This window comes from Gorilla gorilla, chromosome 5, assembly GCF_029281585.2.
Source record: "Gorilla gorilla gorilla isolate KB3781 chromosome 5, NHGRI_mGorGor1-v2.1_pri, whole genome shotgun sequence".
NCBI classification, from domain to species: Eukaryota; Metazoa; Chordata; class Mammalia; order Primates; family Hominidae; genus Gorilla; species Gorilla gorilla.
In genome coordinates this window covers 45,849,699-45,992,579 of record NC_073229.2, presented here as the reverse complement: position 1 = coordinate 45,992,579, position 142,881 = coordinate 45,849,699, and the positions used below count along the sequence as shown (strand labels likewise).

At 40.8% G+C, this 142,881-nt stretch overlaps 7 protein-coding genes, 2 long non-coding RNA genes and 1 pseudogene across 32 annotated transcripts in view; 3 read left to right on the top strand and 7 right to left on the bottom strand.

Moving 5' to 3' along the window:
* LOC101144102 (zinc finger protein with KRAB and SCAN domains 3) overlaps positions 1–6,780 on the bottom strand; it is a 19,261-nt gene extending 12,481 nt beyond the window's left edge. For 2 of the 5 annotated variants that reach the window (XM_019029806.3, XM_055390548.2), the window contains exon 1: positions 6,627–6,780. The gene's annotated coding sequence lies outside the window, so the exon portion shown is untranslated. Of the gene's footprint in view, positions 1–6,287 lie in introns of all 5 variants that reach the window. The other 3 variants (XM_055390546.2, XM_063707431.1, XM_055390545.2) reach the window with 3 other exon arrangements.
* The window catches only part of ZSCAN31 (zinc finger and SCAN domain containing 31), a 33,050-nt gene extending 497 nt beyond the window's left edge, over positions 1–32,553 (top strand). Inside the window, exons 2-8 of one of the 10 annotated variants that reach the window (XM_063707434.1) lie at positions 995–1,347; positions 2,475–2,818; positions 3,197–3,361; positions 20,347–21,208; positions 27,514–27,989; positions 29,759–29,909; positions 30,438–32,553. In XM_063707434.1, the coding sequence (XP_063563504.1) occupies positions 27,609–27,989; positions 29,759–29,909; positions 30,438–31,126 (1,221 nt within the window). In that variant the 5' untranslated portion in view covers positions 995–1,347; positions 2,475–2,818; positions 3,197–3,361; positions 20,347–21,208; positions 27,514–27,608 and the 3' untranslated portion in view covers positions 31,127–32,553. Of the gene's footprint in view, positions 1–994; positions 1,348–2,196; positions 2,819–3,196; positions 3,362–20,346; positions 21,209–27,513; positions 27,990–29,758; positions 29,910–30,437 lie in introns of those variants that run through there. The other 9 variants (XM_063707433.1, XM_055390551.2, XM_063707432.1 and 6 more) reach the window with 9 other exon arrangements.
* Positions 21,462–44,419, bottom strand: LOC129534213 (uncharacterized). Of its 2 annotated transcripts, none has more exons than XR_010134232.1 (3): positions 43,969–44,419; positions 33,412–33,485; positions 21,462–21,696 (listed from the first exon to the last, which is right to left on the bottom strand). It is a non-coding gene; the product is annotated as an uncharacterized lncRNA (long non-coding RNA). The 2 variants fall into 2 exon arrangements; XR_008680707.2 differs by lacking the exon at positions 21,462–21,696 and adding an exon at positions 32,409–32,490.
* Positions 27,901–29,850, bottom strand: LOC109027358 (uncharacterized). The gene is made up of 3 exons (XR_002006518.3): positions 29,749–29,850; positions 28,222–28,310; positions 27,901–27,956 (listed from the first exon to the last, which is right to left on the bottom strand). It is a non-coding gene; the product is annotated as an uncharacterized lncRNA (long non-coding RNA).
* Positions 44,420–55,070: 10,651 nt separating the features above from the next.
* PGBD1 (piggyBac transposable element derived 1) lies at positions 55,071–81,906 on the bottom strand. Of its 2 annotated transcripts, none has more exons than XM_063707429.1 (8): positions 81,609–81,906; positions 75,622–77,770; positions 73,332–73,785; positions 71,844–72,000; positions 70,395–70,483; positions 60,657–60,786; positions 59,622–59,718; positions 55,071–56,896 (listed from the first exon to the last, which is right to left on the bottom strand). In XM_063707429.1, the coding sequence occupies exons 3-8, from the start codon at positions 73,725–73,727 to the stop codon at positions 55,336–55,338; spliced, it is 2,430 nt and encodes an 809-aa protein (XP_063563499.1). In that variant the 5' UTR covers positions 73,728–73,785; positions 75,622–77,770; positions 81,609–81,906; the 3' UTR covers positions 55,071–55,335. The 2 variants fall into 2 exon arrangements, with proteins under 2 accessions (XP_063563499.1, XP_004043546.1); XM_004043498.4 differs by having other exon boundaries at positions 73,332–73,765.
* Positions 81,907–82,033: 127 nt separating this feature from the next.
* On the bottom strand, positions 82,034–93,011 carry ZSCAN26 (zinc finger and SCAN domain containing 26). The gene is given in 5 exon segments (XM_055390550.2): positions 82,034–83,855; positions 87,270–87,387; positions 87,714–87,853; positions 87,856–88,198; positions 92,830–93,011. Coding segments are annotated over 4 exon segments (1,437 nt in total). The 5' UTR covers positions 88,133–88,198; positions 92,830–93,011; the 3' UTR covers positions 82,034–82,953.
* Positions 93,012–96,393: 3,382 nt separating this feature from the next.
* On the bottom strand, positions 96,394–100,785 carry NKAPL (NFKB activating protein like). The gene has a single exon (XM_004043497.4). The coding sequence runs from the start codon at positions 100,660–100,662 to the stop codon at positions 99,454–99,456; it is 1,209 nt and encodes a 402-aa protein (XP_004043545.1). The 5' UTR covers positions 100,663–100,785; the 3' UTR covers positions 96,394–99,453.
* Positions 100,786–100,802: 17 nt separating this feature from the next.
* On the top strand, positions 100,803–118,347 carry ZKSCAN4 (zinc finger with KRAB and SCAN domains 4). 4 transcript variants are annotated; one of them, XM_063707430.1, is made up of 7 exons: positions 100,803–100,856; positions 106,999–107,223; positions 107,989–108,472; positions 110,199–110,346; positions 111,890–111,972; positions 112,947–113,070; positions 114,068–118,347. In XM_063707430.1, exons 3-7 carry the CDS (start codon positions 108,050–108,052, stop codon positions 114,928–114,930), a joined length of 1,641 nt encoding a protein of 546 aa, XP_063563500.1. In that variant the 5' UTR covers positions 100,803–100,856; positions 106,999–107,223; positions 107,989–108,049; the 3' UTR covers positions 114,931–118,347. The 4 variants fall into 4 exon arrangements, with proteins under 4 accessions (XP_063563500.1, XP_004043542.1, XP_055246519.1 ...); XM_004043494.5 differs by lacking the exons at positions 100,803–100,856; positions 106,999–107,223 and having other exon boundaries at positions 107,730–108,472; XM_055390544.2 differs by lacking the exons at positions 100,803–100,856; positions 106,999–107,223 and having other exon boundaries at positions 107,732–108,163.
* Positions 118,348–126,568: 8,221 nt separating this feature from the next.
* ZSCAN9 (zinc finger and SCAN domain containing 9) lies at positions 126,569–135,116 on the bottom strand. Of its 6 annotated transcripts, none has more exons than XM_004043493.3 (4): positions 134,709–135,116; positions 132,549–133,032; positions 132,216–132,363; positions 126,569–127,494 (listed from the first exon to the last, which is right to left on the bottom strand). In XM_004043493.3, the coding sequence occupies exons 2-4, from the start codon at positions 132,966–132,968 to the stop codon at positions 126,878–126,880; spliced, it is 1,185 nt and encodes a 394-aa protein (XP_004043541.1). In that variant the 5' UTR covers positions 132,969–133,032; positions 134,709–135,116; the 3' UTR covers positions 126,569–126,877. The 6 variants fall into 6 exon arrangements, with proteins under 6 accessions (XP_004043541.1, XP_004043540.1, XP_063563497.1 ...); XM_004043492.4 differs by having other exon boundaries at positions 134,673–134,794; XM_063707427.1 differs by lacking the exon at positions 134,709–135,116 and adding an exon at positions 134,316–134,665.
* Positions 135,117–141,003: 5,887 nt separating this feature from the next.
* On the top strand, positions 141,004–142,071 carry LOC101137362 (protein Tob2-like; annotated as a pseudogene).
* The last annotated feature ends 810 nt before the right edge of the window (positions 142,072–142,881 follow it).

Genomic DNA, 142,881 nt, shown 5'->3' with positions numbered 1-142,881 from the left:
ATGCCCAGTCCCTGCTGGACGCAGTGCAGGGAGGAGGAAGAACCTCCGTTACAGGCTCACCCAGTGGTCTGCCAGAAAATAGAGCATGAACAGCCACTGGGCCCCAAGGGTGGGCCTAGAGACCCCCTACCATAGTGAAGCACACTTCTTATAGTGCTTGTACCCCCCACTGAGTTGTGGGAGTTAGGCAAGCAGTGCCAGCAGCATTTGGGGGAGACTCCCTGCCTGAATTCTGTCTCTCCGGGACAAAGGAGCTGATCCATTTCCTGCTCCGCCTCTGAGATGGAAAAGCTGGCTTCTTTAATTACAGTGTGGTCTGATGCCGGTGAAATACCAGAAACTGTCAGTAGATGGCAGTTGTATATAGACTTAGTGCAAGTCATTCGGGAAAAGGACATTGCTGGGCAACTAGGTCCCGCCGGAGCGTTCCAGCTCAAAGATTACCTGCTGCAGTCAGGCAGAAATGTAAAGTCTTTCCTGTTTGATTGGGAACTGACCAAGGTGCCGGGCTTGGGGGGGACACCGGACAACCAAAGGCAATATGTGGACTCGGCAATCCACTGGTCCCTAAACCTGAATAAGTTTCCGGGCAGAGCTGCATTTATTGACGGTTATGAAAGCTGGTCAGTGAAAGTGAAACCTGTATCTCTGGACCTTGGCATCGGCCGCTTAGCTCCCCGCTTATGCACTGTGGATGTCTCTCCCATGCCTGAGGACAGGCTGTGGGTGGATGTTTTGCACGGCTTGGCAGCTGTGCCGTCTATCATGGATTTGATAGGCCACTTGACAACAGAACTGGGATGGTGCCACTGTGTGGTGGACTTGGCCAATGCATTCCTCTTAATCGACATTGCTCCAGAGAGCCAGGAACACTTTGCCTTCATGGGAGGGTGACAATGGACTTTCACAGTGTTGCTGCAGGGATATATGCATAGCCCCAACATATGTCATGATCTTATTAATGATGTTATATTAACCTCTGATTCTCTTGCAGATTTAGAAGCAGCAACGCAGCCTCTTGCCTGGAATTGGGATGATGCGGCTGAAACCACCTTCCTGGCAGCCAAACAGGCTATTCAGCAGGCACAAGCCCTATGGGTAGCTGATCAGGGGCACCCATTTAAACTTGATGTGCATGTGACCAGATAGTTTTGACTGGGGCTTATGGCATCACACAGAGCTCTTTAGAATGCCAGTAGACTTTTGGTCCCAACTTTGGAAGGGAGCTGAGCTCCAGTATTCCTCGACAGAGAAGCAGTTACTAACTGCATATGCTGCCCTTTAGACTCGTGACAGCCTGGCAGGATGGGCTACAGTCGTCGCGCGCATGACTTACCCAATACCAGGGTGGGTATGCTCATGGGTAACAACCCACACACTGGGATGGCACAGACATCCACTTTTGTAAAGTGGGGTGCTTAAGCCTACTTGGAACAGCAAAGTATGCTAACTCAAGTCCCTTAGAAGCACAATTACAGGAAGTCTTAGGACCCACAGTCCTAATGCAAGATAAGGCTATGGGACCTGAGGCACCCCTAGATTCTGAGCCTTCACCTTTTAAGGAAGGGCATTCCCGCATTCCCAATGGGGCATGGTACACAGATAGGTCTAGCCAGGGTGCTACTGCTACCTGGACTGCTGTTGCAGCCCAGCCTAGTACCAACACCCTATGGTTTGATACCAGGTGTGGACAAAGTAGCTAATAAACTGAACTCAGGGCAATGTAAATGGTGATCACCAAGAAGGTGACACCGATGGTAATCTGCACTGATAGCTGGGCAGTTTATCAAGGCTTAACCTTGTGGCTAACTACCTAGAAGTTACAGAAGTGGCTAGTCACCGACCCATGTAGGGCCAGGCCATGTGGCCAGATCTATGGGAGAAAGGATGACTTCCTCCAACCAGGTATGGGGACAAACAGTAACCTGTTGTTGCCTGCCCCAACACCCTAAAGGTAGGGAAGCAAAAACCCTGGCTTAATATATAAAGCAACATTGGGGTAACATCACCATGTAGTGATTGCTCACTATAACCTGAAATTATTGCTCCCTGTATTACTACTGTGGCCCGAGTGCCCAGAGCTTATGTGTCAGGCTTATGTGTCAAGCCTCTACGTATACATTGGGCCTGTGTGCCCAAAGCCTATGTGTCAGACTTATGTGTCAAGCCTGTGTGTATGTCAGCCCTGGGTGCCCAAAGTTTATATGTCAGGCCTGTGTGCCAAACCTATATATTGGGCCTGTGTACCCAAAAACCTATGTCTCCCTCGGCCAAGGGGGTGGAGTGTAAGGTAAATGGATGTGCTTTGGTCAAGAATAGGCCGAGGCAGATATGCAGGCCAGCGTGACTCAGCGAGTTTGGAACGCAGGCGCACCACTCCACTTGTTATATAACCTGTTTGTGTAAGCTCATACTTGGCTCACAGCCACTATTGTCTGTAAATGGTATAACTGCCCTGCTGACGCTGTACATAGGACTTGTGCCCAGAGAGAGAGAGAAAAACTGCTGACCCTGTAAGAGAGAACTGGCCATCTTGCAGACAGACAGAGGTGAGCCAGGAATTAACAAGCGTGCCAAGAAGTACAGCTGTAAGTGTGGGAGCGGCAGGAGCCACAGAGCCGTTTGCTGAGAAGGGCTGCAGTCGGAGGAGGCAGCCGAGACAGAGGCAGACAGTGTGAGAGCTGCAGCAGCTGCTGCTGAATAAAATCATATTTTACCTGCCTACAGCCCCGAGTGTTCTTTCAACTACCTGCCACCCATCCAACAACTCCCCTCGGACCTCAGTATGGGCTGGAACCTGACACTTGGCATGACAGTGGTAAGTACCATATACATGTTGGCTAATAGTATAATTCACTGGTCTTTCTTTTTTTAAATAAGAGTAGGCCTGGTGGTTCTGTTCTTGACCTTTTCTTTTCTCTATCCACAGTCTTCCCCAGAACTATCTTTAATCACTCGCAAGGTTTTAACTTCTATTTCTAGGCTGTAGACTCCTGATCCCTATCCTGAGCTGCCTCCCAGACAGTCCTATATGGAAATCTTGCAAACAAATCCAATTCAATATGCCCCAAATCAAAGTGATTTTCTTGCTTCCTAATCTACTCCTTCCTCAGTATGGTATTATCTAGAAACAACAGCACCAGCCATCAGGTTTCGTCAGTCATTCACTTTGTAATGTATGATTTCTGTATTTTAGGAGGGAAAAGTAAGATATTCTGAAAGAGAGCCTATCCCAGAAGCCATGAGACCTGGGCCTGATCTAAGAGGGAAGGGAAACCTGAGATTCCTGTGAACCAGCTGGGACTAGATTTTAAACTAGAAGTGAGTGACTGCAAAATTATTTGACTGGACTCGGATGTCAGTAAGTCCCTCTTTACTCAGTGGAATGGAGAGGCTAGAAAATGTAAGGCTGGGCCGGGCGCAGTGGCTGACGCCTGTAATCCCAACACTTTGGGAGGCCGAGGTGGGCACATCATGAGGTCAAGAGATCGAGACCATCCTGGCCAACATGGTGAAACCCCGTCTCTACTAAAAATACGAAAATTAGCTGGGCGTGATGGCATGCGCCTATAGTCTCAGCTACTTGGGAGGCTGAGGCAGGAGAATCGCTTGAACCCGGAAGGCGGAGGTTGCAGTGAGCCAAGATCGCGCCACTGCACCTGCACTCCAGCCTGGCAACAGAGCAAGACTCTGCCTCAAAAAAAAAAAAAAAAAAAGAAAAGAAAAGAAAAGAAATGTAAGGCTGGTAGAGGTTACAAAGGGAAAAACAATTCCAAGTCTGTATCTTCCTGAACCTCTATTCCTCAGTCCAACTCTCTACAGTTCAAAGGATGGTAGGGAGTAGAAGGAAATTAGGAAACTGAGAGAAGCCATTGATTGTCACAAATGAAAAGTACCAGAAAATACTTCCTCCTAATAAGCTGCCACAAGAGATCTGGGGTACTGCTACATGAGCTAATAATACCAAAATAAGTGAGCCTAAATCTAATCTAGTCTTTAGATCCAAATACCAGTGTACAGGTGAAATATAGGAGCAAATTACATTAAAGGCTTTCAAACTTTGTTACATATTAGAATCACTGGGGAGCTTTTAAAACATCCTAATGCCTTGGGTACAATCAAGATCAATCAGGCTGGGTACAGTGGCTCACACCTGTAATCCCAGCACTTTGGGAGGCCAAGGCAGATTTCCTGGGGTCGGGAGTTCAAGAACAGCCTGGCCCATATGAAGAAACCCTGTCACTACTGAAAATACAAAAATTAGCTGGGCGTGGTGGTACACACCTGTAATCCCAGCTACTTGGGAGGCTGTGGCATGAGAATCACTTGAGCCTGGGAGATGGAGATTGCAATGAAAAAAAAAAATCAATTAAATCACTCTCTGGGGATGGGACTTTTAATACATCAATAACTTTTAAAACTTTCTAGGTCATTCTGATGTGCAGCTGAGTTTGAGATATAATAAGTTAAAGATACTAAAAAGAAGCAATCGACCAAATCCAGAATGTGAGGCATTTTATAAAACAGAAGGTTCAAGTTCCTCAACAAATAAATGGCATTTTTACCAAAAGGAGTGGGAGGGAATGGGAACTGTCATAGATTAGAAGACTGAACAGACTTATCAAATAAATGCAAATGGTGAACCATATTCGGACCCCACTGAAAACAACAACTGTAAAAAGACTGTAAAAAAAAAACTCTAGAAATATTTGAGACAATTATTTGAAAATCAAGATAATGATATCAAGGAATTATTGTCAATTTTTTTGCGTGTGATCATGATACTATGATTATATTAAGATAAAAATCCCTGTATATAAGAAATTGACACTGAAGTACTTGTACTTGTGAGTGAACTAAAATGTTTCCATCTGCAATTTGCTATAAAATGAAAGGGAAGAGAGGGATGAAATGAGGACAAAAAAGAAATAAAGAAAGAGGGGGAGAGGGAGGGAAGGAAAGGAAGACAAAGAAAGGAGGGAGAGGGAAAGAAAGGAGAGAGGGAAAGAGGGAGGAAGTAAAAGGGAAGGAGGGAGACAAAAGGGAAGGAGGAGGAGAAGGGAAGGAAAGAGAGTGGAAAGGAGGGAAAAGAAGAATGAAAGAAAATGACCAAAAGATGATGGCTGAAGCTGAGTCATGGTTATATTGGTGTTCATTGTAACATTCTCTCTACAATTAAATGTGTTTAAATTTCTCTCCAAAATTTTAGAAAATTAAACAATGTCCTAACTTCTTTCCTTCCTGAATAATACAGTCAAAAAGCATTAAGGTAGGGTCAAGGAAGGCGAGAGAGAGCCACAGCCCAATCCAGAGTGAATCTGGAGCCCAAGTGGAATGAGGAGGGTGTCCATGGTGGGGAAGGGAGGAAGTCTATGGCAGGAAAACAACACTGATACATTTATATCATTTATTCCACAAACTCCATTTAGGTTTCACTACCTGGCCCCTACTTGGATCTGAGCCAAACTGATCACAGTGGGAAGGCACAAGATTGGGAAATTGGTTGCAAACACAAAGTATTTATCAAATCAGTAAATATGCTGAAGATAAGGAAAGCAAAGTTTCTCATTAACAGAAAAGAGTTGCAAGTCTATGAAAGAGTTAACCCTGTAAAAGTTGGGTTGAAATGAAGGGTGTTAGTATGAAGCCAGTTTCAGGCTAGGGCGCTCCTGGAAGCTCGAAAACTGGCGGATCTCCAGCACTAAGCAGGACATCAGATTTTTGCAAAAACCAGGGGTCCTAGTCCTTTTTCACTATTAAAAACTTCTATTGTTCCTCCTAATCTCCAGCCAAGGAAAAGGTACCCCCGAGTCTTAAAGCCTTTGAGAGTTGAGTATCACAACGTCCAACACAAACCAGTTTTGGTCTTTGCTTTGGGATAGGCTTTTTCAGAGTATCTTATTTTTCCCTCCTAAAATATAGAAATCATCCATTACAAAGTGAATTGATGAATGACAGTAAAATTGAAAGCAACCGTACAAAAGCCAGTCACTAATGTGTCATCATAGTTATAAATTAGTACCACTAATAAAAGCAAATCTTTAAATCATGCTTACTCTGCACCTTACCCATACGAATGCATTCAATCCTCACAACAACCCAGTGAGTTAGGGAATATTATCCCTATTTTACAAAATAGTAAAATGAGGCAGAGAGAGAGCTTAGGAACTAGTGAAAAGTCACACAGCCAGTAAGTGGCAGAAGCAGGATTTGAACCAGGTAATCTGACTCCAACGTTCTGCCTCTTGGCCAGTACCACAGAATAATTTAAAGACCTTGAAACTGACCTTGTTACCAGGCAGTGCAAAAATGTAACGGCTCCCATTCTCGAGGCTTGTCTATGTGACCCATGCATCCCGTCTCCAAATACCCTCAAGAACCGACCCGGACACTCGGTAACGGCCCTAAACAAGGGACACCCATATTGGGCTCTACGCGGGAACGCCGAAGACCACTTCGTTCCGCCGCAGAGCGCCCTTCCGTCCCCCACGGCTTCTCGCAGGGGTCTCCCTCCTTGGGAGCCGAGGCTGCAGGAACTGGGGAGGGAAGGGCCTCTCTCCACAAACACACACACACACACACACACTCCTGCAAACGCACACACACACACACTCCTGCAAACGCACCTCTACCCGGGGACAAAAGAACTGCAGGACCGACAGGAGGAGAGCCGCGGGATGAGATTTAACCCCACAGTGGAAGGCAGACGCCGATTCACCCCATACTCACAAAGTGCTTGAAACTAGCAAACCACCCGCAGGGCGGGGCACAGAAGCCACTTCCGGGCCTCTCTAGCCACCTCCCTGACAGACTCTGTCGTTTGCTAGCTCGGCATCTTGTGTCCCCTCCCCTTTTGCTATTAAAGAGGCTTTTAAATTTTTATTTTTCCAGCTATAACTAAGGGAGAAAGGCAAGGTGCAGAATTCTTTTCATAATTTGCTATATTTGCGAATAGAAGAGAGTAAAAAGAATCTAAATTATGTTTGCGTGTGTGGCACAAAGAAGCCCTGGAAAAATCGGAAAATTAATAATGGTGGTTACCTACGAGAGGTGAACGGTCAGAAACTGAGTGAAAATGGGGACAAGAGTGAGAAGGAAAGTGTTAGGGTGCATGTTTTAAATGTACTTTTAATTTTAGAGTTGATTGCATTGCCTAATTAGAATATGAATTCTAAATACATAAATTTTAAGGAGCATGCTGCGTGGTTTACATAAAAAATCCAAGATAATCTAACACTCAAATTATGATGATTAATAAGAGAGTTATCAAGTTGGCTGGACTTTTTAAAATTCATGTTCACAATCACATTCTCCATCAAAATTATAAAAATAGAATTTTTAAAAGACATCTATCACAGAAGCAAATAATTACAAAAGATACCTGAATGGAAACATTAGTAACTTTATTCATTAGGGAAAAGTAGTTGAAATATATACCTCTATATATGAGACATATATACACACCTCTATGTATGAGACATATATACACACCTCTATGTATGAGACAATATACACACCTCTATGTATGAGACATATATACACACCTACATGTATGAGACATATATACACACCTACATGTATGAGACATATATACACACCTACATGTATGAGACATATATACACACCTACATGTATGAGACATATATATACCTACATGTATGAGACATATATATACCTACATGTATGAGACATATATATATACCTACATGTATGAGACATATATATATACCTATATGAGACATCTATATATACCTATATATGAGACATCTATATACCTATATATGAGACATCTATATATACCTATATATATGAGACATCTATATATACCTATATATGAGACATCTATATATACCTATATATATGAGACATCTATATATACCTATATATATGAGACATCTATATATACCTATATATATGAGACATCTATATATACCTATATATATGAGACATCTATATATACCTATATATATGAGACATCTATATATACCTATATATATGAGACATCTATATATACCTATATATATGAGACATCTATATATACCTATATATGAGACATCTATATATACCTATATATATGAGACATCTATATATACCTATATATATGAGACATCTATATATACCTATATATATGAGACATCTATATATACCTATATATATGAGACATCTATATATACCTATATATATGAGACATCTATATATACCTATATATGAGACATCTATATATACCTATATATATGAGACATCTATATATACCTATATATATGAGACATCTATATATACCTATATATATGAGACATCTATATATACCTATATATATGAGACATCTATATATACCTATATATATGAGACATCTATATATACCTATATATATGAGACATCTATATATACCTATATATGAGACATCTATATATACCTATATATGAGACATATATATACCTATATATATGTCTATATATATGAGAACTCAATATCATAAAGATATCATTCCTTCCTAAATTGATACACAAATTCAGTACAAAGCAAATCAAGATTCCAATTGTGCTCAGTGGAACTTGACTAGTTGATTATAAATGTATATGGAATAATGACAGAGTGACGAATCCAAGACATTTTTAAAACAAATGAAGGAGCTGCAGAAACTTGCCCTATATAATTTATTATAAAATTATAGCAGCTAAGACAATATAGTATTGGCACAACTACAGACAAATAGACCAATGAAACAGAACTGAGGACTGAGCAACAAACATGTATGTGTGGATGCTTGATATATGGCAGAAATTGCATTACAAATCAGTGAGGAATAAAGGAGCTACTTGACAAATAGTACTGTAATATTTGGATATCTAAATGGAAAAATAAAATAAAATTGGGTTTCTACTTTATATGTTGCACAAAAAATCAATTCCAGTCAGCTAACTTTCAGACTTTTAAAAGAAAATTTAGAATAATTGCTCTTTTTTCTATTCACAAGTTTGCTTCTATAGAATCATTTTTTATGAGCTCAAGTAAAGCAAGATTTCTTTTAAACTGCACAAACATACAAACTATAAGGAAAACAATAAATAAATTTGACCTCATTAAAAATTAAAACTATATCAAAAGATACTAGAAACTAATGGAAAAGACAATTAAATTAAAAGGTTGGGAGAAGATATTTGCAACACGTATAGTCAACAAAGGATCAGTCCACTGAATATATAATGAACATCTACAAATGAATAAGAGAGAAAAAAGCCAACAATCATACAGAAAAAAAATGGCAAAAAATATGCACAGGCAATTCCCAGAGAGGAATCTCCAATGACCAATAAACATAAGCATATACAGTTAATCATTAGCAATTAAATAAAGGCAAATTTTAAATCATTTTATACCAACACCTGAGTAATAACATTTGCTGATAAGAATGTGAAAACTTTGAGACTGTCATACACAGTTGCTGGGACTATAAATTGGTACACTCATCTAAAAAAGCAATTTTGAAATATATAGTAAAGTTGAAATATATGGTAAACCTGAAAATGATACACACATTGGCCCAGCAGCTTCAAAGTACTTACCCTGTAGGAGCTCTTGTACATAAACAAAAATGTTAATTGACTAGTCTAGGCCAGACATAGCTTTAGATGCTCAGGATATAACAAGGGCAATAAAAGGTAAAGACCCCTGTTCTCATAGAGCTAATGTTCCAGGGGAGACTGAGCCAAAAAAAAAAAAAAACATAAACAAAAACAAACAAAAGAATTAAGCAGAATAAATAAATACATAAACTGGAATGGAAGTTGATAAGCACTGTGATTTTTAAAAAGGGGAAGGAGAGGAAGAAAAAGAAGAAAATCAGGGTAGAGAGATCAGAAGTCCTGGCATGAGAGGGGGCTAACTGCAATATAAATAAGATAGTGTAAGTCTAGTGACATTCTGGCCAAGATCTGAAGGAGATGAAGGAGTTAGCCCTGTGCATATCTAAGGAAGAGTGTTCCCGGTAGAGGAAACAGCAAGGGAGCCAGATTGGCTGAGGTGGAGTGAACAAGAGAGAGTATCAGAGATAAGGTTACTCTGGGATTTTTAAGCAAGAATTTTACCGAGCTGTGCTTTCAGGAATAACACTCACGAGAAGTTAAAGAAATAGGGCTAGGCAGAGTAGTTGAACTGTGGTGCAGTTACAAGAGAGGCTCCAGCTGATCCTCTCAGGAGCTCAAGGGATGGGACAGTCCTTAAGAATTGCCTTGCCTTGATGTAAGGGGTATAAGGTGGAAGGAAGGTAACCTTCTGTGAGGCAACTTTTTGACCAAGGAAAATTCCCAGAGACAGGCTCAATTAAGAGACATCAGCTACCTACTCTCCTGTTTGTTTGGTATAGTAAGAAATGGAAATAACTATTCCAGAATTATTCTTTCTTTCTGAGGAAATTTATAAGAATAGATTAGTAGAAAGATTTACAGTTCCTAGTGTTGTAGCATATCTTAAAGTCATAAAGAATATTTACTGTCTCTCTCCTCTACTATCCATTCTAGATTCCCCTCATCCTTTACTATCATCTTTGATCATTTAGGTAGTTTACCTTGTAGGTGACCAAAACACTCTGGTAACTATGTTCCTCTCAACTGTGGCTGCTGCACTTGTCCATTTAATAATAAAGACTGTACCGAGGAGGCTGAGTGCCGTGGCTCACACCTGTAATCCCAGCACTTTGAGAGGCGGAGATGGGTGGATCACTTGAGGTCAGGAGTTCAAGACTAGCCTGGACAACATGGTGAAACCCCGTCTCTACTAAAACTACAAAAATTAGCGGGTGTGGTAGTGGGTGCCTGTAATCCCAGCTACTCAGGAGGCTGAGACATGAGAATTGCTTGAACCTGGGAGGCAGAGGGTGTAGTGAGCTGAGATCACGCCATTGCACACTGCACTCCAGCCTGGGAGACAGAGAGTGAGACTCAGTTTAAAAAAAAAAAAAAAAAAAGATTGTACTGAGGAGAAGCAAGAAGCAAGAGAACACCTAATGGATAACTTGAGTGACAAACTTCATTTTTCCCTGTCCCCACTGTGTAACAGCAGCCTTACCTTCTCTTGATATTGGAACCATCAACTCCTGCCAGGGTGGTGACTCCTCTTCTTGTGTGCTGATGTCAGAAAAAGGAGGCAAAAAAATCTGTGTGGCAGCCCTACCTTTCCATTTACAGGGACTCCCTGTTTGTCATGGTGAAAGTGTTCTTCTAGGAATAAAGACTTTTGAACTCACGGAGCCTAGAATCAAGAGGGTACATAGAAAGCACATCTTTCCCTATGTGGGTCTCTAGGAGTGAGGGAATTCAGAGCTACTTCTACCTCTACTCCTTTGTTCCCAGGCACGCATACTTCCATACTAGGAAACAAACACTACATAATAATTATTGTCTTAGGGTGTTTATACTTTGCTCTGGAGGATGACACCCCATTGTTTCAGGGTATCATATGTAAATTGGCACTTTAGCTATGCTTTCAAAGGTTGTTCCATTGCTCTATCTGGCCAGCATGTTCCTGGTGGCTAAGTGTGTGATAGAACCAGTGGATCCCGTGGTCATGTGCTCACTGCTACACCTCCTTTGAACCCATGTAAAGTTATGCCAGATCCTATGTCAGTGGATCAATGATTCTGTATGTTCTTGGATAATAGTACTAGCTGAGTCCTATGACCAGAAAAGGCAAACCCACACCTAGAATATGTGTTAATTCTAGTCAAGATGAATCACTTGCCACTGATGGGATTGGTCCCCTCATGATGTTGTATCATATCAATACTCAATATTAATTTTTGTTGCAAGTAAGTTGGACATTCAGTTGTAGCCAGGCACCACTGAGCGGGGAGGGACCATGCTGTTAGGCATAGATAGCCTCCATCTCTGCTGCTATGTTTACCTTGTCCATGAGTCCACCCTGCCAGCACTGGGGTAGCTAATGATGGAGGCTGGTTAATATAAACCAGCAAGGTCATTCTGTCTGCTTATTTGTTCATTGCCTTTTCCATGGTGAATATTCTATAATGAGTTTTAATGTGTACAACAGAGATCTTTGGACTTTCTTCCCACTCTTATAGGTCCATCCACATGACTCTTTCCCAGACCTCTTTGTTTTCAATCTTCCAATCATTTTTCTTTTCTTTTTCTTTTTTTTTTCTTTTCTTTTTTTTTTTGAGACACAGTTTCACTGCGTTGCCCGGGTTGGAGTGCAATGGTTCAACTCTCAGCTCACTGCAACCTCTGCCTCCTAGGTTCAAGCAATTCTTTTGCCTCAGCCCCCTGTGTAGCTGGGACTACAGGTACATGCCACCATGCCGGCTAATTTTTTCTTTTTTTTTTTTTTTTGTAGTTTTAGTAGAGAACGGGTTTTGCCATGTTGACCAGACTGATCTGGAGTTCCTGACCTCAAGTGATCCACCTGCCTTGGCATCCCAAAATGCTGGGATTACAGGCGTGAGCCACCATGTCTGGCCCAATTTTTTTCTTCTAGTTCCCTAAAAACCAGACAAGACATTCATCATTACCCTAAATGTACTATATATATTTTTACCTGTAGCCACAAAGATAACTAAGTGCACCTAACTAGGTGTACCATTCAAAACTCTGCCCACTGGGTGGAATTCCCTTGACTACTAATGCCAGGATCACATCTGAGAGGAATTCTAAGATAGCCACCATCCATTTTCAGCCTTCAGTAACATACCATGATACTTAATCCAAATAATCCAAACTCAGTATTTTTCCTCCTTTGTCAATTAGTCATAAGGAACCTCCACCAATCACAACTATCACACACTCAGATAGTCACAGGGATGAGCTCAAAGATAGGTGCTAGTGTGGTTGAGATGGATGACAGGAACATGTGGGCCACCTACTCAGAAAGCTTATTTGTCCTCTAGTCCTGCACATGTCCAGTGCTGAACATACCACACACATCTTATGATGCACTGTTGCTGGACCCATCCAATCTGATATCTTGGTGGATCTGATGGAACTATAATAATTCTTCATTGAATATATCATTGAAGATATATTGGAACATCAACTCCTGCCAAGGTAGTGCCTCCTTTTCTTGTCTGCTGATGTCTTAGAAAAAGGAGGCCAAAAAACCCATGTGACAGCCCTACCTTTCCATTTACATCTTCATTGAATATATTTCCCTGCTTCTGTAGAAAATGTATCTTATCAAGGCCTCCAACATATCACATTTTGCTCATGTGGTCTGAATAATACATTATCAGTAGAGTGAACCAATATAACACCTTTAGAATTGTATCTTTAGTCCAGATCCCTTCTGACTATAATATGATAAGGGGCAGGAGAGATAACATAGCCCCTGGGAAACAACCAGAAATGGAAATCTTTGTCCATCTTTTCATGCTTTTGTTCCTCCTTTCTAAGAGGGATGGAAAAGAATGCATTTACCAAATCAATGACTACACATTATATACCTGAGGTCATATTAATCTGTTACAGAAAATATACTGCATATAAGCCAGGCACGGTGGCTCACACCTGTAATCCCAACACTTTGGGAGGCCGAGGCGGGCGGATCATGAGGTCAGGAGATCAAGACTATCCTGGCTAACACGGTGAAACCCCGTTTCTACTAAACGAAATACAAAATATTAGCCGGGCATGGTGGTGGGCGCCTGTAATCCCAGCAGGAGAATGGCGTGAACCCGGGAGGCAGAGCTTGCAGTGAGCCGAGATCCCGCGACTGCACTCCAGCCTGGGCGACAGAGTGAGACTCTGTCTCAAAAAAAAAAAAAAGAAACAAACAAAAAAAAAAAAAATATGCAGCATATAGCATTGTAGCTGCAACTGGGGCTACTAGTTGGTTGAGTTTGCAATAGTTAACTGTCATTCTTTAGAGTCTGCCTGGCTTTGTAGGGGGCTGGTGAGAAAAGGTGGGGGATGATCATGTCTACCACCCTTCATTCTTTTCATCTTTAAGATTGATATTAACCTTTCCACTCCCACTGGGATGCAAAAAATTTTTTTCTGAGTACTCATTTGTTTGGGGAATGGGTAGCAGTTACAGAAACTACCACTTGGCTTTTTCCAGTACAATAATTCTATAATAAACCCTAGCCCAAATGATCAATATGGGGTTACTCCAACTCAAATATGTTCATTCCAGTTTTATATTCAGAAATGAGAGAAATGATCAATGCAGGCAGAGAGTGTCTGTGGACCCACTATGAGCCTTATCTGGGCCAGAACTTTATTTCTTATCTGGCCCCTATGTGACCACATCCTAACAGGGGGCCACAATGACACTCTGGGTACCTAGGTATCAATGTCAACTCACACTGTGTAAAAGGTTCATCCTAAAAAGCTTTGGATATTCCCCGTTTCTCCAATATATATCTAACTAAATAAGTGTCCTGACTGCAGTCTCTCTGTAGAAGACTTGGAGAAATGTTCCATATGCTATTTGGTTTAGTGCTACATGGTCTTTCCTCTTCGGGACACAGCCAGTTCTGAGAACTAGCTGTAGTCCAAAAACTGCAGAAGGACTTGAGATGTTTTATTATGATAGTTGCCCTCAGCCGTATTACTTACCCTTGATTTTTAAAAAAGTACTATGGATCAAACAATAGCCATCTGTATATAAGCAACATCTCCCAGGGCCCTTGCCAGAATATTAAATCATAGTAGAGTGCCTCTATCTTGATACACTCTTTCTTATCCAACTTTATATATGATTCCTGTTGATCCAGCTCTCTTAGGATCCAATTCTATACGTGTGTTCCTAGGTTCTGACACTACATGTTGGCTAGGTCCTACTGCAACTTTGGTAGATAGTGTTTTTACTCCCTTTGCAGACCCAGTACTTATCTAGCCAGATTTTGCTGTGATGTAACCCTAGGAACTAACGTAGTGTCCAGGTGTGATGGTGGGGTGTGTCCTGAGCAGGCACATCATCTTCAAGCAAGTAGAGAACACTAGGGAGGAATGGGATACTTTTGAAGATTCACAGGGTTCAGGAGAATCTGAGGAGTCGAGACTTTTTGGTGCTTTGGCCTAGATATCCCTATCCTAAATCGCAGAGTTCCATTCCTTTCCAATTAGCTCTCTGGCATTAGCTTAGCAGGCCTGCTGGATGTGACATCTTTTCTCGAGCTCTGCCACACATTCAGTTGAGCCCCAGGCCTGATCCTCAGCCTTTGCGGCCCTTCTGGCTGAAGGAGACTCTTTATATGGTGTCAGGGATGTCTCTGAATTTTTCACTTTGCCTTACATTCATAATCACCCAATTCCATTGCCTTCTTCCAATGCATCTGTGGTCCTCAAAAACAACTGTACTATTTCAAAGTCATTATAAATATGTTTTCTACCTAAATTCTAAAAAAAAATTAGAAGAACATTCCTTCTAGGGCCTTTTGTGTTCCTACACATCTTACGCAAAGCCCTGACCATTCTTTTGCCCAAGCCATTTCTCAGGGTTGTTTATGCAGGTTGTAAGCTACCCCAACTTTTGTTTGTTTTTAGCAGCCCCCAGGCATCCAAACCATGACAGTTCCATCAGCTCTCCAATGAGGTAAGATAGAAGCCAGTCCCTTGGGCCACCCTCCAAAGAGCCAGAACAGAGGATGCATGCTCCAATTTTTTCTTTCTCCCAAGGAAGCAGTCATAAGCCAAGACATTCTCTCCTAGCTCTGAGCTGTGCCCACTTGGGGGAAGGGCTGACATGAGTCCTATGGTCTGAAGTTTGTGTTCCCCCAAAATTCTTATGTTTAAACCTAGCCCCTAAGGTGATGGCATTAAAAGGTGAGGACTTGGGAGTGATTAGGTAATGAGAGTTCTGCCCTCATGAATGGGGTTAGTGCCCTATAAGAAAAGGCTAGAGGGAGGCTGTTTGCCCCATCCACCAGAAGAGGACACATAGAAGGCACCATATCTATAAAGCAGAGAGAAGCTTTCACTCTATGCCAAATCTGCTATTGCCTTGACCTTGGACTTCTCAGCCTTCAGGACTGTGAGCAACGAATTTCTATTGTTTATAAATTACTCAGTTTAAGGTATTTTGTTACAGCAGCCTGAATAGACTAAGACATTGTGTAAAGTGAAATTTCAATGTAGCTGTTTTGGCTTTGAGCTCACCTGGGGTACTGCAACTTTCTAACTTGATTCTGGAATTCTCATAAGGATATATTGATCCATATATAATTGTTAATCAGCGTTTCTGCAGGGGAACAGGGCTAATACTTCCTATTCTGCCATCTTTCTCTTGTCACTCCTAACCCAGAATTTTAAATCCAGTGGAAATGTCCTTCAAAAATAAGAGTGAAATAAAGACATTTTCTATTAAATGAAAGCTGAAAAATACTTCTCCAGCAGACTTGCACCTGCACTGCAAGCCAACCAACCAAACCAAAACCAAAACCAAACCCTAAAGAAAAACAAAAAACTTCAGGCTGAAGGGAAGTGACAGCTGGAAACTCAGAGCTACAAGAAGGAATTAAGAGCATCAGAATGGTGAATATGTATGTGAATATAAAAGCCTTGCTTTTTAGTTAATTTCCTTAAAAAACAAGTGATCATTTAAAGCAAAAATAATATCATTTTAAGCTGGCAGTTATAATGTACAGAGAAGTAAAATATATAAGAATACTACAAAAGATGGGTGTATTAGTCTGTTGTCATGCTGCTATAAAGAAATACCCAAGACTGGGTAATTTATAAAGAGAGGAGGTTTAATTGACTCACAGTTCAGCATGGCTGGGGAGACCTCAGGAAACTTACAATCATGGCAGAAGGAGAAGCAACATGTTCTTCTTCACATGGCAGCAGGAGAGAAGAAGAGAACAGAGTGAAGGAGGAAACCCCTTATAAAATCTCAGATCTCATGAGACCTTAGTATCATGAGAATAACAAGGAGAAAACCGCCCCCATGATTCAATTATTTCCCACTGGGCCCCTCCCACCACATGTGGGGATTATGGGAACAACTCAAGATGACATTTGGGTGGGGACACAGCAAAACCATATCAATGGGCAAGAGCAAAGGAATAATAGTGTCATAAGTTTCTGTCTATATGTGAAATGTAAATTGTTAAATATGCAACTAAGACTAAAATGTGAAGTGATACAATATTATTTCCAATTAGGCTGTGATAAATTAAAGATGGGTATTGTAATTACTGTAACAGTCATCAGATTCCTATCTATTTCCACTGCAGCACTTAACTTATTCAGAAGTGGGTTTATGATTAAGTCTATAAAGTGTAAGTGATTCTACATTTGCATGTTTCTTCAAATGCCCTGGCCTGGAATGATACCTAGCAATGTGTTTACATGGTTCATATGCTTGTAAAATTTGAGGGGAAAAAATGGATTCTACACTTGCAGTTTCTTCAAATGCCCTGGCCTGGAATGATACCTAGCAATGTGTTTACATGGTTCATATGCCTGCAAAATTTGAGGGGAAAAAATGGATATTTTAGCAACAGGTGTTTAAACCACTGTTTGTTTCCATTTCTGACTCCCCATCTCTTATTTTTCTCTTGTTGAGTGGCACTGAAATAACAATAGAGAATTTTAGCATCTGGTAAGGGGATACTATCTTAGAAATAAGTCATTTTAACTACAATTTGAAAAGATATTTTGGCATGATTTAAGCAATAAATGCTAAATTACAAAATTAAATAATTTATTAAAGAACTGAGAGCAAATTTAAATTTAAAAATTAATGGAGGCTGGGCGTGGTGGCTCATGCTTGTAATCCCAGCACATTGGAAGGCTGAGGTGGGCAGATCACCTGAGGTCAGGAGTTTGAGACCAGCCTGGCCAACACGGCGAAACCCCATCTCTACTAAAAATACAAAATTAGCCAGGCGTGGTGGCACATGCCTGTAATCCCAGATACTCGAGGTATGAGAATCGCTTGAACCTGGGAGGCAGAGGTTGCAGTGAGCTGAGATCGAGCCACTGCACTCCATCCTGGGAAATAGAGCATGACTCCTTCCCCACTCCCCTGCCAAAAAAAATTAATGGAATGTGAGAAACAAAAGAAATAAAGATAATAAAATCAATGGAAATTATTCTGACATCAGGAAGCAAATTATAACAAAAGAAACAATGTCAAATTACATGAAATCAGCAACTCATTAAGAAAAAAAGCTAAACTTTGAATACAGTAAAAAAATATGCTCTTGGATTAATTCTCTAGTGAAGAAAAGTGAATCACTGAACACATTGAAAAGAGATTTAAATTTCTTGCACATTTTACATAAAATACTGATATTGACAAAGACATCATAATATGCCATTGACAATGAGGACATCTAAGACCAACTAGTTAACGTGTCATCAACACAGAGATTCTCAGATTAGTCCCCACATAAAAAAATTTGAATGTCCTGAAATCTTGTAGCTCATAATTGAAAGAAACTTGATAGAAGTTTACTCAAATGTCAACAATTTTAAAAAGCTTTTGATCAACCATGCTAGAGGAATGGCTACATTAACTTTTTATTCTTTCTAGAAAAATTTAAATTATGAAATTAACATACAAAGAAGCAGTCCAAGAACATAAAGCCAACAAATTAGGGGAGAGTTACTATAGAAGAGTCAGGCAGTTAAATAATAAAAATATTTTGTTATTTTTCTGATTTTTGTTTGTGATATTTGGGAGACTTTAAAATTTGTAGTATAGCTGGGTGTAGTGGCAGCAGCTCACACCTTTAATACCAGCATTTTGGGAGGCAGAAGCAAGAGGATTGCTTGAGCACAGGAGTTTAAGGTTGCAGTGATCACACCACTCCACCCCAGCTTGGTTGACAGAACGAGACCCCGTTCTGTCTCGTTTTGTAATTGTAATTATCATTACAATTACAAAAAAAATTGTAATGTGATGTAAAGAATGTATTTTCCATTCTATATTTATTTATTTATTTTTTGAGATGGGATCTCACTCTGTCATCCACGCTGGAGTGCAGTGGCACAATCTCAGCTCACTGAAAACCCCACCTTCCAGGCTCAAGCAATCCTCCCACCTCAGACCCACAGGCATGTGCCACAATGCCTGGCTAATTTTTGTATTTTGGGTAGAGATGGGGTTTCGCCACATTGCCCAGGCTGGTCTTGAACTCCTGAGCTCATGCAATCTGCCTGCCTCAGCCTCCCAATGTGCTAGGATTACAGGCGTGAACCACCACGCCTGGCCTATTTTCCATTCTAAATCTCCATTTTTGTTTTTTTTCTTTTTCCTTCTTTCTTTCTTTATTTATTTAATTTTGGAGACAGGGTCTCAGTCTGTCACTCAAGCTAGAGTGCAGTGGCACGATCATGGCTACTGCAGCTGGTGATTCTCCCTGCTCAGCCTCTCCAGTAGCTGAGACTAATAGCATGAGTCACTGTGCCTGGCTAATATTTTTTATTTTTTGCAGAGACAGAGTCTCACTATGTCGCCCAGGCTTGTCTTGAACTCCTGGACTCAAGAGATCCTCCCATCTTGGCCTCTCAAAGTGTTGGGATTACAGGCGTGAGCTATTACACCTGACTTAAGTCTCCATTTTCATACCTATGTTTGTACTTGTAATTTTGTATTCCTTTTCTCAAATAGGGTCTCTTGAATTGTATAAGCTGGGTCTTTCTCTGTCTGTATTCCTTGTTACATTATAAACCCCATGAGGATGAGGACCTTGTGTCCTTCATTATTATTATATCCAGCAAGCCCTTGGCACAAAGATCGCATTTAATGGGAATCTATATAATTAATGAATGAGTTGTAAAAAATCAATTCAACCTCTTAACATGTATTATCTGTCTTCTCTATTTCTATTGCTACTGCCTTGATTCAGGCCCTCACTCTCTCTACCCTGGATTCTTGTAGTAGTCTCCTAGCTGGTCTCCCTGCCTGTAGTCTTATTTCCTTACAGTCCATCCCCACATGGCTGCCAAGATAACATTTCTAGATGTAAATTTGATCAGATTGCTCAAATTCCTTGGTTAGGGATCCAAAAAAAGTAAGAGCTGGTGCCCCTGCCACATATACCACTCTCGAGTCATGCTGATCAGCCCAGTTCTTTGGATGTACCAAAGGATTTCACCCCAGTTCTGCTTTTGTACATTTGATTCCCTCTCCCAGAAATTTATTTCCTTTGCTCCTTTTCCAGTGTACACTGGCAGATTCCTGCTGAGTCTTGTTTTGTCCCATTAGTTTTCCTCTCTCTTCCACGCCACGAATTCAATCTAATACATACATTTATTTCCTACATACGTACTTAGCATGTTCCAGAGGCTATTCTCATCGATTTACAAGCACTTATTTTATTTTACTTCATTTCACATGCACGTCTGTTTTACGTAGTTACTTGTTTACACGCTCTTCTTCTAGACTTTGGGATTCCAGAAGACAGAGGTTTGAGTGTAAAACACAAAATAACAAAACCACAACAAAAACAACTCTGTATTCTCGTCCCCACCATTACCATCTCTCCTTTGTGATGTCAAAGAGACCAGAGGAAGTGGACAGACTCGGGGAAGAATAGGTAAGTATTAGAGACAGAAAAAGTATGAAGTCCCTTCTGTGAGGACTAACAATAGTGATGCCATTTTACAACCTTGATGACTGTGTTCTCAAGAAACAAAGCAAATGTCAACCCCGTCCATAGCTTCAACAGAGCATAACAGCTCTAACCGCAACAGAGCCTAACGGCCCTAACCACATCTGTCCCCAGTTGGAAAGTGTCCAAACAGTTCCAACTAGCCAGCACTTCCCCAACCCCTCCCCAACAGAAACTTTATTATAAAAGCCTCAGTTTGTAAGCGATCAGGATCTCAGCCAGATTCCTAACTGGAACTCTTCGCAGGCTTTTCCTGTAAATAAACCTGTTTGGCCGTGGAATTGCCTCCTGTTACTCGCTCTCTACGTTTATATCTTCCTAACACCTTCCGGCTCTAATGTTTTGCGTCTCGATGACCATCTAACTCCTAAATGCTGGGGGCCGCTCCCCATAGAAATGCCTCGCCGGATTTGTCCGCCTCGCACCCAGTGGGACTGGGATTTTTGGCCCCGGGGTTTGCAATAAGGGAGTCACCAAGATGCAGCCACCTCTGGAATTCCTAGAAAGGAAAGAGTTGCCTGGCTTCAGCCAGTGGGCTCAGAACGGCTGACGCATTTCCGGCCTTTGCGGTTGATCGGTCATTGGGGTGCTGCAGCCCCGCCACCTGTTCCGTAGCTTGCCGGTGCCCCGAAGGTGAGTCTTGGCCCCTTGTCGCGACCCGCCAGGTTCCCAGAAGATTTCAGGTCTGTGCCTTGGAGTAGGCGGGGAGGGAACGTCTGCGCAGGCGTGACCCCCGCCCCTACACATTCACTGGCCTGAAGCCCCCGTGGAGTAGGTGGAGGTCCCGCCCCTTATCCTGAAGATTAAACAGTCTTTCTTTGTCTGAGATAACGCCCGGAGTTCTTTGTCCTGCCTCCAAGACGATAAAGGAGCGCAGACACAAAGGTGAGGTTAGAGCGAAAGTTTAATAAGCGAAAGGAAAAAGCTCTCTGCCAGCAGAGTAGGGGTCCCGACCGGGAGTACCCATTATGGGGCCCGTTCTGGGGTTTTTATGGACTGGAAAGGAGAGGGAATGCGCTTAGTCTGCGGTCTGTCCTGGCGAACGCTTGACTCAGCTTGGTCCGGGACCAATCAGGAGCTGAAATGATGATTCATAGCTGCTGCTTAGCTTGGCCCAGGACCTATCAGAAGCCGAAGTGAAAGTTTGGCCCCGGACCAATCAGGGGCTGAGGTGATGATTCACAGAAGCTGGGCTTATAGTCCTAATAAAGGAAAGTAGAGCGCCTGCCGGAACCTACCAGAGCCCACCGTGTCCATACCCACAAAAGGAGAAGAAACTTTTCCTGGGAACCTGCTGACTATACAAAGGACAAAGGCGTTATGTGTCAGGCCTTGTTCCCTTATCTGAGTGAGCTGGAGGTTCTGTGCAAGTTTTTATCCAAATGGGCCCGAGGTTTTTCTATCTATGCAGCCGTGGGCATATCTCTAGGCACAACACCCTGTGCTAGTTCCCTTATCGGTGCCTGCAACCTGATTTTTTCCCCAGGCTTAGTTTTATGTTATGTGGGGATAAGACACTAAATCATGGGCGGGGGCAGGCTCTCCAGGGACCCTTCCCTTGTTATCTACCTAAGGCAAGCTAGGTAGCCCTTTCACAGGGTGGTGGGAGAGACCCCTAGAGAGGTCGGAGCTTTGCGGCGAAACCGAGGTCCAGAGGTAGAGAAGGGTCTCTCCCTGTCAAAAGCCTTATTTCCTATATACACGTAACTTTTATTTAATAAGTCAACATTATGCAATGTTTGTCGCATATGTTTTCTTTAAATATTGTAAAAACCACCAACCTCATAACTTGTCACCTCTAGTTTCTAATGCATCTCTAAAAATTAGGGACATTTCCCTACATAACCACAAGATTATTAGCACACCCAACTAAGTGTAGGCGCTTCACCTAACACCTAGTTCATGTTTAAATCCTTCCACCCCTTGTTGTCCCACAGATGTCTTTTATACCTGTTTGTACCAACTAGGATCCAATCATAGACCACTCACTGCATGTAGTTGAGTCTTAACCTAGGGCAATTTTACTCTTTGCCTCCCTTCCTCCCATCCCATTGCCTTGTTGAAAAGGAGGCTCTTCCAGTCTTCCTGTAGTGCATCCCCATTTCTGGATTTGACTGTTTCCTCATGGTATTTAAGGTCTTCTTCTGTTTTCTTGTCATCGTAATTGGTATCCTTTGGGATTTATTTTACAACACACATGATTTGTGATTTACATGATCTCTTTGTTGCTGTTGCCAATTATGCTGACGTGAATGAAAACATTCTCTTTTATGCTCTTTCTGCCATGTTTTTGTTTCAGTGAAGGACAGTGGGGACACATCAAATTCTGCATTGTTTCACTCTTTGCTGTCTGACACCTCATAAACACTTAGTAAATATATGTGAAATGAATTCCTTTGTGGATTACAGGCAATGCATAAAAATCTTGTATTTAGGATGAGCTCTTCCACTTCCTCCAGGAGTATACCTTGTATTCATTTTTTAAATTATGGCTTTTATTTTATTGTATTGTAACTATATCCTCATGAGCTATAAACACCTCTATATTCCAAGCTCTTAGCTCAGCTCCATAAATTGATTGTCCAGTGACTGAACTGCTTTTACAAAGGTTAAGCTCTTTCTCCTTTCACTTGTACAGTAACATCTAAACTAAGTGGAAGTCTTTCTAGATTCAGTGCAATAGTCTTCACCCCCTCCACTTTACCCTTTTTTTAACTCTTGCCTCTTCTGCTTCTACTCTTGCTTTCTGCTTCCACTTTTGCCTCTACCCTCATTCCCTCAGCTCATTCTCCATCCAGTAGCAGAGCTTCTCGGTACAGAATTCAGCCTTGTCACTCCCTTTCTTAAAGCCTTCAGTGGTTTCTCATTGCATTTATAAAATCCTAACTCCTATGCCCTACATGATCTGACTCCTGCTTGGCTTGCCAGCCTAATATTTTGCCACTCTTCTCCCACATGACTGTAGACACTCCAGCCTCCTTTCCTGTCTTTGATGGCAGCATGCACTTCCTCAGGGCCTTTGGATAGTCCAGAGTGCTCTTCCCCTCCCTCATCCCTATTCTGTATGGCTCACTTCTTTTGCACTTAAGGGCTCGGCTTAAATGTTACCTCACTTCCCACTACCCCATCTAAATAGGCTGTCCGTTTATTTGGTAACTCAGTGCCTAGTTTATTATCCTCAGTAATCATCACAACTTATAATTATTTTATTTGCCTCCTTACTTATTTTTGTTGTTGCTTTTATTTTTGGTTTGTCTTCCCTGTTAAAATGTATGCTCCAGCAAAACAGGGCCTGGTCCCGTCTTTTTCACCATTGTAGCCCTAGTGCCCAGCCAAGTACCTGGTATGTTATGGGTGCTCAATGAACATTTATTGACTAAATGAGCAAATAAATAGGTTAGTTACTAGTAATGAGTCTCTCCTTGTCCCTTGCCTCCTGGGCCTTAGTTGCTGATAAAGTCATAAGCTGAGTCAGCAGTCAACTACCTTTTATTTTTCTGTCTCCCTTTCATGAGTGTGGAAGTCCACTGCAGGTCCTGGAATGAAACAGTGAGCCTGGTTCCCTACAACCTGAGACACACCACATTTAATCCCCCAGGAGTTGAATTCTAGGATGTCTTTGACTGTTTCTGCAGTCAAGTCATCAACTCCACTAACTACTCTGTGTTTCTGTTTCTGGTCCACTGAGATTTTTATCTTGTATTTGTAGCTGGCCATGTCTTTCTCTTTATCCCCTTTTATATATCATCTCCCAATGCCAAATGTTTGGAGTCAATTTGGTAATTAATCATAAACTGGCCTGTTTCATATCATCCTGGAAATCTGAATCCAATCTTTAATGTTGCTTTTGAGCTGTTGTTGGGATGTTCAGGGGGACACCCCTGGTGGTATCTAGAGATGGGCTTCAGTACACAAATGGGAGGTCACCACTGGTCACAGTCTGTCCTGGATTTTCTTGAATATTTCTTCTAGTATTTTCAACTGTCTACTGAGTATTAACATATGAAGTCAATATTTTATTTTGTTGGGTCTATTTCCTCTATGAAATGAAGATATTCAATTTACTAATACTACTTTACTAATAATACCTGCTCATCGATATTTATGTAATAATTGCTATGGGCCAGGTACTGCGCTAAGCTTTTTATATGCGTTACCTTGTATAATCATAACACCTATAAGAGGAGTACTATGGTCATTAATGCTTAGAGAGGCCACAGGATTTGAATGTTATTCACTGTACTGCAGTGCTTCAGCAAAGATCATTTTAAATAGTTTATTCCATTTAATTTGTCAGATGTCTATCAAGTATTTGTTCCCTGCTAGGATATCAGATGACACCAAATTTGCATTTAATCGAATAAATCAGGTAAACAAAACATTGAAGATGCGTTCATAATTTTGTGGTAAGTCCAGACTTCTAAGTCTTCTAGGCATTTTAAAAATAAGAAGTGTCTGTAATCTGTAGCAGTTTGGGAGAGGAGATAGGAAGAGATGGGAGGACTGGCTGGGAACATAGGGTAATGCATATACATCCTGGGAACAGGGGTGGTTTGGGGGACAAGAAGAAAGAGTGTATTTTCCCTTCTGTGTTCCTTTCCCTGTCCTTACCATGGCTTGATGAAGTGAAAGGGGATATAGGAGGGGAGAATATATTTATTTGCCCAGAAAACATTTATGGAGCACTGACAGTGGGCCAGGCACTGTGCTATGCATTAAGGATAAAGACAGTTCATGGTGGCATAAGACCAGGAGGTAAATCCTAAGCACCAATTATGGGGAGAAGAATACAATTGATGGAGAAATACTCCACCTGTGGCTTTGGGTATGTGAGAGATTGCCTGTAGTGATCAAGAAAACAAAAAACAAAAAAAGCCAACTGTATCTCCATGGTTTCTCAATAGCATTAAAGTGCAGAACGCATATTTGCAGAACAATTTTTGCCTATAAACCTAAGGCCATGAGAAGCTACATGTTTAATAATAATGGAATCCAATACAAATTCATAATTAGAAATTTTCAGACTTTCAGTCTTCTGCACTGAAGACTCAACAAACCAAATTACCAGATGCTACAGTAAGGAGTAAAAGATATACATTTGGCATTGGACATTGACAAAGAATAAATGCCATGATCTTTGTAACTCTTCAAATTCTCAATTCTGTAACATCATTTTATGTGAATATTTTATTAAGGTCTGTCTTTCCCAGGGAAATACCATAAAGTTAGGGACCATTCCTTTCACTATTTTGAACTAAGTACCTCGCACTATTCCAGACACCTAATAGACACATAATATTGGAATGAATTGAATAAATGCATTTTCACCCAATAAAGTGTAACTGAAAAACTTCCAAGTGATCTCAGACCTTAATAATTCAATTAGCATTGGGCAAAAATCATATAAAACTTAAATTACACCACTAAAGTCAACATTGTATCAGTTTAACTACCATTAAACTTCCCAACTTAAATGGCCACAACCTTGCAACATATTCTTACCATTTCCATCCTGAATCTTAATATTTTCTATAAATACAGGTCTAACACCATAACAATGAAATAAAAGCCTTGATGCCTCTCAGTTTTCCATAAAGTAAAGTCTAACGTCTAAGCCTAGAGTTGAAGGCCATTTTCTATCCCATATAATGCATCTTTCTAACCTCATCTCCTCTCACAATTTTACCCACAACCCATATTCTATAGTTCAGCTTTGCCTGTCTTTATCGCCATTGTGTGTGCACTTAAATACCTTTCCTCATGTTGTTTGCTTGATTTATGATGCCGGATACCTTCCTTTCTCTGCCTGATAAATTCCTTTTCATGATTTTAGTCTAATTCAAGTGTACTTTCCCCTAAGTCATATTCTTTCAATATTCCATACCCTGTCAGAAATTCTTTTTTCTATTCTTTACTCCCTGAATATTCTGGTGAGGCCTCTATTATAGCATTCATCATCTGATATTATAGCTGGTTTTATATATCCTGTTCTCCTCCTAGAGCTACCATATACCCATATTGCCCAGGCTTTTAAATCAGTTCTACAGACTGAATATCCCTTATCCAAAATGCTTGGGACCAGAGTGTTTTGGATTTCAGATTTTTCTGGATTTTGGAATATTTGCATTATACTTAACAGTTGAACATCCCTAATCTGAAAATCTGAAATATGAAATGCTCCAATGAGCATTTCCTTTTAGCATCATGTCTGTGCTCAAAAAGTAAATATCTCTTGCTTTTTTTATTCCACAGTTACCTAATTCTGCTTCCCAGAGGTTCACCCTTCTATATCAGTTATCTATTGCCATAATAATGTGGTATAATAAATAGCCACAAAACGTTGGTGGCATATAATGATAAACTTATGTTTAGCACATAAGTATATGGGGCACAGCTTACTTGGGGTGGGCAGGCCCTATTTATACATCTGCATTCAACAGCTCTGCAGACCTCAGGCTAGGCCTGCTCACATGTCTGGCAGTTAGCTGGCTGTCAGCTAATCTAGGATGGTCTCATCTGCTCCACTGGGGTGATCTGGCTCTGTCCTGCATGTCTCTTATCATCTGAAAGATATCCTTCTTCTGGCAGTTTCAGAGGGCAAAAGTAAGCAAACCCAGTCACATAAGTACTGTTCAAACCTCTCCATGCATCACATTTGCTAATATCATTGGCAAAATCAAGTCATATTGTTGAATCCAGTGTCACAATGGAAGGGCACTGCAAAATATTAATACATGGCTATAGGGAAGGGGGAAGAATCGAGGCCATTAACATACTCTGCCATAGCCTTTTCCCAGTTGCTAAACATATGTAAGTCAGTAACTATATATACATTTTACTAACATAAATGATAGAATACCATTCATGTTTCCATACTTTGCTTTTTTCCCCACTACTTTGTGATTTATTTCCATTAATATATAATGCTCTATCATCAGGTGTCTTCTCCTAAGGAAGATTAAATCGGAAAGTTTTAAATCACAGTTATCCCTTTACTTAAAGCCAGAGTAAGCCTTCTAAATTAACCCCAGGAATGGCTTCAACAGAGGAACAGTACGATCTTAAGATTGTGAAAGTGGAGGAAGACCCTATCTGGGACCAACAAACCCACCTTCGAGGGAACAACTTTTCTGGCCAAGAAGCCTCCCGACAACTTTTTAGGCAGTTTTGTTACCAAGAGACTCCTGGTCCCCGAGAAGCTCTGAGCCGGCTCCGAGAACTCTGTCATCAGTGGCTAAGGCCAGAAATCCACACCAAAGAGCAAATCTTGGAGCTGCTGGTGCTGGAGCAGTTCCTGACTATCCTGCCTGAGGAGCTCCAGGCCTGGGTGCGGGAGCACCATCCAGAGAGTGGGGAGGAGGCTGTGGCTGTAGTTGAAGATCTGGAACAAGAGCTTAGTGAGCCAGGGAACCAGGTGAGAGGAGAAAGATGGACTTCTAGACATTAAATACTAAATGAAAGGTGGGGTTTGGTGACACAGGTTGGTTGGCTATAGCTATATGTATTAGTTCTCTGTTGTGTAACAAATTACCCCTAAACCTTAATGGCCAAGACTACGGTCATCTGATGACAAGACTCAGGTGGGCGGATCCACTTCCAAGATGATTTACTGGTACAATTGTTGGTAGGGGGCCTCAGCTACTCACTGGCTGTTGGCAGGAGGTCTTAGTTCTTTACCATGTTGGTACTCTTCATGGGGCTGCTTGAGTGCCCTCAAAACGTGTCAGGTGGCTTCCTCCAGAGGGGAGAAGGAGAGAAAGAGAGAGAAAGGAAAAAGCCACAGTGCTTTTTTGTTGCGGGAAGTCAGGGACCCCAAACGGAGGTACCAGCTGAAGCCATGGCAGAAGAATGTAGATTGTGAAGATTTCATGGACATTTATTAGTTCCCCAAATTAATACTTTTGTAATTTCTTATGCCTGTCTTTACTGCAGTCTCTAAACATAAATTGTAAAGATTTCATGGACACTTATCACTTCCCCAATCAATACCATTGTGATTTCCTATGCCTGTCTTTACTTTAATCTCTTAATCCTGTCAGCTGAGGAGGATGTATATTGCCTCGGGACCCTGTAATAATTGCATTAACTGCACAAATTGTACAGCATGTGTGTTTGAGCAATATGAAATGTGGGCACCTTGAAAAAAGAACAGGATAACAGCAATTGTTCAGGGAATAAGAGAGATAACCTTAAATTCTGACCGCCAGTGAGCTGGGCGGAACAGAGCCATATTTCTTTTCTTTCAAAAGCAAATGGGAGAAATATCGCTGAATTCTTTTTCTCAGCAAGGAACATCCCTGAGAAAGAGAATGCGTGCCTGGGGGTAGGTCTCTGAACTGGCCCCCCTGGGCGTAGCCATCTCTTATGGTTGAGACTGCTGGGGTGAAATAGACCCCAGTCTCCCATAGCACTCCCAGGCTTATTAGGAAGAGGAAATTCCCGCCTAATAAATTTTGGTCAGACCGGTTGATCTCAAAAACCCTGCCTCCTGATAAGATGTTATCAATGACAGTGGTGCCCGAAACTTCATTAGCAATTTTAATTTCACCTTGGTCCTGTGGTCCTGTGATCTCACCCTGCCTCTACTTGCCTTGTGATATTCTATTACCTTGTAAAGTACTTGATGTCTGTGACCCACACCTATTCGCACACTTCCTCCCCTTTTGAAAATCCCTAATAAAAACTTGCTGGTTTTTGTGGCTTGTGGGGCATCAGGGAACCTACTGACATGTGATGTCTCCCCCGGACACCCAGCTTTAAAATTTCTCTCTTTTGTACTCTGTCCCTTTATTTCTCAAGCTGGCTGACGCTTAAGGAAAATAGAAAAGAACCTACATGAATATCAGGACAGATTCTCCGATACTTTTTACGACTCAGAAGTTATATACCATCTCTTCTGCCTCACTTTCTATTCAGTAGAGTTGAGCTGTCAAGTACAGCCCACATTCAGGGGGTTGGGGGCGGGCAGTTAGATTCTACCTGGTGGATTTATTTTAAACCACCACACTTGATTGGGCCACTCTTCCCTGTTTTGCTTTTGGGTAATGAATTAAACTCTGGTCCCTCCATTGTGACATCTCTCTAGAAAATGTTTCATATAGTTCCATGTGATATCTTTCATTTAGTATTAGCTTGGACTCCTATAATCCCCCTCTTCAACCAAATATGCCTACCTGCCTTCAGGCTCCAGACCATGAACATGGACATTCTGAAGTGCTCTTGGAGGATGTGGAACATCTGAAGGTCAAGCAGGAACCAACAGACATACAGCTTCAGCCTATGGTGACACAGCTCAGATATGAATCTTTTCGCCTCCACCAATTTCAAGAACAAGGTAAGGATTTTGACAGGTCCCTTCAGGAGATCTCTGGTGGGTCTATATAGGGCGATAGTTAAGACTGTGGACTCTGGGGCTAAACTGCCTGGGTTGGAATTTAAACGCTGCATTTAATAGCTCTGTGACAATGGACAAGTCAGATAACCTCCCTGTGCCTTCAGTTTATGCATATTTGAAGTGGGGATAATCATAGCACTTCAGTCACAGAGTCATTTGAGATTTAAAAAGTTAACATATGTAAAACACTTAGAACAGTGCCTGCCTTGTAATGAATATAATATAGTGCCTGCTTATGTACATCCTCACTGGGAGCCTCTGGGTGCTCCCTCCAGCCATTTTAGCAGTGCTGATGACCCCTTACTCTACTAACCTAAACATCCCTGTTTAACCCAACCTGCTCCTTAACTGACAGTTCTTCATTCCTAGAACATGTCTGTTTGATATCGATCTTTCTGTTTCCATCCTATGATTGTATTCTTTCATAAAGGAAAGAGATTACATTGTTTGATCCATTTATTATTCCAGATGGTGAAAGTATACCTGAGAACCAGGAGTTGGCATCAAAGCAAGAAATCTTAAAAGAAATGGGACATTTGGGGGATAGCAGACTCCAAAGAGATGTATCTTTGGATTCTAAGTACAGAGAAACTTGTAAACGAGACAGCAAGGCAGAAAAGCAGCAGGCACATTCCACTGGAGAGAGACGCCACAGGTGCAATGAATGTGGGAAAAGCTTCACTAAGAGTTCAGTACTCATTGAGCACCAGAGAATCCACACTGGGGAGAAGCCATATGAATGTGAAGAATGTGGGAAGGCCTTCAGCCGGCGGTCAAGCCTGAATGAACATCGGCGGAGCCACACTGGAGAGAAACCCTATCAATGTAAGGAGTGTGGGAAAGCCTTCAGTGCCAGCAATGGCCTCACTCGACACAGAAGAATCCACACAGGGGAAAAACCATATGAATGCAAAGTGTGTGGGAAGGCTTTCCTCCTCAGCTCATGCCTTGTTCAGCATCAGAGGATACACACTGGAGAGAAGCGCTATCAGTGTCGTGAGTGTGGCAAAGCCTTCATTCAGAATGCAGGGCTTTTCCAGCATCTCCGAGTCCACACTGGTGAGAAACCCTATCAGTGCAGTCAGTGCAGTAAACTTTTTAGTAAGCGGACACTTCTTAAGAAACATCAGAAAATCCACACTGGAGAGAGACCGTAAGGGTGATGAGTTTGGGAAAGCCTTCAGTCATCATTGCAACCTTATTAGGCATTTTAGAATCCATACTGTTCCAGCAGAACTGGACTAATTCTGTGGACCCTCAGACCCCTAAATGGGGCCGTCTTGGAAAGTAAGATTTTCAAGTGGCTTATTCTGTTCTTATAAAATTTATTTTGTATTGCATTGAACCACTTGTCTACAAACCAGGTGTTGGTGTCTCCTGTGTGGATGACTGTGATTGTAGGGGGTTGCTGGGTGGCCTTCTTATTCCCTAGCCTTTGGTCCATTTCTTATGATTTCCTTTAAAGGGACCAAATCTTATCTGGAAATAAGTTGTTATGGAGGGGCTATTTTTGAGCAATACTGCATATTGAACAATTCTAAAAGACCAGTATCTATGTATACTTTTTAAAAAAAGATTTGCTAAGATCAAAGGATATTCAGAGGTGCATCTTTTTCTGTAAGAGTGACATTTTAAACAAATGTAAGGTTTTGGGGAATAAGAATCGTCCACATTCCCACAGGAAATCATTGCTATGGTCTCCCCTAGGAATGTGATAGATAGCTTCTATAATTATGCAGCATTATCCATGGTATGAAACCTGTAGTTTTAATGGTTTAGAAATCTATGTCTCATTTCATATCTAACTCATGTTTTTGATATGAATCAATATATATGTTGATATCATGAGTTAATATGAGTTTGACATGAATCATCAACATAGTATATACATATCAACATAACTGTTGATGATTCATATCAAATTCTCAATGCAGGTCATTACTGTAAGTTTTCCATTTTTGTTACAAATAATAAGTAAGATGATACTTTAAAATTTCTGTTCTTCACAAGGTACCTCTTTAATTCATAGTCTTTTATGTCAGCATTATTCTTCTTTTGGGGGTTGGTCAGCAACTTTGAGTGCCATTGCAAGCAGCATCATTTAAGTAGTTTTATAAAGAAAAGAAGTCTGATATCTTGGGCAGCTTGCTGCTTACTGGGGAGACCAGCATGCTTAGACATTTATTGTCAGGGTTAAACATATGCTGTGGCACCAAGTTCAGATCTTTCCTCCCCATTTGTGAGCTGTGGGACTTTAGGCAACTTATCTAAATGCTGCTATGCTATAGTCTCCCCACCTGTAAAACAGAGGATGATACCAGTACCTTCCTCATAGGGTACATAAGATTAAATAAATACAAACTTGTACTTAAAATGTAGCTCTCAATAAATGTGCATTATGATTTACATACGAAATAATAGCATTTAACAAATGTAGGTAGAATTTTAAGTATCATGTTAAAATTAGGATACGAAATGCCTCTGCTGACATTCTTGTTACTCTTTTCTCCACAGTCAAAACCTGAATCAGAATATTTCAAAAGAGAAGAAATAAAAGTTCAGCTTAAAACTGTTCTGCCCTAAACCTTTGTCTTTGAAGTTTATTTTTAAAGCGTTAAAGAATACATACATATGTGTGTGTATTTTTTTTTTCCTCATGGCTTAGGAACCATAAACAATTCTTTAAAAGTCACTTACTATTTTATTTGTCAATAGAACAATTAGCAATTAGCTGAATTCAGATTTTCTGGAATAGTGTTTATGAAATTTTATAATACCTACAAATCACTTGAGATCTTGTTAAAATGCAGATTCCTACTTCAAAAGGTCAGAAGGGGGCCCAGGAATCTCCATTTTAAATGAGCAATGCACTCCTAGGTGCCTCAGATGCTGCTGGTTCATGGAGTGCACTTTGAGTATCAAGGTCCCGGACTACCCTGAGGATTAGTATGGTCCTTTTAATATGCTACAGACACCAAGCACGTAATAGCTTCCTTTCCATCCTTCCACTTGCAACCTCTACATCAGTAGGTAGTCCCTAAACCTGTGCTCCCCTCACTGACCCACTGCCTGTCCCACCCTAAGAGGACTGAGATGCCTGTGAAGTGCAATGGGCAGGTGGGTTGAGGTGAGTTTGTAGAGCAAGGCAGTGTCCTTTGCTCTGGAATAGGCAAATAGAGCTAAATGTTTACCCAGGCAGTCTAAACAGGACCCATAAATGTTTACTTTAGGAAAAAGCTACTTCTACAGAGCTTCTGCTCCTCTTGCATGAGCTCACAGGGTGAAGGGAAAGGGGCTGTTTGTTGCATGTTTACCAGCACCTTGCAGACCTGCCAGTCCACACCCCCAGTCCTCTCTTGGGCTCTCCAAACTGCTTGGGCCACAGGAACAAGGTCCCAGCTGAGGTTTCCTTATCAATGGTGCTATGGCATGCCACACTTACCTTCAACACTGAAGCCTTGCGTGGTCCTTCTGTGACTCCAACCCCAGTGCTGAGATAGTCTCTTTCTCTCTCACCTATTCAGAAAAGCAAAGTAAAGCTGACAGAGGAAAAAGCCACAAAATAGAAGACATAAGGGTGAAGGAGGAACATTAAGGGGATGAGAGACATCCCAAATGAGTAAGAGAGGAGGAGGGGAGAGATAGGGACGTAAAAAAGGGCCCGAATGGGCATGCCTGTAGTAAAGAGAATATTGAAGGGAGAATTTGGGAATGTTTCTGGTTTTTTTTTTTTTTTTTCCTAATTCTGTTTCATTGATCTGGTCCAAAGTGTTGTAGTAGTTGATGCCACTACTTCCTGCATTTGGCCGCATTGACAGTAACAGGAAGGATTTTCAGTGCCCCTGTTATTAGAGGAACACCAAGAGACCTAGAGAAGAAGGAAGGCTCAGACTGTGGATGGGGGCACTCTGTCAATCAGCAAACATCCACGGGGCACTTGTTAGGCCAGTGGGTACCATTGTAGGAACTTGGGATGCATCAGTAGAGCAGACAAAGTTTCCTGCCATCATAAAGTTTACATTCTAGCAGGAGAGAAAAATAATAGACAATAATCATAACTATGTAGTATATTAGAAGGTGATGAAGTGCTTTTGAAACAGAAGAAAGTGGAGCAGCATAAGGAGGAGTAAGATTTCCTTATATAGGGCGGGGGATGGGGGTCAGGGATGCTTCATTGAGGAGGAGACATTTGAGCTAAGATGCGGAAGCGAAGAGGGAGAAGCTTGATGCTATCTAGAAGGAGGATGTTCCAGGAAGAGAGATCAGCCAGTGCAAAGGCTAAGTCATGGAATAAAAATTGTTTTCCCACCGAGGTTGTCAAGTGATCCTCACAATCATCCTAGAAGAGGAAGGCACAGGTGTTTGCCATACGTGTTTATTGTGTAAACTGAGCACAGTGAAATAAAAGTGATTGCTCAATGTCACATGCCTGTGAGGCGGCAAAGGTCTGCATTCAAGACTGACTGATTCCCATCTAGTGTTCTTTCCTATTAGGTATTGAGTAATTATTTTGAATGAGTAGCTGCACCCTGAAAGCACTGGAGGGAGGGGATGCAGGAGATAACCTGTTCGTATACAAGAGGAAGAAACGAATAGAATTCTGGTAGGTCAGCTGCATTAATGCAGATGAGGTACAAGAGGCTGGGGAGTGATTGGGAAAGTGCAGCATCATGGGAAGGAAGGGCTGGGAAAGTGAAGACATATTTAAGTTTGCTGCTTGGTAGCATAGCATAGCTGTAGTTTGTTACTACCTAGCTGTGTGATTTCTGCACAAGTTACTTCACCTCTCTGTGCTCTTGTGGAAAGACATGAAGGTTAGGTGGGTGAGGAGAGAGCTCTCAGGAGGTAAAGCAATACAGGTAAAGCCTGTAAATCCATCTGTGGGGCAAGTGGTGTACAGGGGTGGGGTGGGATCCAGAGTGGTTAGGAACTGGAAAAGAAGAACTAAACAGACGGTCCCAGGATGTTTAAGGAGTAAGGAAAAGAGTCTCCTACTTGCCTCTTTGCCCTAGATGGGCCCAAAGTGAGGAAGTTAATGACATGAAATATTCTCCAAACCACCTAAGGAGGCAGCAGAAGGTGGGTCAGTGGTGCAGGGCTTGCCCAGGCTTTTCCAAAGCCTTTTCAAGGTCCCCAAAGGCTTTGGAAAAGTCTCTATTAAAGATCGGCTCAGCTCAGGGTGAGTCCCAGGGTGAGTGGGGTGATGCAGGGTGGGGATGTGCACTGGGCTCCAGGCTAAAGCCCAGGAGTGACTGGGGGTGCATGGTGCAAGGGGTGCCAAGAACTGTGGTTGGATAAATGCCAGCATTTTAAGAATAAATATAATAATGATAATAGACACTTCTGAAACACCATATGCCTGGCACTGTTCTAGTTGCTTGACATGTATTAATTCATTTAATCCCCATACATGATCTAAATGTGTAGTCAACTCCATTTTAAAGAGGGGTAAACTGAGGCACAAGGAGGTTAAGTCACTCACCCAAGGTCACACAGCTTGTAGGCAGCAGAGGCACCCTGCTGTATATGTAATGCTTCTGTAACAAACTTTTAATACATTACAAAAAACTTTTCCTTATCATCTATGTGGTTACCAAGTGGTACAGTTCCTATGGAAAAGGCAGGATAAATACTTGTTTCCCTTTATTTACCTGTTTTCAAAATACATGGCTCCCTAGCATTCTCCAATGGTGACCATTTTCTTTTTTTTAAGAATAATTACAAACTCATGGATATAAACATACTTGAAGTGTTTCAACTCATTGCTGTCATTATCTTTACTGGTGCTCAAATTTTCCCATCTTCAAGTGGGAAGGTCTTCAACTTGGCACCTGAGTACTTCTGACTCAAGACCCTTGCTTTATGGTATGACAAGATGTTTCAGGCTCATGCCATACATTTCTTGCCTCTGATCTGGATTCAGTCATGTCTCCCAGGAATCCTGATTTCTTTTTGCGGATATGGAATTTCAAGATGACAAATTGGATGCTAGCAAAGGCTCATTGTTTGGCTGGTTATTGTTTCCAAGCCTTTTCAATAGAAAGACCTAGGAGACATATATCTGTGTATGCCTGTTTGTTTTTCTTTCTAATTCAGAACTACAGGGTTTTTACTTCTCTTTACATTTGTATCTCCCCTTGTATTATTATCATCTATTGCTGTATAATGAATTAACTAAAAACTTAGTAGTATAAAACAACGCACATTATCCTTTCCATGGGTCAGGAATCCAGGTATGGCTCAGCAGGGTCCTATGCTTCAGAGTCTCTCAAGACTGAAATCAAGGTGTTGGTCAGAGTTGGCGTCTCATCTGAAGGCTTAACTGGGGAGGGATCAGCTCTAAGTTCACATGACTGTTGTCAGAAATCAACAAACCCTTTGAGGGTTTTTGGACTGAGGGCCTCAGTTACATGCTGACTGTTGGCAATAGGCAATCCTCAGTTCCTTGTCATATAGGCTTCTTTAACATGACGACTTGCTTCATCAAAACCCCCAAGGGAGAGCATCTGCTAGCAAGACAGAAGTCACCGTTTTCTTTGTAACCTAATCACAGAAGTAACATCCTCTCAACATTGCTGTATTCTATTAATTAGAAGCAAGTTATTTAAAAGGAGTGTGTTGGAGGTGATAAAGGGGAGGCTGGTGGCTGTGGCTGCCACAGTTTTCTCCCGGTGCCCAGCAGAAATGGTGGCCGTGCAAGGTGTGATGGGGCCGACCCAGTATCCCCTGGGACCCTCCTTTCTGTGCAATAATGGCCCTGCACTTGCCAAGGCCGAGGGGCAGGGGTGAACGTGGCCCCTGTGGCTCTGCAGCCTGATAGGAATTTAAACCATCTCTCAGATGTCTATGGTAGAACTAAAAAAGACAGACTGCCAAGGGTCATCTGAAATTGTGATTGGGTCACTAATAATAACAGGACAAAGTTAGAGATCACTACTCAAGCATAAGCCCCGGGTTCGTTCTCTTCTCTTTTTTCTTTTCCTTTTATTTTCTTTCTTTCCTTTCTTTCTTTCTCTTCTTTCTTCTTTCTCTCTTTTTTCTTTCTTTCTCCCTCCCCTCCCCTCTCCTCCCCTTCCCTTCCCTTCTTCGCTCCCTCCCTTCTTTTCTTCTTTTTTTTTTTTTGAGGGAGTCTTGCTCTGTTGCCCAGGCCAGAGCGCGGTGCCACAATCTCTGCTCGCTGTAACCTCCACCTCGCAGGTTCAAGTGATTCTCCTGCCTCAGCCTCCCTAGTAGCTGGGATTACAGGCATGCACCACCATGCTCAGCTAATTTTTGTATTTTTAGTAGAGATGGTGTTCGCCATGTTGGCCAGGCTGGTCTTGACCTCCTGACCTCAGGTGACCTGCCCACCTTGGCCTCCCAAAGTACTGGGATTACAGGCGTCAGCCACTGCGCCCAGCCCCCAGTTTTCATAAGACTGCTATGAAGATGTTTGATATAAAGGCTTGTGGAATGGGCTGCAAAGGACCCATACGACTTCCTTACAACTCTTATTTTGGCCCTTAATCCACTGTTCCTAGCAAGTGTCGTATTGTGTTGGAAATTGGCCAAGATGATTGAGGCCAGGGGTAAGGAGCAAAAGAAGAAACAAAAACGCCTAGAAAACATTGCAAAAGCTAAACAACTACGAAAAGATTGAAGGACTGAACAGGCTCTGCAACCAGAGGAAATAATCTGGAAAATTATGCAGCTTTGGAAGGACCTACTAAGGTTTCTTCTTTGGATTTCTTGACAGTATTATTTAGTAAATGAAATTTGACCAAATGGAAGAATCATGTTAGTTCTGACCTCAATACTGTAGTACCTTTTAGGCTTGGGTGTAGGCATTTATAGGTTTCTATTGACAGTTATTGTAAATTAGCATTTATTATGGTACAAATTCTTTATAACTGACTTAGTCATTTGCTGTTTAGCAGTTTACGTACTGAAATGAAAACATCCTGTGGGGAAAAATGACTTTATATTATGAACCCTACTCAAATGAACTCTATTTAAAATGGCGTCCCGTTTTGGACAAAGGAAATCAAGAATGTAAAAGTCAGAACTGTCCTGTCTGAGGTGAAAAATGTGCTTTGGCTTAAAAGAGATATAATGTATTAATTACATCTTTTATTATTATTACTTCTTAGAATCATTTCTGGCTTTCTCAAAATAATGTTAATCAACGAGTACTTCTATTTGCTGCATTTTTCTTACTTTAGCCTTTGAGACAACTGGTAATTATCAAGATATTTTACATTATTATTATTATTTTTTGAGATGGAGTCTCGCTCTGTCGCCAGGCTGGAGTGCAGTGGTGGGATCTCGGCTTACTGCAACCTTCACCTCCCAGGTTCAAGCTATTCTCCTGCCTCAGCCTCCTGAGTAGCTGTGACTACAGGTGCACACCACCACACCCAGCTAATTTTTGTATTTTTAGTAGAGACAGGGTTTCACCATGTTGGCCAGGATGGTCTTCATCTCTTGACCTTGTGATCCGCCCGCCTCAGCCTCCCAAAGTGCTGGGATTATAGGCGTGAGCCACCATGCCCGGCCGCATTTTTTAAAATGTAATTTTATAAAAAGATTCCTCTTACCTTGACTATGTAAAATACCACCTATTGGAAAGAACACTTTTTGTGCTTTCAAACACTGCCATTTTCTTAGAGATGGCTTGCTGAGAGGAGTAACACTATAGTTTAGAGCTTGCAGTAAAAAGCCAAACACTGTAGTACCTTGGAACCAGTTTATTCTTGTGCTAAGCAGAACTGTAAAATAGTTAAAATGTCCTATCAAGTAATTCACTGATTACATAGACACCACTTTTGTTTTTTATTCCATTTTTTGTTTTAACTCATGTGGTAGTGATATTTAATACTTTCTGATCAAATAGGTTCAAAGTGTATCTTTAAATTTCAAATTTCTTTTAAAGCTTTTTTTTTTTTTTTTTTTTGAGATGGAGTCTCACTGTATTGGTAGGCTGGAGTGCAGTGGTGTGATCTCAGCTCACTGTAACCTCTGCCTCCTGGATTCAAGCAATTCTCCTGCCTCAGCCTCCAGTGTAGCTGGGACTACAGGTGCGTGCCACCACACCCGGCTAATTTTTGTATTTTCAGTAGAGATGGAGTTTCACCATGTTGGCCAGGATGGTCTCGATCTCTTGACCTCGTGATCCACCCGCCTTGGCCTCCCAAAGTGCTGGGATTACAGGGGTGAGCCACAGCATCCGGCCAAAGAACTCTTAGTGAGTAACAGTGAAGTCATACTTCATAAGTGGTAAAGAAAAGTACAACATTTGGAAACATTTTGTTGGGCATAGTAATTGGGTGAAAAAGGATAAATGATCTCAAAATAAGAATGTGCTGTAATTGGAAGGAGCTAAAGGATGTTTCTTTCAGTTAAGAAGTATAACTGGGATGTTTTACTATTAAACATGGCTTTTATAAATGCATGGTCTAGTAATTTTATTCACTGTTAGTATCTAATTCACTGTCAGCTTATTAGTGTTTTCTGTACCCCGATAATGAATTTTAAATTACAAAAATTGCCCAGCAGCTACAGTTTAAAAATGAAACTAGATATTGTAATAAATTTGAAGATTTTTTATAAAGAGGTCCTGGGTTTTATTTTTTTTGGAGAGACTAACATTTTAAGTTACATTATGTTATGCAGGTTAGAATTTCAATTACAACTAAGCATACTTGTAAACTTTTAGGACTATGTTCCTCAAATTTGAGAACCTAAGAACCACTGAGAATGTTTATGGACCAGTTTGAATAACACTTAATGCTATTCTTTTAGATTATCAGTCTCCACTTGGTGCCAGTGTGAGCAACACATTGTAACTGAAGGCACTGAAATAGTTCAGTATTTAGTCAAGATATATCTAAAATATGTTTGGTTTTCTGGAATCAAGCTGTTCATGGAAAGAATTTATGTACATATGTTTTACTTATGGTCATATTTTAGAGCAAAAGTATTGAAGCAAAGGATATAGTCATAATTCTCAGTTATCTACAAAAGTTATGGTTTCATCAGTTCTGTTGTAACAACGTAAAGGTATTTAACTAAAAGTGTTTTTCTAAAATTTCTGTTAAAGTCTTAACACATGCCTATTTTGTATTTCTTTGACATATGCTGTTATTTTTTCACTTTTTCCTGTCATTTATAAAGCCTTTCTATATATGTGAGATCAAGATTTTACATTTGTGTGTGTGTGTGTGTGTGTGTGTGTGTGTGTGTGTGCGTGTAAGGGGCTGGAAAATAGAGAATATTGTGAGGTTTGGGATTCTTCAGAAAAATCATCTCTCACTGCAACAGAGTACTATTGTTGAAAGAATCCCATTTACTGTTATCTAGAATACTTCTTTTAAGAACTTGTTTACCTATTATGTTGTTTCTGAAGTTCTGAGAACTAAGTACAATCAATTACCTTTCTATAGCTGGTTTGAGGGGAAAAAGAAAGCTATTCCCAGGTTGCCTGTAACAAACATTTAATCAAAAACAAGCAAATAAATAAAAGTTTGTGTGTCAGAACTTGAGAAAAAAAGGAGGGGATTATGCAAGGCCTTGAATACTGGGAAGTGGGAGTACTGGGGGACATTTTAGAAGCTGTCACCCATACTTAGCTTCCATGTCAAGTATCCTAGTTCTCAAAGACAGTGGAGAATGACAGAATTAAAACATGATATCATATGTGCATTTAAAATTTTAATACCACTAAAGTGCCACCAAATTGGCTGTATATATATATATATATTGCCACCAAATTGGCTGTATATATATATATTGCCACCAATTGCCAATATATATTCCCACTAGCACAGTATGGTTGTTATTCTGTATCCTTGCCCATTATCAAACTTTTAAACATTTACCAAGCTGTTAAATGTGTGATGGTATCTCACTTCTATTTTTAATCCTTGAATACTAGTGACACTGCATCTTTTTATACCATTTATTGGCCATTTGCATTTCCTCCTTTGTGAATTCCTTATTCATATCCTTTGTCTGGTTTTCTGGTGAACATTTTAACTTTTTCTTATCAGAGGGTAGAAATTCTTTATATTTTAGATATTAATCCCTTGTATGTGTGTGTATTTATATATAGAATATATGTAGATATACATATACATTTATTATATAATTTCATTTTTTATAAAAATTAGGACTAACTCTGAAGATAAAATGCTGAATGGGAATCTTCCTGAATTCCGAAATTCTAGGCAGAGTGAACCTGCTACAAATTTTCAAGGCTCAACCTATCTGGAGAACAAGAGAAGTCCTAGTTGTGGCCATGCCAGTTCCCTGAGGTACAGAAAACAGCTGTGCAAGTCAAGGTGGAAAAAAACAGTCGTGTATGCTTCTTTAACATGACAGCTTGCCTAGCCTATTTTCTGTCCTTTCTTATCATAAACTTCCTACTGCCTGCTCCTGGTTTGCACTAGTCATTAGACATGGAATCAGGAATACAGACTTCCAGGAAAGAGTCCTTCATATCATGAAATCTGCAGATGACACTTCAGGCACCTCTGCTATCAGGATTCCCCTGGGCCTTGAGCGACTCTGAGACATCTCTGGGAGACTTGCCAACAGAGACTGCAGCCAGAGCACCCACACCAGAGAGCAGATTCTGAAGCTTCTGTTGCTGGAGCAGTTCCTGACCATCCTGCCTAAGAAGCCCCAGGTCTCAGTGAGAGAGCATCATCCAGAAAGCGGAAAAGAGGCTGTGACCTGCTTGGCCACGTAGAAGAGAAAGACTGATGGATCAAGATAGCAGGTAAGAAGGTAGAAGGCTTGGAGGTATAAAGCCGGAATGAGGGGCACTGACAGGTTGGCAGTGAGGAGATTATTTCTGAGAAACTTCAGTCTTTACTGGGCCAAGCTAAAGTTATTAGTTATTTGCATTTTTCTTTTCAACTTTCAAACATCACCCTTGCAGCCCTTGAATGGTCTAATGAAACACTAATTTTTCTATGTCCTGCAATCTCTTCTCTAAGGATTTAGCCCTAATTCTCGTAATAAACCTACTGATTCAGGGTCCAGCCCATCTCCATAAAAAGGACAAAATCTTGAGGGAAAAATTATCTTTGAGGGCATAGAAGGCATACTTAGTCATCCATCTGCAGCCCATAAAGACCCAGGTAAATGAGAACCTCCAAAACCATGTACCTTTCCAAAGACTGGTGAGAAGCGGAGTTTCTTCTGAGATGGAAGTATTGTCAGCTAAAGACATAGAAGTAATGTTCGGCCCATTTTTTATTCATTTCCCCTTTCATTAAAACTCTACTCTATCCATCTTCTTATGCCCAGTTGATGCATACAAAAAATTTATTAGCTAAATGAATGAAGATATGTGGGCAGAACCAACATCTACCCATTCCTTTTGGAAACCAAGTGTGTTTGGCCTCTTGTTTGTCCTATCATTTGAGTGGCTTGTGTTTAGTCTGTGTCTCAGCATAGACAAGAGAGAACTGACTATAGCCTTTACCATAAAAGTGTTGATGTGACCTTTTGAGAATGTGTGATCAGTGCTTAAGACACCTTCACATTAGCATGTAAATGTGTACCCATGATTACATAGCCATACACACAATTCTAGACTCAACCATGGCTCTAGGACCATGTGAAGAACCTTGTGTACTGCTCCTCACAGTTGGATGGCTGCCAGGTTAATTAACTCTGGCCTTTCTTGGCTTAGTCTCTCTCTCTGTGCTACAGGTACCTCCCTAAAGGAAAATAGCAAGATATAGAAAATATAAGCATCAAAGAAAGAAAAGAACATTAAAAGACTTCCTGGTGGCTGTTTCTTCCTATGAACTGGGGAGAAAATAACTAGGACCTACTCTGTAGAATCTCCTTCGTTAATTACAACTTCGCCTCTCACATCTGCCTAATTTTGTTATACTCCTTTTCCTGGCTATAATATTTCACTTACTCCCAGTCCTCTGGCCCTAGAATAAAAATGTGAGCCACCTTTAGCTCTCATGCCTGCATTGACAAATCCCAGGTTTCACCTGGATATCCTTACCTCCCCACCAAGCTTGTTTTAGTTTCAGACTTGCCAATCTGCACGTCAAACCCCAAATTCTCATAAATGATAGCTTTTCTGCCTGCTTTTCTTTTGGTGCTCTTCCTTGACCCCAGGTGAGACTATATATTATTTCCCTTTCAACCAACCAGCTCCCCTCCCCAACTCTTGGCTTCCTTAAGTCCAGGATGTGAAGAAGAAGAATTATCAGCAAACTATATCCATATTTTTAAAAATTCCTTTTTGTCCATGCCATAGGTTCAACATACATTTGGTTGAGGCAATATATGGTTTTCTGGTTTCAGTTCATTGATGATTTGTCCTAGCACCTGTGCTGAAGGGAATTACTTAATGTGCCTCAGTTAGTCACGGATATCTAGATAACATTCAGCAGTCAACATGACAGTTGGGAATAGTGATTCCTAAATCTTAGAATTTAAATTTTATATATACATGTCATCGTTCAGGGATTAAAAAGTCAATTTTGTTAACTCTAACAAAACCTTAAGCAAAGAATGAAAGCAAGGGGTCCAGAGAGTCAGGATTCAGAGTGGCTCCTCATGATTCAGTGTTCAGCTTCAACAGAATATTTTCTGTTTTTTTTGTTTTGTTTTGTTTTTTTTTTGAGACAGATTCTCGCTCTGTCCCCTTCCTTCAGTTTTTGGCAGTGATCCCTTGCACACCTTTACCAACCCTCAAGCTTACTACACTTTTATTTCACTTGATTCATCCTGTTCTCCCCCAAGATGGGGACCGGTTGACAAATTTCTTTTATATTTTCAGATCAGAATCTAAGGTTGAAGATATGGAGACTAAGAACAACAACAACAACAACAACAACAAATGAAATAGCCTTAAAGCAAGAAACACCTGAATAAGTGAAACCCCCTAAAGCAATCCTATGCAGACCTCGAATCAAAGTTTTTCAGTCCTAAATGAGACAGAAGCAGTGAATGGGCAAACCCACAAGGGAAAAAAGGTTCACGTGACCTCCAGATCCACCCGAGGATGCATTTCCTTGCAAGGGAAAGACCGTAAGAGTGCGCCAAGGGGAAGTCGGCGTGGGAGCAGCACTCCAACCAGATCCAGCACCTGCGTGGGCCTAGGGACTTCGGCCACTCCCCCAGCAAGCTCTTAGCACCACCGCTGTGCGCATGCCTCCGGCAGTTAACCGTCTTCTTCCTCAGCGTCTATCTCGTACTCCACGCAGGCCCTACGCAAGCAAACGCTGCCACAAGCGCTTCCTAAGGAGCTCAACCCGCTTGCAGCACCCGCAGGTACACACACGGGTGAGAGGCCTGATGACTGCAGCGGCTGCCACGAAACTTTCAGCCAGAGTTCCTGCCACATCCCGCACCAGCGGGTCCACATGGGCGAGAGGCCCTATCAGTGTGTATGTGGCAATGCGTTTGGGCAGATCTCAACACTTCTTGGGCATAAGAACCCTCTATTTAAAAAAAAAAAAAAAAAAAAAAAAGCCCAGAAAAGATGCTAATTGGTAGTGTGATGGAAAGAAAACCTTTGAGTAGAACTTGAATAAGTTTGGATTAATCAATATATGAACATTAAGAGAAGAAATGAAGAGCTTAATTCTTATACCAGAAGTGCATCTATTACAGCATAAACCAATTATATCTTTGACCAGAACCTATACTTTACTGATAGCGGTAGTCACCTATTTCTGAGAGTGTATCAAGCTGGAGCAGGAGCATGGAAAATAAAACAGAGCTGGAGCTTGAATTGACACTGACATCATCCCTACCTTAGAAGACAAATATATGTATGTGTATATATACATACATACACACACACACACACACACACACACACAGAGCAGAGCCACAGATATAGTCAATCTGAATACTTTGGTAAATTTGTCCTGGAGAGAAAACTTATCAGACAGTTGAATTTGGTGCTATCTTCCTTCTTCATTCTGACTTCCAACATCAGAAACTCCATGTGCGCAAGAAGTCCCACTTTCATTTTGCTCTGAATGACAGGGGAGTGAAACCTCCGTAAAGAATGAATTTTATGGGACAAGACAGGAAAATGGTGAATAGGAGGCAGGACTAAATTGCAGCTCCCACTCAGATGGACAGAGCAGTGTGTGGAGACTAACATCGTGAACTTTTGCTCCAAGAACTACCACAAGAACATACCAGGAAAGCCAAGAGAACCCATAGAACCTTTGAGGGAAGTGGATTGCTCCTGCAGGCCCCAGGAGACAGCTGAAAAACTGTGGGTGCCCAAAGTATGAAAGAGGGATCATCTGCCCCTGAACACCCACCGTCACTAGGGAACCTGAAGGTCCAAATCACAAGAGAAGGATTTGACTTTACTTGGAGCTGAAACAAAATTAGAGAGCTAAGTGAAACACAGGGGTAGAAGCAGCAGCGGGAAAAGCCCTATGGGCGCTTGGTCAGGGAAGGGAAAAAGTCCAGGGACGAAGTCCAGGGAAGCCATTTCTTTGTCTCAAAGAGGTCTTTGGGGAAGGTTGCTAGAGGAACTGAGAAAAGACCACAGAGAGAAGGAAACGTCCAGCTGAACTTTGTAAGAATTTTGACCAAATTCAAAATTTCTTGTACAGAACTCCCGGGAGGGGGTGAATCGGGAGTGCAGACACAACACAGAAACCACATCAGGTGGGGAGGCACAAAACCTGAAAGCACTGCTTGCTTTCTCAGCTAGGAGGTTGGTAGGCTGGGGCAAGTTCTCAGCCCTGCTCACCTGCTGCCTGGAAATAAACTCAGTGCAGCTGGGGGAGTACAGTGGGCATAAGACCAGTCTTTTGGGCTGTGTGGGAGCTGGGTGAGGCCTGGCCTATAACTGCCAGCTTTCCCCAACTTCCCTAGCCACCTGCGTGACTCAGCAGAGGCAGCTATAATCCCCCTGGGAACATGTAACTCCATTGGCCTAGGAACCATAATCCCATTCCTCAGCGGCCACAGCAAGCCCTGCCCAAGGGGAGTCTGAGTTCAGACATGCCTGACCCTGCCCCAACCTGATGGTCTTTACCCACCATGCTAGCTGAAGACAAACGACATAATCTCTTGGGAGACCTAGGGCCCCACCCACTGTCTGATCCTCCGTATACTACCACAGCTGATGCTGTCTTGAAAGTACCACCTCCTGGCAGGAGGCCAACCAACACAAAACTAGTGCAATAAACAAAACTACAACTAAGGATCCTCACAAGAGCCCATTTCACTCCCCTGCCACCTCCACAACAGCAGGTGCTTGTATCCATGGCTGAGAGACCCGAAGACTTTCACATCACAGGACTCTATGCAGACTCCCCCAGTACCAGCCCGAGCTGCGTGGCTAGATCCAGAAGAGAAGACAATCACTGCAGTTCAGCTCTCAGGAAGCCACATCCATAGGGGAAGAGGGAGAGCACAACATCAAGTAGTCCCCGTGGGACAAAAGAATCTGAACAGCATCCCTAAGCCCCAGATCTTCACTATGACATAGTCTACTCAAATGATAAAGAACCAGGAAAACAATTCTGATAATATAAAAGGTTCTTTAATGTCCCCCAAAAGATGATACCAGCTCACCAGCAATGTATCCAAACCAAGAAGAAATCCCTGAATTGCCAGAGAAAGAATTCAGGTTGATTATTAAGCTAATCAAGGAGGCACCAGAGAAAGGCAAAGTCCAACTTAATGAAATTTAAAAAAAAAATGAAACAAGCTACGAAAGGAAAAATCTTCAGTGAAATAGATAGCCTAAATAAAAATCACAACTTCTGGAAATGAGGACACTCTTAGAGAAATGCACAACGCACTGAAAAATCTCAGCAATAGAATTAAACAAGCAGAAGAAAGAACTTCAGAGCTTGAAGACAAGGTTTTTGAATTAACCCAATCCAAAAAAGACAAAGAAAAAAGAATTTTAAAAAATGAAGAAAGCCTCCAAGAAGTTTGGGATTATATTAACCAAATGCAAGAATAATTGGTGTTCCTGAGGAAGAAGAGAAATCTAAAAATTTGAAAAATACATTTGAGGAAATAATTGTGGAAAAATTCCCTGGCTCTGCTAGAAATCTAGACATCCAAATACAAGAAGCTCAAAGAACACCTGGGAAATTTATCACAAAAAGATCATCATCTAGGCACACAGTCATCAGGTTATCTAAAGTCAAGACAAAGGAAAGAATCTTAAAAGCTGTGAGGCAAAAGTGCCAGGTAATCTATAAAGGAAAACCTATCAGATTAACAGCAGATTTTGCAGCAGAATCCCTACAAGCTAGAAGGATTGGAGCCCCATGTTCAGCCTACTTAAACAAAAGAATTATCAGCCAAGAATTTTGTATCCAGCGAAAATAAGCTTCATAAATGAAGGAAAGATAGTCTTTTTCAGATAAACAAATGCTGAGAGAATTAGCCACTAACAAGCCAGCACTACAAGAACTGCTAAAAGGAACTCTACAGCTTGAAACAAATCCTTGAAATACACCAAAATAGAACCTCCTTAAAGCACAAATCTCACAGGACCTACAAAACAAAAACACAGTAAATAAAAAACAAAACAAGGTATTCAGGCAACAAATAGCATGATAAATAGACTAGAACCTCAAATCCAAATACTAGTGGTGAATGTAAATGGCCTGAAAGCTCCACTTAAAAGATACAGAATGGCAGAATGGATAAGAATTCACCAAACAAGTATCTGCTGTCTTCAAGTGACTCATCTGACACATAAGGAGTCACATAAACTTAAGGTAAAGGGGTGGAAAAAGATATTCCATGCAAATGGACACCAAAAGTGAGCAAAAGTAGCTATCCCTGTATCAGACAAAACAAACTTTAAAGCAACAGCAGTTAAAAAAGAAAAAGAAGGACATTATATAATGATAAAGGGACTTGTCCAACAGGAAAATATCACAATCCTAAATACATATGCATCTAACACTGGAGCTCCCAAATTTATAAAACAATTACTATTAGAACTAAGAAATGAGATAGACAGCAACACAATAATAGTGAAGGACTCCAATACTCCATTGACAGCATTAGACAGGTCATCAAGACAGAAAGTCAACAAAGAAATGATGGATTTAAACTATACCCTAGAACAAACAGACTTAACAGATACTTAGAGAACATTCTTTCCAACAACTGCAGAATATACATTCTATTCATCAGCACATGGAACATTCTCCAAGATAGACCATATGATAGGCCACAAAGCAAGTCTCAATAAATTTAAGAAAACTGAAATTATATCAAGTACTCTTAGACCACAGTGGAATAAAATTGGAAATCAACCCCAGAAGGAACTCTCAAAACCATGCAAAGACAGGAAATCAAATAACCTGCTCTTGAATGATCATTGGGTCAACAATGAAATCAAGATGGAAATTTAAAAATTCTTTAAACTGAATGATAATAGTGACACAACCTATCAAAACCTTGGGGATACAGGAAAGGTGGTCCTAAGAGGAAAGTTCATAGCCTTAAATATCTATGTCAAAAAGTCTGAAAGAGCACAAATAGACAATCTAAGATCACATCTCAAGGAACTAGAGAAATAAGAACAAACCAAACCCAAACCCAGCAGAAGAAAAGAAATAACAAAGATCAGAGCAGAACCAAATGAAATTGAAACAACAAAAAACAACACAAAAGATAAGTGAAACAAAAAGTTGGTTCTTTGAAAAGATAAATAAAATTGATAGACCATTAGCAAGATTAACCAAGAAGAGAAGAGAGAAGATCTAAATAAGCTCAATTAGAAACCAAACGGGAGATATTACAACTGATACCATAGAAGTACAAAAGATCACTCAAGGCTACTATGAACACCTTTACATGCATAAACTAGAAAATCTAGAGGAGATGGATAAATTCTTGGAAATATACAACCCTCCTAGATTAAACCAGGAAGAAATAGAAACTCTGAACAGACTGATAACAAGCAGCAAGATTGAAACGGTAATTTTAAAAAAGTCCAGGACTAGATGGATTCACAGCTGAATTCTATCAGACATTCAAAAAATTGGTACCAATCCTATTAACACTATTCCACAAGACAGAGAAAGAGGGAATTCTCCCTAAATTAATCTATGAAGCCAATATCACCCTGATACCAAAACTAGAAAAGGACATAATAAAAAAGGAAACTATAGACCCTGATGAATATAGATGCAAAAATCCCTAACAAAATACTAGCTAAGTAAATCCAACAGCATATCAAAAAGACAATCCACCATGATCAAGTGGGTTTCATACCAGGGATGCAGGGATGGTTTAACATATGCAAGTCAATAAATGTGATACACCACATAAATGGAATTAAAGCAAAAATCACATGATCATCTCAATAGACATAAAAAAAGCATTTGACAAAATCCAGCATCCCTTTATGATTAAACCTCTCAGCAAAATCAGCATAGAAGGGACATACCTTAATGTAAGAAAAGCCATCTATGACAAACTCACAGCCAACATAATACTGAATGGGGAAAAGTTGAAAGCATTCCCCCTGAGAAATGGAACAAGACAATGGTGTCCACTCTCACCACTTCTATTCAATATAGTACTGAAAGTCCTAGCCAGAGCAATTGGACAAGATAAAGAAATAAAGGGCATCCAAATTGATAAAGAGGAAGTCAAACTGTTGCTGTTTGCTGATAATATGATCATATACCTAGAAAACCCTAAAGCCTCCTCCAAAAAGCTCCTAGAACTGATAAATGAATTCACCAAAGTTTCAGGATATAAAATTAATGTACACAAATCAGTAGCTCTGCTATACACCAACAGCCACCAAGCTGAGAATCAAATCAAGAACTCAACCCCCTTTACAATAGCTGCAAAATAAAATAAAATACTTAGGAATATATCTAGCCAAGGTGAAAGACCCGTACAAGGAAAACTACAAAACACTGAATAAAGAAATCATACACAACACCAACAAATGGAAAGACATCCCATGCTCGTGGATGGGTAGAATCAATATTGTGAAAATGACCATACTGCCAAAAGCAATATACAAATTTAATGCAATTCTTATGCAAATACCACCATCATTCTTCAGAGAGCTAGAAAAAAATCCTAAAATTCATATGAAACCAAAAAAGAGCTCATATAGCCAATGCAAGACTAAGTAAAAAGAACAAATCTAGAGGCATCACATTACCTGACTTCAAATTATAAGGCCATAGTCACAGAAACAGCATGGTACTGGTATAAAAATAGGCACATAGAGCAATGGAACAAAATAGAGAACGCAGAAATAAAGCCAAATACTTACAGCCAATTGATCTACAACAGAGCAAACAAAAACATAAAGTGGGGAAAGGACACCTTATTCAAAAAATGGTGCCGGGATAATTGGCAAGGCACATGTAGAAGAACAAAACTGGATCCTCATCTCTAACCTTATACAAAAATCATCTCAAGACGGATCAAGGACTTAAACCTAAGACCTGAAACCATAAAAACTCTATATTTAAAAAGCCCTTCTAGACATTGGCTTAGGCAAAGAGTTCATGACCAAGAACCCCAAAGCAAATGCAGCAGAAACAAAGATAAATAGATGGGACCTAAACCAAAAAGCTTCTGCAAAGCAAAAGAAACAATCAGCAGAGTAAACAAACAACCCAAAGCATGGGAGAAAATCTTCACAATCTATACATCTGACAAAGGACTAATGTCCAGAATCTACAAGGAACTCAAACAAATCAGCAAGAAAAAAAAACAATCCCATCAAAAAGTGGGCTAAGGACATCAATAGGCAATTCTCAAAAGAAGATATACAAATGGCCAACAAACACATAAAAAAATGCTCAACATCACTCATTATCAGGGAAATGCAAATCAAAACCACAATGCAATAACTTACTCCTGCAAGAATGGCCATAATAACAAAATAATAGATGTTGGCATGGATGTGGTGAAGAAGGAACACTTTTACACTGCTGGTGGATGAATGTAAACTAGTACAACCACTATGGAAAACAGTGTGGAGATTCCTTAAAGAACTAAAAGTAGAATTACCATTTGATCCAGCAATCCCAATACTGGGTATGTACCCGGAAGAAAATAAATCATTATATGAAAAAGATACTTACACACTTATGTTTATAGCAGCATAATACACAATTGTAAAAATATGAAACCAGCCCAAATGCCCATCAATCAACAGTGGATAAAGAAATTGTGGTATATATACAACATAGAATACTACTCAGCCATTAAAAAGGAAGAAGATAATGGTATTTGCAGCAACCTGGATGGAATTGGAGACCACTATTCTAAGTGAAGTAACTCAGGAATGGAAAACCAAACAACGTGTGTTCTCACTAATAAGTGGGAGCTAAGCTATGAGGATGCAAGGGCATAGGAATGATACAATGGACTTTGGGGACTTGGGGGGAAAAGACTATACATTGGGTACAGTGTTCACTGTTCTGAGATTTTGGGTGCACCAAAATCTCAGAAATCACCACTAAAGAACTTATTCATGTAACCAAACACTACCTTTTCCCCAAAAACCTATTGAAATACATAAAATAAAATTTTAAAAGAATGAACTTTATAGTATAAAATAAGGAAATAGTTCAGTCTGAGCCTGGGGGTTAAGTCAGAATGTTTAGGCACAAATGCAAGTCAGACTGATGTTAATTTGGTATCCAGTTATTAAAAAGCGGACAATCCCTAATTAGATACCTCAGTGTAACGACTACAGGAGAACTTAATCATGATGTTTGTCCTGCCTTGCAGAATTGTCCTGCCTTAAAAAGTCACTGTCCTGTGACTTAGTTGGAAACTGTTCCTTGAAGCAAGCCAGATTAGTAAAGGATGCTGGGGCCTCTCCTAAGGTATAAATTTACCTAATAATGTTTTAAAGTCACCATTTGTCTTCATTATCTCTCACTCCAAATTATTCTGTATTGTTTCCAAGGTTACTCTCATATTCCATTGTTCTATAGTACACTTTAAAGATAAAGCTATGTATTTGGATAGCCAAATTTTCCCATCAAATTGCAATGTATTCTAAGTATGCTGAGTAATATAGCAAATTTCAGGTCTTGTTTTGGTTGCAAGGAGGGTTGCAAAAGAGATTCCCTGTAAATTTGTTGTCTAATAAAGGATATGCCCTGAACAAAAACAACTACCATGTAAGGCAGCAGTATTTAAGGAGCACCATGAACACGGTGTGTGCAGAAGTACCATAGATGTTCAGTACAATGGTGTGGTAGACAGTCATTCTCTTGGTACAGATCTCCAGGAACCTTTGTAATGTCTTTTCCTAACCCTTTCACAATGACAAAGGTGTTGACCTCTCCTGCAGTGTGATCTTTTTTGGGTTTTTTAAAGAGAAGACCAAAAGGAATAAAAACTAGAAGAAAAACCATAAAACAAATTGGCACTCAATATTGGCTGCAAGGATTATACCACTTACTAGCTATATGACTTTTAAAATGCTACTTATGTTTGTTTTCTCATCCATAGAATGGGGATATTAATAACTTAATATTTGTAAAACTCTTAGAACAGTCATATGTAGCAAATGCTAAAAGTTTTTGTTCAATTTTTTTGTGGGTGTGAATTAGGAGTCATCGAAAGTTGTTCTCCTGTATCCAACTTCATCTAACCTAGGAGACCTGATATGGATCAGTGACTGTCACTTAGAATTATGTTCAGCTGGGAATAACAAATACCCCCACCCCACCCCCAGTAACAATGAGTTCACCAAGATAGAAGTTTTTTGCCCTCACATGTAAATCTCAGCCGTAGGCAATTTTCAAGACTCTATTCCAGTCTTCAGGGAACCAGGTTCCTTCCAGCTTACTTCACTTCCTGGGCAGGTACTGGTGTGTACAGCATGGGCCAGTTCTGCTCCAGTCTTAGGGTGTCACTCCCCATTTTTCTTGGGCTCCACATTTGCTTCTCAACTGTACAGTGGTATATTGAGTGCCATGGAGAGTGTGGGTTAGGCTCAGAGAGTTAATCTGCCCAAGGTTACATGGCTGAAATTCAAAGGCTTTCTGGTGCCAAGACCCACATACAGTCCACTATTTATGCTTTTTCATAACATACTGTTTCTATCTGCTGCATAGCTGATGCTCAGATTTGCTCTTCAGAACTTTCACAGTCATTGTTTGGAGACAGGTTTGGGGAGAGGGAGGGTCAAGGAAGGGTCTGGTGAGCAGTCAAGCAACATCACAGAACTGTGGTCTGAATGATGGCAAAGAGGTAGAATGGTGTGAATGGATTCAAGAGATATTAGAGGTGAGTGGTAGAAGAGGGTCACAGGTAACATTTAGGTGTCTTGTTTGATAACCTGGGTGTTCAGTGATATTATTTACATAATTATGGAACCCTGGAGAAGAGAAAAGCAGATTTAGAATGTGGGAGATATAAACTGCAGCCTTTGATAACTGCGAAGTGGGGATGGCTAGAGGGCTCTAAACATCAGGGCAGACATGAAAGTGAAATACGAAGTTATTCTGTAACTATTTCCTGCCTATATTAGCAATTACTATCTGCACCACTCATCATTTAACTAAAACCTGCATTCTATTAATACCCTTTTGTGGGTAGATACTTAGACACCAGACACTTCATCATTTAAAAGTGAAACCAACCCACGCTGGTGATGTATTTCACAAAGAATATCAGATCAATTGCAGGAAATAATGAACTTATATTTTCTTTGAACATCTTGCATGGAATAGGTGAATCTGTGACTACATTACACGCAGCTTACACTTTCACCAGTCATCCACATAAGAAACATACCTGTTGAAAGAATTCAAACCTGGCCGGGCGCGGTGGCTCATGCCTGTAATCCCAGCACTTTGGGAGGCCGAGGCGGGTGGATCACGACGTCAGGAGATCGAGACCATCCTGGCTAACATGGTGAAACCCCGTCTCTACTAAAAATACAAAAAATTAGCCGGGCGTAGTGGCGGTCGCCTGTGGTCCCAGCTACTCAGGAGGCTGAGGCAGCAGAATGGCGTGAACCCAGGAGGCGGAGCTTGCAGTGAGCCGAGATCACGCCATTGGACTCCAGCCTGGGCGACGGAGCAAGACTCTGTCTCAAAAAAAAAAAAAAAAAAAAAAGAATTCAAACCTGACCACCTGCCTTCCAGCCAGGAAAGGGACTGTAAATATTAGGATATGAAAGAAAGGCAAAGAGCTGTTGTGGCTACAACCCACAGAAATGAGGTGGAGACTGTCTTCTCTACCCTCCAGACTAATCCACCAATACTAGACTTCAACACTAAGGAGTCACAGTCCGTATCATTCACTTTTCCAAGTGTTTCTCCTTCAGTTACCTATCACTGATGGCCTTAAGCCTAGACATCTCCTCAGGTGATTTCAACTTGGCCTTTATGTTGACTTTATGCCTATCTTTTCCTTCACTCTCCTGGTTACTTGTTACCCTGATTTGCGTCATGTTTCCTTGGTTTTCTTTACTCTTCTGACTTCTGCTGCCAACTCACACAGTCACCATAGGATACACCTATCATTTCAATATTCAAAGGCACTGCTTCACCTCTGGTTTTTCCTCTATAGCACTCTCCTTCAATATCCATGCCTGACCCTTCTCACTTACACACAATCCGATCCAGTTTTACACCAATGCTAAGGTTTTTAGTCTCTTACCACCTATGTTTTGTTTAGATCATTCTTACTTCATAGGCTGTGTCACTAGTTTGAACTATTGAGTCAGCACCATTCTATGGTTTCTGTAACATTGCTTGCATCTTAAAAATGGCATTCTCCAGAGAATTTTTTTTAAGAGGTAGGATTTCCTTCTTTAAATGCACAAAATAGCTGGGCATGGTGGCTCACGCCTGTAATCCCAGCACTTTGGGAGGCCGAGGCAGGCAGATCACGAGGTCAGATCGAGACCATCCTGGCCAACATGGTGAAACCCTGTCTCTACTAAAAATACAAAAATTAGCTGGGCATGGCAGCGCATGCCTGTAATCCCAGCTACTTGGGAGGCTGAGGCAGGAGAATCGCTTGAACTAGCATGTCAGAGGTTGCAGTGAGCCAAGATCGTGCCACTGCACTCCAGCTTGGCCAAAGAGCGAGACTGTGTCTCAAAAAATAAATAAGTGCACAAAATAGTCAATTGAACAAATACATGATTTCCCATGTCTGACACAAAATTTGATATAGAGAAAGGTACTACAGTTCAAGATTTTCACAGACAATTTTTAACATTACTTCTTACAATAGTCTTTGAAACTCTATATAAATGTCTGATTTTTAAAAGTATTATTTAATAACTTCATTACATATATCAGATTTACTTTGGGAGGGTACAACAGCATGTATAATTATTATTTTTCTATGTCTTATTAATGTCTGCACTATGTCCATTTTATGTACCCTAATCTGACAGATCAGCATTGTGTTCCAAGTAGAAATGTGCAACAAATCTCCGAAAATCCAAGGGGTCTAGAGAAGCACCTGGGTTACAGGCTCTGTGTAGTTGCCATGCATTGTTCATGGCTACATCAATCATGTAGCTCACCAAAATTGAGTACCATTTCTTGCTTCTTATCCTCACCCTGTATTTCGAAATAATTTGATCCATTTTAGCTACACCTTCCTTGCATTCATCATACACTTTTACTATGGATGGTTGACTTATCTGAGGGATTTCTTCGTTATCAGCATCACAACAGCTTACCTCATTGACTGGTTCTATGCCCACAGCATTGGAGCACAGACTGATAATGCCATCCCCATACCAACGACACAAAATTATCTCATTGTTTTCTTCTACTCGGAAATCAAAATACCCTCTCTTCATTTTTTTCATATGTTCTACATTCATAAGGGGACATTTTTCGGTCCTGTTCTCACGAATTGTTCCTGTTGCCCTCACCCCCTTCTTCTTCAAGGCTGACAACAATTTGACACTTGTAAAGAAGCTATCAAAACACAGGTGATAGGGATACTGACCTCTCTCTAAAAGAACATCAGCGAAGTTCATCACTAGATTTCCACCTAACCCAAGATCAGGATCCTCATCTACCTTCGTAGTTGATTCTTCTTGATAGGGTTCAAACCAAACCAGATAACCCTGTGTGGTTGTACCACACCAAATTTTATAGCCAATTCTAATAGGCTTTCCATTCAGGAATTGGTCACTATCAAAGCATTCACACATTGACTTATCAAAGCAATAGTATTCTTCCAGGGGAGCATACAAGAGGAAATTTTTATTCATTTGTTTTATGAGAGGTCTCAACTTTGTAAACTTATCTTTTTGATCTAGGTGGCCATTATCTGCAAAGTGCAGGTTTGAGAAAATCAATTCAAATCTGTCCCTTCTGATTGCATCTCTAACCAGGTTCTGATCGGTGTCAGAGATTTCCCAATACATTTCCCTTCTAGGATGCCTCATAAATCCACTCAAAAGTAAGACACCAAACACACACCTCATTTCCTGAACTGTGACTTCCAAGCTGACATTTTTCTGAGAAGCATAATTATTGGTTTCATTGACAATTAAGTTGAATGTTTCATCATCAAAAAATAATTCAAAAAGCTCTACTGGGTTCAACTTTTCGCTCTTGAGATTCAAAAGTCCAGAATCCAGTGCTGACCAGCTTGGAAAATTGGGTTTAATGTCTCTTTTGGTCCAACTCTTTTCTGGGAAACATGATACCTTTAACTTCTTTTGAGCAGGCTGGATCTCAGGCTCATTATCTTTTTCCACATCTGAGTCACCAGAGAATGAGAGGCCTTGGAGCAGTTCACTCACTCGAGCTTTGTCTTTTTTTCTCCCTTTTCGGGTAATGTCTCCTGCAGCATATTCCAAGGATGAGATGTGCATGCGGGCCCACAAATCACCTGGGTGACGGTCCTTTAGAGTGTTCAAATGTGCAACTGTCCTTTCAGTAGCAATAGGAGTACTACAAGGAATCTGGGGTGCACACTCTCTGGGAAAGAAAAAAAGAACATGTTATAAAAATCCTCAATCATATTCTCTCACACATGATAAATCTGCTGAAGCTTAAATCTTTTGGGGCTTGGGGTGGGTGTGGGGGGATACTTACTTATTTCTCTTAAGTTTCCATGGGGAGGACTTTGGCTAGATTAAACATTTCTAGCCACTCTCCACCTCTTACTCACTCCTCAGGATGGAACCAACTGTTGAGCCTGGGAGAAATAACTGAGTATCCTTGGTACACTCCTCCCTCTGTCCTCTTTAGGAGCAGGATGAAGACATCCCATGCTCCTTGGTGCCCCAAGTTGCATTGAGAAGACCTATGCAGAGGGACATCTGCTACACTCCTCCTCTGCCAGTACAAGCCTATTTAGCTCTGCCTTTAAGCCGTTTTTATCCAGTCTAACTTCTGTCAGTAAGAAACTGAGGTTTCCAGAACCATCTATTTTACTCCTGCATCCCTGTCAATTGGTTCTGAATCTGAACAAGAAAAAAAGGTTATTATTTACCAGGTCTTCTGACATCTCTCACAGAATTTCTGAACATGGAAGGACTTAGCTCCTGCTAGTTCTACATTCATCTGATGGACATACTACTCTGGGGAAAAACAAATGAAACTCAACTCATTGCACTTGGACTGATTTTTATGGGGCTTACAAGGAAGTAAGCTAAAGTTACAAAGATGAAAAGTTTTTTTTTTTTTTTTTTGAGACAGAGTCTAGCTCTGTCACCCAGGCTGGAGTGCAGTGGCATGATTTCAGCTCACTGCCACCTCTGCCTCCCAGGTTCAAGCAATTCTCCTGCCTCAGCCTCCCGAGTAGCTGGGACTACAGGCACGTGCCACCATGCCCAACTAATTTTTGTATTTTTAGTAGAGACAGGGTTTCACTGTGTTGGCCAGGCTGGTCTCAAACTCCTGACCTCGTGATCCACTCACCTCGGCCTCCCAAAGTGCTGGGATTACAAGCATGAGCCACTGCACCCAACTGAAAAGTATTATTTTACACAAAGTTTTTAATTTTTAGATATGTGCATTTAATTTATTAGTGTTCTGTTGGTAAACTAGTCAAGTTTTCAAAGACATTTAAGAAGCATGAAGAGTATATTTTAATATAATTTACACTACATACATTTCTTTATGTAAAGTGTTTATCATCCAGGGTGTCTTCAATGTCTGCATGTATTCAACACATCCATCTTAAAGTTCCCTGACATCCATAACTTCAGTGACATTCCTTGATCACACTGAGTCTTTCTACTGTTGACATCTAAACTCTAAGAACCACAGTGCATTAAGCCCAATATTGTGAGGGAAGGAAATGGGAGTGAGAAATGGGAAAAAAGAGTGAGCTAAGAAAGTGAGGTGGGGGTGAGGGAGGGGGACTAGAAGGAGGGCAGGGGGCTAGACCTTTGATACCATGGTTAAGCTATTGCACCTAACCTGAAATAGCCTACCTTCACACTTTTTGTTATATGAATATCTTTATTATAGGCACTATGAATTACCTGTTAGTTGCCTGATACTAAATGTACCTACAGGCACAATAGCAGATTCCTATTCTCCAGTTGCATAACTCTGCTCTAAGTTACTGAACATCATATCTCTTCCTTTAGTGGAGCCTGGCTCAGTCTTCACTAATCTTAATGCAAAATTTCACTTCTCCTCTTGAGCTTTAAGACATTTCTACTTTAGCTGAGATTTAGCTCCCAGTTTCCCTAAGTTAAACAAATGTCAATAAGGAAAATTCACACCCCCTTCTCAGCTCTTTAGCCAAGTAGCCCACCTTGCTTACTCTCTCTTTTCTCAAGTCTCTGAGGACCAAATGGCCTCATCAGAAGCCAACCCTCTGCTTGTGATTTGTTCCCTCTCTTTCTGCAATCCTGAGAAGCCTCGGAATGTTGGGCATTCCCGAGGCTTCTCCACCTTGTTCCATTTCTTCAGAAGTTTCTTGCTTTGCATAGGAATATCTGTTACAAGTTCATTCATTCCCACAACCAGCACTTATGAAACACCCAACACTGTCATTCATTTCTACTTCATCAGCTAACTTTCCTTTTGACCCATACCTTGTTCAGGTCTCCCAATGGCAGTTGAAAATACAGGTTAATTTTCCCTTATCTGAAATGCCTGGGGTCAGAAGATTTTTGAATTTTGGATTTTTTTCAGATTTTGGAATATTTGCATTATACAAGTTGGGCATCCCTAACCAAAGATCCAAAATCCAAAAGGCTCCAATGAGCATTTCCTTTGAGCATCATGCTCGTGCTCAAACAGCTCAGATTTTGGAACATTTCAGATTTGGAATGCTCAACCTGTACCCTGCTTGTCCTCTTCCGCTCTGACATTTCTTTCTTAACTATCATGGCAGCTTCATCTGTAGCCCTCACTCTTGTTAAATTATCTGCCTTCTAGCTTCTCCACAGCTCCACAAAAATGTAAGGGAGCCCAGGGAAGGGTAATCAAGCAGGACAGACTGGATCAGAATAGGCTTCTTGGAGGAAACTGAGTATCAACTGAAGGTTTTGTATATTTATTGCATATTGAAAATTTTGAATAGGTCACTTTCTTGGCATGGACCTCCTATGAACACAGAAGTGACTGGCAGTCGTCATATCTTACTCCAGAGAAGCAGGCCTTTGACCAATTGGTTTCTCTGATTCCATTCCAATTTCTTATATCTGCAGGATTTGATTCACTGAGGACCATGGACGCTCACCTGTTGGGCTTTCCTGAGGCTTCTCCACTTTGTTCCATTTCTTCAGAAGTTTCTTGCTTTGCTTTAAACAATCTATCTTTAGTTACAATTTCTTCAGCTAAAATATAACATTAATGATTTAAATGTCATCTGTTACGTGAATTTTGAAAAAAAAAAAAAAAAACTTCCAGGGTAGGGAATAGATGTTCCAAATCAAACAAAAAACAAATCATATTGGTGTTTCAAGGGTGCACAGTTTCAGCAATTCTACAAAATGTGGCATGGTATGGGAAAAATGATAAGAAAGGTTAATTAAGGCACCAAAGCCCAGCTGCAGAGAGGGCCCAACAGGGCAGAGCACATTTCAAGAAAATTAGGCTGGGTGCTTTGGGAGGCCAAGGTGGAAGGACTGCTTCAGGCCAGGAGTTCAAGACCAGCCTGGGCAACATAGCGAGACTCTGTGTCTACAAAAAATTACCTGGGTATAGCCCCAGCTTTTTAGAAGGCTGAGGTGGGAGGATCAGTTGAGCCCAGGAGTTTGAGGCTGCAGTGAACTATCATCGTGCCACTATGCTCCAGCATGGGCAACAAAGCGAGACCCCATCTTTAAAAAAACTAAAATAAATAAAATAAACATGAACTGTTGTGTTCTTAGAGAGTGAAGATGACCTCCTCTGAGGTAAAGACAAGATCAGACAGAGGTGTTCATGGGGCTTCCAAGTATGAAGGGATATCTGAAAGACAAGTTATATGGAATCCTTGACAGGGAAGAAAAAAGGGGAAAAGGAAACAAAGGAGTCACTGAAGGAATCAGGGAACTGGAAGAGATGATCAGAGAAGATAACCACAAGAATCAGTAAACTGATTAGTAACAGAAGAAAATGTGATTGGGAAGGATGCAAAGTGATAAGGGCTAGAAGTCTGGAGGCAGAGGCCAGAAGAAGAGAAAGGAAGGGTGTGGGTCTGTAGGAAACGTGGCCTCCCAAGGGCCAAGCCAGGGTGAGTGACAGGAAAATGAGAGTCCAGACAGGGGTCCAGTCAGAGGCCTGGCCTTACTCATCGGACTGAGGCTCATAACTGTCTCCTGAGCTGAGTTCCCACAGAGGTTCCTCCGAGTCAGACTCAGATGTGACCACCTCTCTGCAGCAACGGCCTGGGCTGTTTCTTCCTCAGTCTTCACCAATGTCTAAAAAGACAAAAAAAGAAAATAGCCTCTTTGTTTTCACATGGTAAGGAATCCAGTTGTGAAGGGTGTTGAATACCACACTGTAGACCGGTAGTTCCAGCCCCTCAGGGCATTTTGTAAACTTGTGGGAACCTTTCTGGTTATAACAATGAAGTCCACCACCAACTCAAGCCGATGCCATTCAGAGGGTGAGGCCAGAGATGCTAGGCATCTTGCAATATGTGGGACAGTCCCACACTACAAAGAATTCTTCCACATCCTGCAGGACTTTTGAGTGTCCTCCTGAACCAAACCTACAATCAATATAAATCAGCTACACTGAAACATAGGAAACCTGAAGAGTTTTTATAGGATGATACTGAAAAAAAGTCAGTAATTCAAGAAAGTTAGAGAAGGAAGCTTACATCGATTAAAGACATTGTCACAAAAGTTGACTCACTTGGATTGTTCTACACACTACTTTACAGCATTTTCTATGTATTTGGTTGAACAGCACTTCAATATAATATTGCAGTTATAACAAATGCAATTAAACTGACTACAAATACCTAATGGAGTTTTGAGACTCCTTTTAACAGACTTGGAATCTAATGTAAATGCAGAAATCTCACTGAATTTCATGAACAAAGATTGTTTAAAAACATTTCAAAGCTAGTAATGATATGTAGGCTGGAAAAATCATACACTGAATTTATTTATTTGGGGAACTGTCTGAGATTTTCTATCTCTCTGACACTGTCCCAAAAGGCTACCACATGGTTTCATTAGCCTCTTGATTTTCTCTCATTTTCCAATCTACTTTCTCTTTCTTGTTGCCTGAAAAAAGGACATAGTGCCAGTCTTTTACAGAATGAATATCTGTTTTGACGAGGGGGTTTCAAGACAGAAGATGTTTTCTCTTTAACTCATCATCACCCTATTCCAAACTACAGATAATTATTTTGATAATAAAAGGCAAAACCCACCTCATTTAAACATAGGCCTACCTCAGAGATATTGCAGGTTCAGTTCCAGACCACCACAATAAGGCAAATATCACAATAAAGCAAGTCACAGAAATTTCTTGGCTTCCGAGTGCATGTGAAAGTTATGTTTACACTATACTATGTAGTCTATTAATTGTACATAAGCATTATGTCTAAAAAAGTATATATCTTAATTTAAAAATACTTTATTGCTAATACATGCTAATAATCATCTGAGCCTTCAGAGAGTTGTAATCTTTTTGCTGGTAGAGGGGCTTCCTGCGATGTTGAACGATGCTGACTAATCAATGTGGTGGTTGCTGAAGGTTTCGGTGGCTGTGGCAATTGCTTAAAATAAGACAACAGTAATGCTGGCCACCTTGATTGACTCTTCCTTTCACAAAAGATTTCTGTGTAGCATGCAATGTTGTTTGATAGCATTTTACCTAGAGTAAACTTCTTTCAAAATTGTAGTCAATCATCTCAAACCTGCTGCTGCTTTATCAACTAAGTTTATGTAATATTCTAAATCCTTTGTTGTCATTTCAACAATGCTTCACCAGGAGTAGATTCAATCTCAAACCACTTTCTTTGCTCACCCATAAGAAGTAACTTATCTGTTCAAGTTTTGTCATGAGATTGTAGCAATTCAGTCACATCTTCAGGTTCCACTTCTAATACTAGTCCTTTCCACCACATCTGCAGCTACACTATCCACTGAAGTCCTAAACCTCTCAAAGACAATGATGAGTGTTGGAACCAATTTCTTCCAAACTCCTGTTAATGTTGGTATTTTCACCTCCTCCCTTGAATCACAAATGTTAATGGCATCTAGAATGACGAACCCTTTCCAGAAGGTTTTTAATTTACTTTGCCCAGATCCATCACCATCTATGGAATCACTATCTATGGCAGCTATAGCCTTACAAAATGTATTTCTCAAATAATAAGACTTGAAAGTCAAAATTACTCCTTGATCCATGGGCTACAGAATGTGTATTGTATTGGCAGGCTTGAAAACATTAATTTCCTTGTACCTCTCCTTCAGAGCTCTTGTGTGACTAGGTGCTCTGTGAATAAGCAGTAATATTTTCAAAGAAATCTTTTTTTTTTTGAGTAGTATGTCTCAACAGTAGGCTTAAAATATTCAGTAAACCATGCTGTAAACAGATGTGCTATCATCCAGGCTTTGTTGTTCCATTTCTAGAGTACAGGCAGAGTAGGTTTAGCATAATTCTTATGGACCCTAGGATTTTCAGAATGATAAATGAGCACTGGCTTCAACTTTAAAGTCACCAACTGCGTAAGACCCTAACAAGTCAGGCTGTCCTTTGAAGCTTTGAAGCCAGGCACTGACTTCTCCTCTCTAGCAATCAAAGTCCTAGATGGCATCTTATTTCAATAAAAGGTGGTTTCATCTTCATTGAAAATCTGTTGTTTAGTGTAGCCACCTTCATTAGTGATTTTAGCTAGATCTGGATAACCTGCTGCAGCATCTGCATCAGCACTTGTTGCTGATGCATTTTATGGAGATGGCTTCTTCCTTACACCTCACGAACTAACCTCTGCTAGCTTCCAATTATTCTTCTGTAGCTTCCTCACCTCTCTCAGCCTTCACAGAATTGAAGAGAGTAAGAGATGTGCTCTGGATTAGCCTTTGGCTTAAGGCAATGCTGTGGCTGGTGTGATCTTCTATTCAAACCACTCAAACTTTCTCCGTATCAGCAAAAAGCTTTGCTTTCTTATCATTCATATGTTCACCAGAGTAGCACTTTTCATTTCCTTCAAGAACATTTCCTTTGCATTCACAACCTGCCTGTTTGGCACAAGAGGCCTCCTAGCTTTTGGCCTATCTCGGCTTTCAACATGCCTTCCTTACTATACTTAATCACTTCTAGCTTTTTATTGAACCTGAGAGGCATGTGACTCTTCCTTTCACTTGAACACATAGAGGTCACTGTAGTAGTAGTATTATAAATGGCTTCATTTCAATATTATTCTGTCTCAGGACATAGCAAGGACCAAGGAAAGGAAAAGAGATGAGGGAACAGCTGGTCAATGGAGGAGTCAGGACACATACAATGTTTATTGATTAGGTCTGACATTTTAAACGGGCATGGTTTGTGGCACACCAAAACAAATTCAATAGTAACATCAAAAATAACTGATCACAGATCACCATGACAGATATAACAATAAAGTTTGAAACATTTTAAGAATTACCAAAACGTGACACAGAGACACAAAGTGAGCACATGCTGTAGAAAAATGGTGCTGACAGACTTGTTCCACACAGGGTCATCACAAACTTTCAATACTGCAAAGCACAATAAAGTGAAACACAATGAAGGAAGTTTATCTGTAATATCATACCTCCTTATTTTCTCCCTTTATCAGTCCATAATTTGTTTTGTAACTTATATTGCTTTCCTATGGCTCTCGTAACAAAGTACCACAACCTCAATAGTGGAAAACAACAGAATTGTATTATCTCATGGCTCTGGAGGGTAGAAATCCAAAATCAAGATATCAGTAGGGCCATGTTATCTTTGAAAGCTCTATGGGAGGCCTGGCGTGGTGGCTCATGCCTGTAATCCCAGCACTTTGGGAGGCCAAGGTGGGCACATCACTAGGTCAGGAGATCGAGACCATCCTGGCCAACATGGTGAAACCCCATCTCTACTAAAAATACAAAAATTAGCTGGGCGTGATGGCGCTTGCCTGTAATCTCAGCTACTCGGGAGGCTGAGGCAGGAGAATCACTCGAACCAGGGAGCCAGAGGTTGCAGTGAGCCGAGATCGCGCCACTGCACTCCAGCCTGGCAACAGAGCAAGACTGTCTCAAAAAGAAAGAAAAAAAAAAGAAAAGAAAAGAAAAAAAGCTCCATGGGATAATTTTCCTTGCCTCTCTCCAAGTTTTTAGTGTTTGTCAGCAATTCTTGGTGTGCCTCGGCTTGCAGATGTGTTATACAAATCTTTGCCTCAGTGATCACATGGCATTCTCCCTGTGTGTGTTTTCACTTGGGCATTTTTCTTTCTTTTTTTTCAACCCCTTGGTCAATTTGCAAATATGGACTTCTTATAAGAATATGAGTCATTAGATTAAGGGCTCACCACATGAATTTTTTTTTTCTGATTTTTGTGAAGAATGTCATTGGTATTTTGATAGTGATTACACTGAATCTGTAAATTGTTTTGGGAAGTATTGTCATTTTAATAATATAAATTCTTCCAATCCATTAGAATGGAATACCTTTCCAGTGTTTTTGTGTCCTCTTCAATTTGTTCCATGAGAGTTTTAGTTTTCCTTATACAGGTCTTTCACTTCTTTAGTATTTAAATGCTAAATTATAAATTCTAAATAAAATACTAAAAAATATAAAATACCTAGGGAATTTAAACACTAAATTTAACTTAATTTGGTGTTTAAATGTTTAGTATTTAAATTCCCTAAGTATTTTATATTTTTTGTAGCTTTTGTAAATGCGATCATTTTCTTGATTTCTATCTCAGATTGTTCACTATTGAAGTATATAAATGCTACTAATTTTTGAGTGTTGATTTTTTTATCCTGCAACTTTACTTAGTTTGTTTATCAGCACTAACAGTTTTTTTGGTGTAGTCTTCAGGTTTTTTGAGGTATAAGATTATATCATCTGCGAACAGACTAACCTGACTTTTTGCTATCCGGTTTGGATGCCATTTATTTCCTTCTCTTGCATAATTGCTCTGGCCAGGACTTCGGGTATTACGTTGAACAACAGTGGTGAGATGGGCATTCTTATCTTGTTCCAGTCCTTAGAGAAAAGGCCTTCAGTTTGATGTTAGCTATAGGTTTGTCATATACGGCCCTTATTTTGAGGCATGTTCCTTTTATACCAACTTTGACAAGGGTTTTTATCAAAAAGCAATGAATTTTATCAAATGCTTTTCAGCATCTATTGAAATAATCATATGGTGTTTGTTCCTGATTATATTAATGTGATATATCACATTTATTGATTTGCATATGTTGAACCATCCTTGCATCCCTGGAGTGAATCCCACTTGATCATGGTGAATGATCTTTTTAATGTGTTGTTGAATTCAGTTTGCTAGTGTTTCATTGAGAATTTTTGCACCTATGCTCATCAGTGATATTGGTCTGTAGTTTTCTTTTTATGTTGTATCCTAGTCTAGTTTTGGTATCAGGGCAATGCTGGCCTCCTAGAATGAATTTGGAAGTAGTCCCTCCTCTTCAATTTTTTTTTTCTTTTTTTTTGAAGAGTTTGAATAGGATTGGTATCAATTCTTTTTAAATGTTTGGTAGAATTCAGCAGGGAAGCCAACAGGTCCTGGGCTTTTCTTTGATGGAAGACTTTTTATTACAGATTCTATCTCGTTACTTGTTATTGGTTTGCTGAGGTTTTCTATTTTTTCATGGTCCAATCTTGGTAGTTGGCATGCATCTAGGAATTTACCCATTTCTTCCAGGTTTTCAAATTTATTGTCATAGTTGTTCATAATAGTCTCTAATGGTTTCTTTGTATTTCTGAGGTCTCAGCTGTTATGTCTTTTTCATTTCTGATTTTATTCATTTGTGTCTTCTCCTTTTTCGTTTGTCCAGCTAAAGACTTGATTTTGTTTACCTTTTAAAAAAAATCCAACTTCTTGTTTCATTGTTCTTCTGGGTTTTTTTTTTTTTTTTTTTGGTCTCAATTTCAGTTATTTCTGTTCTAATCTTTATTTGTTTCCTTCTACTAATTTCGGTTTGGTTTGTTCTTGCTTTTCTAGTTCCTTGAGGTGTATCATTAGGTTGTTCATTTGATGTCTTTTTACTTTTCTGATATAGGTGTTTATTGCTATAAATTTCCTTCTTAGTACTGCGCAGTATCCCACAAATTTTGATATGTCACATTTTCTATTTTCATTAGTTTCAAGACATTTTTACATTTCCTTCTTAATTTCTTCCCTGACAAATTAGTTGTTCAGAAGCATGCTATTTAATTTCCATGCGTTTGTGTAGTTTCCAAGGTTTTTCTTGTTATTGCTTTCTAGTTTTATTCCACTGTGATTAGAAAAGATACTTGATATGATTTATATTTTTAAAAAATTTGTTCAGATTTGTTTGTGGCCTAAGATATGGTCTATTCTTATGTCCCACGTGCTGATGAAAAGAATGTGCATTGTGTAGCAGTTGGGTTACATGTTCAGTAAATATCAGTTAGGCTTATTAGATCTAGCATGTAGTTTAATTCCATCGTTTCTCTGTTGACTTTCTGTCTGGATGATGTGTCAATTACTGAGAGTGGGGTATTAAAATCTCCTACTATTATTGTATTGCAGTCTAACTCTCCTTTTAGATCTATTAATGTTTTCCTTATATACCTGGGAGCTCTGGTGTTGCATGCATAGGTATTTATAATTGTTATATACAGCCGGGCATGGTGTCTCACGCCTGTAATCCCAGAACTTTGGGAGGTCAAGGTGGGCAGATTGCTTGAGGCCAGAAGTTCAAGCCAGCCTGGGCAACATGGCAAAAACCCAGGTCTACAAAAAATACAAAAAATTACCCAGGCATGGTGGCACACACCTGTGGTCCCAGCTACTTGGGAGGCTGAGGTGGAAGGATCACTTGAACTCCGGAGGCAGAGGTTGCAGTGAGCTGAGATGATACCACTGCACTCCAGCCAGAGAGAAAGAGTGAGACCCTATCTCAAACAACAACAACAAAAAACCTCTGTGGCTAAGTGATTTTCTCTTATAGTATGCCTTCCTTTGTTGCTATTTCTAGTGAATTTATTATAGGTTTTTGCATTGTGGTTATCATGAGGCTTACAAAGAAGACCTTCAGATATAATAAGTTATTTTAAAGAGATAACAACTTATCTTAGATCCCAAATACAAGAGTAGAAACAAAGGCAGAAACATACAGAAAAAAATATGCTTTAATTCCATTCCTCTAGATTTTGACTTTTCGTTGTCTCAATTTATATCTTTATATTACCTATCTCTTAACAGGTTGCTAGCCATTATTGCTTGTCTTGTTTTGTTTTAAAGATATGGTCTCACTCTGTCTCATGTCTCCAGGTATAGCGTCAGGGTCTTACCATGTTGCCTGGGCTGGTCTCAAACTCCTTGTCTTAAGTGATCCTCCCACTTCAGCCTCCCAAAGAACTGGGTTTACAGGCATGAGCCACTGTGTCCAGTCCTATTATTGTTTTTGATAGGTATGTCTTGGGGCTTCACAGTTGTGAGTATACTGTATGTCACTATTACAGTAATAAAGTATTCTGGGTTTGTCCATGTACTTAATTTTATCAGTGACTTTTATGCCTTCAAAAGTTTTCTTTATGCACATTAGTCTTCTTTCCTTTTACATTGAAGAATTCTTTAGCATTTCTTGTAAGATGTGTCTGGTGGTGGTGTACTCTCTCAGCTTGTTTGTCTGGGAAAGACTTTCTCCTTCATATATGAAAGATAATTCTGCTGGATACAATATTCTTGAATGTCAGTTTTTTTCTTGGAGTACTTTGAAAATGTCATTCCACTTTCTCCTGGCCTGTATGATTGCCATTGAGAAGTCTATTGCCAGACAAGTTGAAGCTCCTTATTTGTTTCTTGTCTCTTGCTGCTTTTCAGATCCTCTCTTTTTCCTTGACAGTTGAGAGTTTGATTATTATATGCCTTGGAGTAGTCTTATTTGGGATGATTCTGTTCAGTGTTCTCAGATCTTCCTGTACCTGGACATTTATATCTTTCACAAGTTTTGTGAAGATTTTTGTTATTATTTCTCTATTTTTTAAATTTATTTTTAATTTATTTTATTTTAATTTTTTTGAGATCGAGTCTTGCTCTTGTTGCCCAGGCTGGAGTGTAATGGCACGATCTCGGCTCACTGCAACCTCCATCTCCCAGGTTCAAGCGATTCTCCTGCCTCAGCCTCCTGAGTAGCTGGCATTGCAGGTGCCTGCCACCACACCTGGCTCCTTTTTTTTGTATTTTTAGTAGAGACGGGGTTTTGCCATATAGGCCAGGCTGGTCTCGAACTCCTGACCTCGTGATCCACCCACCTCAGCCTCCCAAAGTGTTGGGATTACAGGCATGAGCCACCACGCCTGGCCTATTCTTTTTTTTAAATAGATACAGGGTCTTGCTGTGTTGCTCAGGCTGGTCTCAAACTCCTGGCCTCAAGCAATCCTCCTGCCAAGGCCTCCCAAAGTTCTGGGATTACAGGTGAGAGCCACTGCACCCGGCCTATTGTTATTTCTTTGAATAAGCTTTCTATTCTTGCTCTTGCTCAGCTCCAAGAGCAGACTGTTTAAAGGATGGCTGCCTCTAATGTGTGGTCTCCTTGCACACACTTGATTCTCCATCATTCCACTTTCTGCCATGAGCTAAAGCAGCATGAGATCCTAACCAGATAGGTTGATGATCTTGGACTTCCCAGGTTGTAGAACTTTGAGCTAAATAAACCTCTTTTTAAAATAAATTACCCAGTCTCAGGAATTCCATTATTAGCAACACAAAATGGACTAAGACAGAGCCTGTTTCCAAATCAGGTCACATTCACAGGTACGTGGGGTTAGGATTTTCATATATCTTTTGCAGGGACATAATTCAATTTACAACATCTAAGCCTTACTTCAATTAAGGGCCCCACTTTCTCTGTCTAGTCTTGTATTATCTGACTCAATACTAGTTTCATTCCACTGTCCACCTATACCATTGCCCTTTGATTTTCTTGGGCTTCTGGTCTTCTTATTCCTCCTTAATTTGAACTTACTAATTATATTTCAGTGCAAACACCTGACTACGTTGTTATTTCCTTAGTTATAATCACATCAAGCACTTGCATTTTGAAACACTACTTTTAAAATAAATAACTTTTTTGTTTCTACATTATACCATTAAATTACATTTAAGGGAATTATGTTGATTTTCAGAATGTGCATGAGTAGGGTTTATTTTCTAGACACTTCTTATCAGGAAGTATTTGTTAATAACAGGAGGCACTGGGTCTGATAGAATTAAAAATTAATTAGAAGCCATAGAAGAGGACTAAGCAAGTGTCTTGAGGAAACTGATGTGGCAGCAGTATGCAAGAGGACTTAAATGAGAGAGTTTTTTTTTTTTTTGTAAATAAATGACTAGGAAAATGAATGAACCACTAATAAGAAAAAAAACCAGAGTCCATTTTGTGAAGAAGATGTTAAGTATTACCTTGGATATATAGAATTTCCATTATTATCACCAAGCATTAATTGCATACATGCTGAATATAAAGTAGTGTGAGAAAGGGCCCTTGTTCTAAAGCTGGGAAGATAAACCAGAGACTTCAAAGGAGAAAATATCAGTTACTCAACATCAAACGAGTGGAGCACTTTCTGAAACCAGGAGCCTCACTCCACCCCTCACTCCCATGCCTTGAGATTTGGACGTGCCTCCTGAACAATGAAATGAGGCAATGGCATATAATCAATACAAGCTCCTCGAATGATGCAACACACTTTGTGATATTCTGTGACAAGGTGAAGGCAGAGGGACTATGCCACCTGAATGGCTCTCAGGATGATGAGTGTGAGCCAAGAGAAGGGCAAGGAACATGGAATGAGGGACAAAGACCACTACTGATATTCCTACAAGCTTGGGCATCCTACTTACCTGGGACCTGACTGGGTTAAACACAGGCACTACAGCCTTGTCTCTGGGGTTTTTTTCCTGGAGATGAGCTGATCCGTGGGGAACAGGCCCTGCAGAGAGAGAGGGCAAGAGTCCTAAATGAGACATGATGGCCTTTAGGGTACCCTTTTTGGAGACCCAGCCTTTTCCCCCAAATGTTATGTTTGTTAAACATTCAAGAACTAAGACGTAGATTTTACATTGTGAGAAAGAGCATCACAACTGCTTTCATTCTGTCAGAAATTCTAAAATTCTACAACTTTAACCCAAAAAATGGAGTGGGATTTATGAACTCATAAGGTGCTTTACAGTCATGCACTTTCACATAAAGAAAAAATAAAAATCATAGATAAAAATAAAGGGGAGGAAGAAGCTGGTGATAAAGGAAGGATCAAGGAGAGAACACAGAGGCAAAAGAAAGGATATAGAGAGTAGAGAGATGAGACTGAGGGGAAACAGGAAAGCAGAAGAAAGGAAGATGGAGAGAGAGACAGGAAAATAAAGATATTAAAAAAAATAGAGAAGAGATGTTAGCCATGAACTAGAAAAACTGTTAGGAGGTACTGATCCCAAAGAACCAACAATAATCAAAATGGTGATGATGACTGCACAAGGCCAGCCACTGTGCTGTTACTTTAAAAGATTATTTCCAATCCTCAAAATAATCAAGAAGGTCCAAATTATTGCCTCCAAAATCCTAGGCACATTCAGAAGAATCACAGCTGAGTGCAGAGTACACACAGAGATCAAACAGATAATTGTTGATTAACTGAATAACCTATTAAATGACTTGCCTAGGTCACACAGTTGGCAGTTGGCAGATGGCAGAGTACAAAATTATCAAATGAAGAGCACATGTGGTAATTCTAACCCAAAAATATAAAACAGAACATCACTTTTCTTTGCTCTGCTTTTCTTTGCTTCCATAATGGATCACTATGGAATGTTTTTATTGCTGTTGTTGCATTTCTAGAAGGAATAAAGTTTGCTGGAAAAAAACAGCCTTGCCCCGATTCACTTTTACTATTATATGTACTTGTCCACAACACATACATACTAAATAAACCAGCTTAAAATGCACAGTGTAAAATAAAGCAGGTCTTTACACGTTTGTTCAGATACAGGGTTAGACAAAAAAATAAAACTTGATGTTGGTCAAAGGGTATAAACTTGGAGTTATAAGATGAATAAGCTCTGAAGACCTACGTACAGAATGCTGACTATAGTTAGTAATAATATATTGTATACTTGAAATTTCATGAGAGTAGATCTTAGGAATTCTTACCACAGACACATAAAAGGTAACTGTGAGATATGTAAGTTAGCTTGTGGTAATCATTTCACAATGTATACAAACTTGAGGTCAAGAAGGCTGTGCAAGTGTCAGTGGCCAGCTCCCAGTGTCCTCACTAAACTCACTCTAGCACTCACCACTCACTTCTTGGGGGTTCCCTTGAGGACGCTGTGGAGGTTCACACTTCAGGGTGGTTATCCCAGGCAGGAGCTGGAGGCTCTGACACTCCAAAGAGACTCCTTGATATTCTGCCACCATTGGGTGCATGTCCTGTCCCTGAATATAGACAGAGGCCTGGAAACAAAAGATTTATTTTGAAAGGGCATGCATATATGGACTGCATGCTAAGAGCCTGGCACTGTTCTACATGCTGGGGATACAGCAGCAAACAAGGCAGAAAAGACAGGCAAAGGATCCCAGCCCAGAAAAACAAAAACAACAAACGAGTGGATGTTTAAACTAGCTGGTGAAAATTTAATGAGGAACAGGATATGTACACCACCTCAAAATGTCTCCCACAGATTACTTAGTAATTACAAAGGGGAAAATGGTAACTTTCTAGTGGAGAAATTTGACAGGTACCACCATAACCTCATCAGTAATGGGACAAATCATCACTACGCACCTCCTGAAGTAATGCACTGAGAACACAACATTACCTCTGTGGTATTCTAGCCAAAATGTGCAGCCTGAATCATGAGAAAATATAGGACAAACTCAAATTGAGGGATAGTCTCCAAAAAAACTAGCTGTACTCTTCAAAAATAACAATGTCATGACAAAGATAGCAGCTACTCCAGATTCACAGACTAGAGATATGGCAACTAAGTGCAATATGTGATGCTGGCTTGTATCCTCAATCACAGGAAAATTATCATAAAGAACATTATCAGGATAACATGGCAAAATACGAATAAGGACTAAGGTTATATGATAGTATCATAAGTTTAATTTCCCTAAACTTGATTTTTGTATTCTTGTTATACAAGAGAATATCCTCACTCTTCAGAAATACACACCGAATGGCCAGGTGCAGTGGCTCATGCCTGTAATCCCAACACTTTGGGAGGCCAAGGCAGCATGATCACTTGAGGCCAGGAGTTCAAGATCAGCCAGGGCAATATAGTGAGACCCCACCCCCGCTACAAAAAATTAAAAATAAATTAGCTAGGCATAGTGGCATGCACCTGTAGTCCCATCTACTCAGGAGCCTGAGGTGGGAGGATTGCTTGAGCCTTCCACCATTGCAGTTCAAGGCTGCAATGATGCTATGATCGTACCACTGCACTCCAGCCTGGGCAACAGTGAGGTAAAGGGATATAGTGTCTGCAACTGACTGTCAAATAGATTCAGGAAAAAAAAATACTGCATATGTGTATGTATGTGTGTGTATACATACATCTTGGGGGGGGAATGCACTTCCTTGTACGAGTGTGTACACAACAATGGGACTTCATCAAACAAATGTTAACAACTGGCAAATTTGGATGAAGAGTTTTACGGGAGTTCTCTATTCTTCTAATACTTCTATAAATTAGAAGTTATTTCAAAATAAAACGTTAAAAATAAACCGATACATGTCCCCCTTTTCTTCTCCCACATCACCACACACATTCTCTTCCCACCTGTTGTCCTGTGTCTCCACTTCCTGTCTCTAGATTCTCCAGCACTGTCACTGCCTCCTCTCCACTCTCCAGAGGATATATCTTCACACAGGGCTGGAGCTCCTTGGGCAGGATGGTCAGGAACTGCTCCAGCACCAGCAGTTCCATTATCTGTTCCTTGGTGTGCATCTCCGGTCTCAGCCATTGATGACAAAGTTCTCGGAGTTGGGCCAGAGCTTCCTGGGGTCCGTGAGCCTCCTGGTAGCAGAAGTGCCGAAAGCGCAGGCGGCAAATCTCCTGAGTGTGGGAGCTGCCCTCTTGTGAGTTGCACACCTGCTCCCAGGTGGGATCTTCCTCCTTCACTTTCACAAGGCCATCTTCATTTTCAGGAGCAGGGCCTGGCAAAGCTTCATACATGTTGAGCTTAGAGGCTAAAGCTTCACTTAGCTTGGGGTCTATATTCAGAAATAGAGATCTGAGGCATAAGAATTTATCAGCAACATGCAAATTATAAGAGCTTCAAAACTGTATGTAACCTACTTACATTTTTGTCCCCACTGTAGGTAATGCTCAAAAGCTGAGCCTGCTTGCTTCTATTATCAGTGAAATGAATCAGAAGTATATTTTGAACTAGTACTAAAGGGCCTGAGTCCAAAGGTAAGGGATGTAGGACATGAGGGAAGAAGTGTTAGCAATAAGAAAGCTCGAGTAGCTTGCACTTCAGCTGGGGAGAAGGGATAATTTACCCATTGAGGAGGCAGATGTCTGCCTTCATGGACAAATAATACAGTCTCAAAGGTCATCTATATCTGTGTAACTCTCATTGAATATTCCACTTTAAATGTAGGTGTAACAGAATGTTTCCAAAGTCTCCCATTCTCAAATACCTTTTGTGATGAGATTTTGCCACTGTTCTCATCAAGGGGTGGAGTCTCTTTTTCCTTCCCTTGAATCTGTTCTGGCCTATGACTTACTTTGACCAGTGGAATACAGCAGAAATGACATTGTAAGAGAGAGTGCTGCTGTAGCTCTTGGCTCACTGCCATAAGACTGCCATGCTGTAAGGAAGCCCAAGCTAGCTATACAGAGGTCATGTGGATGAGAACCAAAATGCCCAAGTTAAAGCCCAGCCAGGCCTAGTGCTCAAATAATTCACCAGCTGAATGCAGCTCTATTAGTAACTCCAGGTGAGACCAGTAGAACTGCCTAGTCAACCCGCATAATCCTGAGGAACAATAAGCTGAGCTTGTTTTCAGCCACTAAGTTTAGAGTTTTATTTTTGATGCAACAATACATAACTGAAAAACAGTAGACATGCATCAAGTTCTTTTATTCCCTCTTTTCATTTTTTCCTTTGTGATCTCCTTAGTCACACTTTCAATATATCTCTGTTCCAAGAAGACTCAAATCTTTGGCACCAGCTTGCTTTTTGCACTCCAAACCCACATCTTGAAATGCCAGCAGCTGTGGGCCTCTACTGCACTATAATTTCAACAGATCTCAAACTGAAATCAGAGTCCCTCAAAGCTGCATTCACTCGGTATTTCTCCATTTCTACTGGCATCACCATCATCTTCCACGCATTCAGTCTTTTAAACAGCCTCTATACACAATCAGTGAGTCAATTCTTAAAAACGCCTCTTGCAGCCATTCTTTCCTTCTTATCATTTTACTATTATTTTCATTCACTGTTACAATAATGTTCTGTTACGGTATTCCTGCCCAACTCCCCGCTTCTATGGTCACTGGATTAATATTCCCTAAAGCACAATTGTGACCATATTCAACATACCTCACACACACATAAACACACACAAAGTTTTCATTAAACTCGTTGAAGTAAATTCAAACTCCCCAGGATCTAATCTTTACTGGGTTTTGCTGATTTGTTTGTCACTCAATCAACATTTGTGGAGCATCTCATTATTTTCCAGGCATAAAGTTAACTCTGGAATAAAAGACTTGGTTCCTGCTTTCAAGAAAGCCATGGTCTTCCCAAATTTCTTATGTCACTGCCATGCTAAGTACTCAATTTTTTTCCACCCACTCTTTACAGTCAGGACCGCCCTTCTAAGAGTAAATTCCCAAGGCCCAGCGTAAATGTTCTATTGTAAAACCTTCCCTGGCAACCCCTAACCCTAACATATAGACAGGAAAAGTAAGCCACACAGGTTGAGATGGGGTATTCCCATAGAAAACTGCACCCAACCCTCATCTCCATCTCGTATTACAGATCACCAACCCCATCCCCACCCGGGTTCTTGAGGACAGGAGTTTATCTCTGCATAGACTCTACATGCCCGGCACGTACCTGGTATTCAACAAATACTGATGGGCTTCTTCACGAATGCATGTAAAGCACCTGAGATGCCAGCAGCCAGCACCCTCAGGCGCGCCCCTGAATGTATTTTTCTGAGATTACACCCAGCATCTAGCACCGCGCCAGGCACTGAATACCGGCGTGTCTAATTGTTGGTTAATGGACCAAAAGTTCAGGAACGCGCACAACAAAGACGTAGCTGACCTCGTGAAAGGCTCCCAAGGGAGCTCAGAGGCCCGGTGCTCCCCTGTCGGGAGCGCCGGTTTCCCCAGAGCCCGGGCCGCTGGGCTGGCGGGTCTGGCGGGCGCTGCCGGCGCCTCCAGCAGCTGGGCGGGCACAAAAGCTTCTCCCTGCGCCGCACCCGCAGCGGAGTGGCGGAGTCTGGCGGGTTCCCTGCCTCTCTAGGAGCACGGCCGCTCGTCTCTCTGGTGAGCCGGGAGGACCCCCGCTGCCAGCTCCCGCCCCGCCCAGGTCGCTCTCCGCCGCCGGACCCCAGGCCCATTCGGACGGTGCAAGCACACCCCAAATTTATGTACATCATTTCGATTGAAAACCAACACAGTGGTAAATGTCTGTCTTCGGAGTCATCACTGGCTGGTAGGAGAGACAGATCAATAAAAAGACCATTATAGTAAGCTGTACAAATTATTTTCTTTAAGTGTACATAATATATGTACAATAAAAAAGTCAAGTTGCAAAAGGACCATAAAACGAAAAGTGTCCCCTCTTTAGAGTTAACCATTGTATTTTGTTCATATTTATCTAGGACACTACCTGCCACACAGTAGCACTTAATGAACATTTTGTTTAGTGAATAAGTATTTATACATTTTAAAACACTTATGGTATCATAATGTAATTTTGCACCTTAGCTCTTTTCGGTTAAGACAGCTTGGAGATCTTCACAGATCAGCTTATTCTTTAACAGCTAAGTAATATTGTATGGGTGTTCCATAATTTACTTAACTATCCTATTGATGCATACTTAGGTTATATTTTTTCTTTAAAAGCAATGCTAGAGGGAACACCATTCAATACCTTTACATTCTTTTAAGAATATATTTCTAGGATAAATGCCACATATTAGACCTGATCAGCCAAAGGACACGTGCATTTAAAATGCTGAAATGCAAGTTCCCTATTTGATTTTTAAGGGCACTTCTGTTTAAAAGGAGACTTTAGTAGAAAAATTAGTAAAGGATATGAACATTACTACACACAAGATAAGTGACAAATTAACATGTGAAAAGATGTTCAATAGTAAAAATATAAAAAAACTCTTTAAAAAACAGACCCATTATTTATTCATTTACCTACTGAGTTTTGGCAATTATGAATAAAGCCGCTATAAACATCTGTGTGCAAACTTCTGTGTAGACACTGGTTTTCAGCTCCTTTGGGTAAACACTAAGGAGGGCGATTGCTGGATCACATGGTAAGAGTATGTTTAATTTTGTACGAAACTACCAAACTGTCATCCAAAGTGGCTGTATCATTTTGCATTCCCACCAGCAATGAATGAGAGCTCCTGTTGTTCCACATCCATACCAGAATTTGATGTGTCAGTGTTCTGGATTTTGGTCATTCTAATAGATGTGTAGTGGCATCTCACAGTTGTTTTAATTTGCAATTTCCCTGATGGGATATGGTGTGGAGCATCTTTTCATATGCTTATTTTCCATCTGTACATCTTCTTTAATGAGGTGTCTGTCAAGGTCTTTGGCTCATGTTTGAATCGGGTTGTTTCCTTATTTCTGAGTTTTAAGAGTTCTTTCTGTATTTTGGATAACAGTCCTTTAACAGATATTTCTTTTGCTGTGGTATATGCAGACAATGGAATATTATTCAGTGCTAAAAAGAAGCTGGCCAGACACGGTGGCTCAAGCCTGTGATCCCAGCACTTTGGGAGGCTGAGGCAGGTGGATCGCTTTGAGCTCAGGAGCTGGAGACTAGCCTGGGCAACACAGTGAAACCCCATCTCTACTAAAAATACAAAAAATTAGCCGGGCATGGTGGTGTGCGCCTGTGGTCCCAGCTACTCAGAAGGCTGAGGCTGGAGAATTGCTTAAACCCAGGAAGCAAAGGTTGTAGTGAGCCAATATCATACCACAGCACTCCAGCCTGGGCAACAGAGTGAGACCTTATGTCAAAAAAAAAAAAAAGAAATGAGCTATCAAGGCATGAAAAGACATTGAGAAAATTTAAAAGCATATTACAAAGTGAAAGAATCCTGTCTGAGAAGCTACATACTGTATGATTTCAACTGCAAGTTGAGTATCCCTTATCTGAAATGCTTGGGGCCAGAAGTGTTTCCAATTTCAGATTTTGGAATATATACATACATTATGAAATATCTTAGGGATGAGGCCCAAGTCTAAACATGAAATTCATTTGTTTCATATATACCTTACTCACATAGAGCTAATTTTATACAGTTTAAATAATTTTGTGCATGAAACATAGTCTTTTTTTTTGAGATTGAGTCTTGCTCTATTGCCCAGACTGGAGTGCAGTGGCACAATGTTGGCTCACCACAACCTCCGCCTCCTGGGTTCAAGCGATTCTCGTGCCTCAGCCTCCCAAGTAGCTGGAACTACAGGTGCATGCTACCACACCCGGCTAATTTTTATATTTTTAGCAAAGACGGGGTTTCGCCATGTTGGCCAGGCTGGTCTCAAATGCCTGACCTCAGGTGATCCACCCACCTTGGCCTCCCAAAGTGCTGGGATTACAGGCTTGAGCCACTGCACCCAGCCGAAACAAAGTCTTGACTGGATTTTGTCTATGACCTGTCACGAGGTCAGGTGTGAAATTTTTCACTTGTAGCATCATGTTGGTGCTGAAGTTTCACATTTTAATGCATTTTGGATTTTGGGTTTTCAGATTAGCTGTACTCAACCTGTATACATGACATCCTGGAAAAGGCAAAACTATAAAGACTGTAGAAAGGTCAGTGGTTGCTAGGGGCTGGAAAAAGGGAGGGATGAATAATAGGTAAGGCACAGAGGATTTTTAGGGCAGTGAAACTATAATGGTGGACACGATATTATGTATTTGTCCAGACCCATAAAATGAACAATACCAAGAGTGAACCCTAATGTAAACTATGGTCTTTGGGTGATAATATGTCAATGTAGGTTCATCAATTGTAACAAATGTCACCCTGGGAGGGGATGTTGATAATAGGGGAGGCTATACATGAATGGGAGCAGTGGGTATATGAGAAATCTTTGTATCTTCCTCTCAATTTTGCTGAGAACTTAAAACTGCTCTAAAAATGGTTGATTAAAAAAAGCAATCCATTTTGTACACATCAGATTGTCAAATATTCAAAAGAATAATTCCCAGTTTACTTGGGTATAGAAAATTGGGCATTATCATAGGCTGCTAACAGGGTGTACAAATTAGTGTAACTTTTCTGGAGGGCATCTGGAAAATGCATCAAAAGCCTTAGAAAATATGCCTACCTTCTGCCTCATTGATTCTCATTATGGGAACTGAACAAAGAAAAAAATTCTGTTAAGTAGGCAAAGTTGTATATACAAGGATGTTCACTGAAAAATTGTTTATGGTGATCAAACTGTAAATGACGTAAATGAAGAACAATGGGGACATATACCATAGAATACTGCACAGCTTATATGGAAAATTATCTTCCACAAACACTTTAAATAAATCTGCAGGGATTTGTTTGAAACCTTTATTAGAAGGAAACAGTATTCTATGGACTCCCAAGACCAGGATATATATGGATTGCAGAGGCTGAGGGCTGAAGTTGCCACACCTGATTCTCTCGGAGCCCTCATGGGATTCCCACTTCAGGAGTCCGCTTCATTTTTTGTTTCTCAGTTTGTCTCTATTTGGTTTTCATGTGGCCACAAAAATTGTTCCAGTGTGCGCTTGTGTCCTCTCTTTTTCTATGTATATTTTAGACAGGGTCCTGTTCTGTTGCCCAGGCTAGACTGTAGTGGTGCAATCATGGTTCACCACAGCCTTGATCTCCTGGACTTGAATAAGCCTCCTGTCTCTGCCTCCCAAGTAGCTGGGACTACATGTGTGCACCACCAACCTAGCTAATTTTTTTTATTTTTTGTAGAGATGGGGTTTCGTCATGTTGCCCAGGCTGGTCTCAAACTCCTGGGTTCAAGTGACCCTCCCATCTTGGCCTCCCAATGTGTTGGGATTACAGGAATGAGCTACTGCACCTGGCCTCCAACTCTGTATTACTTTTGGGTTCAAATGCCTAATAAACACCAATCAAAATCTGTGATCCAATGTCAAATTCCTATGGGCATCTAAAGCCTGGCTTGAGGGTCCCTTCCTGATCCAATCATCAGTGGTGGGGGACAGGTCACATGGCAGGCTGCACACTCAGAATTATGGCAGGAGTGGATTAGAACAGGGTGTAAGGATAGGTAAACTGACTATCCTGTCTGTTACAAATAAAAATTGTTCATGACATAAAGTCCAATGAGAAAAGTCAATTGTTCATGTGTGAAAAAGACCAGTTATCTACAAATCTACATTGAGGTTATATCTGTACCATGAACAAGATGATTTGTTTTCTTCCATTTTTCAAGTTTTTTAAACAATGGATATGAACTTCTATCAGGCATAAATTAATTTAATAAGAATTTATGAAGATACTAATACAAACTATTAGGGTTATTTTTCCCCTTTCCTATTTTCCCATACTACTTTTAATGGCAAACTACTTAGTAACTTTATCAGTTTTTTAAACGAGTGAGTGGGAAATGGAGAAACAGCGACTTCCCACTTCACTGTATATTTGGATATTACAGGATACTACTCAAACAGAAATGCCTGATCAGTAGAAAATATTGCTGCAATATATCCCTCCTGGGTTCCTGTCCTCTGAATAGGGATTTTTAATTTACCTTTCAGGGTGTCTTGCACTGCAAGCAAAACCTTGAGATTTGTTATGACATTTGCCCTTTGTTAAATGTTTCTATAACTTTTAAGAATTAAGTAGTAAGAAGACATTATTAATTAAATATACCTCTAGTTGACATTTATGCCCAGGTGGATATGGGTCTGACCCAAGGGAAATAACGAGAACACCATTTCCTTTGGATCCATAAGGAAGAAGTAAGTTGTTTAAGGTGTCAATACATTTAGAATGTTTACACCTGTTCTATAAAATCATCATGGAGAAAGCCAATATACGTCTTCCAGATAATTGTGAGGGAAAGTACTTCACACTTTGAATCTTTTCATTTTCATAATAATAATATATTCCATGTACTTTCTTAAACTGAACAGAATCAAATAGATTTAAACTATGAGATGGTGCTAAATGTTTAGATACCGATCTTAACATAGTCCTCAAAATACCTGGGGGAAAATTCTGGACATCAACTTAATTTTACTCATAAAGGCAGAATAAAATATACATAGCTTTCTGGCTTCCTAAGCAACACACTACAACTGATTTTACATGAAATCTTTTAGTGTCTCAAAAATTTATAGCTGAAGGCCGGGCGCTGTGGCTCACGCGTGTAATCCCAGCACTTTGGGAGGCTGAGGTGGGTGGATCACCTGAGGTCAGGTGTTCAAGAACAGCCTGACCAACATGGTGAAACCCCATCTCTACTAAAAATACAAAATTAGCTGGGCATGGTGGCACATGCCTGTAATCTCAGCTACTTGGGAGGCTGAGGCAGGAGAATTGCTTGAACCCAGTAGGGGAAGGTTGCAGTGAGCTGAGATTGCATTATTGCACTCCAGCCTGGACAACAAGAGCAAAACTCCGGATGAAAAAAAAAAAAGCTACAGCTGCTTCTATGACAGATTTGTTTTCCCTCCAAGAAATTGTATTGATTGTTGCTTTTGATCAGCTTAACTCTCCCCTTTATCCTTAGTAATGGAAGCCTAATTTTCAGCTGGGCACTCTGCAGTCCAGAATAAGACACACTTTCCAGCCTTCTTTGCCTAGGTTTTGCCTATGACATACTTACTAAGTGATTTTTGGAGAGGTTGCTCAAAAGGAGGTGACTGAACTGGGATAAGCCTCTTTTTGTTCCTCTGCCTTTTGTCCACATTTTGCATGTGATAACTGGAGCTTCAGCAGCCATCAAGGATGGACTAATTATCTCCAGTCCTTTTCTATTAGAGAGAGAAATAAACTTGTATGAAGTCGCTCATGCTTTTTGTTTTTAAATTATATGCAGCTGAATCTAGTCCCAATCACTACATGAGGGTTCACTGATGTTTTCACATTGGAAGACCGAGAAGTCTTCTCCGGACAGGAATACCCTCTGCAGCTACTAACGATTAGTAAGTGGTATTTGTCACTCTGGTGATATGTTTTGGAGTGGACGCCCCTAATTTTAATATTCTTCATCTGTGACATTCTGGTATCCACAATATAAAGATCATGATCTCCTCTCCAAGCTGACTTTATTAACTTCCAAAGTATTCCAGAACAAGCAACATTTCAAAATTGCATCATCAATATTAAAGGGAAAAAGTCCAATTTCTTTCATCAGACATTTACTGAATAGTGTCTATGCAGCAGCCACTATACTGGCACTGGAGTTATCAAGTCAGACAGTTGCTATTCAGATTAATTCAGCAAGGTTCATTCAAATTACTCATGAAATCTCTTTCAAAGTCTAAGTAAAACGTTGATTTATAACTTGAATCTTGACATAATGTGGTGGGGAATGGGGATGGGAAATGGTAAAATTACATGAAGCTAACCCTGAAGGCAAGTTCTGAAGTTCACCAGTGAAAATTATCTTTGCTTTTGAAAATGCTTCCACTGGGGAAGGAAGGAGTAAGGCCAGTGGGAGGAATGAGGTGAAGCCACTGGGGGAAAATGTTCACCATTAACCTGTACTTTAAAGACACCTTTGAGAGTAGTATACTTCCAAACATCATCAGTTTTACTTCATAGGAGAAAGTTGCTATAGCATATCCAAAAATATCAATCTTCCCTTGTTCTGCTTAAGCCTGCAAATCTGTGGGCACTTGATTCACTGCTGACTTCAAAACTCTTACTCAGTCATGAAGCTCTCTATTGCTTAGAGTATACAATCATGCAGTTATGTTACATGCTATGAGAAGTCCTGCAGTGAAGAATGCTGTTTAACTTTGATCCTAGCATATCATCTACAGTGAAATTATTGTGGTCCAAAGCTGACTTCAAGGAAGGCAAAGGAGAGAGAATAGAGGCAGGGAGCCTCCAACTCAGCCCCCAATAATTTTCTGATGCCACAGTGGGCTACGGTGACTTTTCCTAAAGTGCTGTTTGCTAGTCAATATGCCTTCTCTGATGTTCTACAAGGAGAGAACACCTCATCAAGCCAGTTTGTCTTTGTGGTGATATCTCTGATGTTGAAAAAGACCTGACCTTTGCCTGAAGGCTTCTCCACATTCACTACACTGATAGGGTTTTTCTTCATTGTGGATTCTTACATGCTGAGCAAGGTGTGAGTTTAGTCGGAAGGCTTTCTGGCATATGTTACACTTGAAAGGTTTTTCTCCAGTATGAATTCTATGGTGTCGAATAAGGTCTGAGGTCAAACTGAAAGCTTTTCCACACTCATTACATTGATGGCTTTTGGAGTGACTATGGATTCTCTGATGGTGGGTGAGGAGTAAGGCCTGACTAAAGGTTTTTCCACACTCCTTGCACTCACAGGGCTCCTCCTGACTGTGAATTCTCTGATGTCGATTAAGGTGAGAGCTGCGCCTAAAATTTTTTCCACAATGGATACATAGATAAGGTTTCTCTCCAGTATGAATTCTGAGATGTTCCAAAAGGCCTGCATTCTGGCTAAAGACTTTGCCACACTCATTGCACTGATAAGGCTTCTCACCAAGATGGATTTTCTGATGTCTGACGAGGTGTGAACTCCTCTGAAAGGCTTTCCCACACTCATGACACTGATGACCTTTCTCTCTAGAGAGGACTTTCTTATGTCCTGTAAGACTGGAACTCTGACACACATCAGACTCGCAGAGTTTCTTTCCCGTGTGTGTACTCGCATGTTCAATTAGGTCCAAGTGCTGGAAGAATCTCTGCTCAGGTTCTGAGCATTTATACTCAGTCTTCTCTTTGGGCTTGGCCTGATGCCTTTCCAAGTTAGAGCCCTCATTATGAGCCTCCATGGGTTCAGATATTTTCCCAGATGACTCTACTCTTCCACAAGAGTCTCTTACTACAACAAGCTTCCCATTCTCAATCCTTGTCTCCTCACCTGCAATATTAAATATATACCACCAATTACTTGTCTTTTGATGCTTGGGGAAAGGAATCTGCAACTAAAAGGAAAAAAAATTTAATGAAGCCATGTGTGCAAAGTAAAAACATTGTGGATGCTTGTGATTGCGTAAAATAGTTACAGAATGGTACACAAGACATTGTTAACTGTGACTGTCTTTGGGGAAAGATGGGGAATTCTGGTGGGAGGTGACTTATTTTCAATAGTTTAAGTTTTATCATGGGATACCACACACAGAAAAGCTAGCAAGCAAGCAAATAAACTGTCTTAAAGGGCATGGCTGTACAGTCTTGAAGATAACTTGTCATATGGAAAATAAAAAAAGCTAGGTTAATTGAGGCCCCCAGGGCCCATAAGAAAGGGACGACATTTTAACTGAAAATGAAGAAATGTAGATGTGGTGCCCAATTTTATCACTAACTGTGTAATCTTAAAAGAGTAAGGTAAATCATCTGGGCTCTGTGTCCTCATCCATAAAGAAAGAACAATGTACTATAAGACCTTGACAATAACATGAAGTTCACAAAAATGCCTTCGCCTTTCCTAATCTCCTTGGACAGCAGTAACTGCTCTCCTGTGTGGTTCAACAGAGCTTTTATCTCAACGCTATGATAATTTATTCATGTCTGTCGCTCCCTGCACCCCTGATGCACAATGCCCCAAGAGACTGTAAGCACATGCAGAGCAGACTTTGTTTTCTCTAGCACAGAGCCTGGTACATAGCAGACATTAAACAAATGTTTACTAAATAAATGGCCTGTGTCCTAAGGGTGAAATTAAATGAAAATAGAGAAAACTTAAGCTCAGATACACAAGCAGACGGGTGAGAAGAATGTGAAGTTTTTGTTTTGTTTCATTTTATATTTTTATTTACCAGTTTTTCTTGTAGCTAAGGATAACTCTTTAAAGGCTAGGAGCATGACTGGGGATGCAAAGTCAGAATGAGAGAGTAAAAGGAAAGCTGGATGGAGAAAATAGAAGAAAGAGACTCTAAGCAGCACTAATAACAAACAAAAGAGGGTTAATCAGTGTGAGCAAGTTAATTCAGCAGATAAGTAAAAAGGAAAGAGTGGATGACAGCTGAAAGGAAAAGTGAAGGTGAAGGAATTAGTAAGGAGACATCAGAGAAAGGAAGGTCACAGGTGGGGAGTGAAGAAATTAAATAATGTAATAATGTACTGTGTACAAAGACCCTCTACAATAGAATGAAGTATTCAGTCCTACACAGGGGCAGGGGGCAAGAGTGAGAGATTAAGGGAAAGGAATAAGACTCTTCCAGTAATGACATAATCACATATACAACTTTAAAAAAGCAAGAGAGGATGAAACCAAAAAACAACCTGAACTTTGAATATAAAATAACATTTTTAACAGATCCAGAGGGTAAGGGACATTTTCAAGAGTCTACTGACATTACATTCACTTTTTTTGAGACATGGTCTTGCTCTGTTGCCAACGCTGGAGTACAGTGGTGCAATCGCATAGCTCACTGCAGTCTTGAACTCCTGGGCTCAAGCAATCCTCTTGCCTCAGCCTCCCAAGTGGCTAGAACTACAGCTGCATGCCACCACGCCTAGCTATTTATTTATTTTTTGTAGAGGACAGGGTTTCACTATGTTGCCCAGGCTGGTCTCAAACATCTGGCTTCAAGCAATCCTCCCACTTTGGCTTCCCAAAGCAGTGGGATTACAGCAGCCACATTTACTTTTTGTATTTAAACTATACACCCATCACTGATTACATGGTAATCATTTCTGCAAGGCTAATTCATTTCTGCAAGGCTATTGAGAAAAGGTAGGCCCCTTTCTTTCAGCTACTTTATTCAGGATGCTCCCAGAAGAAAGGTAACTTTGAAGCTGACTTGGAAATTGAACAGAGGAATAGGTAGCATGTAAAGCATGATTTTACATATAAAACCAGCCATTCATCAAACAGACATTTATTGAGGGTCTACACTAGGCCAGGGACTGTAGCTGACTCAGAAAACAAAACAAAACCCCTTCCCTTTTAGTCTGGCAAGAGAAAAAGAGAAGCAAACTAGAAACTGCAATATAATGTAATTAGTTCTATGACAGAAAAAAAAAAAGAAGAAATGAAAAAATGTAAGGAGCAAAAATTAGGCAGAAGAATTTCAGTGACAAAGAAAATAAAGGAGGCTGGGCGAGGTGGCTTGCACCTATAACGCCAGCACTGTGAGAGGCCCAAATGGGAGAAATGCTTAAGACCAGGAGTTCGAGACCAGCCAGGGCAACAGAGGGAGACCCTGTCTCTACAAATAATAATAATAATAAGCCAGGTGTGGTGGCACACACACCTGTAGTCCCAGATACTTGGGAGGCTGAGGTGGGAGGATCACTTGAGCCTGGAAGGTCAAGGCTGTAGTGAGCTATGACTGCACCATTGTACTCCAGCCTGAAGACAGAGCAAGACCCTGTCTCAATAGAAAAACAACAAAAAAAAGAAAGTATAGAACCAACAACAACAAAAAAAAAATCCAGGTGACATTTAGAAATGAAAGATAGTGGCCATTTACAATAATTTGAAGGAAATTTTAAAAAATGAGTAATGAAGCATGTGGCTTTCTTTGCCTTGATTAAGAAACTAGCAGTACTTGTTTTTTTTGTTTGTTTGTTTTTTGAGACAGAGTCTTGCTGTGTCGCCCAGGCTGAAGTGTAGTGGCGTGATCTCGGCTCACTGCAATCTCAGCCTCCTGGATTCAAGCAGTTCTCTGCCTCAGTCTCCCAAGTAGCTGGGATTACAGGCACCCGCCATCAAACCTGGCTAATTTTTGTATTTTTAGTAGAGACAGTGTTTCACCATCTTGGCCAGGCTGGTCTTGAACTCCTGACCTCGTATACCTACCCGCCTTGGCCTCCCAAAGTGTTGGGTTTACAGGCATGAGCCACCACTCCTGGCCACTATTTGCTTTTTTAAGAGATGTTGCCCAGACTGAAGTGCAGTGGCACAATCATTGCTCACTGCAGCCTTGAACTGGGCTCAAGTGATCCTTCTCCCTTAGCTTCCCAAGTAGCTGGCCTGGCACTGCTTTTTTTATTCACCCCTACAGTAAGAGGAAGAAGAGCAAGGTGAAGGTCCAGGTTCCCTTTGTACCCTTTCCTTGCTATTTTGTTCAGCTAAAATATTTGGGGTGATAGACATCTCTTATCTCTTGATAGTGGTCCTGATTAGACCACAATTATTTCGCATTTGTGAAAACTCATTGACCTGTACATCTAAAAAGAGTGAATTTTACTACATGTAAATTATGCTTCAGTAAACCTGACTCAAAACAAAAGCAAAAAACAAAATACAAGGGTGCTAAGCACAACCTCAGAGGGAAAGGCACAGTCCACCACGTCTCACACACAGAAGATGCAATCCAATTCTTACCCTTCTCTTTCTCAGGCTTTGTAACTTCACACTCATGCCGAACCTGCTGTTCCTGTACTCCTTTCAGAGGGGCCATCTCCTCCACAAGCATTTTTTGTTTCTTTGGCTGGTCTGGGTCCTAGGGACAATTAGGTATATGGAGGCATAATTAGATATATGTGGGTTTAGGAAACTGCTGTTCAGTAAAACACCTAGGTGTTAAAAAAGAGAAGAAAGAGAAACCCCAGAGGGGCAAAGAAAAGAAGATGGGGAATCTGGTGCACATTCAGTTTTCTCCCAGCAAGGGCCAGGTAAGGTTGAGGTAAGACCTAAGGAAATTAACAGACTGGAAAAAAACTGAATCAAAGCTTAGTAATTCTCCTTCCGCTGATGAGCCCATGTCCACCTGTCTGGCCAGAGATCTCAATTCCTGCATTCCTGAAAAAGAGCACATCTGACCCTTACCACCTGTTGTCCTGTTTCTCCAAGATCCAGCTGCAAATCCTCCAGAACAACAACCACGTCCTCCCTGCTCTCTGGGTGATGCTCCTGCACCCGGGCCTGGAGCTCCTTAGGCAGGATGATCAGAAACTGCTCCAGCACCGCAGCTCCAGGATCTGCTCCTTGGTATGGGTCTCGGGCTGTAGCCACTGTTGACAGAGCTCCCGGAGCCGACTTAGTGCTTCTCGAGGTCCTGTGGTCTCTTCATAACGCAACTGCCTGAATTGTTTGCACAATGGCTCCTGTCCAAGGCCTTTACTGTTTCCTTGCAGCTTGAATCCCTGTTCCCAAGTAGAGTAGTGATCCTCCCTCACTACCCGAAGCCCCTCCTTCTTCAGATTCAGGGGAGCCAGGGAATGGGCACTCACCAATGATGTTGCCATCCCCAGCTTCAGACTGCTCTCCTTGTTTTGGAGAACTTTCTTTGGACTGTATCTTCAGAGACACTCCTAAAATTATAGTAACAAGAGTGACAGAAACAGTAATAGTACAGCTAACAAGAACAGTAACATTTTCTTGGGTTTATACATTTCCTATTATCCATTTTTTCTTTCTGAAACAACCATTTCTAAACATACATACAGAAGGAAAAAACTATCTTACAGAATACCATCTAATGTAGAAGGAATAATAGATTTGAAAAATCACCATTTTGTAGCCCTCAAAATAACTGAGGCTAGGCACTGTGGCTTACACTTGTCATCTTAGCACTTCGGGAGGCTGAGGTGGGAAGACTGCTTAAGCCCAGGAGTTTGAGTCCAGCCTGGGCAACATAGTGACACCAGGCATGGTGGCACACGCCTGTAATCCAAGCTACTCGGGAGGCTGAGGAGGGAGAACTGCTTGAGCCCAGGAGTCTGAGTTCAGCCTGGGCAACCAGAGCAAGACCTATATCAAAAAAGGAAGAAAAGAGAGAAAAAGAATGAAAGAAAGAAAGAAAAAGAAAAGAAAAAAGACAAGTGAAAGACAAGGAAATAGAGAAAGTTTTTTCAGATAAAAAAGACACCATAAAGCTGTTGGATGTTCAGTGTAGTAGTTAGTTATGGCTGGGAAAAAGTTATATGGAGCCGAAATCCTGGGAAACATCTACATGTAAGAAACAGAAGTGAGATGGAACTGGAAAGGTAGGAGGAGAAAAAAGACAATAGTATCCAGAAGGTCAAGGAGGTCTATTTCTGTAAATGTGGAATGGTGGAAAGACCCTGGGCCTTAGACAGGCCTGGGTTCCAATCCAGCCCTGTCACTTACATGTTGTGACCTGGGGCAAGTTACTTATCCTTTTGGACTTACTCATTTGTAAAATGAAGATAATACCTAATTCACAGAAGTTTTGAGGTAAATGAGATAATTCTAAAGAACAGAAGGAATTCACTGATTTATAAGGGAAATGATATGAGCACAGTGTTTAAGAGTGTGAAATGCTATAAGATGGTGAATTAATCTAAGACCTGGCATAGACACTTGATTCAAAAACAAAGATGTCATTAGTGACCTCTGTGAAGGTAATTTTGGTAGTGAGAATAGCTAGCCTGCCATAGGAAATGAGAAAATGGAGAGTGAGCATAAATGACAAATTTCAAAAAAGTAATACATTGAATGGAACAAGAAAGATAGGGCAGAAACTAGAAAGGGCTAATGTAGAGTATAAGTATTTTTGTGACTTCAATTACTGTCCTTATGCTGATGATTTCCTTATTCTTCAGGTCAGATATCTCAAGTGTCAGACTTGAATTTCCTTCTGCCTATTTGGGACCAGGATACCCTACAGAAGCCTCTCAAATCCAACATGTCAAAAATGAACTCAGACAATTCCCTACCATCCTTTGGGGCAAGCCCTTGGTATGTGGGGATTTAGCATTCTTGATTTTGACTATGCTTGAGTATCCCTATAGATCAGTGAAACACCATCTGTCAGCTGCTGACACATGCCTTTGAATCAATGTGCATGCGGTAAGTGGGAGAACGGGAGAAGGCTCACTTAATCAGTGGCTTAGCCTCCAAACAGTTTGCTGTTATATATTCCTCAATGTGTATATAGTTAACATTTCCCAGCTGATAATTATTTTTCTTAGTCAAAATGAACTTAAACTTTAAAAAGCCAATTCCTAGTATTCTTAATATAAGTAAAAAAGTCCAAGAAAGTGATGATTATCAGTGAAACCCCGTGTCTACTAAAAATACAAAAAATGAGCCGGGTGTGGTGGCACACGCCTGTAGTCCTAGCTACTCGGGAGGCTAAGGCAGGAGAATCACTTGAACCCAGGAGGTGGAGGTTGCAGTGAGCTGAGATCACGCCACTGCACTCCAGCCTGGGTGACAGAGTGAGACTCTGTCTCAAAAAAAGTGATGATTATTAGCCAGAAAATAAAAGATTGGTATTGTAATGGTTAATTTTATGTGTCAACTTAACTGGCCACAGGGTGCTCAGATATTTGGTCGAACATTATTCTGGATGTTTCTGTGAGGGTGTTTTTGGAATGAGATTAACATTTAAATTGGTAGACTGTTGACTAAAACAGACTGCCCTCCATAATGTTGGTGGGCCTCATCCAAGCAGTTAAAAGTCTGACTAGAACAAAAAGGCTGACTCATCCCTGAGTAAGAGAATTCTTCCTGTCTAAAATGCTTCAAACTGAATCATCAGCTTTTTTCTTGCCATCAGACTTGGAACTAAAACAGCTCTTACTGAATCTCAAGCCTATGGCCTTCAGACAGGAACTACACCATCAGCTCTCCTGGTTCTCAGGCCTTTGGGCTTGAGCTGGAACTAAACCATTTGCTCTCCTGGGTCTCCAGCCTGAAAACTCACTCTGAAGATACTGAGACTTGCCAGCCTCCATAATGACCTATGCTAATTCCCTATAGTAAATCTCTTTCTAGATCTCTACCTATCTTTGCTGATATAGATACCCTAGTTATACAAATAATGACACAAATACAGGCATATGTATATATATACATAATTCGTATTATTGTTTAGGTATATATACCTGTATTCGTATTTTTTATATATACCTGTATTCGTATTATTATATCTATAGAGATATCTATACCCATATCAGTATATATCTATGCCACATACATATATATATACTGGTATCTATATCAGTATTGATATATAAATAAACATGTGGTATGATGTTGATATGTATATATAGGGTATGGTATGTTTTTTTTTTCTTTGAAATGGAGTCTGCCTCTGTTGCCCAGGCTGGAGTACAGCAGCGCAATCTTGGCTTACTGCAACCTCCGCCTCCCGGGTTCAAGTGATTCTCCTCCCTCAGCCTCCCGAATAGCTGGGATTACAAATGCCTGCCATGACACCCAGCTAATTTTTGTAATTTTAGCAGAGACAGTGTTTCACCATGTTGGCCAAGCTGGTCTCGAATTCCTGACCTCAAGTGATCCACCGTCCTCAGCCTCCCAAAGTGCTGGGATTACAGGCATGAGCCACCGTGCCTGGCTGGGTATGAGGCTGAATTAGTGGTGAGTTCATTTCTATAATGTGATTAAATATATCAAACACAATATATAATAAATAATTTGATAAACTGTTTTGGGAGGAGCTCCATCTACCCAGCTATTTGAGCCAGAAAACTGACCATTCCTTCCTCCTTTCATATCTCATGTATCTGATCAATCAAGTTCTATTGATTCTATTGCTTAAATATCTCTCAAATCAATCCACTTCTCATCCCCTTTGCCAGTCTTCTCCTACCCAGACCACTGTGACAAACAGACTGGTCTGAGACACCAATCTATTTTCCACACGCAAACAGTGATCATTCTAAGGAGGATATGAAATATTATTATGTCCCTGCTATGCCTGTTACATATAATGGCTGATTATTACCCTTAGGATCAAGTTCAAAACATTTAATATGGTTTAAATTGTTTTTTGATCTAATAAAGTACTTTATTTCGTCAAATTTGCAATACTCCTTCTTGCTCCTTGGCCCTTCCACAGCTTATTCCTTCTGCTTGGGCCACCCTCCAACCCTCCAATTTTCTTCTTGTTAATGCCCACTCACACTTCATGTCTCAGCATAATAAAACAATGAGCCAGGACAACTATACTACATGTTTCACATATATTAATTATTTAACCCTCACACAACCCTATAAAGAAGACACTATTCCTAATTTCTTCGTGCAGAGAAGGAAATTGAGACGGGGAGAGTTGAAGAACTTACAAGAGGTACCAAAGCTAAACCTCAGATCTTTTCTCCAGTATCTCTTGCACCCACAGGCCCAAAACCTTGGATTTATATTTGCCTTCTTACTGTCACACCCTACATCTGACCCAGTAGCAAATATTATTGTCTCTATTTTCAAAGCAGATCATAATCTGATCACTGGCTCAAGATATCCTTATCTCCCACCTGAATTACTTGGAATTTTAAAAAATTACTCTTAACTTTTAAGTTTTCTTGATTCCATTCTTGCCCACTTAAAATCTATTATCATCATGAGTCTCCAAGTAAAGAAGCTTTAAAACATAAGTCAGATCATGTTTTCTTCTGCTCAAAATCCTCCAAAAACACACACCAAAAAAAGACAAAATTCCTTACACGATACAGTTCTCATTTCCTCTACACTCTTCCTCTCCATACCCCAATCTCTCTGACATCATTCCCTACAAAGGTCGCCTTTGTTCACTGCTCCAACCGCTCTGGTCTCCCCGTTATTCCTCAAATATGCCAAGCAAGCTCCTGCTTTAAGACCTTTGCACTTGCTATTCCCTCTACCTAGAAAATTCCTGCCCGCAAAAGCCACTTAGGTCTTTCCACCCACCTCCTTCAGATTTCTGCTCAAATATTACCTTCTCGGTGGCGCCTACCTTTAATATCTACTTAAAATCGCGCTGAATGGATGAAAAATATGCAGCAGAAGGTTGTACTCTGTTTACCAGATCCACAGCTTCATCACTCTCATAGACCCCAGGGCCGACACCTCCGCTACGGACCCCGCCCCCTCCGTCGAGGGAAGGTTCTCTGCACCCGCCGGGAAGCAGCTGCTCCCTAGGCCCCTAGGCCGCAGTTCCGCCCTAGCCCGGGGCCCAGCTCCAGGGTCCGCTCACCTGGCCAAGGGGCCTCAGAGGACCCAAACGCTCTGAAACACCGTCTTAGCTCATCGCCGAGTGTCAGCTCTAGCTCTTCGGAGCGCTTTCTTCTCCGCTCTAGGAACGCTGGAGGACCTTGGCTCGATGGTGCTGCCGCTTAGGCATCGCAGAAGGAGACTAACATGGGTGCTGCCTGCTGAGGACGGCTGGGAGGGTCATTTCGTTGTGAGCTAAGATTGTTGGGGTTTTTTTTTTGGTTTTTTTTGCTTATGTTTTTGTTTTTGTTTTCTCATTTTAAAGTGGATGTTTATTTTATTCATGTAAAAACAGGCCAGCTCCGTTGAGTGTTATCACAAACAGCCAACATTTTCACTTTGCTCACATAAATAAAACACACATACTTCGCCATTTTTCCCAATTTAAAAATTCATCAAACACAATGGCAAAAATAATTGTCAAAGTATTTCGAAAATTAAACTAAACAATGGACATACGTTTGGATTGAAAGGTTTAAGGTAAGAAGAAATTAGGGCTATTACTGTGAGAGAAAATAAATCAACAACACTTTGCAATCAATGTAAGTTTCAGGGGGAATAAAAGCAACAGATATCACTTTATCAAAATAAATTCTACAACAGAGAACAGAAATAGTCTCTCTTGCCCACAGTATCACAAACTGGGTTTTTATAGTTTTTGAATAAGATAAACTCTTTGAATGCTTATACATTGCTAGTGGGAATGTAAATTAGTTCTGCCACTGTGGAAAGCAATTTGGAAATTTCTTAAAGAACTTAAAACAGAGCTCTCATTCGACCCAGCAATTCCATTATTGGGTATATACCCAGAGGAATATACTGTTCTACCATAAAGACCATGCATGTGTATGTTCATCACAGCACTTTTCACAATAGCAGAAACATGGAATCAACCTAGATGCCCATCAGTGGTGGACTGGAAAAAGAAAATGTGGTACATAACACCATGGAATATCATGCAGCTAAAAGAATGAGATCATGTCCTTTGCAGCAACATGGATGCAGCTGGAGGCCATTTATCCTAAGCCAATTAACACAGGAGCAGAAAACCAAATACTGCATGTTCTTACTTATAAGTGGGTGCTAAACATTGAGGAAACATGAACACAAATGGGAACAACAGACACAAGGACTTCTTGAGGGTGGAGGGTGAGAGGAAGGTGAAGATTGAAAAGTTACCTATAAGGTACTATGCTACCACTTTGGTGACAAAATCATTTGTACACCAAACCCCAGCAGTATGCACTTTATTCATGTAACATACCTGCACATGTACCCACTGAACCTAAAACAAAAGTTGGAAGAAAAAAAAACCTTTAAAAAATCTGAACAAACTTTTGTGTTTAACTGATCAGTTGACAGAAGCTTTGAAATATCATTAAATATACAAAACATTGTACTGACATGTAATTTATTCAGTGTTTCAAGCATTGAAATTATCATAACAGAAAAAAAAACAACCAGTTTCATTATCACAAGCAGTTATCTTTTCTTCTTAAGTGTCTGAATGTATCTTTGAAAGCATATTTTTAAAGTAAAAATTAAATATGTTTACTTTAAAACTTTTCATTAGGCCAACAAATCTAGTCAATATGTGTTACTAATTAGAAGTCAATATTCTTTCTTGAGAGGAAAACTCATATATCTTATTTTTTAATATCTAGAAAAGGACCTTTTCAAAAATTATATAAGGGATAAACATAAAGAAAATTTAATTTAAATAGAAAGTAAATACTATATCCTATTTACTCCCCCTCTAAAATTCCCTACTATGACTAGTTTCTTAAATCTGTCACTTTTATTGTCAAGGCTGAGATTATTGCCATTGCACTGGATATCCCATGAAAATCAAAACCTTTAAAGTAGCTAGACAAAGAAGAGTTTTTTAAAATTTTCAAGGTGTGCATTTTTCATTTAAACAGTCTGTTTGTACCTTTTGGGAGGGGTAGGGGTAGATAAGGTGAGAATAACTCAAAACACTGTTATCACCACGAGAGACAAAATACTAAAATACAAATCAGTTTTCAAACTTGAGGTTTTCATTTTCCAGGATTATCCTTATTTTTGTAAATTATAGTGATCATGTTTCTGCCAGGTCCATTCATACGATATTCAAGATAAGAACTTTCTTTTCCATATTATCAGTAGAGATGCTATTGCATTATGAGTCATGTCACCATGCTCCAGCATAAGATTTACAGTTCTTATCTTCTGGTAATGATGCTTCCTGCTCTTCTCTCTGCTTCTTATACGTATACAGCAAGGTCTCATTCATTACTCTGAGTTTTAAAATAAGTTATTTGTCCAGTGATTGTTCTAAACAATCAAAGCCTACAAATGAATCTAACAAATTTATAGCTTAATATTAGGAAACCTATAACTTTAAGTCACCCATATTAGGCTGATAAAGAAAAATCATATAATCTCCACAAATGCTACAATGTCATTTCATAAAACTCAACATATATTTGTGACTAAAAGCAGAAACTCCTAATAAAAAATAAATAGATGGATGATTCCTTTATAAGGCAAAAATAAATACATCTCAAATATACCAAAAACCTCCCTTATATTTGATGGTGAAATCTTAGACATATCCCCCATAAATTCAGATTAAAGTCTAGCTGAATTCGTTAGGCTAAGAATAAAAAGAGCAATTTTGCTAAATGTATGATTTCTTACTCCCTAAATTGCTGGTGGCTAAGGTTAAGAAACACCTTCCCTTGTGCTACAGAACTTTAAAACAAACAAACATGAAATACACATTAGACCCCTTATGCCAGTGGGAGATTTTTATATTTTGTGAAACACTACTTTTGATAATTCCACAAAGTCATATAATGATGGTCTGTGAGAACATTAATGCTATTTCATAAAATGTATCAATTGTAAATCAGCACAGCCTCACTAGTTTGCTTTCTTAGGCTGTTTCTCAGCACTGAATAAAACTCAGTGTAACTCTAGTGGCTAAGACAAGTTATTTGATCTGTTCAACTTCCTGCTTGAGCAGAGTGAAATAATAAAGTGATTCTGATGGTTTCTTGAAATGTAAACGTAATACAAAATTTTCGTTATACTGTTTTTCTTCTATTTCACAATCCATAGCTACATACTCTGGGCAAAACTACTTCAAAGGAAAAGTTGTAACCCTTTTTATTAGCTCCCCTGAGACAACAGTGATCTGCAGTCAAATTCCAACTCTTGAAATCTCTTTTAAGGCAGATTTATTGGCCAAGTCCCTCTCTAATAGCAACATTAAATGGCAAGTTAAGCATAACTACAGCAAAAAAGCTATCATGAGTATTCCACTGTAGGCATTAGACATACTATTTGTTGCATGGTGTGTATTTTATCTTTCTGGGAAAGAAGCTCACCGATCTTACCTTGGCTTACTTAGAAGTCAGTTTCTCAGCTGCATCTTCTTCCAAGCGAGAAAGATAAAGATATTTGTTTGGCCACTGTTAGAAAACCTTTTTAGGCTTTAACGGGCATTATAGTCAAGTGTCTCTCAGAAAAACAAGTCAAAGGTAAATAACACGGAGATATATTTGCAAGATATTTGATAAAGATCTAATTTATTAAAGAGTTTTTATGACCAGTTAAGAAAAAAGACCAACAACGCTATAGAAGAGTGGACAAAGGTTATCAGAGGAGCAGTTCACATACACACAAAAGAATTTCAAAAGACTCGTAAATACATCTATGAAAGGATGCTCTATCTTACTTTTAATAATAAATACAAATAAAATGCCATTTTCACCTTAGATTGGGAAAGATCAAAAGGTTTGAAAATACAATATTGGTGATGATGTTGGTGAGTGTGTAAACATAGAAGGTGGTGTTGCAATATCTACTAAAATTTGAAAGCACACAGAGCTTAAATCTGGCATTCTTAGTCTTTCCTTGATCACTATATCAAAAAAGTTCCCCCCAATTCTGTCTCTAGCCCGTTACTTTTTTCACATCATACTGTAATTTGTAATTTTTGTCTGTTGGCTTTTATAAGTCTGTCTCCCCCAGCAAAATGTAAAATTCTATGATGGCAAGGAGCAAGTCTAACTTGTTTCTTGGTTTATCCTCAGTACCAGCCATAGTGCCTAATACATAGAAAGCACCTGATATTTTCCCTTTGTTTCAATAATTCTATTTTGAGGTTAGCATTTCTAGATGACCAAAAGGATTCTTTTTGACCTAATATTCATCTATTTTTAGTTGAATATGCTACAGATATACTGTCACATATCCACAGAGGCTTTCAATATAGTGCTCTGTGATAGTAAAATACAGAAAAACATCTTAACCATCCAACAAAATATGGTGCTTTCATATAATGGAATACTACAAGGTTATCTAAAAGAAAGAAAGATTCATATGTATTGATATAAAACATCTCCAGGATGTATTAATTGAAAAGAGCAAGGTGTCAATCCATGTGTATCATGTGGTATAGTTTGTTCTAAAAATGGAAATACGCACATGTAACAGCATGTCTATCACCAATATGCCACAACACCCTTGGGCGAAAATCTCAAGGTGGTGTGGTCCAGTATCAGCCATGTCACATCCTGTGGAAGGGTAAATGTGCCCTTCCACATCACACTTCCCTGCCAGATTCTAGAACCCCATTTCCTCACCTTCAGTTCTCTGGGGGCTAATCAGTCTTTTGAACTTTGAAAAGGGGGTTATCCAAATGAGATAGTTTGGCTAGTGTTGAATTAAAGTCTCAGGGGCCAGGCACATATCACTGAATGACAACAAAGGCCTTTTAATAGACCATGAATGGAGCTCACTCTGAAGTTTTCCCAAGACTGGTGCCAGCTAGTCTCTCGTTGCTAATTCTCCTGTCCTTGTGGTCCCTCCTGATCTGGTCTCCCCCTCATGAGTTCTGCCAACTACCTTATTCTTCTTCTAGTTCTTTCTCTCTTGTTAGTTCCAACTGCATCATTTTGTAAGTCTCCCACCATTTCTCAGACCTTGATCAAAGTGAATCATTCCACGGAGGTTCGGGCTGTGAGAAACAGCCTGCCTTTTATCATATTCTGCTGGGAAAAAGTGCAAGGAACATCACATTCTGTGGGAACAAGAGCCAAACTGCCTCATCATGGGAACACCTTACCAACACATAGCAGTACATAGCAGCAAGCCATACTGCCCAGACCCCTCCCACCTAGGCCTATAAGTACCCCAGCCTGTAAGCGGTGGTGGGCACTGGCATTAGGCTGGTTCCCCACCTCTGTAGGTGTTATGCTGGACATAAAGCCTGCATTTCCTGTTGAACTGCCCTCTGTGTGTATGTCTTTCTTTAACCCTTGTCTTCCCTTCACAACCTAACATGTGTGTGTGTGTGTGTGTGTGTGTGTGTGTGTGTGACTAGGTCTCACTGTTATTCAGGCTGCTCTTGAACTCCTAGCCGTAAGCAATTCTCCCACCTCAGTCTCCGAAAGTGCTGGGATTACAGGCAAGCCATCATGCCTGGGCCTTCTTCTTTATACCTTATCATTTTTTCTTTCTCTTGCTAGTCTAGGTGGCCCTAATCTACTCAAGCACTCTGATCTTCATCTTTTATATCTCTTTTTATGAATAAACCCTATATCCTCTTAAATTAGAATCTGACTTCTAATAGTCGAAGCCAAGTTTTTCTTCAAGAAAATGTTCACTTTTAGCACATGTACTTTCATTATACGTTTTTTAAAAAAGCATTCGAAACTGTAGTATGCATCTATGGTTGTCTATCCCCCTTGCCCAAAATTACCCTGATTTTCATTCAAGAATCCATTCCTCTATAACTGGTCTATGACTCCACAGATAAGCCATTCTATTTCCTAAGCAACAACACTTGTTTTGAGTGGGCATGTGACCCAAGCTTATCCCATTATGGTGAATCTCTGGATTCTTGTTTGGATTAGCAACTAAGAAATGTTCTCTCTTCAGAGGTGGACCAGAAAAAAGATAACCAAACTCAGGAGCTTTGGCAGCCTTTTTGTTATATAAGGGAAACCGGCCCAAGGAAAATGACCCTTGGAAAAAAAGTGGAGAAGAAAGCCAATGTCCAATTAAAGCCATGCAGAAAATCCATCCTTCTTTAGACTTTTCATTTGTAAGAGCCACTAAATCTTTTCTATTTTCTAAGCCAGTCTATTAACTGAAAGTAGAAGTATACACTTGATTGAATCCTTTGTTCTTTCTGGGCTTCTTTTGGTCCCCCCGGGGCAAATGAATGGCAAAAGAGTAACCAGCGAAAAAAAACTTTAATAGCTTTTAATCTTTATGCTGCAACATATACTCTTGTATATGCACAGAATGTGTCTTCTGTATATAAGACACCAAAATATATATTTTGGGGGGAAAGGTGTCAGGGGCTAAAGTGAAAGATTCACTTTTTACTAACTCTCCTCCTATAATGGTTGAATATTTTTAAAACCATGTGCACATATTACTTTTTAAAGTTAAAATAACAAAAAATAAGCTGCTAAAGATATCTCAAAAGAAGCTTTTCCCTGAGAGACTTACTAATATGGTAAGTACAGTAGCACTGTAAAGCCTTTTAACACTTTTGGTCACATAAAATTTTTGTTGTTAAAAGTCCTGCTGTGCAACAAGTAAGTCCTTACTTGTCATCTTTCCCTTTTGTCTTTTTGTACACTATCTCTCGGAAACTGGCTAAAATCTTATTTTCTCTCTTTCGTCTCTCTTCTTGGTTAAAGGATGCAAGAGCTCTCTTCTCATCAGCACTGTAGATCTGGTTCTCCTTACGCAGTCGTACAGACTCCATTCTGCGATGCCTGCTACCACTCATGACATAACCTGAGCATTCAAAAGAACCGATCTCTTCACTTGTCAACCCAATTTCACCTCTTCGTGGGATTCGCTTTCCAGCTTTTACATACTCAGCCATAGCTGCACCTTCACCTGGAAGCAAAGCATGGCCATACTTCAAAGGTTTTTCATCTTGAGAGGTATGTTTTATAGGTGCTTCTGGCCCTATTAAATCCATAGTATCTGCCACATTTGGCTGCTCCATCCAGGTAGCTTCTGACAAGTCCTCTTCTGAGTCTTTACAGCTTGAGTCACTGGATTCTTTTTTGGTCTTCTTATTCTTCTTTTTCTTTGTTTTGTGTTTCTTTTTCTTCTTTTTCTTCTTGGCTTTAACTCTCTTTTTATCATCATCAGAGTTAGAATTTGTGTCAGACTCTGAGTTACTGTCACTATCAGAATATTTCCTATGCTTTCTTTTAGACGACGTATTCTTTCTTTTTTTCTTGTTTCTTGAACGACTGGTCTTCTTTTTCCTATGTTCCTCCGAGTTGGAATCTGAACTGCTGCTTTTCTGATGCGTTACCTCTTCTTCATCCTCAACTGGGGTATGTTCGTCAGAATCTGGCTGAGGGAACTTTGGAGACGGCCCCCACACTTCAGGCGCTCCCAACTCCCCAATCCTCTCTCTCTCCTTCAGCCTCGTCTGCCGATAGCTCTCTTCCTTCTCGTAGTCTTCCGCTGACTGCCGTTCTTCTGCATAGCAGTGACGATGGTAGCGATATCCACTATACGAGGTCGACCAGGAGGACGCGAAGGCGTAGTTGCGGAATCTTGGGAGCCGCCCTCGCGACCCAGAGAGACTAAAGGGGTAAAGAGCGCCCACGTACGACTCACTCCAGGGAGGCCTGAGGCCCTCACGGCCGCGGGAGTGACAGCGGGAACAGCCATCCCAAGAGGAACATCTGCTCTGCGGGGATGGTGGGCTCCCCGAGGAGCTGCGTCGCCTTCTCCGAGAGCCCACGATGTCCTCGGAATAGCTGGACCGGGATACTGGGGGCATGAGCCGCGCCTCAACGCTGGGCGGTTACTACAGACCCAGAGGCTGGCTGGTGATTCGCGGCCAAAGCAGGCGCACTAGAATCGGCCTCCCACGCACGGCTTCCGCTTCCTGTCAGTTACCAAACGGAAAACGAATCCGCGCGTGTGCTATGTGGGGCGGGCCTTGGCTGCGTGAAGGCTTCTTGTGGGAAGTAGGTAGGATTAGGGTGCGCCTGTTTTTAGGACTTATATTCCCCAACTTGAGCCGTGTGGGAACATAAAAGGACGAATTTGCGTCAATGATCCCCTCTACTGTTGGAACACCCACTTCTCTTTTTCGATTTCGCTTTTACCATTTTGCTTCTCACCCTTTGTTCTTCCCTTTCATTTCCACCTCCTTAACTTTACCCCTCTGTGGAAGATCCCTACCACCAACGCTCCTCCTTTTTTCCTTCCTAAAAAAGGAACTTGTCCACCCTCTTCGTGGAGGAAATATGTTTAATTAATCACTTCCCAACCCCCCTTGTTACCACTGGAAGCAAGAACCAAAACTTCTTTTGGAATCAGTTTGAGCTCACCCTCTAAGCTAGGTGAAGGCCAGAGTCGTACTTTTTTTTTTTTTGGAGACAGGATCTCACTCTGTCGCCCAGGTTGGGGTGCAGTGGCACGATCATGGCTCAGGGCCGACTTGACTTCCTAGGTTCAAGAGATCCTCCCGAGGAGCTGGGACTGCAGGTGCCCACCACCACGCCAGGTTGATTTTTTAAATAATTATTTGTAGAGACCGTTGTCACTTTGTTTCTGAGTCTGGTCTCAAACTCCTGGGTTCAAGCGATCCTCCCACCTCAGCCTTACAAAGTGCTGGAATTACAGGTGTGAGCCACCATGCCCGGCCCAGAGTCATGATTTTAATTATTAAATTCACAGACTTTTCCACCCTAGAAACACACAGAAGCATCCCACTCGATCTTGTAGACAGATGTCTTTCTATCTAGGGAGACTTCTTCAGAAACTTTGTAGTTTGGAAACCACTTTCTCGATACACATTAGATCTCACTCTCAGAAATGATAAACATTTTATGCAAGATCATTTATCTCTCATCTTAAAATGTAAATAGGCATTAACATCATCTTGGTTCTCTCTGATTAAGTTGATCTGCTCAGTTGTTTGACAGCCAGATCAAAACTTAAGAATGATGCCTTCCTGATGCTAGAACTCTAAACAACAAAATGGGGGAAATTAAATTGAATAAGACCAAATTATATCATTTGCTCTAAGTAGAATTTTAGTACTTTGATTGAAGGGGATAAGAATTGGTTCCATACATAAATTATATGAATTTAGGAACTGGTAAACAGCAGGGAGTATTATATGTGAATGGTCACATGTATAGTGAAAATATCATATGGATAGGGTGAGTACTATAGAGTTTGTGTAAGTAAAGAAAATTTTCTTTTGGAGTTATAAACTACTTGATAGGCCAATGAAATGGATATGTCTTACTTGGATAATTGTAAATTTAAGCCATTTAGTATCTGATGTAGACTTGAATTACGAAGCTGGTTGATGAAATACTTCTTTCAGGTAGCGACACAGGAAAATGAAATTTAGAATATATTTTTGATCTTTAGAAAAGTTATGACCTAGACTAGGGGCTGGCAATCCTTTTCTGCAAAAGGCCAATAGTAAATATTTTAGGCTTTGTGGGCCAAGAGGCAAAATTGAGGATATTATTACATACTTTTTTTAAGACAAAATATACATTTATTTTAAATGATAAAGCATAATCAACAATTTGTTCAATTATTCCAAGGAAGAGATAACTGTTTTTTTTTTAATTTTTATTATAAGTTCTGGGATACATGTGTAGAACATGCAGGTTTGTTACATAGGTATACACACGCCATGGTGCTTTGCTGCACCTATCAACCCATCATCTAGGTTTTAAGCCCCACATGCATTAGCTATTTGTCCTGCTGCTCTCCCTCCCATCCTCCACCCCCCACAGGCCCTTGTGTGTGTTGTTCCGCTCCCTGTGTCCATGTGTTCTCATTGTTAAACTCCCACTTATAAGAACATGCAGTGTTTGGTTTTCTCTTCCTGTGTTAGTTTGCTGAGGATAATGGCTTCTAGCTTCATCCATGTCCCTGCAAAGAACATGATCTCATTCCTTTCTTATGGCTGTATAGTATTCCATGGTATATATTACATACTTATAACAAAAGAAAAAGCACATTTTCATTGATGCAATATAATTATATTATTATTCAAACTATAATAATTGAGTATAATTTTGCAATGCATATTTTCTAATGGGAAGAATGAAATTGTTTTTTGGATGAATAACATTTTGCTTAATTAGGGTTCTGCCCTTGTAGGTCAAAAGTAGCCATAGACAATATGTAAGTGAATGAATATGGCTGTGTTCCAACAAAACTTTATAGACACTGAAGTGAATTTCATATGATTTTCACGTTACTAAATTTTATTATTCTTTTGATTTTTCCCCAAGCCATTAAAAAATATAAAGATAATTCCTCACTCAGACCATTAAAAAACAGGCCATGGGGCAATTTTGGTCTGTAGGCAGCAGTTTGCTAACCCCTGACTTAGCAGAAAAAGCAGTGGTGCAAAAAGTATGCTTATAGGGATAAAAATAAATGCCTACCATACCTTTTTAATGGGAGGATGGGCTTTTATTTTCTAAATGTTATTTATAGATGAGCAAATGTTCATTTGCATAGAGCATAGAAATATATTTGAAGAACTTTAAGAAAATAGGGACAGTTTTTGAAATAACAATACATTTTAATTATCAAGGAAAGTACCAGATGTTGAATGCTCAGCTAAAATGGAATTGTTCTCACAGGTAACCTTTTACTACCTTTCTTAAAATTTCTCAAAATTGTTTTTCATAAATCTTTCCTCTAGTTTTTATTTTATTTTATTATTTTTTGAGACAGGGTCTTACTCTGTTGCCCATGCTAGAGTGGAGTGGTACTATCATGGCTCACTGTGTACCCTTGACCTCCTGGGCTTAAGTGATCCTTCCATTTGAGCCTCCTGAGTAGCTGGGACCACAGCTGTGTGCCACCATGCCCAACTGATTTTTGATTTTTTGTAGAACTAGACCCTGTCTCTAGACAGATGTTGCCCAGGCTGGTCTTGAACTCCTGGGCTCAAGTGACCCTCTGACCTCAGCCAGAAAGTGCTAGCATTACAGGCATAAGCCACCATGCCCAGCTCCCAATTTTTATTTTAAAAACTTTCAAACCTACAGAAAAGTTCAAACACCCATATATCATTTACCTAGATTCACTAGTTGTTACAATTTGGTTTCTTACTCAATTGAAAGAAAATTGCAGACATTATGATGCTTCACCTCTAACTGTTTCAGTCATGAATGCATAAAAAGGACATTTTCCTTCATAATCACAATATCATCCTATGCCCTGTCTGAAGTCTCCTTAATCCTATTCTCAGAGTAGTCCCATTAGTTTTCTAATGAAGGATTCTAACTCAAGGTCATCAGGCACCCCTTTCCCTTATCCAACTAGCCCCAGCCTTTACCCCCCAGGGCCCAAAAAAGTAAGCCCAACCAGGACCACCAGGAGTAGGGCCCCATATAAGCCCCTAAAGTCAAACCTATGTCCATTGCAGGAGGTAGCTGATGGAAATGGAGGAACACTTAGAGTACATGGGGCATTGTCTATCTCTAATTTGGCTTTATACAAGGAAAAATTTGGCCAGTTTTCAGAGAATCAAAAAAAAAAGGTTTATACATTTTACCATATTCTTTAATTTAACTTGTCATGACTTGCAAGTATTGTCATTTGCTTGCTGTGCCATGAAAAGAAAAAAGGTAAGGAAAAATTGTGTGGTTAAGCCAGTCATTTATGACAAGGTTATAGAAATAACTCAGGGAAAATGAGAAAATCCCACTCTATTTCAGGGTCATTTTGGTGAAACACTCAGGAAATATACTAATGCAGACTCAGACTCCCAAAAAGGACAAGCTCTCCTAGGTATGCATTTTATTACTCAATCTGCCCCTTATACTAGGAGGAAGCTATAAAAAGCAGCAATAGGACCTCAAACCCCTATGAGCCATTTAAATATGGCCTTTAAAGTTTACAACAATAGGGACAGGGCAAAAGAGATTTAACAATAGCCAAAAAGTGCAATTATTAGCAAATGCTTTAAGTCCCCTGACCCCTGAGGGTTACCCATCCTGAAATAGTGTCACAAGATGGGTGTCTGGAATGCCCAGAGAAGAGCCCCTGACTTGCCAGCCCAAATGTGTAGGTTATTTACTAGCCAAACAAGATGGAGTCTGTGCAATTATTAATAAAACCTGCTGCACATGTAGTAACAACTCTGAACAGGTTGAATTTAACATTCACAAGATCTATAAGCAAGCTACCGGGTTACATATCTATAATCAGGGCACTGAACCCAACTATATCTGGTCAATTATCAGAAGTGCCATACAAAGTCTCACCTAGTTTTTATCTCTCCTAGGACCTTTAATAGCCGTCTTGTTATTACTAATCTTTGGCCCTTGCTTGTTTAACGTCTTTATAAAATCTGTGTCTTCTAAATTACAACAGTTCCAGATAAAGAAAATGCTGTCGCAGGGCTTCCAACCCATCCCATCTACTGACCCAGAAAATAAAAGCATCCTGCCTTTAGATATGGTATCCAGAGATTTTTACTCTTCCAGTGCTAGGCAGGGTCTATGCCCATAAACTAAGCAGGAAGCAGTTACAGAAGATGGACCACTGCCCTTCTGCAGCCTGCTTAAAATTAAGAAGGCATATCTAATCTCTGAGGGAGGAATGAGGTAGGAGGCAGAATTCAACTCCAGAAGTGGGGCTCCAACACCTGACCAAATTGAGGACTAGCTAAAAGAGGGAAGAGGCAGTATCACCTCTCCACCAGACATACCCACCAGTGTGCAATGTCAGTTTACCATTGCCATGGCAACACAGGGAAGTTGCCACCCCTTTCCATGGCCATGACCAAGTGACTCAGAAGTTAATACCCCTTTTCTAGAAATTTCTGCATAATCTGGTGCTTAATTTGCATATAATTAAATGTAGGTATAAATGTGACTGCAGAACTGCTTTTGAGCTGCTAGTCTGAGCACACTGCCTAGGGGGTAGCCCTGCTCTGTAAGGAGCAGTACTTCTGCTGCTGTACACTGACACTTCAATAAAAGTTGCTGCCTAATACCACTGGCTTGCCCTTGAACTCTTCCCTGGGCGAAGTAAAGCATCCTTTTGAGCTAAGCCCTAATTTTGGGGCTCACTTGTCCTGCATCATTCTGTTCTATAGAATGTCCCACATGCTGGATTTGGCTGATTGATTTTTTAAAGTGTCATTTAATTCCTTAACTCTCAAACTCACCTGCATGTTGGAATCACCTAGGAAAGTTGGCCAGGCGTGGTGGCTCACACCTGTAATCCCAGCACTTTGGGAGGCTGAGGTGGGCAGATCACTTGAGGCCAGGAGTTTGAGACCAGCATGGTGACGCATGTCTGTAATCCCAGCTACTCGGGTGGCTGAGGCACTAGAATCACTTGAACCCAGGAAGTGGAGGTTTCAGTGAGCCAAGATTGCGCCACTGCACTCCAGCCCTGGGTGACACAGCAAGACTCTGTAGTAAAACAAACAAAAACAACCAAAAAATGTTATTAATGCCTGAGTCCCATCCTGTGACATTCTGATTTAATTGATCTTGGTTGCAGCCTAGGTATCAGGATGTTTTAAAAGCTCCCCAGTGATTCTGTGTGACACAGAGTGTGAAAACTGCTAACTTAACTTATTTCTGTAAATATTTGGATCTGGAAAAGTACTTAGATTCAAGTTCACTTATAAGGATACTTCATGGGCAGTGCCCTCTACCTTCTGTGGTAGCTCATCAAGAGAAAGATATTTTGTAGTATTTTTCATTTGCAACAGTCTTTGGGACTTCTCATTTTCTTAAGTTATGTTATTTCTTAATCCTTGGAATGTAGAGGCATAGGCAAAGAAAGAAAAACTCAGGAAAGTACTGACATGATATTTTTTCCCCTCATAAACTACTGAACTTGCATTTTGTAGCTTCTCCATTCCACTGGGCAGAAAGGGGCTTACTGAAGTGTCCAGTCAAATAACTTACAGTCAATTATGGCTTAAAATCGAGTCCCATCTAGTTCAAAGAATTCTCAGGGCTTTCTTCTATTATAGGATAGGCCTAGTTTATCACATGCCAGGCACTGTTCTAAGCACTTTACACAAGAGTGCTCGCAACATTATCTAATCCCTAGTAATGCCTACAACATCCCTATCTACCATTACTTTCCCTATTTACAGATTGGAAAAGTCGGGCACAGGGAGGGTAAGCCAGGATTACACAGGTAACCTGGCTACCTGCGTATCTAGCCACTGTGCTTGACTGTGATTGGGGGCTGGGAAGAAACAGGAAGGAAGAAAGCAAAAGAGAATGGGGTCCCTGAAGCCAGAGACTAGAGAGTTTCTGGAGGTGGAGAGCAGCATAAGCCTGATTGCCAGAGAAGCAGCCATGGAATGTGCAAAGTGGTGAGTGGGGGAGTGGGACAGTGTGTTGAGGATTAGTGGGAGGTGAGGGCTACAGTCAGGGTGGGGAGGAGTAGTCTGGCCTTAAGGAGGAGGAAAAAAAGTGACAGATTAAGGGGGTGAGTGGGGAAGGACCAAGGGCAGCCACTGCTCGCTCCAGGCAAGTGCCTGGTGATGTGTTCTGCTGCTTTGATGTTTCTGAGAGAGACTAAAGGTCCCCCTGCCAGGGTTCTTGGGGCTCTGGGGAATCCCTGCTTTCCAGCTCAATTTTAGTGTCAATTTTATGCCAGCTGCTTAAGCAAGCTTTACACAGGAAAGAAATATGAGCCACAGCGGCATCCTTCCAGGATTTAAAGGCTCAGTCCTATTTCTTATGATCCAAGGTCTGTCATCCTTTCCTTCTCTATCCCTTAACTGCCTTCCCTTGCGTGGAGGTAAGGACAGGGTAGCTAATGGGTTAATTCGGAGACAACCACCGAGAGAAGCTTCCTAGAGAGCCCAGGAAGTGGCCTTAGTTCCCATCGAGGCTTCCTGTGCCCCAGCCTCAACTTCCCTCCTATGTCTGGAGAGTGATCACTTTCACTCCCAAAGACATCCTTTGGCGATACTTACTGTGGGATTCAGAGTGGGGTGCAGAGGACGACCCTGCAAAGGCACGGACTATAAGAGAGATCTGTGCAGCTGCGCCTCAGGGGGTGTCCTGGGCCCCTGGGCATGACAGGAGGGGGACCACTTGCAGTTCTACTGGAAAATTTACCACCTTTCCAGAATCCTCTGAAGATATACAGGTCGCAACTAGAGTGAGACCCGAGTACTGCCTTGGGTCAGAATGGCTAGAGAACCGAGAAAAAACGCAGCCCTGGACGCCCAGTCTGCAGAAGACCAGACGGGGCTCCTGACCGTGAAGGTGGAGAAGGAGGAAGCCTCCGCCTTGACGGCGGAGGTGAGCGCACCCTGCAGCCCTGCTCGGGGCCCCGAACGCTCCCGCCAGCGCTTCCGAGGCTTCCGCTACCCGGAGGCTGCGGGCCCCCGCGAGGCGCTGAGCCGGCTCCGAGAACTCTGCGGACAATGGCTGCAGCCTGAGATGCACAGCAAGGAGCAGATCCTGGAGCTGCTGGTGCTGGAGCAGTTCCTGACCATCCTGCCGGGGAATCTGCAGAGCTGGGTGCGGGAGCAGCATCCAGAGAGCGGGGAGGAGGTGGTGGTGCTATTGGAGTATTTGGAGAGGCAGCTGGATGAGCCGGCGCCGCAGGTAGAAAGAACAGGTTTAGTATCTGAGCGCTGTGGTCTGTTTCCTCCTGAAATCCCAGATCGGAGTGAGGGGCATTCCTTTAAGATCCAGGAGTTCTTCATCTCTTTTTGTACTGTGAACCTCCTTGGCAGTAAGGTGAAGTCCCTGGACTGCTTCTCAGAATTATATTTTTAAATATATAAAGAAACTATAAAGGATTACAAAAGAACACAACTATATTGACATACAGTTAGCAAAGAATTAAATTTGTATTAAAGTCATATATGTGGATTTTTATTACTGCACTAAATAATAAGACCTAGGGACAGGGCTTATAATTGGCAATTTCAAAATGGTGATAAGCATCTATTTGCCTGGTTGTAATGTGGTGTGAAAACGTGCAGGTTTTGTTGGTGACAAAGTCCTGGGTACTGCTTATGCTACCTTGATTTGTTGCTTCCATTCATAATTGAAGGAAATGTTAACTCTCTCTTAAAGACCAGTAAAAATAAGATTAGTTTTTGTCCTTTCTAAGTTCATGGACCACTTGGGAGAAAGTCCATGGGCCACTGGTTATGAACCTCTGGTAGAAAGTGGGCCTATTTTTACCTCCATGTTCTTCCCTGTTTTATGAGGGACTGTTTCCTCTTTGCATCGTCCTGTGTCCCTGTGCACACAACTTCAGAGGACCTGTGTGGCCAAATCTTCTAACTGGTGGGCTGGATACCAAGGTTCTTGACTTAGGTCTATTGCACGCAAGCCCTGTAGCAGTGGGAAGTCATTGCAAATCTCTTAGCTTCATTCTTCATAAAATATGTGGGAAAATCTGAGCTGCACGTGAGACAGTAACTTGAAAACTGTAATTTAACTATCAATGTCTGGAAGGAAACCTGCTTTTAATGAGGACATAACTATGTGCCAGGCCCTGTGTTAGGTGATGTCACATACTGTGATCTTATTTACTGGTCTCCAAAACCTCATAAAGTAGAAATTATTATCTTCATTTTTCAGATTAGAAAATATATTAGTATTCTTTGAGAATTTGGCACCAGTGTCCAAAGGGTTTTCGTAAACACACAGATGTATATAATGAGGGAGCCTAGAGTAATGGTAAGAACACGGGATCTGGAGTCATTCTGTCTGAGCTCCCATCCTAGCATTGCCACTTATTAGCTGGGTGACATGGGCAAGCTGCTTAAACACTGTCCACCCTTGGCTGGGTGCAGTGGCTCACGCCTGTAATCCCAGCACTTTGGGAGGCTGAGGCGGGCGGATCACCTGAGGTCGGGAGTTCGAGACCAGCCTGACCAACATGGAGAAACCCGGTCTCTACTAAAAGTACAAAACATTAGCCGGGCGTGGTGGCACATGGCTGTAATCCCAGCTACTAGGGAGGCTGAGGCAGGAGAATTGCTTGAACCCCGGAGGCGGAAGTTGCGGTGAGGTGAGATCATGCCATTGCATTCCACCCTGGGCAACAAGAGTGAAATTCCGTCTCAAAAAAAAAAAACAAAAAAACCAACAACAACAACAAAAATGCTGTCCACTCAGGAGAGAGGATCAGGGCCACATCTCCGTTTTCAGCAACTTATCATAAAAATCCAAAATAATAGCTCATAGGGTTGTTATCTATATTAATTGTGTTAATATCATAAGGCTTGTAGAAACAGTGCCTAGAAAATAGAAATCACTTGCACATGGAAAACATAGAAATGTTGGGTAGATAACTAAAAATCGTGACTTCTAGGTTCCCGTTGGTGACCAGGGGCAAGAACTGCTCTGTTGCAAGATGGCACTATTGACACAAACTCAAGGGTCTCAAAGTAGCCAGTGCCAGCCAATGAAGGCTCTGTTCAAGCATGAATCTCTGGGATCCCAGCCCTTACAAGACAGAGGTGAGTATTCTCTTCTGGGTTGTATGAATTCTATAGACTTCATCCAATTTCATTTAAGGATCAACTAAAAGATCCATTTACAGTTACTTTATATACTCATCACAGAGAGACTGTATTTTAAGACTGAGACTAAGAGAAATTTCAAACAATGGTGAAAAACTTTCCTAACCAAACTAGGACATAGTAAATCTGATTTTATTAAAATTGATGTCTAGAAAGAATCGGTTTTTTAAACAACATGGTGATCTCCATTCATTAGATATATTTAGGGAGCCTTCATCTATGGTAGCCAGTGTTGTAGGCACTGGGGAGAGAGCCACCAATAAGACAGAATTCTTGCTTTGATGGAGCTTACATTCTAGCAGGGAGGATAGCAAATAAATTAATAATATAATTTTAGATATTGTTAAGTGCTATGAAGAAAATAAGGCAGAATTTGTAAAGCCAGCCAGAACATTCCAGAGATAGTAGGACTGCTGCAAATAGAAGAGTGTAAATCTAAACCCTGTAAAGCCTGTGACTAGAAGAGTGAAAATCACTTAATAGGAAGCAGCTGTGTGTTCCATGCTGTTCCTCATCTGCTGTGAACATCTGGGCCGATTCCTAAGACATACAACACTTGGACATGCCATCCAACATGCAATCTTTATTTCTCAGCAGAGTTTCTGGCCTAAACCAACTTATTTTCTGCCCCTTGCAAATTGACTTATTGTAGGGAAACCTAAGGTTTCTTCTACTTCTGAGTCTGAGCAAGTTCTATTTAAGCAGTCTTCCAGTCTTCCATTGCCTCCTTTCTGGACCCAGCCTTATTTGACTCCTCCTAGTTTTTATTTTTCTTTTTTCTTTTCTTTCTTTTTTTTTTTTTTGAGATGGGGGTCTCACTCTGTTATCCAGGCTGGAGTGCAGTGGTGAGACCTTGTCTCACTGCAACCTGTCTCCCAGGCTCAAGCAATCCTCCCACCTCAGCCTCCTGAGTAGCTGGGACCACAGGCCCATGCCACTACACCTGCTAATTTTTTGTAATTTTGGTTCAGACAGGTTTCTCCAGGTTGCCCAGGATGGTCTCGAATTCTGGAACTCAGGCAACCCACCTGTCTCAGCCTCCCAAAGTGCTGCGATTACAGGGATGAGCCACTGTGCCTGGCCTCCTCCTAGTTTTTCATACCTGAAGTGGAAAGCATCCTAATATCTACTAAAGACATTTTAACCAAAACAAAACAAAAACAAAAAACCCTCTTTACTCCCCATCTCCTAGCAAAATTCAAAACCCAAAGGTCTTCAAATGGAAAGCTTTGTTATGTTGCATTCATTTCACCACTCCTACCAACGATTCTGCACGTGGTTTTTGTATATCTGCAGAGTGCACCAGACTTCTTTCGTCCCTAGGGCTGGAGCTGGTGGGAATCAGGCATTTTTGAAAGGAACACATTCTGTATAAACTTATTGGCAAGAACTTACTGACCCAGTTTTTGAACTTGGATTTTGCAAGGTGGGGAGGCTGAATACTAGGGTAGTTCTCATCCAGAGCTTCTTTCTTTCTTAGTTCTCCAGGTTCCTGGGCTTGCCCAGGGAGGGTGCTGCAGAGAAGATGCAATGGTAGCTTCCAGACTCACTCCAGGGTCCCAGGTGAGCTGGAGCTCCTCTCCCTCCCCAGCGCCCCATACCTTTCACTACTGTTGGGCTCCGCATTAAGTTCCTCCCTCCCCAGTCCTACCCCACCCCTATCCTAGATCTACATGAATTTGAGTTTTCTCATCTATCCCAAAGTTGCATATAATTGTCCACCTTCATTTTGGTGCCCACCTAAGAGGACTTTCCTGTTTCACAACAACCTTGGAGTTTTCTTTGTACTTCTCAGATCTTTCCTCCTACATTTCTTCGGTCAGCCTCTTCCTCATTGTGATTTTTCTCCTTCAACAAGGGCAGTTCCGCAAAAGCAAACTGAAGGTTTTGTTGGGATGGTCATTCTGTTTTGCTTTTTAAGATACAATAAGCTGTGCTGTTGGTGAGGGATATAAAGGCCTGGCCCTTGCCCTCAAAGAACTTATACTTGAAAGGTCAGATAAGGCATAGTTATCTTGAAGTTATTTATATTACAATATGAACAATCTTTTCTCAACCTAGATTTCAATTTACTACTCAGCCTTTCCTGTCCTGCTTGAAGATCTCAGTGTTTGAGGCTGTGTAGTATCCTTTTTTTCCCCTAATTTTTCTCACTTCAGTTCTAGATTTCATTGTATTTTTGAAGCTATTAATGTAAATGAACCCCTACTCTCACTTTGCCAAAGCATACTGCAAATCTTTTGAAAATTTTGGACATAGTTCCATTCCTTTTGCTGCACTGACCCTTGTCTTCCAAACCTTTTTACTTTCTGGACTGTTTAGATATTTATATGAAAGTACTTATCCTAAAATGTGTGTAATATTTCTTTCATTTGGCAGGTTTTCTTGATTAAGATGTTATTAGAGATAAAGCTAAATTGGTGTAGGTGTGCCACACTTGCTCCTTTTTAAAGAGCCTCTTTAAAGGGGATGTTCATTCTTTGCTTTGGGGGTAATTTTGGGCAAGAGGAGCTAGTTAGGACTACCTATTGTTTTAGGGGTTGCTGAAAATGGAAGATGTGGCCCTGACCCTCACTCCTGGGTGGACACAGCTGGATTCATCTCAGGTGAACCTCTACAGAGATGAAAAGCAGGAGAACCATAGCAGCCTGGTCTCCCTTGGTAAGACTGAGACACTAATTTGTCTTAAGATTTCTTGGCATTCTTTGCGTATTAGAACCTATTGGGCTGTTAGAAGCTGTTAAGCCCCCATTATGTTTGGATTCAGAATCACCATTCCTGAAAGCCTGTTACTGACTACTAGCTCCTTACTCCTTCTGACCTTGCTTTCTCCTCTGTCATGCCAGTGTTCTAGTTAGGATAAGTGGGGTGAAATTGACACAACTCCTTGTACAGGTCTGGCTCATAGGAGATGCTCAGTAAATGTTGATGTCCTCTTGTTCCTATCCCTGACTGAAGAGGAAAGCTGGGGCGGGGTGGGGGCGGGGGGGGGCCTCTTCAGGAAATGGGCCATGGATTCAGAACGTGAGAGCCAGAAGCAACCTTAGACATCAACTACAGACCCTGACCTTAGGGGTGAGGGTGCAGAGGCGTAGATTACCTCACTTGTTTGAAATCTCATAGCTTATTTGTGGCACAGTGGGGGCTCTACCTCAGAACTCCTAGCGCCAATGCCAGTTCTGTTTGAGAGCTTTGCCTCTGCCTGGGGCACAGTTAGAGATGACGGTCCATGTCATTGATCCATCACCAATTTCTTTGCTTTTGCCATTTCTTGCAGGTGCTTCAGAAATCCTTCCACTTGCCCTGTTACTGTCACCCTCTGCTCACCCCTTTCAAAATCTAATCCTAGGTGCATGGCCCTGCTTACTATTCTTAGAGCTTAGAACCACCACATATGTCCCCTGCATAGTCCTGGGTCCTCACCATTTTCCCTCCACTCCCAGTTTGTACCCTTCCAATGGCCCCATTCTCATTCTCAGGTCTCCTTCCTCCCCAGCACCCCTGTTCTCCCCTTTTATTCCCATTCTTATTCTAGCACTTAAATCCTCATCCTGGGCATATATAGACTTCTGTAATTCTTGCCTCCCTAGTACTCATCACAGAGCTTTCCTCCCATGGCAGGGCATAACCCACAGTTGCCGGCCATTTGTTGTTTCAGGTGGTGAAATACAGACTAAGAGCAGGGACTTGCCTCCAGTCAAGAAGCTTCCAGAAAAGGAGCATGGGAAGATATCATGCCACCTGAGGGAAGACATTGCCCAGATTCCTACACATGCAGAAGCTGGTGAACAGGAGGGCAGGTTACAAAGAAAGCAGAAAAATGCCATAGGGAGTAGGCGACATTATTGCCATGAATGTGGAAAGAGTTTTGCTCAAAGTTCAGGCCTGACTAAACACAGGAGAATCCACACTGGTGAGAAACCCTATGAATGTGAAGACTGTGGAAAGACCTTCATTGGGAGCTCTGCCCTTGTCATTCATCAGAGAGTCCACACTGGTGAGAAGCCATATGAGTGTGAAGAATGTGGTAAGGTCTTCAGTCACAGCTCAAACCTTATCAAACACCAGAGAACCCACACTGGGGAGAAGCCCTATGAGTGTGATGACTGTGGGAAGACCTTCAGCCAGAGCTGCAGCCTCCTTGAACATCACAAAATTCATACTGGGGAGAAGCCATACCAGTGCAATATGTGTGGCAAAGCCTTTAGGCGGAATTCACATCTCCTGAGACATCAGAGGATTCATGGTGATAAAAATGTTCAGAATCCTGAGCACGGGGAGTCCTGGGAAAGTCAGGGTAGGACGGAAAGCCAGTGGGAAAATACTGAGGCTCCCGTGTCTTATAAATGTAATGAGTGTGAGAGAAGTTTCACACGGAATAGAAGTCTTATTGAACATCAAAAAATCCACACTGGTGAGAAACCCTATCAGTGTGACACATGTGGAAAAGGTTTCACTCGAACTTCATACCTTGTTCAACATCAGAGAAGCCATGTAGGGAAAAAAACTCTTTCACAGTGACCCATGGTATTCATGCCAACATTGGTGCTCATTTGTCACTGAACTGAATCCACCCTGGAGCCCTTAATGGTTACAGAAATTCTGGACCAGGGCTTTATTTACCACTATACATCATTGGGTATTGGAAAATGTAGTCTGGCTGAGATGATGAGTTATCTTCTACATTCTAGAAAGTGATTGGAAGAAGTCATTTGATAGGAGGCCATGGGAGAGTGGTCTGGAAGTTGTAGGACCTAAAATAGTTTGTTCTCACCCAGTGTATTTAAATGGCCTTCTGGACTTGTTAATTGCCCTCAGCCAGCACTTTAGGACATCTGGTTGGATGGCTCTGATGTGGGGGGCTGCTGCTCTGACCATTCATTTTGCCTCTAATGAATCTTTCACAAATTGGTCAGATCCATGAGGTCTTTTACTCTTCTTTGTGCCTTGTATGATAGGTGCTAATAAACATTTATTAAATGTACCAGTAAAATGGCCTTTGTAGCTCCAAAAATTTGATGTTGTCTATATTTCTGAGAAATTTCTAACTTATGCCATTTGAATTTATGTATTATTCTCTGAGGTTCTAGATTCTGGGCCAATCTAGTGTATTTGTTGCCACGTACATACTGTTTTCAGAATTGGGGTGGGGGAATCCATATTTCTCTACCATGATAGTAGAGATGAGAAGAATGCCTTAAACAGCTTCTTTATCATTAAGACATTGTGAGATTGCTCCATCCATAGAACTCCACTGTTTGGTCAATGTTAATTATGTTAGTTTACATTAATTTTGCTACTCTTTAGGGGGAATCTTTCACATTCAGGTAAATAAAAATCAACTTATTGAGTTAGATCAAAATGATTATTATGAATTTTGAACACATTCTGTAACGCTTACCATCTTGTTTCTTACCTTTTAGTTATCTTGGGCCGACCAAGTGCTAAGACGTCATCTGTGTCCCTCTTCCCCAGTTTATAGCTGACTGTGCATCAAGGCTTATGCCAGCTAAGCTTAAACTTTCTCCAGGTCCGAAGATTCATACCAAATATTTATAATTATTATTCATGGTTTCAAAACTGCCCTGTCAGTTGGGGACAGGAAGATCAGGTTAGAGGCAGCCTATGAGGATAGAAACTCACATCTGAGTGGTAGGAGAAAATGTATCTGTTCAGGCTGGGTGCCATGGCTTACACCTGTAATCCCAGCACTTTGGGAGGCTGTGGCGGGCAGATCACATGAAGTCAGAAGTTTGAGACCAGCCTGGCCAACATGGTGAAACCCCATTTCTACAAAAAATACAAAAATTAGCCAGGCATGGTGACACACGCCTGTAATCCCTGCTACTTGGGAGGCTGAGGTAGGAGAATTGCTTGAAACTGGGAGGTGGAGGTTGCAGTGAGCCGAGATGGTGCCACTGCAGTCCAGCCTGGGTTTCAGAGTGAGAGTCTGTCTCAAAAAGAAAAAAAAAAAAAAAGAAAATGTGTCTGTTCAGAAGCACATTGGGAATCCTAGGTATCTGATGAAAAAGATTGTACAATATCCAAAGTGTTGATATGTGATGTCAAGGCTCAATGCTGTGAGTTATTCACAAGAATAAGAATTTTTTGATATCTTCTGCTTTCACCCAAATCACCTGCGATGCTTAAAGACTGATTTCTTCTGAAGTGCTCAAGTGCCTATTACCATCTTCCAGCATTGCCAGACTGTCATGAATGGGTTCTGCTTCTGAAGAAATCCCTGACCATGTTTTATTCAGTCACCAGCATGGTGTTCTTGTCTATCCTCAAATACCCTTTCTGGATTTCTCCTCTGAAATACCACAGGCTGACCAGAGACTTACAAAACCGTAGAGCTCTCCCTTTATTAATTCCCTACAATCTTTTATTGCCTTCATTATCTCCTTTTCAGTCTAATTTAAAACTTCTTTAGAATTCCAAAGTTCTGTAGACTTTCTCCTCTCAATCTTTTCTAGCCTTTTCAAATTTCTTTAAAATTAGCTTTATTTATGTTATTTCCACAAAGCTAGCCATTTCCTTTTCTCCTTTTTCACTTCTCCTAAATATTTGCTAAATAGCTCTGATTTTACACACTCAAACTCATTACAGACAACTCTGTTAACTTTTCTGTGATATTTGTTTCTGATGTTACATGAAGAGATATATGTGAAAGCCTTTTACAAACCAGAAAGCATTATACAAATATAACTTCCTGAGATTAACTAAGGACCACTGTGCCTCCTTTCACTCCTGCGCCTCCAAGCCTAAAAGTCTTCTCTGTAGAGGAGGGAAATATTGTAGAAAAGTACTTTTCAGTGTCTGCTATGCTAGAAAAGGGAAGAAATAAAGCCTCTATTTGTGTGTGTGTGTGTGTGTGTGTGTGTATACACACTTAGGCTTAGGTCTTTAGTACAGTCAGGTTGGTAAGACTTGCACACAAATAAGGCAGTGTAATGATAAATGCCTTATGAGTGGTAAACTGAGGCTTGTAGAAATTCAGAGAAGGAAAAGGATGCTTCCAGCTGTGCAAGCTGTTATTATATGGACAGGGTGACATGTTAGAAAGCTGAATGGACTCACAACAACTTTGTCCAATTGAGTAAATAAAGCAAGTTTTAAGAGATAGGGACATTGTAGGGGCCTTCATTGCCAGAGCAAAAAGTTTAAATTTTATTCAGTAAGCACTGGGGAGCCATGATATTTTATAATCAAAATATTATCTAGGAAACTTTATCTGGTGTATTATGTAATATCAAATAAAATCATTTTGCTTACAGTCTTTTAGATACTCCACTTTTGTATAAAACAGTGGTATGTGTTTATAAATAGCTGAATTATAAAATGAGTTTATCTGTAGCCTATTGAAAGGATGGCCAAAAAAGTTATTTTCCAATGAAATTAGATCCAGTAAAGTAAACTACTTAGTTAAGATATAAGCAGTATGTAAAGCACAATAAAATGCCACTTTTCATATTTTCTTAAATTGCTTTTAGGAATTTTAGTGGTGACTAGTCTGCCATTCTATTTCATTTCTGTAACTGAAGCAGCGCAGAAATCTTCTATTTTCTTTTTTCTCCCTTTGCTTAAATAGTAACTGGTTATAGCACTTTTTCTACTTCGATAGAATGAATGGTTATAATGAAAAAAGCTTTTGATGAATGGCACTCTTGGATTTGTTCTTAATTTTGGCAAAGATGTATATAATTCTGCAAAAGACTTTCTCTGCCTCTTCCTTTAGTGAGAGAAAAAAAAAAAGGTAAGAATGACAACTTACCTCCTAGGATTCTGAGGATCTGCTTATACAAATAAGAAGTGCTAAGTAAAAACTCTGAAAATGTTGCTAATTGGTAGAGAAATGGAGATTAACACTTTGTTAATGGAAACCTCCATATAAAGGAATTATAATTGTTTAATAATAAAGACTATATTTTAAAAGTGTCCTGTAACTATTTGACAGTATTGGTCTTCTTATCTTCTAATAATTTCCCAAACCTATCTGGTACCATTTCCTCAATTATTCATGATAAGAACTTTAACCACTAATTCAATTCAATTTATCTACTTTTCTCTAAACACCTGTTTTAGTCCATTCTTTGTTTTTCCTCATGATAGTCAAAACTGGGTCTGATAGATTCAAATGAGGAAGCTTTATTTTTCAGTCAGCCTTGTATAAGTAGTGTCTATTTTGTACATTTCAAAGGGAGTTGCTATGACAGAAATTTTTCGAGATGGCTACTTTCCAGGACTACTTTCTTGTGAACTTTTTTGTTATGTATCATGTTCCCTTATTATAGAAGTATCCTTCCATTGTTGTATTTACTCAGATTTCTTACTTGGTTTCTGGCATTTGCAGTCCCCTTCTATTTACAATGTCAACCTATGACCCTGGATTTGAATGCAGCAAGATTTCCTGGACTCCTTTCCCAATTAATGGTTGAACATTGGGGTATACTCCTGCCTGCTTTATGTATTTTGTTGAATTGGAATATTACCCAAAATCCTCTGCACATTTTTTCAAATTCCCGTTTTTACTGCCATTTCTAAGGTTGGTACTTCAAGGTTTTCAGGGATCTAGGAAAGCAATCCTAATGTAACGTATTTGTAAACAAGTAATAAACCATATGATTATTCCTTTCCTCTGACTGAATTCTTAAATAGATAATGGATTGCATAATTTCCAAACTGTCAGAAAATAACTATCATTTCAGGTATTAACTAAAGCATTAAAACCTTTAACAATTTTCTCCCTTTTTTCTCTCCCACCAGTTCTGCCCATAAGCATTGGGAGCTTGGGAAATGGAGTTTGTAGCCTTACAGACACACCTAGAGCACAGGGTATACAAGGCCTGCTGCGGGGCTGAGAGATATGAGGGATACAAGAGATAGACGAGATATATGACTGGCTTTTCACTGTAACCTCAGCACCTAAAAGAGTTCCTCTTAGATCAGTGAATGTGGAAATTGGCTGACTCAACTTTTTCTTTTGTACTGTTTAAGTAAATCAAGATGCCTTGACAGCCAAAGTATTTGCATATCTGCTTCCAGAAATACTAGGCTTTCCCTATTTCTAAACAAGTTATGTATTCCTAACCATTCATTCAACAACCCCCAATTGCTTATGTCATGTCTATGCTCAGGCACTAAGGAAATAAAGATGAACAAGATGTTGTCTTTGCCCTGGAAAAGCTTGAGAGCTACTCTCTATTTTTACCTGCTAGGTTTTGATTTGTAGCTTACTTTTAAGGTAGATTCAGAAGCTGATCATTTCTCACCACCTCCACTGCTATCATCCTGATCTGAGCCACTCTTGCTCTCCCATGATTATCACTATGGAAGCCTACAAATGAGTCTCCTTACAGTTTCTTCTCAATATATCAGTCAGAGTAACCCTTTTTAAATTCCTGCATAATCTAAGTGGGATCACACACATCATTCTTCCACTCAAAACCCTGCAATGGTTTCCATTTTCACCAAAATTAACAGCCCAAGCCCTTACAGAAGTAGGCAAGGCTCTTCACAGTCTGCCTTCACATTACCTCTCTGACCTCAACGTTTCTTTTGTGTTTTGTTTTTTGTTTCTGTTTTTGAGGCAGGGGTCTCACTCTGTTGCAATTTACCTATATAACAAACCTGTGCATGTACCCCTGAACCTAAAATAAAAGTCTAAAAAGAAATACTTAAAGTGTTGAAGAATACAACTGTCAATCTTCTGAGCAGACTGAGTTAATAAGGGCTCTCTAACTTACTGCAGACACATAGAAACTACCATTCAGGGGTGACGGTTAAATGAAAACATGTTAACACAAAGCCTGAGAGAATCTGCAGTTGCTAAACAAACCACTGAAACATGTGCTTCAGTGAGAAGAAAAATGAATCTTCCAGAAAGCCCCAGTGAGTAAAACCAATTTGTTAAAATGTATACATGGAAATCTAGTTAATCATTGATGATAAAAATCCAATAATAACAACAATGATAATAACAATGATCACTTTGGGGGAAAGAAAGCTTAAAAACAAGTAGAAATAAAATATTAATCAATAATGTTATGTAATATTGGAGGGGGTTGATAGGAGGCATTCCAAGTTTTGGATAATATGGAGAAGGGTGAGGAAAGAGATTAGTTTCATAATCTCACAAGCCAGGTGGGCATATGGACATTTTATGCCCATGTGTAAATGTATAGTTTTCAAACATGTAAATAGGGGGAAAATAAGAAAATATAACCAACACAAGACAGGAACTAACAAAAAATCAAAGAAAGATCATGAAAAACAGAATGACAAAATCAGGTGGTGGAAATAAATCAGTAATCATAACAAATATCTATGGATGAAATGGATTCACAGTTATAAGATTTGGACATAAAAATATTGTAAAAGGATATTAAAATCAATTTAAAAAACATACTGCTTAGGAATGCATATATATGAAATAAAATTATATATAAAAAAGGAAAGCAAGAAATGATAAAATTGGGATTCAGGATGATGTTCCTGCAACTGGAAGAAGTCAGGTAGCTGAAATAAGGAGTACCAAATGATTAGATGTATATGTGGTTTTCAAGGTCTTTTGTTTTGAATGGCAAGTTAAAGAGTGCTAATTTAATTATTAAAAATAACTACTTAAATTAAGAAAGCAATAATCAAAAGCATGCCATTCGTGGGCTGACATTGTTTGTATCTGTGTCCCCATGAAATTTCATGTCAAATTGTAATCCTCAATATCGGAAGCAAGCCCTAGTGAGAGGTGATTGGATCATGAGGGTGGGTTTCTCATGAATGGTTTAGCACTATCCCCCTTGGTACTGTCCTTGCAATAGTGAGTTCTTGTGAGATTGGGCTGTTTAAAAGTGTGTGGCATTTTCCCCCTCTCTTTCTTGCATCTGCTCTGGCTATGTGACATGCCCACTCCCTTTTCACCTTTCGCCACGATTGTAAGCTTCCTGAGGCCTCCCCAGAAGCCAAGCAGAGCCGGCATCATGCTTCCTGTACAGGATACAGAACCATAAGGCAATTAAACCTCTTTTCTTTATAAATTACCTAGTCTCAGGTACTTCTTTAGAGCAATGAGAGAATAGACTAATACATGGACCAATGATATTAGCGTGTTATGGATCACATAAAGGAATATAAATAATACAATTCTGTGCACTTGATATCCAAAGGAAATCATTTTTAAAATGCAAAGGGGTGAGAAAGAGATACTAAGCTAATAATCTCTAAAAGATTTTGGCCTAGTTACATTAATATCAGACCACATAAGCATTGTTAGCAATAAAAAACATCATGATTAAAGGAATAATTCCTCAAGAAGACATGCAATTCCTGAACTTCTATATACCTCAACTCATAACCTTAAAATATGCAAAGCAAAATTGACATAATACAAGGAGAAACTGACAAGTCTTTTCCCCACAGCAAAGTATTAACAAACCTCTCCCAATAATCAATAGATCAGGCCAGGTGGGGTGGCTCACACCTGTAATCCCAGCACTTTGGGAGGCCAAGGCAGGTGGATCACTTGAGGCCAAGAGTTCAAGACCAACCTGACCAACATGACAAAACCCCAATTCTACTAAAAATACAAAAATTAGCTGGGCATGGTGGCATAAGCCTGTAATCCCAGCCACTCAGGAGGCTGAGGTTGTAGTGAGCTGAGATCGTGCCACTGCATTTCAGCCTGGGTGACAGAGCGAGATTCTGCCTTAAAAAAAAAAAAAAAAAATCAGAGGGCAAACAAAAACTTCGGCTATAGGAAAATTTGAATACAGTTAACAAACTCAAAAAACTGATATTTTAACAACAGAAAATCTGTTAATTCACCACATTAAGATCAAAGGAGGAAACACTATATCATCATTTTAACATAAGCAGAAACATTATTTGATAAAATTCAATACTCATTTGTGACAAAGACTTTTAGTAAATGAGGACTAAATGGGAATGTTCTTAATATTATGGAGGATAACGATCAGAAACTCACAACAAATATGATATGATTCATTAGATGAATCCATTCAAAATCAGGAATAAGATGACTATTAGTATGATTTCTACCTAACATTGTCCAGGAGAGATTGGCCACTGCATCAAGACAAGAAAGGGAAATAAGAAAGGGAAGAAATAAAACCCTCCTTATTCACAACAATATTATTTTTAAAATTCAATGTTAGTTCTCAAACAGAGCTAAAGAAACAATTGAGGGCGATGTTTTGAGAGCAGAACAGAGGTAGTGAGTGGGGTGGGAAGAGCAGGGAAGGAAAGAAGTTAGGATCAAAGAACATTTAGATGGATTAGTTGAGACTCTTGCAGAACAAATGGAATTTACATATGATTAAATGATTAGTTAGGGTATAGACATATATGAAAAATGGAGAATTTCATTCAATACAGAAACCTTTACTTTTTAATATTAATTTACTTTTAAAACCCATGTGAGTACAGTCTGTAATACACTTTAAAAAAAAATGAGGCAAAAGAAAAAGTCTCACAAAAACTCCAACTTAAAACTCTCTCACCAGTATGTCAGATACTCCTTTTGCCTTGGCATATTATATGCAAATTTGGTAATATCTCTTTCTATTTGTTTGATGCAGCATTTTATAGATTGCATTGTCCTTTCATATAGTCATGTGCTACATAATGTTTCAGTCACCTAGTGACATTGTAGCTATCTTAACAGCTTAGTGCAATGCATTATTCATGTGTTTGTAGTGATGGTGTCAACAAATATTTTAAAAATAAATTTGGTGTAGTCAAAGTGCACAATGTTTATAAAGTCTACAGCAGTGTACGGTCTTCACATTCACTCTTCACTCACTGACACCCTGAGCAACTTCCAGTCCTAAAAACTGCATTCATAGTGTCCTATACAGGTATACCGTTTTTTTTATCTTTCACACTGCATTTTTACTAGATTTTTCTATGTTTAGATACACAAATACAGCATTGTGCTACAAATGTCTGCTGTATTCAACACAGTAGCATGCTGTACAGGTTTGCAGCCTAGGGGCAACAGACTATACCATCTACCCTAGGTGCGTAGTAGGGTATACCATCTATGTTGTGTAAGTATATTCTATGATGCTTGTACAGTGACAAAATCATACAACAGCACATTTCTCAGGATGTATCCCTGTCATTTATAGGACTGTAATTGCTATCTGCTGTTTTTCAAAAACAATCCTGCAAATAGGAGGATAGGTGAAGAAACTGGAGCCTGAGAGGTTAAGTGTGGTGATGCATGCCAGTGGTATCCTGCCCAGGTCCCCTTTTCCAAGTCAGTACACCCATTCTCCAGTTGCCAGGAAGGTCAGTGCACCCACTCCCTGATTATCATGAGCACTGGCTGCTAATGGCTCACAGTCATCACCTTCTCTGAAGAATTGTCCTTGGACAAAGGGAGATAATCTATTCTCTCCGGGAAGTCCTCAATCCACAAGGCACTGATTGAGGTACAAAAGGCTGGCCCCTTGCCTCAAGGGTAAGTTTTGTTCCAAAGATCCTTCTTCCAAAGTAGACTAAACTAGACTTAAGCTCAGACCACATCTTGCTCAGCCCACTTCCTCTTCCATATCTTGCTTCCCTCTCTGCCTTGCAGCTTTTTTCCTGCAGCTTATTTTGCCTCAATAAATTCCCTAGACTTGAATCCATGCCTAGGCTCCGCTTCTAGGAAACTCAACCCAAGTGACTTATCCAAGGTCCAAACTCTAGAATTGATTAGGCATGGACTCCATCTCAGGGGTCCTGATTCCTGGTCCACTCCTGTTTTTTAACTATACCATGTGGTATTGAGACATAACAAAAAAAAGAGAAGAGGCTACTTTAATATTTAAATTTTCGAATTTTAACTCACTCAAGACGATTAATGTCATCAGTAATAGGTAATTCCCATACCATTTGTTTGGTATAGGAAGGTATTATATTTAACATTTCTGTCAGATGATCCTGGAGTTTATCATTTAAACCTACTATGACACGAAAATTCTTCTTAGGCTTCCCTACAATGTGTAGAACTTTTTCCTGATGCAAAAAAAGAAATGGGTGTCTTAGTTTAAGCTGATATTTTGTGGAGTTTTTAGGTGATGCTACGTATTAGGTAACTTATTTTCCCTCTGATGGGAAAGCGTTGCTAAGGGTTTTGACTTAAAATCCAACTTCCTTGGCCACTCATTCAGTGGAGAAACAAGAAAAAAGAAACATTTTACAATCTGCTCTCTCTCTGAAGTCTGCTACCTGAGAGATTCCTCTGCACAATAAAACTTGATCTCCACAATCCTTTACCTTAGCCTAAACATTCCTTTCCATTAATCCCAGGTCTTCAGATAAACTCAACCAATTGTCAAGCAGAAAATGTTTAAATTTACCTACAGCTTGGAAGCCCACGCTTTGATTTGTCCCGCCTTTCTGAACCAAACCAATCTATTTCTTAAATGTATTTGGTTGATGTTTCATGCCTCCCTAAAATATATAAAACCAAGCTGTACCCTGACCAGCTTGGTCACATGTTCTCAGGACCCCCTTGAGGGCTGTGTCATAGGCCATGGTCAATTGTATTTGGCTCAGAGTAAGTCTCTTCAAATATTTTATGGAGTTTGACTCTTTTCGTCAACAAGTTCATGGGGTTCACTATGCTATTCCACTTCTGTTTGAATCTTACATAAAAGAGTTAAATTACATAATCCCCAATTCAAGAGTTGACTGCTCTGCAACACATTTAGGAGTTACTGAAAACACTGCAAAACTCAACTGTGTATGGACTCATCCTGAGCAAATTGCAGCACTTCTTTTCCATCTCTCAGGAAACCTCTGAACATTTAAATCAAATACATAAAGGGAAGAGATGGGGTTGCAGCCTTAGTAATCATAAAAGGGAGTAAGGGAGGGCAAGCAAAGAGCCTTGGGAAACCTCAAGCCTCAAGTCTTTAGTCCTAAGAAAGGGAGATTCCTCCTCTCCATGAGTAAACTTCACTGAGAAAGAGCTTCCTCTGGGGCAGAACACTTAAGGCGACGTAAGTCTTCTCCAGTTTTTAAAAAAATTTTCTTCCTTTTTAAATTTTTTGATGGAGGCAGCATAATTGATTTTTTTTTTTTTTTTGAGACAACGTTTCTGGGTTTGTTTTGTTTTGATACGGGGTCTCTCTCTGTGGCCAGACTGGAGTGCAGTGGCATGATCACTGCATCTCAAACTCCTGGGTTTAAGTGATCCTCTCACCTCAACCTCCTATCTGGGGACTACAGGCACACACCACCACACGCAGCTAATTTTAAAATTTTTTCTTTGTAGAAACAGGGTCTCACTATGTTGCACAGACTGGTCTCGAACTCCTGGCATCAAGCAATACTGTGGCCTTGGCCTCCAAAAGCTCTGGGATTACAGGCTTGTACCACCACACCTGGCGTACAATTGATTTTCTTAAAGATCTACACAGGGAAGAAATTTTTTTCTCTAGACCTAAGCCAAGCAAACAGAAGAGAAAGACTGAGGACATTTCAGACAGTAGCTAGCATCTTACCTGGATTAATCCAGTTCTCTGATGTGGCCTGGTACTCAGGATACAGATGACTTTCTAACACTGAAGATGTGATAGAAAAACTCTAAGGGAGTTCCAGGTGACTAAAATGTAGAAATCTGGTATCAGTACAAAGCTTGACATCATAAAGAAATTGAGATTTGGAGTTAAAAGCCAAGGTTTAACTAAAAAGGTGTGATGTTACAAGTTAACATTAGGAGAATCTAGGTGAAGGGAATATGAGAACTCCATCTCTGCAACATTTCTGTAACTCAAATATTATTCCAAAATTAAAGCATTACTAAAAATAAAAGTTCAGGGTTTCAGCCTTGGCTCTGATGCTTGGATTTTCTAAGCCTTGGAGTCCTCATCTGTAAAATGCGATAATGATAACGCTCATTTCCCTGTGTGGCTGTTGTGAGGACCAACTATGGTTAAGTAAGCGGACACACACTGCAGACACTGAAACACACAGCCAATGCTGGTCACTTTCCAAGGGAGAGTCACGTAGGTGTCAGAGAGAAGCAGTAAGGTAGGAAAGGTGTTTATAGTGTAGACCGTGGTCACAGGGAACACCAAAGACCCAACTGTTATAAACCATCAGTAGAACTCTGTTATCCTTTGTAGTTAAACACAGATACCAAATCTTTCAGGCATGTTGGCTGTGGCAGTGCCATTTATTATATTATTAGAAGGGTTTAGCAGCCATCTCAAAAAAATAAATAAATTATAAATAAGAGGGACACAGCTAGTAAGAGTAAGAAAGAGGTAAAACGAACAAAAGAGAAAACAGTAGCTTCAAACACCCAACTTTCCTTTAAGGAAGTCCCTGGGCCTTAAGTCAGGATTTGTTTCAAACACACTTCATGGAGAAAGGAAGAAAGAGGCATTTTCTAGTCTCAACCTGCCCCACACAACTTGGGTGGTGATCTGGAAAACTTGCTCATAGCCAAGCCCTAGACCAGCTCAGCCACTGTGTGGATCTTCTGATGGCGAATGAGGTTGCAGTGTCGATTAAAGCTTTTCCCACATTCAATGCACTGGTGAGGTCGCTCCCCTGTGTGGCTTCTCTGATGTTCAATGAGAAATGAACGCCGACTGTAGCTCTTACTGCACTGACTGCACTGATACGGCTTTTCTCCTTTGTGGATTCTCTGATGCTGGATAAGACCCGCACTCTGACTGAAGGCCTTCCCACACTCCTTGCAGTGGTACCGTTTCTGTATATTGTGGATTCCTCGGTGATTAAAAAGACCAGAACTTCGACTGAAGGCTTTCCCACATTCATTACATTCATAAGGTCTTTCTCCAGTATGAATTCTTTGATGTCGAATGAGACCTGAGCTCTGAGTAAAGCTCTTCCCACTTTCATCACATTTGTGTTGCCCCTCTCCTAAGAGGTTTCCCCACTGCCTCTCTATCCTATCCCTATGTTCACCAATTTCTCCATGTGAGGGATCCTGCTGTGATACCTCCCAGGTCTGCTCATTAAACATTTTCCCATGTGGTTCCACTATCTTAGGACAGTCTTTCCTTAGCACCAACTCTCTGTCCTCAGTCTTGGTTACTTCATCTGAAACAAAGAAAAAGGCTAGGTAAATGTCACTTGTTCCCTGAGCCTATGGGAAGGTGACTATGTCTATAAAAATATATCATAGAAAAGGAAGTGGGCTAGAAACAGAAGGGCTAGTGTGGTAACACCTTCCCCTACGTAGGGAGGAAAGTTTGCCCTCTTTGGCATAATGCAGGTCAGTCCATCCCCATGTAGACTTGGCCTGAGTCGTTGTTTTTTGTTTTGTTTTTTAAGCCAGAGTGTCACTCTGTAGCCCAGGCTGGAGTGCAATGGTGTGATCTCAGCTCACTGCAGCCTCCATTTCCCAGGTTCAAGCGATTCTCCTGCCTCAGTCTCCCAAGTAGTTGAAACTACAGGCACGCACCCCCACGCCCAACTAATTTTGTATTTTTAGTACAGACGGGGTTTCGCCATGTTGGCCATCCTGGTCTTGAACTCCTGACCTCAGGTGATCCACCCACCTCGGCCTCCCAAAATGCTGCGATTACAGGTGTGAGCCACTGCACCCAGCTGGCAGTACCCTTTTTATACTTCATAGGGAGGGATGGTTAAAGATTAGGGTGGCTTCTCTGGAGTATTCCCTTACACCTCTCTCTCCTTTCTGAGATAACCTCAAAGTGACCCTTTCCAAGGAAAGTTACTTCATGTATTCATTCATTCATTTTCAGAACAAGTATTAAACTTCTACTACTTAGGTGCTTCAGGCAGTCCAGTAGTCCCCACTTATCTGTGGTTCTGCCTTTACAAAGTTTTAGCTACCCACAGTCAATCACAGTTCAAATATACTAAATGGAAGATTCCAGAAGCAAACAATTTTTTTTTTTTTTTTTTGAGACGGAGTCTCACTCTGTCGCCCCTTGGCTCACTGCAATCTCCGCTTCCCAGATTCAAGCGATTCTCCTGCCTCGGCCTCCCGAGTAACTGGGACTACAGGCACACATCACCACGCCTGGCTAATTTTTTGTTTGTTTGTATTTTTAGTAGAGATGAGATTTCGTCATGCTGGCCAGGCTGGTCTCAAACTCCTGGCCTCATGATCCATCCGCCTTGGCCTCCCAAAGTGTTGGGATTACAGGCGTGAGCCACCACGCCCAGCACAAACAATTCTTAAGTTTTAAATTTGGCACCATTCTGAGTAGTATGATGAAATCTCATGCCATCTGGCTCTGTCTCACCCAGGACATGAGTCTTCCTTTTGTCCAGCATATCCACACTGTACATGCTGCCTGCCTGTTGCACATATAGTAGCCATCTTGGTTATGAGATTGACTGTTGCAGTGTCTCAGTGCTTGTGTTTACATACCCCTTATTTTACTTAATAATGGCCCCAAAGTGCAAAAGTAGTGAGGCTGGCATATTATTATAATTGTTCCATTTTATTATTAGTTATTGTTGTTAATCTCTTACTATGCCTAATTTATAAATTAAACTTTATCTTAGGTATGTATAGGAAAAAAATAGTATATACAGGGTTCAGTATTACCCTTGGTTTCAGGCATCTACTGGGGGTCTTGGAATGTATCCCCCTTGAATAGTGAGGACTACTATACTTTATGACTTTCAAATCCACAATTATCCAAGGTGCATTCTCATCATAAAACCTTTGCTCTAGTGCTTCTCTCTTCCTGGAAACTTCTCACCTCAAATGAAAGCAAGGCCCACTCTCTCGCTTCCTGAATTCAAGTCTTTGTTCAACTCACCTTCTCAATGAGGTCTATCTTAATTCTTCTATTTAATATCACAATCTGTTTGCCTCATCCGTAGCACTCTTAATCTCCCTTATCCTGTTCTACTTTTGCCTTATTCCATAGCCTCATCACCTTTTAACACACTGTATCATTTCTTTACTTTTATATTTATTATTATCTCCCTCTTGCTACAATCTAATCTCTACGAGAGGAGGATCCTTCTGTTTTATTCCTGAGAATCATGCCTGGCACATAGTCTGATTTCACTTTGCAACCCAGAAAAAGGCCGAGGACAACAGACCCAGGCCTCCTCTTTTGACCAAAATATTTGCCTCTTTCTCCCATATCTAACTGTCCTGTCTCTCACACACAAGAATAGGTACCTCTTAGGACTCCTCTGTTGTTAGGCCATGTTTCTCCTCCTCTTAATAGCTGGGGGATCACAACAGGTTTGGAAAATAAAAATGTGTCTGTAGAGAACAGATGGGCCCCAAGTGGGATCAGTACTGCCCTTCTCCTCAAACTTCATATTAAATCTGAAATCCGTAACGGAGCTGGGTAGAATATAAAAATTCAGACATTTCCCACCTTTTAATGATTACCATTTATACAACTTTCATGACTTACGAAGCACTTTCAGATATATTATCAAACTGACTCACCACAAAACTCGATGTTATTATCCCATCTCTTAAAGAACTATAGAAAAATATGGGCCAGGCGCCATGACTCACGCCTGTAATCCCAGCACTTTGGGAGGCCAAGGCGGGCGAATCACGAGGTCAGGAAATCGAGACCATCCTGGCTAACACAGTGAAACCCTGTCTCTATTAAAAATACAAAACATTAGCCAGGCATGGTGGCGGGTGCCTGTAGTCCCAGCTACTTGGGAGGCTGAGACAGAAGAATGGCATGAACCCGGGAGGTGGAGCTTGCAGTGAGCCAAGATCGTGCCACTGCATTCCAGCCTGGGCGACAGAGCGAGACTCCGTCTCAAAAAAAAAAAAAAAGAAAAATATGGGAAGATACATATATATGGGTAGACAGACTATATAGAGAAACGTCTGCAAAATATGCAGCAAAGTGACAAGAGTAGCTACCTCTAGGGAGTAGGATTTGGAAAACTTCCATTTTTTACTATATAAACTTTTGTATTATTTGGATTTTTAAATAATCAGCATAACTTAAAAAGAAACTCAAGCTTACCTATTAAATATTGCTTGGCTAAGAATTTGAAAAGCTGGAACTTGAATTTGGTCCTTGTAATTTCAAACACTATGTTGTTTTATAATATTGGCTTTACCTAAATTTGTAACACATACCTGCGCTGATATCCTACAAGGAGAACACTCCAGTCTCCAGATGCCCTCTGGATATTCTCCTACAGCCATAGTAGATGCTTAATAAACACTTGTTGAATGATAGATGGATAGATAAGTGGATAGGTGGAAAATATAGATGTGCTTCTTGGAAAAGGGGATTCTCAGCAGGGTTCTAGATGCAGTTTGGAAGGTAGAAGAAAGGAAGTGGCTAGAAAATAAAAGGTCCAAGTTCATAGAGAGAGGAAGAAGAAAGAAACAAATTGACTGGAAAGATGCTCATAAAGAGGGAAAATGATATCAGAAGCAATTTTAATCTGATAAAGTCACAGGAGCTATAAGAAGGTCTGCACAGAATTTACTCAACACATACACTTTAATTTAAGTCAAGAGATGAGTTCCATGTAATAGAAATCCATAATTGCTAGGGTAAATGAAATAAACAGAACCTAGAGACAAAGAGGCAAGGGAAGTTGCAGCTTTGATGCATTTAGGGGTAATATGAAACTGAAAACAGTAGAACCTTGCTACAGATTGATTGTCAGAACATTAACAAAAAGTCAGTAAGAGGGCATGATTTTATGTGTGGGAAATCAGACAAGCTAGAGCCAATTCCTGCAGGGAGGGCTAGAATGGGAAAGCAGCTGACTCAGTCCCAAGTGCTCAGTACTATATCCACAAGGGTGGTCACTGCCACCACTCAGAAGATTACAGAGAAGGAAATGGCAAAGTCTGATTTCACTGGATTCTCCCATACAGTTCTGCCACTTACTAAGCATATCTCATATCTTTCTACTGCAAGTATGAACCCAAATCAGCAACGGTGGCACTGGTGATTTGTGACAATAGTGACCATGTATTAAGCATAATGCATGCCAAGTGCTTTTCATAAATTGTATTTGATACTCACAATGACTTTCTGAGGTACATACTGGTTACGGACTAAATTGTATTCCCTCACATATGCTAAGGTCCTAACCCCTCAATATGATTATATTTGGAGATAGGGCCTTGAGGAAGGTATTAAAAGTTAAATGAGGTTATAAGGTAGGGCCCTATCGGGTAGGAATGGTATCTGTCCTTATAAGATGAGAGAGCTTGCTCTCTCTCTGTATGCATACAGAAGAAAGGCCATGTGAGGATACAGCAAGAAGATGGCCATCTATAAGCCAGGAAGAGGCCTCACCAGAAACCAAACCTGATGGTATCTTGATCTTGGACTACTAGCCTTTGAAAATGTGAGAAAATAAATTTCTGTTAAAGACAACCAGTCTGTGGTATTCTCTTAAGGCAGTGCAAGTAGACTAAACCAAAGCTATTATCAACCCCATTTTGTAGATGAGGGATCTGAGGTCAAGTGGTTAAGTAATCTGCCCAATACAAGCAGCTTCCATGAGGCGATGCCAGGATCTTAACCTGTCTGTCAAACCTTGAAGTCCATTCTCTGAAGCTGTGCTCCACAGCAATCCCTGAAAGCCTTCCTCATGTACCATGCATCAGAAGTCCAGAGAGCTTCCAGGGTGGTACTCAGGGAGAAGTCTGCATGCAGGGAGAAGGGTCAAAGATGAGCACACTAGGCTCTCAGAAGCACTGACCATTACTGTTATCTGGTAAGGAGTCTTTGGGTCTCCTGTTTTCCCAGCTCTGGGTTTATTGTTTGTTTTTGCTTGACCAGGTGAGATTCGTTCAACATCAAATAAATGCTGTCCCTCACCTGTCTCTCCAATAGAATGGCACTTCTGAGCAGAGTCACATGTGAGCTGTGGCTCCTTAGGCTGGGACTGAAGGCTCAGTGGTGTCTGCTCTGCTAGAGGCACCATCTCTTTACAGAGGACTTCTTGTCTGTGTCTGTGGGCCACCATCTGGGGACAAAAAGACAAGATTTGACTTTTGAAGAAATTAACTGTCTGAAATAAACACTTCCAAGAAAGAAGGAAACAGGAAGAGAGTATTTTATCACCAATGTCAAGGAGACACAAAGCAGAAGTTACAAGGATTCTTGGCATGCCAAAATACACATTTTTCTCTAGCAAATCTCCCTTCCTACCTCATGTTGTGGTTCATCGAGCTCTCTCTCCAGATCCTCCAGCAAAATCACAGCCTCTTCTCCACTCTCTGGACAGTGTTCCCTCACCCAGCCCTGGAGCTCCTTGGGCAGAATGGATAGAAACTGCTCCAGCACCAGCAGATCCAAAATCTGCTCCTTTGTGCTCACATGTGGCCTCAACCACTGGTAGCAAAGTTCCTGGAGTCGAGTAAGAGCCTCCCTTGGTCCAGGGGTCTCTTGGTAGCACAGCTGTCGAAAGTGCCTTCGGAAGATTTCCCTTGCCAGTGGATTACTGCGTTTCAGTCTGGATTCCTGCCATTGAAGGTGACTTTTTGCTTCCACTTTCATTGTCAGAAGTTCTTCCCATGCCTCGGGAACTTGAACACCCAGGGATAAAACCTCCTTTGAGTTTGTATTCATCTTGACCTTAAAAGGTACCCTCCAGCTGGAGCTATGCTTCAAGACAAACCTTGGAGGCGCTTGCCTAAGCAGTAAAAATAAATTATTTATATAGAAAAATGATAATAGCTGATGACACAAACTGATAATACAAGAAATTATCATAGGCCCTACAGCTCTTCTCTGAAAAGTGATTTGGTGACCAAAGGATGGAAATAATGGAAATATATTCATAATGTGCAAAGAGCATAAGCTTTTAAGTTACCCAGATATGGGTTTTCTTTCTTTCTTTTTTTTTTAAATGGGGAATTTCACTCTGTTTCCCAGGCTGGAGTGCAGTGGCATAATCACAGCTCACTGCAACCTCAAACTCCTGGGTTTAAGTGATCCTCCCACCTTGGCTTCCCAAAGTGCTGGGATTACAGGTGTCAGCCACCACACCTGACCCAGACCTAGGTTTTATTCTGATCCTAATATTTACTAGTTGTGTGACCTTGTGCCATGTTTTTAAATCTTCTTTCAATCTTGGTTTCTTTATGTGAAGAAGAAATAGCAATAATACTTCACAGAGTTCATGGAGGAAAACAGCCCATGAATTAGGGACTGCACCGATCACTCAGAAAGTCTGAATAAAAAGTTTGAACTCACTGTATAAACATCAACTTAGAGAAAGAATAAATGGAAATATTGTTACTGTCGACTAAATGAATGAACCAACATTTACTTTACTATTTACTTCAGTTTTCTTAATCTTCAAAACAACCATTTAAGGTTGGTATTATTTTCACTAAATTTACAGAAAGAAAGGCTTAGGTGGATTCCAAGTCCTGGAGCTTTCCACACCGCCCTGCTGCTACTGAAGAATAACAGTCAACACTGCACAAGTCTACAATATGCTTTCAGATACAAGACTATATTTCATCCTCACAATTACCCACTGAGGTTTTATTATAATAATTATTTCACTAGATAAGAAATGGAAGCCAGGGAAAGTAGATTGCCCAAGGTCAACTTCTTTTTGAGGACAATCCTAAGAAGCCAAAGAAGCCCAAGGGAAAAGTTTTCTCCACAGACGCAGGAAGCCCCTGAAACCCATGGGGGTGTTCCCAAAATGTGTGTCTCCAAAATGTCAGGGAGCACAGCGCAGCAGCTGAATTCCAGCTTGAAAGGCTCTATGGCAGACATCTGGGGAATCTGAATTGGGAGGTGGAGAGAAGTACAGGGAGACCCAGAATATGCCCTTTAACGGGCTCCTCAGTGATTTGTATGTATTATAAGGTTTGAGAATCAATTAACTAAGGAAAAGGGAATCGGGAACTGCTACATTCTGCGCTTCAAAACCAGTCCATTCAACGCCCCTTAATTTACTTTCAGAATCTAGAGGTAAGAGGGTATACAGGTTCTCCATCGTGAAGGCTGCCAAAGTCTTAATTGTCCTTAACTTCCTCTCCCGGGTGTTTCTTTTCCTGAGTCCTAAGCCTGTTGTCGTTATTCACCGAGGTGACCCTTCAGCCTCGCAGTCCTCCTACAACCCTTTCTTGTACAATGTCCCCACTGCTGGGGATGGCCACTCTGGTCTAGGGGACGCCCGAAGCCGCCCGGCACTGACCGCCGCCCCCTCCTCCGGCTCCCACTTCCCAGCGGCTGAGGTTCACTTTCCACACCCCTTTTCCAGCCCCACCCTCCCTGACCCGCCTCCATTCCCGGTCCCCACAGCCAACTCACGAGACCCGGAACGCGCAAGGAGGGAGAGGGGGTTACCGGCCCAGCGTTGCTAGAAGCGCGGCACGAACAATGGCCGGGCAGGGAAGAAAGATGCCGACCTCTCCTCGAAGGCGGACGGAGTAGAGGCACTTCCGGGCCGGTCTAGGATTCCATGTCTCGATGTCCGGCGTTCACCTTGCTTCGGACTCAACCCCCAATTTCCTGGCGTCCAATTCTTTTTCAGCAGTGAATCACATAACCAGAATGTCATACGTGTGTGGGCCCCACACAGGTTTTAAACGGAAAACGTTGATGAAGCATAGACCGTTAACTATTGAAAATGCTGATTTTTAAAAGCATTTTTAAAATTAATACATTATTTATGGTTTAAAAACCCTCAGACAATACCAAAATTAATAAAGTAAAATGTCAAACCCCACCTACCCCTCCTTAGTCCCACTCCCCGAGGCAGCCACTGTCACCGTTAGCCTGGAATTTGTATATCATTGTGATCCTCTCTCACACACACAATGGCATTATTTTATATTTAGCCTTTTCTCCCCCGCTTATTTTAACGTTTTCACTTCATGTATCCTAAACAGCTTTACTCATCATGTAAGTCTAACTTATTCTATGGGTGCATAACAGTCCATAAAGCAATTTATTTGTCCAGGCCCCTATGTATTCTTTATTTAGGCATCTGCCTGCGTGCTTGCCTTCTTTCCTCCCTCCCTTCCTCTTTTCCTACCTTCCTCCCTCCCTTCCTGCCTTTCTCCCATCCTCCTTTCCTTTTCTTTCTTTCTTGTTTTTGTTTGTTTTTTGTTTTTTGCTGTAAAAGTTTTCTGGAGTTTTAGTAATAATAATACAAAATCAAACCAAAACCAATTAAATAAATTTGTCACCCAGGCTGGAGTGCAGTGGCACCATCATAGCTCACTGCAGACTGCAACTCCTGGCTCAAGCAATCCTGCTTCAGCCTCCTGAGTAGCTGGGACTACAGTCACATACCACCATGCCCAGCATTTTTTTTGGGGGAGGGGGGTAGAGACCAGGGTCTCACTTTGTTGGCCAGGCTGGTCTCTAACTCCTGACCTCAAGTGATCCTCCCACCTCCGCCTGGCAAAGTGCTGGTACAGGCATGAGCCACCATGCCCAGCCTTAAATAAATTTTATTGGTACAAAAGAGCATAATTGTAGGTACTGTTAGTCATTCATCAGTTTTACTATGCCAACCAGAATGATGGTGTCACATAGATTAAACTATATTCTGTTTGTTTTAACAGAATCTTATCATTTATTTTATTAAAGCAGTAAGAAAGTATCTTGTGTGTTAATGGAGGCTCCATGATCTGTTTTAACTCCAAAACGGTAGTAGCTCGGAAAATTTCTTTATTATTTTCCTCAACCTAGCCTTCTGAGGGCATTAAATAAACCCAAGCTTTATGCTTTACTTCTTTTTCTTTCAAATATCCAATAAGTATATAATCAATAAGAGCACTAACATGCAGAAAATTTGCTCAAAAATCCTCATCACTTTTTCCACCATACCATGTTCACTTGCAAATCCCTCATTACAAACTTTCCTAACAAACTATGAAATGAGAGTAAATGCTCAGTTTCTCTTGGACTTGAATAGACCGTTTAAATATGTTATTCTTTTCCATTTTGTATGACCATCTGTGACAAGTAAATGCAATTTAATATTTGTATGAAACTTCTTAAATGTCTCACCGGCAGTTGGTTAGGGTCTCTCACTGGTTTATATGTGCTTGCTAAGTGGGTCAACTATAGGGCTCAGGCAGGCTCCAGCCCAGAGTCAAGTGGGCAGCACGTTGGACTTCACAATGGTTAGCCCTGAGAGAGACTGGCTCTCATTTGTCTGTTTCCGGGAAGATTCCACTATAGCAGTACTTTGATGAGTGTCCTGGGACAGAAGGGATTATTTTTAACATATAACTGGGAATCCGTACTGAATATTGAAAATGCCACACCAACTCAAAGACAAGAAATACTGACTGCAAAATCAACCAAAAAGGTTAAGGATTACCTGAATCTAGAAGCAGGCATATTGGGATACTAACTCGGCTGTGGGTTATGCCATAAGCTAAAAAAATTAAGATGAAATAAAACAAAAAGAAAGAAGACAGAAAGAAAGACAAAGCAAGCAAGAAGGAAGGAAGGAAGGAAAGAAAGAGAAAGAAGGAAAGAAAGAAAGAAAGAAAGAAAGAAAGAAAGAAAGAAAGAAAGAAAGAAAGAAAGAAAAGAAAAGAAAGAGAGAAAGAAACGAAAAGAGGGAGACAGGGAAAAAGGAAGGAAGGAAGGACTTGCAGGATTGGTGACAAAGAGATTATTGATGGAACTAGCTCGTATGTGGATAGATCTCTTAGAATGGATACCAAATGTACAAATATTTGTGTCCTGTATGAATCTTCATTAACCCACTGTGTCAGAGGGTTTTAGTAAGCAAGTGAACAAGATGATGGTGAAACAGAACATGGACTCCTCCTCTTCACAGCCTACTGGGATCCCTCCTTAAGCATGAAAATAAAGGAAAAATTGTGAGTCCCTTCAAGGGAAATTCCAGGCACCCTGCAACCAGCAACTAGGGAAATAAATTAATAACCTGCTAAGCAAGATGATAATAATAGCATAAACAACAGTCACCCAAGTGAGTCTGAGTCATGAGATGTTTGTTTCCTTATAGAAACTAAAGATAACATTTGACATATGTCCTTGAGTTGAGTTGTTTTTCAGAAACCAGGACCCCCACCAGATGGAAAATGTTGATCACTGCCATATAGACCTTGACAGACAGGAACCAGAAGATGGATAAGGAAGTCCTAGAAATTTTCCAGCCTTTAGCTCACATTGGAGAACCCCCTCATCCATGCCTTAAAAACTCTTGCTTGTAAGCCATCTTACAAAGAGTTCAGATCTTAAGTGTTAGTGGCCCAATAACCTTGCTTGGTGCTCTACAATAAATGCCTTACTTTCTCTCACTGCAAATCCTAGTGTCAATGTTTGACTTTGCTGCACTGGAGAAGCAGACCCAAGTTTTGTTGCTTAACAATCTGCTCTATGGGTATCAGCAACTCTTTTTTCAGCTATCTCAGCATTTGCTCAAGAAACTTTTGAACATAGTGACCATGGCTGCCATGATGAAGGCTGTACATAGGCTCAGAAAACAAGACAAAAGCTTTTCTGTTGAAATCCAATTTGCAAGAGCCAAAACCAATCCTAATCCCTAGAAATGATGTAATATCACAGTGGAAACAGCCAGCCACCTGATGGTAAATTGATTACATTCAACTCTTTCCATGATGGAGAGGACAAAACTTTTCTTCAAAACAGTAGACACTTTGGGATTTGGATTGGCTTTTCATCCCTACCATGCTCTGTCAGTACTGACTTGTTGAAAGCCCCACTTACACCAGCCTCAACTTAGGTGGGCATTAAAATAAAATGATTTGGTCTTTTCCTTTTTTTTTTTTTTTTTTTGAGACAGTTCAACTTGTTCTTGTAAATCCTTTCCTGTCCCTTAATGATGCCTGGAGCAGCTCCCATAGCTTTCTGGCAATTTTAAGTATTAAAGGTCTTATTCAGCTTATTTTTAATTTTAAATTTTATTGCTTATTGAATAAGTTACATAGCCAAAGGATTCAAAATATAAGAGGTACAAAAGGGCATACACTGAAAAATCTCTGTGATATTTTAAATTTTGTTATGTGTGATAATGATATTGTAGTTCTGCAGGAAAGTGTTCTTACTTTTTAGAGATGGGTACTGAAATATTCAAAGTTGGTATGCCATGATGTCTATAATTTAATTTAAAATACTTCAGCAGAGAGAAAGGCGGGGAGTTAAATATGACAAAATGTGAACAATTATAAAATCTAAACGATAAGTATATAGATGTTCATTACATGTTATGTAACATAAACTAGAAATAAAATCCAATCCCCAACCCAACCCTGGCCAACTAAACAGACCCCTTGTGGCAAAAGTGATACCAGAAAAAACTTAAAAACTGAGTTCCCAGCCCGACAGAATGAGAGGTCAGACACAACTCATTATACCCTCCTCTCTTGTGTGGTTTAGACATGACTGACCAGCATTAAAGTTAAAGTAGAGATCATAAGACTGATAGAATAGGCTCTTTGTGGCAATAAGATACCAAATTATAAGCAGGATCTAAGTCCATGCCAGGGAAGGTTTAAGTCACGCTTCCTTTCACTTAAAGAAGAAACTATATTTTAACTGCCACAAGGTTTTCCTTTTTCTCTAGCAGCTAAACAAGCCCTGCCCCGAGATAAGAAATATTCAAACAATTTGCAGCTCCACTAGATGCTGACAAACTGTACCCCTGTTCCACTAACTGTAACTATAGCTTTGACTGAACATGAGACTGATTTTAGTAACTTTCTCCTGATAAGACCAACCATGGACTCATTCTAGCCCTTTTACAGAGATTGTGCACTTCTGTGCTCTCATGTCCTAAAGTGACCATTTGACGTATAGAGTCTAGTTGTAATACATGCAAATGTTAAGTCTCTACTTCAAAGTGAACATGTAACATGCATGTTTGTTCAATGTGCATGTGTCAGGACCCCTTCCTGAATATTCATAGCTCCTTCAGTAACCTGTTGAATATGTGTGTTTGGTCAACTCATTCAGCATAAGCTTCTACCTCAACCCCTCCTCCTTCAAAGTGCCTGTCTCTGGATGTGGCCAGAGGAAGGCTTCCCAGCCTGTAGTCTGGCCACCTTGCAGGCTGTAACCCTTAAGAAGAAATAAAGTCTTTTCTCTCTTTTTCTAAATTTGTATCTTGTGATATTTTCCTTAAGTTAAAAATACATAAACCTTTGGGAGCAGATGTGTTTCCAAATTCAGGTTTTTGGTTTTTTTTATTTTAGAAAGATAATGTGCATACACTGTACATTATGTAACTTCCAGCAGAGTTTCAGAGCATATCAAACACCTCAATATTTCTGCTTTGAGATTTATGATTAGTCACTTTAAATGAGTTAAATAAAGGCTATGAAGAAGTTCAGGTTTTCCCCTCAGATAGATTGTAGTGCCAAATTTATGGAGGAAAGATTTGGAGTTTTTAGAATTTTATGGATTTTAGAACTGTGATTAAGGGATCCTGGACATGTACTAGTCTATTTTCTGTGTTTTTTGCATATTTAAACATCTTCAAAATAAAAATTTGTTAAATAGAAATATACAACTTATTCCTACCACTAGTCACCTAATTTCATCCACTAGAAACAGCCAAAGGTATTGATTTCTTTTTTTTTCTTCTAGACAGGATCTCTCTCTGTCGCCGAGGCTGAAGTGCTGTCACCAAGGCTGGAGTGCAGTGGCACGATCTCAGCTCACTGAAACCTCCGCCTCTCAGACTCAAGAGATTCTCCCACCTCAGGCCCCCAGGTAGCTGGGGACCACAGGCATGTGCCACCATGCCTGAAGAATTTTTGTATTTTTAGTAGAGACGGGGTTTTACCATGTTGCCCAGGCTGGTCTCAAACTCCTGAACTCAAGTGATCTGCCTGCCTCCTCATCCCAAAGTGCTAGGATTCCAGGTGTCAGCCACCATGCCCGGCCTTCATTTCTTATACAGCCTTTCAGAGATATTTTAGGTATGTAGAAGCAAATATTTATATATAATTTTGCCCTGGGATTTTACAGAAATAGTAGAAAATTTTCCTATAGCCATGCATGTAGAGCTGCATCTCTGTTTTGACAGCTGCATACTATTTCATTATGCACCAGTCATTTATTGATAAGCAATTAAGCTATTAATATTTCCTATCACTTCACATTTAGAAACAATGCTGAGCTTCAGACACGTATTATCTTACATATGTGTGAGTCTGTCTCTAGGATAAATTCCTAGAAGTAGAATTCCCGTGTCAAAGAATATGCACATTTAAAAAATGTATAGACTTCGGGCCGGGGCGCGGGAAGGTGCGGGTCGTCGGCGGAGAGAAGCCAGCAGCTCGAGAGACGCAGGGCCAGGAGGACAGGACCGTCCCGCGGTCACAGCCCGGTCCTTCTTCCGCTCCCCCCGCCCCCCCCCTCCCACGGGCCACCCTCCGGTCCGTTCTCCCCGCCCGGTCGCCGCCCGCCAGCCCTTCGTCCCCCAGCCGCCCAACCTCCTAAGCGTTGAAGGAATTATTTTTGGGAGTCATGACCATAGCTGCCTGCTTCCCCCAACCCTCGACGACGAAAAGGACTTCGGCCCCCGGCCGGGCGGCTCCGGGGGAAAAAAGAGAGAGCGACCTCCGCCCCGCGCTCAGGGCCACTCTAGAGGGAGAAGCTGCCCCGAGGCTGGCAGAGCGCCCAGCCGCGGAGGAGACCGGAAGCCTTCTGGAGCCCAAGGCTGTGCACGTCCCCTGTGCTGATTCTCTGCCTAGGAAAGGACCATGCAGCTGGAGATCAAAGTAGCCCTGAACTTCATCATCTTCTACTTGTACAACAAGCTTCTCTGGCGCCTCTGAAAAAGAAATAAGAAGCCCACTGGTACCCTGACAAACCACTGAAGGGCTCTGGCTTCCACACCGAGGAGATGGTGGACCCCGTTGGGGAGCTGGCCGCCAAGCGAAGTGGCCTGACAGTGGAAGATGTGCGGGCCAATGTGCCTGAGGAGCTGAGCATATGGATTGACCCCTTCGGGGTGTCCTACCAGATTGGTGAGAAGGGAGCAGTGAAAGTGCTGTACCTGGATGACAGTGACGGCTGCGGGGCCCCGGAGCTGGACATGAAGATCAAGAGCAGTTTCACTCCTGACGACCAGATGCTCTTTCTCCTCGGAAGCCAGGACAGCTCCTTGTCCAACTCCCGGTCGCTATGCTTTGCCCATCACCCAGCCCCACCTTCATCCTCTGCCTCGCCCAGCCCATCACCTTCACCGTGGACTCCTTTGCTGCCACCAAATTAGGCTCCACTAAGATGAAGAAGAGGGGTGGGGCAACAAGTGGTAGGGGTGCAGCCAGTGGTGAAGCAGGTGGCCAGCAGCCAGTACAGCAGCCTCCATGGCCCGCTTCAACACCAACAGCTTGTTGAAACACAGGAGTCTTTCTCTGCCTGTGCATTCATTGAACTTCATCCCGGCCAACCGGCCCCTCAATCCCAGCTCTCGCCCCAAGGCCACGTACAGTCTCAAGTACAACAGTGGTGGCTTGCCCAGTTTCTTCCTTGATGGGGCCAATGGCCAGGGTAGTGGCACCCGAGCCCTCTTTGGAGGCAGTGGGACTGTCACCTGCAACGCCAGCAGCTTCTACATGGTCTAGGTATTTGGAGGTGGTGCCACCGCCTCTTCCTGGAGAAGGCACCCTTCATGGAAGACCTCAGCTACAACCTGAACACCATGCAATATCCTAGTCAACCGTTCCAGTCCGTGGTGCTGGCCAACTGACCGTCTACCTGCCCTGGGGCCAGGAGCACCCAAGACCACAGAAAAGAGAAAGAAAAGGAAAGGCCAAAAAAAAAAAAAAAAAAAAAGAGGAAAAGAAAAATGTACAAAAAGATTTTCGATTTTCTCACTCTCACTTCTAGAAAAAAAGATCTAGTGCAGGCACGGAATGGGAGGGGCTTCCAAAGCACCAAAATGTGTTTAACCCCCCTACCACTTACAATTCGCCCATCGGCCTGTAATTTGGTTGGTTTGGGTTTTATATTTCTTTTTTCTTTCTTTCTTTTTTTAACATGTAGTTCTTTATATAACATCTTTAATTGGTGGCTTCCTTTGCTAAGAATGGGCCAGAAATGAATTTCTGCTCCCTGTTCCTCCCTTCCTCTTCACACTCCTGGTTTAGGATTGGTGTGTTCAAGCTCACAGGGAGGAAAGAGCTGCAGCTGGAGCCTGACCCTCCCTGGAACAGGGAGAGGCTGACCTGTGTCACTGCCTCTGTCGCCCAGCTATTCTCACACTCAAAGCCATCCAAACTTGGCAGGCCTTCTCAGGCCCTGTGACCGAAATACACCTGACTCCAGCCCCCACTCCCTTTCAGGCTGGGCCACAGGGAGCTGCCAGTTGGCCACTTGACACCCACCCCCACCACACCCTAGAGCTGATGTCTGTGACTACAGGAAGGTTAGCACTTTATCTAGTTGAATTCCTGTCATCTCTGTCCTGAGGCCCCGCCTCACCATTCCCTCAAGGCCAGACCATCATCAAGGCCCTGGCCACCCAGCCACTGATGCATATGGCCTTTTCTTTCTCTCA

Bases quoted from the DNA above. Each gene is read 5' to 3' on its own strand.
- PGBD1 (XM_063707429.1), bottom strand. From the start codon at position 73,727: ATGTATGAAGCTTTGCCAGGCCCTGCTCCTGAAAATGAAGATGGCCTT. The intron at 72,001-73,331 runs GTGGGAAGAGAA...TTTTGTTTCCAG, and splicing joins GTGGAGACACAGGACAACAG to GCCTCTGTCTATATTCAGGG. The intron at 59,719-60,656 runs GTAAGGCCAGGC...GTTATATTTTAG, and splicing joins TATGAGCCTCAGTCCGATGA to CTGAAGAAATTGTAACTAAA.
- NKAPL (XM_004043497.4), bottom strand. From the start codon at position 100,662: ATGCCCCCAGTATCCCGGTCCAGCTATTCCGAGGACATCGTGGGCTCT.
- ZSCAN9 (XM_055390533.2), bottom strand. From the start codon at position 133,181: ATGAATATATTTCCATTATTTCCATCCTTTGGTCACCAAATCACTTTT. The intron at 132,364-132,548 runs GTAGGAAGGGAG...TTTTGTCCCCAG, and splicing joins TCGATGAACCACAACATGAG to ATGGTGGCCCACAGACACAG. The intron at 129,653-132,215 runs GTGAGGGACAGC...TGTTCTCTACAG, and splicing joins CCATTCTATTGGAGAGACAG to ACACATTTTTATTTTCCAAA.
- ZKSCAN4 (XM_063707430.1), top strand. From the start codon at position 108,050: ATGGCTAGAGAACCGAGAAAAAACGCAGCCCTGGACGCCCAGTCTGCA. The intron at 110,347-111,889 runs GTGAGTATTCTC...TTTCTTTCTTAG, and splicing joins CCAGCCCTTACAAGACAGAG to TTCTCCAGGTTCCTGGGCTT. The intron at 113,071-114,067 runs GTAAGACTGAGA...TTGTTGTTTCAG, and splicing joins TAGCAGCCTGGTCTCCCTTG to GTGGTGAAATACAGACTAAG.